This window comes from Symphalangus syndactylus, chromosome 2 (assembly GCF_028878055.3).
Source record: "Symphalangus syndactylus isolate Jambi chromosome 2, NHGRI_mSymSyn1-v2.1_pri, whole genome shotgun sequence".
Classification (NCBI taxonomy): Eukaryota; Metazoa; Chordata; class Mammalia; order Primates; family Hylobatidae; genus Symphalangus; species Symphalangus syndactylus.
The window spans coordinates 77,777,806-77,921,984 of record NC_072424.2 but is presented as its reverse complement, the minus strand read 5'-3'; the positions used below and the strand labels follow the sequence as shown (position 1 = coordinate 77,921,984).

Sequence of the window (144,179 nt, the reverse complement as noted above, 5' to 3'; positions counted from 1 at the left end):
AACTCCTCAGTAATAAATCTTTGACTTCTCTTTTATCAGTCACTTCTATACTATGGTTTCCATTGTATTTGTATGTACATTAGGGTCCTGCTACATTTTATAAAAACCATACGGTTCTCTATCTCCCATAATTATGAATTTCTTGAGGACATAAAATTGTGTCTATCAATGTTTGCCCACAGCTTATTACACAGCAGGTAATGAGCAAGTGTGTGTTAAATTTCTACAATCCCCTTTGTGTCATCTGATTTGGTCAGAAAGTATAATTATCCTGATTAAAGCAAAAATATATGTGCTCTACATAAAGAGTCAATGTTAATTTTAAAAAAATACACAATAAAATGCACTTAACACCTGATTTGCACTAACAGGTTTTCATTTTTCTTTGATAATTCACACAGCACTTACCATGTCTCAGGGTCATCATTATAAATGTCAATTGCTGCTCTGTGGAATATGTCCACACATGCCAGTTAATGCAAATCTCTGGCGAACAGAATGTCAGATAAACCACCTGTCTCTTCATTTGTTCTGCCTTCTACCAGACGTCACTTAAGCACCCACTTTGACAATGGTTAGGGCTACTCATGACTGGTCCATATGTTCTATCAATTCTTGCTTCTAAGAATCAGGATTGGATGTCTGCAGGATTTTTTTTATCTTTCTTTCTCACTTAATATACAGCATTCCTCAGTGCACACGCACACACACACACACATTCACTCACACGTTCCCTATCACATTTTAGTATCCATATTCAGCTCCGTAGGCACTCATCAGGTAAAAATGAATGTGAAATGAGCCAAATAAAACCAACAGCACTCAGCTTATACAATTTTTTAAAAATCTGATGTTTATTCAAGCACTGTCTCTGGTAATTCTCAGAAGATGTTAAAGTATATTCAATTACTAAGGTCATCTATGCAAACAGTAGAGCAATCATCTGATTTGGGGTCAATAAAGAATAGCAATCATAAAGGATTCAAAATTTCAGGTGTCCATCATTCTGGATTTGACTTCCAAAATGGAAGAAAAGCTAGTTTTATAATACAAAAGTATAATACAAAAAATTTGGAGAGGTCTTCTGACTTACAAAAAAAAAAAGAAAAGCCAGCTGAACCTTACCTTGCCAGGCATTTGGTAACTGTTGAGAATAACATTTCAATAATTAAATAAACAACTCTTATTCTTCAGAAAAAAGGATGGTCTGCTTTTAACATGCTATAGTTACAAAATATTTGGGCCCAACGCACCAAGAATCCGTCTTATAAATTAATAAACTGACAAGATTATTAAATTTTAATATTATGAGTTATTGACAGTAACAGTCAACTAATCCAGAAATGCTATTTCTCTTTAAAAACTTATGTGTAGCAAATAAGAACAGCCATGCAAAGTATGTATAAATTAAGATGGCCCTATTTACCAAAAAAAAAGATACCTAGTTTAACTTTAATTACACATAATCAACAAATAATTTTTAGTATAAGTATGTCCTATGCAATATTTGTATGTCCTGTATTTTATCTGGCAACCCAAATATAAATCTACTAAGGAGGCCATTTATCCAGCAAATTTTGTGGCAGAGAAGGGAAAAAGACCCCTCAAATCTGGCTTTACTCAAATATTTCACTTATTTCTAAAAATAGGAATGGAAATAAAACTGAAGTAAATCTGTTTTGAACTTTATGCTTTTTAAGGTCTAGAAAGGTTCAACCATTTAGCAACATGTTTACTTTCCTCAATCACAGCATTATAAGTCTCAATATCATTGCCTAAGTGTTAGTGTGTGATCATTTTATTACCAAAAGATCTCTAAAGACTGAATCTCCTCTTGAAATAGTTGCATTGACTCTTGCTCATTCTTCTCATAAAGAGACCCAGAAATAAATTTCTAATCCTTTTGAAATTCAGTGTCCAGGATGACTCATTAAACATAGTGTGCTTTGGAATCAGGAAGTTTATTTTTGCAACTTATGTAGACTGCTATAATGTACTGAGACCTGACAACTTGGAATTAAAAAGATGCCACAGGGACTGCACACGGTGACTCACGCCTGTAATCCCACCGCTTTGGAAGGCTGAGGCAGGTGGATCACTTGAGGTCAGGAGTTCGACCTCAGCCTGGCCAACATAGCAAAACCCCGTCTCTACTAAAAACACAAAAATTAGCCAGGCGTGGTGGCGTGTGCCTGTAATCCCAACTACTCAGAAGGCTGAGGCACAAGAATTGCTTGAACCTGAGAGGCGGAAGTTGCAGTGAGCTGAGAGGCACCACTGCTCTCCAGCCTGGGCAACAGAGTGAGACTCTGTCTCAAAAAAAAAGAAGGAAATAAGGAAGGGAGGAAGGGTAGGAGGGAGGGAGGGAGGGAGGGAAATTGCTTTCCAGGTAAGGAGCCACTTTCTCATGCCCAAGATGAACCTGTGCTCAGAAGTACTACTGCACTCCTTGTCTGGCATGAGAGACAAATGGTCTGTCACCTCACTCATCCTCTCTCAGAGTGGAGAGGACAAAGGCCACCAAACCCAGCCCCCAGGTCTCTTTATGCAAACCTGTTGGACTGCTTATTGCCCTTTCCAAGTATCAGGACTTATTGGATATAGATTATAAACGAATTGAGAAGTATTTGAATTATTTTGTTAATAACATATTTATATTTGGTAATGTATGCTCTCCTTTATTATTTGGTAACTTTATAATTAATTGGCAGTCTCTTTCAGGGCGGACACTGTTCAGCGTGGGACTTTTTACTGATATATTAAGGCTTCCACAAGGCTCAGACTCTCCCAGGAATGCTTGAATGGCTCACCCACTAACCACGCCCTGCTGGTATGTTGGCAAGTCATTTTCTCACTTTATTCTTGACTCACAACACTGAGGAAGGGCTATTTTGCTATTCTCCTCTAAAAGATGCCTCAGCAGTGTCCACATCCTAATGTCAGTTATGGAAACTTTGCAGCCACAAGGTCCTAATGGCTTCCACCCATGGCATTGCACTAGCTCAGAAAACATGAAACTGGTGATCCATCACATATCATTAAACTCAAAATGCCATTAATTGTAAGGCACATAAATACTTTATATTCCACTAAAACATAAAATGCTCCCATTAAACTATGGCACATTCTACCAAAAAAATTAAAACTTATTAAAAATTTAGTAAAGTTACAGGATTCAAAATCAACATACAAAAATAAGTAGCATTATATATTCTGATAATGAACTACCTGGAAAGGAAATTGAGAAAACAACTCCCTTTACAATAGCAACAAAAAAATCAAATACTTAGGTGAAAATTTAACTAAGGAGATAAAAGACCTGTATTCTGAAAACTATAAAACACGAATGAAAGAAATTGAAGAAAACACAAATAAATCGAAAGATATCCCATATTTATGGATTGAAAGGATTAACATTGTAAAAATGTCCATACTACCCAAAGCAATCTATCAATTCAGTGCAATCCCTATGAAAATTCAGTATCATTTTTCACAGAAATAGAAAAAAACAGTCCCTAAGTTTATATTCAACCACAAAAGACCCTTAATAACCAAAACAATCTTGAGCAAAAAGAGCAAAGATGGAAGCATCACAATTTCTGATTTCAAAATTTACTACAAAGCTATAGTTATTAAAACAGCATGGTACTAGCATAAAAACAGACACATAGGCCAATGGATTAGAACAGAGAGCCCAGAAATAGATCCAAACATTTATAATCAATTTATTTTTGACATAGATTTCAAGAACACACAATGAGGAAAGAACAGTTTCTTGAAAAAATAGTGTTGGGAAAACTAAATATCCACATGTAAAAGAATAAAAGTCAACCCTTATCCAATTTACAAAATAAGCTGTATACAAAAATCAACCCAAAATGGATTAATGACTTAAATATTAAAGACCTGAAACTGTAAAACTACTAGAAGAAAACAGAGAGAATGCTCCAAGGACATTGGTCTGAGCAACAATTTTTTTGGACATGACCCTGAAAGCATAGGCAACAAAAGCAAAAATAGACAAATCGGACTACATCAAACTAAGAAAGTGCTTGCACAACAAAGGAAACAACAAAATAAATCCATAGAATGGGAGAAAATATTTACAAGCCATAATACAATAAGGGGTTAATATCTAAAATATTTAAGAAACTCAAACAACTCAATAGCAGGAAAACAAATAACTCAATTTAAAAATGGGAAAAGGGCTGGGCGCAGTGGCTTATGTCTATAATCTCAGCAATTTGGGAGGACAAGGCAGGTACAGCACTTGAGTCTAGGAGTTCAAGACCAGTGTAGGCAAAATGGCAAAACCCCATTTCTTCAAAAAATACAACAATTAGCTGGGTATGGTGGTGTGGTGGTGTGCACCTGTAGTCCCAGCTACTCAGTAGGCTGAGGTGGGAGGATCAGTTGAATCTGGGTGGTTGTATTAGTACATTTTCACACTGCCATAAAGATACTAACTGACACTGGGTAATTTATAAAGAAGGGGGGTTTAGTTGACTCACAGTTCCACATGGCTGGGGAGGCCTCAGGAAACTTATAATCATGGCAAAAGGTGAAGGGGAAGCAAGGCATGCCTTACATGGCAGCAGGAGAGAGAGAGAGAAGTGCTGCAAAGAAGGAACTTCCAAACACTTTTAAAACAACCATCAGCTCTTGTGATAACTCCCTCACTATCTCAAGAACAGCATGGGAGAAACTGCCCCCATGATCCAATCACCTTCCCATCAGGTCCCTCTCTTGACATGTGGAGATTACAATTTGAGATGAGATTTGGGTGAGGACACAGAGCCAAACATATCAGAAGTCAGGGCTGCTGTGAGCTATGTTTGTCACTGCACTCCAGAGTGAGACCCTGTCTCAAAAAAAGGTGGGGGGTAAAGGATCTGAATAGATACTTCTCAAAAGTAGACACATAAATGGCCAACAGGTATATCAAAAAATGCTCAGCATCACTAATCATCAGGGAAAGGAAAATTAATACTACTATGAGATATCACTTAACATCTGCTAGAAACGCTTTTATCAAAAAGATGAAAGATAACAAAGATGCAGAGATAAGGGAACTCTTTACATTGTTGGTGGAAATTGTGTACAGTTACATAATGGTGTAATTGTTATAGAAAATCATATGGAGGTTTCTCAAAAAAACTAAAAATAGAACTCCCATATAATCCACTAATCCCACTTCTGGGTATATATATCCGAAGGAACTGAAATCAGTATGTCAAAGAGATATCTGCACTTTCATGTTCACTGTAGCATCATTCACAATAGTCAAGCTATGACTAATCAACCTAAGAGTTCCTTTAATGGATGAATGGATAAAGAAAATGTGGTAGGGTATATGCACAATGGAATACTATTCGGCCTTAGAAAGGGGGAAAATCCTGTCATCGGTGACAACATGTGGAATTGATGAACATTATGCTAAGTGAATAAGCTAAGCACAAAAAGACCAATGCCACATTCTACTCCCTACTTCTGTAAGTTCATTTTTTTATTTTTTAGTTTCCACATATAACAGCTCAGCCTCCCCAGTAGCTGGGATTACAGGTGCATGCCACCATGCCTGGCTAATTTTTGTATTTTTTGTTGAGACAGGGTTTCACTATGTTGCCCAGGATGGTCTCCAACTCCTGAGCTCGAGCGATCCACCTGCCTCAGATCGCTTGTTATGTGTGGAACAGCCAATCTGTTGTATGTGGAAACGAAAAAAATTGAACTTACAAAAGTGGAGAGTAGAAAGAAGCTTACCATAGGCTACTAGAGGGTTCAGGAGGGAGGGAAAGAAGAATTGCTGGTCAAAGGGTATGAAGATTTAGATAGACAATAGTAGACAATAGTAATAGATTTTGAGACCTATTGCATAGCAGAATGACTATGGTTAATAATAATGTATATTTCAAAATAACTAAGAGAGTAAACTTAAAATGTCTCACATAAAAAATGATAGGTAAAGCTGGGCATGGTGGCTCACACCTGTAATCTCAGTACTTTGGGAGGCCAAGGCAGGTGGATCGCTTGAGATCAGGAGTTGGAGACCATCATGGGCAACACGGTAAAACCCTGTCTCTACGAAAAATACAAAAATTAGCCAGGCATGGTGTCATGCGTCTGTAATCCCAGCTACTGGGGAGGCTGAGGTGGGAGAATCACTTGAGCCCAGGAGGTGAAGGTTGTAGTGAGCCAAGATAGCGCCACTGCACTCCAGCCTGAGTGACAGAGGCAGACCTTGTCTCAAAAAAAATAAATAAATAAAAGATAGCTAAGAGAGGTGATAGATATGTTAGCTTGATTTAGTCATTCCACATTGTATACATATATGGAAACATTACATTGTTTACCATAAATGTATATAATTATGATTTGTCAATCAAAAATAATATTAATAAGTAAAATAATTTTAAAAATAAACTGACACACACTTTTTTTGAAACGTAGATTAAGACTGACAATAAGACCCATTGGTTACTTCTTCAAACATAGACTTTTACAACAAGTTATTACTCTAGGGCATACATACAAAAACAAGCAAAAACATTCCATTAAGGTGCTCCTAAAATTTTTTCACATTCAGAGTTCAATTCTTCTGTACAGACCCACCACTAACATTGTGAGAGCCTGGGAAAAAAAGGCCAACATGCTATATTTCTAAATAGTTGGAAGTTATAATTTAAAACTATACCACAGCCCAGACCTTGTTCCCACCTATGTTCTCCAGGAATTACCCTACCCAGAGGCTAAAAGAGCCCCCTTGTCCCACACCAGGTTTGCCTCCTATAAATCAGAGACTAGCTAGGCCAGGGCAGAGTGGAAGCTGGGGCCAGACTCCTGGGTAGTGAGTAGACCTGTCCCAACCATGTCAAGCTCCCCAGGAGACAGGAAAAACACGTTCCCCTTCCCCAGCCTCACTTTTCTTCAGGATTTCCAAGATGTTCTCAGCACCTCCCAAAACCACAGCACCCAGCTGGAGGAGAGAAAGACACCCTGTTTTCCTGGGACCCTGCCCTGCCTAGACACCCACACTGTGTGGTGTGGAGGCACCAACTTAAACCAAAGCGCTACTCTTTCTCTGGGTTCCCAGAGTAGAATCTAGAATGCTTTCCCTCCACCCTCAGCCCCACTTCCTCTAGAAAGTGTGTGGGCACAGCCATAATTCCGGAAAGTTCAGTTGCCAAACTTTCCAAAGACTTACCTACAAAGTATAAAAAAATAAAATAAGACACATTTGCGTCTCAATGTGTGCAAAATACGCAATCCTCTCAAGAACAGGACCCACGGTAGGGCCCCTCTAGCCTGGGTCGAAGGGCAGTCCTGCTTCTGAATCACCTTTCTCCCCAGAGTCAGAGACATGCTTATTATCCCCCAAGTACCATCCTCTGTGCACCAAAAGCAATGATGATGAACATTTCTTTAAAAGTGCTCTACTGTTTTCACCAGGAGATTTCCTAAGCCACTAATCACTAAGCAATGTTTTCAGATAATTAAGCAAAAGACAAAATGTTGCCATATTATTTTAGTACATTTGTCCAATTTCAAGTTGGCAGATAAATACACGTGATTAAATCTTAATATTTCTGTTTTTATTTATCGATAAATGCCTCAAAAATTTCTATAAGAAAAACATATTTATTAATGCTTAAAAATTCAGCCTATATATTTTTTCTTCTCACATACTCTTTAACTTCTAAAACTTTTGAGAAAGAAATCAAGAAAAAATATTTTTACCATATGCTTTTCTCATCCTCACTTGTACATTTTCATTTCAGAACAGCAGCTTAGAAGGAAAAAAAAGATGGTTGTTTTAGGAAGAACAAATTGTCTTTATCCAGCAATAGAAGAAGTTAAGTTTAAGAATAGCTCATTGCCTGTCATTAGTTTAGGTTGCTGGAAGGTAAAGACTGCTCAGATTCACTTGTCAAAGTCTTCTCATATTTTTTCTTCTACCTTCTCTAGTTGTAGGGTACAGGGCAAATTGCCCCTTCAAAATACAAATATAGCCATGCTTAAAATATCATTTTTGTTTTTAGCACCAAGTTATTGCTAGAGGCATAATTATCCATTAAGATAACTCAATTCAAATGAGTTTCCCTGGTTACTACGCAATTCACAGAGTCACAATTATTTTGTAATAGAAAAATACGACAATGAAAACCACAAAGGATATTGCTAAGCTTAATCCAGGTGATGGTATAGTACTCACCTCTATTTAAAAAGAAAATATTGGGGAATTTGGGAAGTAATATAGGCAACTATAGTAAATCCTTTCTTTGCATACAGAAAATCACAGAAGGGTTATTTCAACATGAATTCTATATATATTATACATATATAAGATTGATGTCCTCTTATGAAAAATGAAGAGACTGGCAACTAACTCATTTACTAATAGGGTTGCCAGATTTAGGGAGGATAAAGACAGGATGGACAGTTAAATTTTGATTACAGTGAAATATTTTAGTATTAGTATATCCCAAATATTACAAAGGACATACTTATACTGAAAAATTATTCATTCTTTATCTGAACAATCACATTTGAACACATATTCTGTATTTTACCCGGCCATCCTATTTACTCATAATAACCCCATAAGGTTGGTTTTATCATCCTCATTTACAAGTAAGGAAATTGAGTCTCAGACAATTTGAATAGATCAAGATCATACAACTAGGAGGTAGCAGGACCCATATTAGAATCTAAATCCCTTGGTGTGATTCCGTCCTGCATGGCCATTCTCTGAAGCAGTAGTCATTTATCTCTGTCTGCCTTCTCTCCCACCTAAGTGCATGCCACCATCCCATGGAAGATTTGAGGGACATAGACATGAGGCCGCAGAACTATCTTTTCAATTGTGAACTAAAGGCCAACAAAGATGATCACTTTAAGGTGGATAATGATGAAAATGAGCACCAGTTATCTTTAAGAATAGTCAGTTTAGGGGCTGGTGCAAAGGATAAGTTGCACATTGTTGAAGCAGAGACAATGAATTATGAAGGCAGTCCCACTAAGGTAACACTGGCAACTTTGAAAATGTCTGTACAGCCAACAGTTTCCCTTGGGGGCTTTGAAATCACACTACCAGTGGTCTTATAATTGAAGTGTTGTTCAGGATCAGTGCATATTAGTGGATAGCACTGAGAAGTTGTGGAGGAAGATGCAGAGTCAGAAGATGAAGAGGAGGAGGATATGAAACTCTTAAGTATACCTGGAAGGAGATCTGCCCCTGGAGGTGGTAGCAAGGTTCCACAGAGAAAAGTAAAACTTGCTGCCGATGAATAAGATGATGATGAGAATGATGAAGATGATGGCGGTGGTGATTTTGATGATGAGGAAACTGAAGAAAAAGCTCCAGTGAAGAAATCTATAGGAGATACTCCAGCCAAAAATGCACAAAAGTCAAACTAGAATGGAAAAGACTCAAAGCCTTTTGAGTCAACACCAAGATCAAAAGGACAAAAATCAACACCAAGATCAAAAGGACAAGAATCCTTCAAAAAACAGGAAAAGACTCCTAAAACACATAAAGGACGTAGTTCTGTAGAAAACAAAGCAAAAATGCAAGTATAGAAAAAGGTGGTTCTCTTCTCAAAGTGGAAGCAAAGTTCATCAATTATGTGAAGAATTGCTTGTGGATGACTGACCAGGAGGCTATTCAAGATCTCTGGCACTGGAGGAAGTCTCTTTAAGAAAATAGTTTAAACAATTTGTTTAAAATTTTCCATCTTATTTCATTTCTGTAACCGTTGATATCTGGCTGTCCTTTTTATAATGCAGATGAGAAATTCTCCTACCGTGTTTGACAAATGTTGTTCAGGTGCCATTGCCAAGAATGTGTTGTCCAAAATGCCTGTTTTAGGAAGGGGAACATCACACACCGGGGTCTGTCGGAAGGTGAGGGGGAAAGGAAGGGAGAGCATTAGGACAAATACCTAATGCATGCGAAGCTTAAAACCTAGATGACGGGTTGATAGGTGTAGCAAACCACCATGGCACATGTATACCTGTGTAACAAATCTGCATGTTCAGCACATGTATCCCAGAACTTAAAGTAAAATTTAAAAAATGCCTGTCTAGTTTTTAAAGATGGAACTCCACCATTTAGTTGGTTTTAAGTATGTACGGAATGTTATGATAGGACACAGTAGTAGTGGTGGTCGGACATGGAAATGGTGGGGAGACAAAAATATACATATGAAATAAAACTCAGTATTTTAATAAAGTAGCATGGTTTCTATTTTAAAAAAAAATCTAAAACCCATGTTTCAATCCTACATTCTGTTCATATACTAACTGAATTTATCTAATGTATTTAGCAAACATGTAGGCCAAGTTCTACATGGCTTATAAAAATTGACTTAGTTAATTCTCACTACAAACCTATGAGTTAGGCATTATTATTATTTCCTTTCTACATATGAGAAAAATGAGGCATGGTGAGGTTAAACAACTTTCTTAGGCTCACATAGCTAGGAAGTGATAGAGTCAAGTTTCAAATCCAGGCAGTTTAGCTTCAGAGTGTACCCTCTTCTCTCCATCCCTCCATAGGTAGTGTCACCCTAATAAAGTCTCATTTTTAACTTTTGAATGAAAAAATGGACACAACCAAGCCTTAGAACACGGTTTTGGAATACACTGGAGAAACCTAGTTACAAGAACATAATGATGTTTCAGGTCATATAAGACATCAATGACATGAGTAGAATAAAAGTAATTTGAACTTAGATTTTTTTTTTTTTTTTTTTTTTGAGATGGAATCTCACTCTGTAGCCCAGGCTGGAGTGCAGTGGAGCGATCTTGGCTCACTGCAACCTCTGCCTCCCGGGTTCACGTCATTCTTCTGCCTCAGTCTCCCCAGTAGCTGGGACTACAGGCACCCACCACTATGCCCGGCTAATTTTTTGTATTTTCAGTAGAGACAGGGTTTCACCGTGTTAGCCAGGATGGTCTCAATCTCCTGACCTCATGATCCACCCCCCTTCGGCCTCCCAAAGTGCTGGGATTACAGGCATGAGCCACTGCGCCCGGCCTGAACTTAGATTTTTCAAAGACCAAGAAATATTAAGAGTTTAAATGTATTTATTGAATTGGTTAAATATTAAGACATTGAGCTATTTTTAAAGTTCTTTAATGTAGTAGATTTTGAAGATGATTTAGCATCACATCATTTCTAAGGCAAAACTTAACTTTAAGGAAAATATTTTCCATGAGGTCATGTTTCCTTATTGGCAATAGTGTGAAGTAAGTGAACATATCTGCAATGCCCAGTCCTTTTCCTTTTTTGCCCTAGATACAGCTCCAGTTGCCCATGGCACCATTATTATGCCTGCACCATCTCTACCACTCTCAAAGCTCTACTCTTAGACTCTTATTAAGCAAACTTACTTAGTTCACCCTTATGGAGCATATATATCTTAATAGAAGCATTTAGAAATAATGCCTTAATGCCAAAATAACTTAATTTTAATGTTGAGAATTTCAGGCATATGGGCAAGTTGTTAGGGGAGAAAGTTTTGGATTAGTCCACTTTTTGGATTAGCATTCATAGCTTTTATGTGACATATCAGTTAAAATTATATTCAGCTGCATGTAACAGAAAGAAAAAATAACAGTAGCTTAAATAAGAGAGAAGTTCATTTTATTCTAATCTAAATGAAATCCAGAGATAGAAAGTCCAGGCCTGGTTTGGCAGCACAGGAGATGCACAGGAGATGGTGAAGCGTAAATATTAGGAGCCCAGGCTCCACCGTCTCCTGTGCATGGTTTCCATATTCAAGGTCCCTTCAAAAACAAGATAGTTGCTAGAGCTTCAGCTTTTATGTCTACATTCCAGGCCGGTACCTATGCTTTCAAAGATCTTTCCTAGAAGTCTCACATGCTTCTACTTACATCTCATTGCCTGGAATTTAATCATATGGTCACATAATGCTGAAAGAGAGTTTGGGAAATACAGTTGTCCTAGGTATATGGTATACGTGGGATTGGCTCCAAGACTCCCCCACCCCCAATACCAATATCCACACATACTCTAGACCCACATTTGCCCTGCAGAATCCATGAACACAGAAAGTCAGCCCTCCCTGTACTCAGGTTTTGCATTCTGCCAATTCTTTATTTTCCATCTCTGTGTAAGTGCAATTGAAACCTGTGTTGTTCAAGAGTCAACCATACAGTCTTTTAGCTGGCCACATTTTTCAAGGTTATGCTATAAAGAAAAATTGGGGAAATGTACATTAGAAGGAATGAATGCATGCAGAGTGGGACCAGTGAAGATGAACTTCCTGTGACAATCTAAAGTCTAAGATCAACTGGGTATTTTATGGGCCCTCTCAAACCCAGATAGCCCCTGAGCTTTACTAAGATCTCCAGCTATTAAAGAATGATGCAAGGTGGTCATTTAACAAAAACACATCCCTTTAGATTTTGTTTTGGGAATTTGTGCATGTGTTTGTATACACAATGGAAAGTTATCTTACTGAAGCATTACTTGACAATGGCAATAGCTAAACATTCAAATGGAATTTCTCAGAGACTCTCTAAGAAGTGATTCTTGAGAGATGGTTAAACATAGCACAGACATTCATTATGCTGAAGAGAATTGAGAGGAGAGTGTGGGGCTAATTGGGTCAGGGACATGATTCAACAAAGTTCTTAGCTTTGTCATGTTATATGTAGATTCCAAGCGAATGATTGACATGTTTTTAAAAACAGGTTCTTTACAATATAATATTGGATAATCAATTTTCAAAATCATACATAAAGGCGTTTACTAAAGCTAATAAATATTATTTTAAAACCTAGGCTCTTCGGAGATCTATCAAAATGTGCAAGAGCTCTGTTGTCACTGTCATATTCTAAAATCTCAATATAAATCTATATGCTTAACACATTTCACGTGAAATGAGCATAGAGTTGCCCTGGTTTAAAGACTTTAAATAATTTTATTTCAAGCCTGGTTTTAGTTCTCCATGAACCACTTCTTTCTCCAATCTTAGTCTGATAATGATTGACATCTCAAAGTTCTAGGCCACCTGTGAACAGAGTTTTAATATCACCTTTTTGAATTAATTATGCATAAAGCTCAAAATAGGTTTGGAAGGTACCTACTGAAATAGAATTAAATCAGGAAAGAAGTGTGGCAGCTACAAAACTGTGTTTATCTTTTATATAGTAGGCAATTATCAGCATTTTTATTAGCAACAATAAATTAAAATATGCACAATTAAATTCACATATTTTGTGCTACGTATATCAGTTTGTGAAATATTAATGTATGAATATCATGTTATAACAAATAAATAAATACAAATTAAACAAAAATAATGATCCTTGTCCTCCAGAAATCTGCAATATGCTAATAGAGAATCATAAACATGAAGGAAATGCAAACATACAAACCATAAGCACTTAATTAACTTAGATCTAATTCATTCATGTTTTAAGGAAATCAAATACAATATAACAAAATTTTTGGCTGAATGTCTTAATTTGAATTTATATTTTTATATATCTTTTTCATAATGTTCTCATAAGTTACTTGTTTTCATTGAATTTTATCTTAGCTTTAACATGTACCTTTATTACTTGAAATCACACTGCTTTAGTTTATAGTCATACTTCTCATGTCTTTAGATAGAATCTTATCTCCTCCACGCATTCATATTTAATCAACATATATTTATTGAGCTTACTGTGTACAAGACATTGTTCTAAGGACAAAGAATAATTAAGTTTTATTTTATGTCCTGTCCTGTATGTAGAAACAAATCCTATTGTTGAATCATGGATGAGCCATCATCACACCCCAGGAAATTTTTAAGTCGTTAATTTACTTACTTCATTTCATTCCTCAGTCTATCCTATGGCTTCAAATCTTCCCTCTAAGAAAATAATCTCTGATTCTTTTCATCTTTGATTCAGTTCCACCTAACTTTTATTCTTTTGTTACTAAATGCATAAAAAACACTTCCCCTCCTGTTTTGTATGGTTAAAATAAAGAGATAATTAAAGCATGATTTCACAGATCACATGATTTATTGCCATATAAAGAGATTTCTTTTCTTTTGGTTCACAATGCTTAAAGAGGGGGTGAATTATGTAAACAAATTTCACAGAGAACATACTTGATAGACCAAATACATTAACAACATTGTGAGTGAGTTCCAAAATATTATAGTTGCTTTATTAGGATGGATGCAGGCTTCTGTGGAAAGAAAAGTCTGTGGAAATTAAAGTTTGAGGTGTACATTTATATGGGCAATTCTCCACGGACACATAAGATTCCTGTATGCTAGAGGGCAGGGCCAGTACTAGAGGGCGATGCTTTAGAGGTTAGCTCAGAGGCTAACTGGGGGTGGTCCTGTCAAAGTCTGAGCTCTGGGTCTTCTTAGAGGTGTTAAGTGTAACCTGCCACAGCATAAGCTCACAAAGTGTCTGTCAAACTCGAGTTTATTTGTATTTTTTTCAAGCTTTATTTTTATTTATTTATTCATTCATTATACTCTTAGTTCTGGGATATGTGTGCAGAATGTTCAGGTTTGTTACATAGGTATACATGTGCCATGGTGGTTTGCTGCACCCATCAACCCGTCATCTACATTAGATATTTCTCCTAATGCTATCCCTTCTCTTGCCCCCAACCCCCCTACAGGCACTGGTGTGTGATGTTCCCCTTCCTGTGCCGATATGTTCTCATTGTTCAACTCCCACTTCTGAGTGAGAACATGCGTTGTGTGGTTTTCTGTTACAGTGTTAGTTTGCTGAGAATGATGGTTTCCAGCTTCATCCTTGTCCCTGCAAAAGACATGAACTCATTCTTTATTATGGCTGCATAATATTCCATGGTATATATGTGCCACATTTTCTTTATCCAGTCTACCATTGACAGGCATTTGGGTTGGTTCCAAGTCTTTGCTATTGTGAATGGGGCTGCAACAAACATTCGTGTGCATGTGTCTTTATAGTAGAATGATTTATAATCCTTTCAGTATAGCCCAGTAATGGGATTGCTAGGTTAAATAGTATTTCTGGTTCTAGATCCTTGAGGAATCACCACACTATCTTCCACAATGGTCGAACTAATTTACACTCCCACCAACAGTGTAAAAGCATTCCTATTTCTCCACATTCTCTCCAGCATCTGTTGTTTCCTGACTTTTTATTAATCACCATTCTAACTGATGTGAGATGGTGTCTCATTGAGGTTTTGATTTACATTTCTCTACAGATCAGTGATGATGAGCATTTTTTCATGTTTGTAGGCCTCATAAATGTCTTCTCTTGAGAAGTGTCTGTTCATATTCTTTGCCCAATTTTTGATGGGGTTGTTTGTTTTCTTCTTGTAAATTTGTTTAAGTGCCTTGTAGATTCTGGATATTAGCCCTTTGTCAGATAAATAGATGGCAAAATTTTTCTTCCATTCTGTGGGTTGCCTGTTCACTCTGATGATAGTTTCTTTTGCTATACAGAAGTCCTTTAGTTTAATTAGATTCCACTTGTCAATTTTGGCTTTTGCTACCATTGCTTTTAGTGTTTTGGTCATGAAGTCTTTGCCCATGCCTATGTCCCGAATGGTACTGCCTAGGTTTTCTTCTAGGATTTTTATGGTTTTAGGTCTTACTTTTAAGTCTTTAATCCATCTTGAGTTAATTTTTGTATAAGGTATAAGAAAGGGATGCAGTTTCAGTTTTCTGCATATGGCTAGCCAGTTTTCCCAATGCCATTTATTAAATAGAGAATCCTTTCCCCATTGCTTGTTTTTATACGGTTTGTCAAAGATCAGATGGTTATAAGTGTGTGATGTTATTTCTGAGGCCTCTGTTCTGTTCTACTGGTCTATATCTCTGCTTTGGTACCAGTACGATGCTGTTTTGGTTACTGTAGCCTTGTAGTATAGTTTGAAGTCAGGTAGCATGATGCCTCCAGCTTTGTTCTTTTTGCTTAGGATTGTCTTGGCAATGCGGGCTCTTTTTTGGTTCCATATGAACTTTAAAGTAGTTTTTTCTAATTCTGTGAAGAAAGTCAATGGTAGCTTGATGGGGATAGCCTTGAATCTATAAATTATTTTGGACAGTATGGCCATTTTCACAATATTGATTCTTCCTATCCACGAGCATGGAATGTCCATTTGTTTGTGTCCTCTCATTTCCTTGAGCAGTGGTTTATAGTTCTCCTTGAAGAGGTCCTTCACATCCTTTGTAAATTGTATTCCTAGGTATTTTATTCTCTTTATAGCAATTATTAATGGGAGTTCACTCATGATTTGGCTCTCTGTTTGTCTATTATTCGTGTATAGGAATGCTTGTGATATTTGCACATTGATTAGTATCCTGAGACTTTGCTGAAGTTGCTTATCAGCTGAAGGAGGTTTTGGGCTGAGACAATGGGGTTTTCTAAATATACAATCATGTCATCTGCAAACAGAGACAATTTGACTTCCTCGCTTCCTGTTTGAACATCCTTTATTTATTTCTCTTGCCTGATTGTCCTGGCCAGAACTTCCAACACTATGTTGAATAGGAGTGGTGAGAGAGGGCATCCTTGTCTTGTGCCAGTTTTCAAAGGGAATGCTTCCAGTTTTTGCCCATTCATTGTGATATTGGCTGTGGGTCTGTCATAAATAGCTCTTATTATTTTGAGATATATTTCATCAATACCTAGTTTATTGAGTGTTTTTTAGCATGAAGGGGTGTTGAATTTTATCAAAGGCCTTTTCTGGATCTATTAAGATAATCGTGTGGTTTTTGACATTGGTTCTGTTTATGTGATGGATTACATTTGTTGATTTGCATATGTTGAACCAGGCTTGCATCCCAGGGATAAAGCCAACTTGATAGTGGTGGATAAGCTTTTTAATGTGCTGCTGTATCAGTTTGCCAGTATTTTACCGAGGATTTTCACATCAATGTTCATCAGGGATATTGGCCTGAAATTTTCTTTTTTGTTGTGTCTCTGCCAGGTTTTGGTATCAGGATGATGCTGACCTCATAAAATGAGTTATGGAGGAGTCCCTCTTTTTCTGTTGTTTGGAATAGTTTCAGAAGGAATGGTACCAGTTACTCTTTGTACCTCTGATAGAATTTGTCTGTGAATCCGTCTGGTCCTGGGCTTTTTTTGGTTGGTAGGCTATTAATTACTGCCTCAATTTTAGAACTTTTTGTTGGTCTATTCAGGGATTCGACTCTTCCTTGTTTAGTCTTGGGAGGGTGTATGTGTCCAGGAATTTATCTATTTCTTCTAGATTTTCTAGTTTAGTTCCATAGAGGTGTTTATAGTATTCTCTGATGGTAGTTTGTATTTCTGTGGGATCAGTGGTGATATTCCCTTTATCATTTTTTATTGAATCTAGTTGATTCTTCTCTCTTTTCTTCTTTAGTAGTCTGGCTAGTAGTCAATCTATTTTGTTATTGTTTTCAAAAAACCAGTTTCTGGATTCATTGATTTTTTAAGGGTTTTTTGTGTTTCTATCTCCTTCAGGTCTGCTGTGATCTTAGTTATTTCTTGTCTTCTGCTAGCTTTTGAATTTGTTTGCTCTTGCTTCTCTAGTCCTTTTTTTTGAGACAGAGTCTCACTCTGTCGCCAGGCTGGAGTGTAGTGGTGCAGTCCCAGCTCACTGCAACCTCTGCCTCCCAGGTTCAAGTGATTCTCCTACCTCAGCCTCCTGAGTAGCTGGGACCACAGGTGACTGCCACCGCACCCAGCTAATTTTTTGTATTTTTAGTAGAGATAGAGTTTCACCATGTTGGCCAGGATGGTCTCAATCTCTTGACCTTGTGATCCACCTGCCTCGGCCTCCCAAAGTGCTGGGATTACAGGCGTGAGCCACCACACCTGGCCATTTCTCTAGTTCTTTTAATTGTGATGTTAGGGTGTCGATTTTGGATCTTTCCCACTTTCTCATGTGGGCCTTTAGTGCTACAAATTTCCCTCTAAACACTGCTTTAGCTGTGTCCCAGAGATTCTGACACGTTGTGTCTTTGTTCTCATTGGATTCAGTGAACTTATTTATTTCTGCCTTAATTTCATTATTTACCCAGTAGTCATTCAGGAGCAGGTTGTTCAGTTTCCATATAATTGTGTGGTTTTGAGTGAGTTTCTTAATCCTGAGTTCTAATTTGATTGCACTGTGGTCTGAGAGACTGTTATGATTTCTGTTCTTTTGCATTTGCTGAGGAGTATTTTACTTCCAATTATGTGGTCAATTTAGAATAAGCGTGATGTGATGCTGAGAAGAATGTACATTCTGTTGATTTGGAGTAGTGAGAGTTCTGTAGATGTCTATTAGGTCTGCTTGGTCCAGAGCTGAGTTCAAGTCCTGAATATCCTTGTTAATTTTCTGTCTCATTGATCTGTCTAATATTGACAGTGGGGTGTTAAAGTCTCCCACTATTACTGCATGGGAGTGTAAGTCTCTTTGTAGGTCTCTAAGAACTTGCTCTATGAATCTGGATGTTCCTGTATTGGTGCATATATATTTAGGATAGTTTACTCTTCTTGTTGCATTGATCCATTGATCCCCCTACCATTATAATAATGCCCTTCTTTGTCTTTTTTCATTTTTGTTGGTTTAAAGTCTATCAGAGACTAGGATTGCAACCCCTGCTTTTTGTTTTTTTTTGCTTTCCATTTGCTTGGTAAATCTTCCTCCATCCTTTTATTTTGAGCCTATGTGTGCACATGAGATGGGTCTCCTGAATACAGCACACCGATGGGTGTTGACTCTTTATCCAATTTGCCAGTCTGTGTCTTTTAATCGAGGAATTTAATTTAATTTAGTTTGAGGAATTTAATTTAGTTGAGGAATTTAATTGAGGAATTTAGCCCATTTACATTTAAGGTTAATATTGTTATGTGTGAATTTGATCCTGTCATTATGATACTAGCTTGTTATTTTTCCCATTAGTTGATGCAGTTTCCTCATAGTGTTGATGGCCTTTACATTTTGGTATGCTTTTGCAGTGGCTGCTGTCGGTTTCTCCTTTCCCTGTTAAGTGCTTCCTTCAGAAGCTCATGTAAGGCAGGCCTGGTGGTGACAAAATCCCTCAGCATTTGCTTGTCTGTAAAGGATTTTATTTCTACTTCACTTATAAAGCATAGTTTGACCAGATACGAAATTCTGGCTTGAAAATTCTTTTTTTTTAAGAATGGTACATACTGGCTGCCCACTCTCTTCTAGCTTGTCGGGTTTCTGCAGAGAGATCTGCTGTTAGTCTGATGGGCTTCCCTTTGTGGAAACCCGACCTTTCTCTCTGGCTGCCCTTAACATTTTTTCCTTAATTTCAACTTTGGTGAATCTGACAATTATGTGTCTTTGGGTTGCTCTTCTCAAGGAGTATCTTTGTGGTGTTCTCTGTATCTCCTGAATTTGAATGTTGGCCTGCCTTGTTAGGTTGGGGAAGTTCTCCTGGATAATATCCTGAAGTGTGTTTTCCAACTTGGTTCCATTCTCCCTGTCACTTTCAGGTACACCAATCAAATGTAGGTTTGGTCTTTTCACATAGTCCCTTATTTCTTTTAGGCTCTGTTAATTCCTTTTCATTCTTTTTTCTCTGATCTTGTCTTCATGGTTTATTTCATTAAGTTGATCTTCAATCTCTGATATCCTTTCTTCCACTTAATCAATTAGGCTATTGATACTTGTGTATGCTTCATATTTCCCTTTTCTACTGCCCTAGCAGAACTCCTCCATGAAGGCCCCACCTCTGCAGCAAATTTCTGCCTGGACATCCGTACTTTTTCATACACTCTTTTAAATCTAGGTAGAGGTTCCCAAACCTCAATTCTTGACTTCTGTGCACCTGCAGGCTCAACACCACATGGAAACTGCCTATGCTTGGAGGTTGCATCCTCTGAAGCAATGGCCTAAGCTGTACTTTGGCCCCTATTAACCACAGCTGGAGCAGCTGGGATGCAGGGCACCAAGTCACGAGGCTGCACATAGCAGGGGGGCCCATGAAACCATTTTCCTCCTAGGCCTTTGGGCCCATGTTGAGAGAGGCTGCTGTGAAGGTCTCTGACATGCCCTGGAGACATTTTTCCTGCTCTTTTGGTGATTAACATTCAGCTTGTTGTTATTTATGCAAATTTCTGTGGCAGGCTTGAACTTCTCCTCAGAAAATGGGTTTTTCTTTTCTATTGTGTTCTCAGGCTGCAAATTTTCCAAACTTTTATGTTCTGCTTTCTCTTGAATGCTTTGCTGCTTAGACACTTCTTCAGCCTGATACAATAAATAATCTTTCTCAAGTTCAAAGTTCCACAGATCTCTAGAGCAGGGGCAAAATGCCACCAGTCTATTTGCATAGCAAGAGTGACATTTACTCCAGTTCCCAAAAATTTCCTCATCTCCATCTGAGACCACCTCAGCCTGGACTTTATTGTCCATATCACTATCAGAATTTTGGTCAAGGCTTTCCAACAAGTATGTAAGGAGTTCCAAACTTTCTCACATCTTTCTGTCTTCTGAGCCCTCCAAGTCTCTAGGAAGTTCCAAAGTTTCCCATATGCTTTCCATCCTCTTCTGAGCCCTCCAAACTGTTCCATCCTCTGCCTGTTACGCAGTTCCAAAGTTCCTTCCACATTTTTGGGTATCCTTATAGCAGTACCCCACTCCTGGTACCAATGTACTGTGTTGGTTCCATCTCATGCTGCTAATGAAGACATACCTGAGACTGGGTAATTTATAAAGAAAAGAGGTTTAATTGATTAACAGTTCCGCATGGCTTGTGGGGGGGCTCAGGAAACTTATAATCATGGCCGAAAGGAAAGCAAACACGTTCTTCTTCACATGGCGGCAGCAAGTAGAAGTGCTGAGTGAAGGGTGGGGAAGCCCCTTATAAAATCATCAGATCTCATGAGAACTCACTTACTGTCATGATGCCAGGATGGGGGAAACTGCCCCCATGATTCAGTTATCTCCATCAGGTCCCTCCCAAGACACATGGAGATTATGGGAGCTGTAATTCAAGATGAGATTTTGGTGGGGACACAGCCAAACCATATCAGTCAGTGAGGAATCTATTGGAAAACTCCAGGAAAAGATGATGGTGTAGCACAAAGTTGCAGTAGGGAGGTTTTACAGGATGAAGAAAGCAGAAATGACTTGTCTTCCAGGCTTAATTTAGAAGCTTAGCTCTTAACCACTGTCTGCTGCCTCCCACTGAGACCACTTTCAGCTCAAAAAATATCTAAGGAAGTAGGTATAAACTGCCTTTATAATGGCTGATCATTTCATGAAGTGAAGCTTCAGACCATTTAAGGGAAAACTATTTTCATAGCCAAATTTCAAGTCCTTTCCACCCATCAAAGCCTTTATCAAGTTTTAAGAGTTATTCTGGCTCTAACTTGAAATCCTGTTGCATTATATTTAATACTGCATGGTCTCTTTCACATCTTTATGTAGGTTTTTATGATTCCTCAACTGTATTATGAACCCTTTAGGGAGGAAGACAAGATTGCATTTATTCCCAACATTGCCTGAAATAACATAGATGTCCTAAAATAAAATAGATGCATTGAAATTTTTAAAGATTGTCTGATTGATTGATTTTCACTGGAATCTCACCTTGAAAGTGGCCTATAAATAATGCAGATGTAAAGTTATTTTTAAATTCTGATATAGAAAGAAAAGAAGAAAATAAAATGTTTGTGCTGTATGTGTAAATACATGCAGAACAATAGGAAGAGGAAATAACAATATGTGATACTTAAAAAAGAATTTATTGTAAAAGTAAAATTCTTCATATTTATATAGCACATTATTGTTTACTTAGTCCTTCTATTCAAATTATTTAATTTTATCACTGTAGCTCCCCATGATTTTATTCTCATATTGATATTTTTTTTGACAAGATCAAAATTATCTGATGAAAGATGCCTAATGTATTGAGGGAAAAATCGATCTATGTATTTAAATTTCATGCAGTGTAGCTTTAGGATTTATATTTTATATTAACTAATGAAAAGCAGAAAAGATAATTAAGCAAGAGTGCATTCCGCTGACCTGAAAGTAGTGTTAGTTCTACTGTAAATATTTTTACTTTTTTCATATATGTTCCATGCACAGATCTGCACACATTGGTTCTCATAGGTGAATTAAGCACATCCTTAAAGATGATCTATCTGTCCTTCTTCAGGACCTCACCACTTGGTGTGGGTTTTAAATGTAATTTACTAGTATATCCTTTTATTCCTCAACCACACAAAGACCATTAATTATGCTCATCTGTGTGCAACATTGCACAGTGTCATATTAACTCCTATGCATGCCTGTAGCTCCGATGGCTCTCAGATAGAATTACCACATCTAGGGTCTCAACACTTCAGCTTTTCACCATGCATCGCTTCCATTGAACTCTTAATCCCTTAATACAGCTCTCTCTCTATTATCTGTGCTAATGACATAGCAGGGTAAGTGACAGCCACAGAAAACTTGTAACCTCAATTTAGCCTTTGATCCTCCCCCTTACTGCCCTTTACATGAGTTGCTAATGAGCAGTGAAGTTGACAGATTGAAATATCACCTCTTTCTGCCCTCTGACACAAGTGTTAATAAAAATGAATATGACAAGGGTTTAACAGGACATTAGGAAGAGAAAAGCAAAGTCCTGGCTGACCTATATGACTGTCAGCTCTCTTTCATAATTAAGTTTATTTTAGATATTTCCTTTACAAATTATTCCGTAAGTTGGGGTTGAATATTGTACTCTTCCTGTTTCTGACTCTGTGACCGAATAAGTCATTGAGTACTTTCAAATCACAGATTTTTCATCTATTCAGATCAGTCAACTGAAATATTCATGGCAATTTCATGACTCAAAAGTATAGGACATAGCTTTCCATTTCAGATTTGGTCTCTTCCAATTTCTCACTAATAGATTCATAAAAACACAAAAATGGATTGCAAGTCATAACAGAAAATCATGACTCAAAGCCATCTTATTGCCAGGAAATGAGAGGATTTTCTACTAACTGCACGATCAATGGAGCTGATTCAGAATCCCACATGGCTGCTTATGCATATTTTGCTGCCGTAAGTGGAACATATCTACCAGGTTAAAGACAAACAAAGGGAAATGTTGTACCCTCATAACTCCCAAAATCCTTCACAGAGACTCAGAGGATATCACAACGGGAAATTCAACAGCTATTCTTCAGAACAGGATACTTTTCGAAGCAACCCACTTCCCTAATGCCTCTTTTTCTACTTCTCTTCAGAGACTAACCTGGAAACCAACACAACAGGAAATACGAAGTAAAGAGAGCTAACAATGATTTACGCCACATTAGAGATCTAGCATTTTACTTCTTTGAGTCATAACAACACACAGTAGAAACAGACTCTGGAAACAATATATATTGATAAGTATAAGGCCCCTCTCAGGAGAAAATACCACTAAATTCAGAGCTATTCTAAAGTGATGCCTGTTGGAAGATGGAATTTGAAGAGAAACTATAAAATACCAACCTGTCTTCCAGTTGAAGATCTGAGAAGGTGATTTTGTCAAGGTCCAAGTAGCCAGGAAGCCAGATGGGGAAGAAACCACTTATCCTGCTTATTGGTAAATGTCAGGATAAGTCATGCCATTTCAGCATGAGTAAATGAAAATAACATGGAATTCTGAAAATATGGAGCAGCAGAAGAAAGGGAAGATCATCCTGAAAATTTAGAGTAAAAGATATTTTTCAAAATAATTTGCTACCATAACCAGAGAACATTTTTTAAAAGAATAGTATTATCAAAAGAGGTTGTAAGATTTTATGATTTCATTTATGAAAGAAAATCATGAAGAAAGAACATGTCGATTGAAGACAACACAATAAGTTATAAATACAGTATTCTGAGAAATATTTTCTGATCTGAGTGAAATAAAGAAGGATTAAAAGGAATTAAAAATGCAAAATGAGAAAGAAGATGATGCTAAAAAGAAGAGACAATAGATATTTAGTCCTCAAGTGATAGGTATTCTCAAGGAAGAAATCAAGATATTGATGAAGAGGGAATCCCTAAAACTGTAAAACATTGTCTAAACGTGTCAATTTAAATCATTTATCTTATTTCTTGAAAAATTATTGAGAATAGACCCATATTGAGATACATGTATTACTTAAATGTTTTAAATATAATATTTTAAATATACAAAACATAAAATTATTATAGTGATACCTTAGTACCCACTATGCAGATTTGGCAAAAGCAAACATTTTGCTGCACTTGCACAAATACTTTTCTTTAGGAAGTAAAGCTTTATATGTACTATTAAAGCTTCCCAAACTTATTTCCTTCCTCCTCAGAAATAACAACTATCCTAAAGTTGATATGTATTCATGTTTTATAATGTCCTATACATATATGAATTCATAAATTATACACAGGACTGATTTTTATATTTTAACATTACATAAATATCATCTGTGTGGTCATTGTAGATTATTGTAAGAATTTCATTTTTCATGTTGAATGAGTTAAGAAACCATTGGAGGGCTTTGGGCAAAGGAATAGCATGCTCTCACTTAGTTTTAAAAAGACTCTCTGACAAACTAGGAAGCTAAGGGTAGAGGCAGATGAGGTTAGCTTGGATCAAGAGTGATACAAGAGGAAGAGTAAGAAGTGAATATATTCTGAATCTATTTTCAAGATAGTGTCAAAAGCATCATTTCTAGCCTATTCATACTTGTATCCCCAGTGCCCATCACAAGGTATCGCACACGGTAGGCTCGAAGTGTGCTATGAATCAATACTCCTTCTATGCTACCCCAAATTTTCAACCTACATGTGGTAGGAAGGATTAGCAGGAGGCAAGAACTGCTAAATGTAATGTAGTCTGCATCACACATTGATGTAGGTAAACTTTCTCTTAATTATAGTCTACATAACAATGATACTATCAGATTATATTGATTAATTATTTTGTGGAAAAGCTGACTATTTAAATTAGATAAGTTAGAATATTCAAAATATACTTTATGTAGAATCAATTCTCAATGATGACTGTATGGGTTAGCTGGCTGCAGTTTATCCTGGCCCTTAGGCTCTTGGAAATGTTTTCTGTAGTCTTGATACTTGAAGCTTGATACTTGAGCTTGGCTGAATATATAATCTCGTTCATACTCTTTTTCTCTTGAGTGTTTTGAAAAGGCTTCTTCGTTGTTTGTTTTCTTACTTTGATTTTGAGAGGTCAAATGCAGTCTGCTATTTTGCCCTTATAAATTACTTACTATTTTTTTTTTGGCCTGGAGAAGCTCATGTCATTTTTAAAGTCTAATAATTATATTAGGATACGTCTCAGTGCTGATCACGGCAGGTCAATTTTCCCTGATACTGGGCCTTGTTTTGTTTTTTTTTTGTTTCGTTTTGTTTTTTTTTTTTGAGAAAGGGTCTCACTCTGTCACCCAGGCTGGAGTGCAGTGGTGCGATCTTGGCTTACTGCAGCCTTGACCTCTCGGGCTCAAGCGGTCCTCCCACCTCAGCCTACCGAGTAGCTAGGAACACAGGCACGTGCCACCAAGCCCAGCTAAGTTTTGTATTTTTTGTAGAGATGGGGTTTTGCCATATTGCCCAGGTTGGCCTTGAACTTCTGGACTCAAGTGACTCACCCGCCTTAGCCTCCCAAAGTGCTGGTATTACTGGTGTGAGCCACTGTGCCTGGCCACTTTTCTCTTTCATAAAACAGAAACAAAGAAACAATTTGTAACTTCAGATCTTTAAGGAGAATGTCACAAAATGCACTCACAGAAAAGAGCAGTGACAAGAAAGTGTCGGGAATGAGCATTGGCTGTTTTCTGGACAGGACCAACCCATGAGTGAAACATGGCTCTGAAATGAGGCAGCATCTTGGAAGAGCAATTATTGAGAAAATGGAAGTTCCTGTCATTAGAAGAGAGGAAAAAAATGCTAATTTTTTATTCAGACTTAACATTTTCTTTCCAAAACCACAAAGTTCTGCCTACTTAGCATAATTGAGTTTATCACATCTTATTTTTTAATACAAAATTTAGAAAAATCATATGTATTTGAAAAAGTAAAAACCATAATAAAGACCAAGATAGAAAATCCTCTAATGTCTTATTTAATAAAGTTTATCGCACATAATTTTTAAACATTTTTTCAAATTCAAAGAAATTCTTGGGTATAATATCTAATTTGTGGTGGCTTTTAAAAAAAATCTAGTGAGATAGTTGATAAGCCTTTAAGAGAAATACTGGATTTTTCTGCATTTTTTAAGTGCTTTGGGTTTGTTGCTGCATTTATTAGGTTCTTTTCCTAGCATTGCCAACGCCAAATATTTACTTAAAATATGTAACTCTCCCCAGTAAACTATGCTTAGTCTTTTTTATTGTGGTAAAATATACATTACATAAAATATACCATTTTAACCATTTTTAAGTGTACAGTTCACTGGCACCAAGTAAATTCGCATTGTTCTATAGTCATCACTGCCATTCATCTCCAGAACTTCTCATCTTCCCCAACTGAAGCTCTGTACCAATTAAACACTAGCTTCTCATTCTCCTCTCCTCCAGTGCCTGGCAACCACCATTCCATCCTGTCTGTGAATCTGACTACTCTAAGTATCTCATAAAAGTGATATCATACAGTATGTGTCTTTTTGTGACTGGTTTATTAACTCAGCATTATGACTTCAAGATTCATCCATGTTGTAGCATATGTCAGAATTTCCTTCTTTTTTAAGGCTGAATAACATTTCATTGTATATGTATATCACATTATATTTATCCATTCATCCACTGATGGACACATGGGTTGGTTCTGCCATTTAGCTGTTGTGAGTAATAATACTATGTACATAGGTATGCAGATATCTGTTTGAGCCCTTGCCTTCAGTTCCTTTGAGCATATACCCAGAAATGGAATTGCTTAATTGTATAATAATTCTGTTTAACTTTTCTGAGGAATCATCATACTGTTTTCCATGCAGCTGCACCAGTTTATATTCCCACTAGCAATTCACAAGGGTTTCACTTTTTCTATATTCCTGCCAATATTTGCCATTTTCTAGTTATTTTCCTTAACAGCCATCCTAATGGGTATGAAGTGGTTAGTCTTATATCTTAAATGCCATTAATAGTCATTAATATATCTATTCAAGTTTACATGTAATTAAAAATTCTTACAAGATAGCTGATGACTTTTTTTAATTTATGGAATTGTATTATTAACTTTAATTGAAATTTACTCAACATTGAACCACATTTACTCCAGTACACTGCTATTCCAGATCTACCAACGATATTTCTGAAGACTAAGCAGACAAAAAAATTACTTATGGCTGTCAGAGAGAAGGTTGCTGAGGCATCAGTGCCAGAATTCTTGCTTTGTTAATTTAATTCAATAGGCAAAATATACTCGGGGTAAAATGAAGCCAATGAAATCCTAATGTTTCCTTTCTGTGACATGAGAGAGAATTCCCAATTTAATCCTAATGACTATATTTATTAAGACATTCCCCCTCTTGCTATCATTATTTATTTTCTATTCTTTTCCCAAACTCTTTCCAAAGTCCAAGTCTCAAAATTGGCCAGACTTTGCCTTATTTCCACCTTAAGCCCAAATGGTTTTTTAACTAGAGAAAGAATGCCTGTCAAAGCTGAGTTAAGGAATGGGCCTTTAAGGTGAACTAAAACACCACCTAAATAAATTAAAATGATGCTTTCACATCACTTAGTTTCTTCATTGACTTTCTTACATAAAGCTGACAAATTGTAAATTGGTTACTTTCCTACCAAAGTATGTGGCACTCTTGAGTTGGGGAGGGAAGGTAGTGGCTCTAAACTCTCTCTGCTGAATACTCAATTTGATATTGGCTAAAGTCAATAGCTGCAGTCGATTGAAATTCTGAAACCAAATAATGCATGACATAAACCTGTTTACTGGTGATTCAGTGGGATATTTGTTATATAAATCAAAATTTAAAAGGCTTTATTACCCTTCCATAGAAGTTTCCTGGTTTCACAAAAGAAACTGAAGAGATTAAGAGACACAAAAATATAGAAAATGTTTTGCACACATGGAAGCCAGAGAAAATATGATTTAGACATGAACTTGATTTGAAAATGACTTTGTAACTAAGGTCATGAAGGACACTATATCAGTTAAAGTCCATCAGGAAAGAGACTGCACACTCAAATTGAGTAACTGAAAAGGATTTAATAGAGGGAGTATCTACAAGTTGTGAGTAAGATTTAGGGAAGCCAATAAGAGACTTTGCCATCCAGTGAGGCATCATCACTCCTAGGACTGCATGGGCAATGAAAGAGTGTTTTCCAGAAACCAGGGCAAGGATGAAGTCCTTCTGCAGCAATCAGCAGGGAGTAATCCAGGGGAATAGGTACCCCAATTTTTCCTTTTGGTCTCCCATTAGCTGTTGATGCTTCCTGTTGTCTGAATCTAATTGGAAGCTAGAGGACAAAGTAGCCCATGGATGTAGTCCATCAGCCTCCTGTAGCAAAGAGCAAGGGGTAGAAGTGTGGTGAGTGTATCCAACAGGGCTGCCTCTGTTTTTAGAGATTCTGTGTAATTAACACTATTCAGTTATACGTAATAATTGAGAAATAACTACTGAGAAAAAAAGATTATCGAAATAAGTTAAAATATGCTTTATATTGCATTGCTACTATAAATTTAAAATGTTCAATACAAAGAGATATGTAACTTCTATCACATAAAAAAATTTTTTTTTCTCCCACTGGTAAACAAATGTGAAACCAATATCTAAGAATGGAAATTAAAGAAAGTCTCAGTTACCATTCTGCCTGAGACTCTCATCTACTGAAATCCACTTCTGGTTGGGCTGATCTAAAAACAACTGGATGGCCCTTCCACTTACTTCTGATAAATGCAGGTACATTGTTTTAGCACCTTTGATGTAGTGAGGTGAATATTTTTCATAAATGTTTGTTAACAGTAACTCCATTTTGATAGACCAACAACATTTCTTCATTCTTAGTCTATAACAAAGTTTCACCTTAGACCTTGTGGTTTGCATCTCTAGATGTTTAATTGGGCTCTTCTCTATATCTTCTGTCTCCACTTAAATTTTTAAACACATAGAATACAATTATAATAGCTTTCAATGTAGTTGTTGGCTAATTCTAACTCTGTGTCAGGTCTGGTTTGGTTTCAAATTGATTGGTTATTCTCAATACGGGTTTTATATTCAAATATTTATACCACTACTTTTTGCATGCTAATAATTTTTTATTGGATGCCAGAATTTGTAGATTGTAACTTTGGGGTGCTGAATATTCTTACACTCCTATAAATATTCTTGAGCTTTGATGTAGGATATAATTAATTTACTTGGAAACAGTCTGATCCATTCAGATCTTGCTTCTCAGCTTTATTAGGTGGGAACAAAGCAGCTTTTAATTTTGATCTAATTTTGCCCCACTCAGAAAGACTCTTCTGAGTATCCTACACAATGTTTGATTTATGAGGTTTTATACTCTGGCTGGTGGGAAAACAGGAATTATTCCTTGTCCTGTGAAATCTCTAAAGATAATTACTTGTAGTTCTTTCCAGCAGTTCATGTCCCAGCCTTGGTGTTTTCCTCACAAGTGTGTGATGATCAGTCTTCAGATGAAGACTCAGAGACCCTCTACAGCTCTCCAGGGTGCTCTGCTGTGCAGCTCTCTCCTTTCCACTGCTCTGCAAACTCTGAATACCTTGGCCTGCCTGGAGTCCCAGCTCCATCTCCTCGCCCCAGGGATACTGCTGGGCTCCACCTGGGTCCCCCCTCCCTGAGCCATGGCCTCGAAACTCTCATGCAGAGGGGTAGTAAGCTGGAGCAATCATGCCTCATTAATTTCCTATCTCTTTGTGATTGCTGTTCTTCATTGTCAGATGTCTAAATTCTTGAAAGATAATTGTTTCACATTTTTCCCAATTTTCTAGTTATTTTAGGTGTGAGGATAAATTTAGTCCCTGCTACTTCGTGTTAGCCAACGGTGGAATTTCTTGCCACTGTTAAGCACTGCCTTTATTTCTAATTAGAAGAGGATTTTTAATATAATTATCAATATTTATTTAGGCTTCATATTTTTAAAATATGATACAAATTACTTTTCCTATGGATGACTTTTAAACTACAGAAAATAAGTACTAGTAGCCATTATTATTGGATTTCAAGTCATTTTTATATAAATGTCAATCTGAGGACATTAACTTTTTTCTGATAAGTACAATAAAATTATGCTGCTTCTATTTCCAATATTTTAGAACATTTCATTCAAGCAATATTTCTGAACCCAAAGGAGAAATTTCGAAATAGGTGCCTTTCATCTTTGTGCCTTGACCACAGCCTTCACCTTCACCAACATCACTTTTATTTATCTTAAAGATAAATTGTCTTCTGGTTTGTGATGCCTGCTTCCACTACAAGTAAAAATTAGAGCTCTCACAGTCTTTTCCAACATAGCACTAGCTACAACTGTAACCAAAGGACAGTTTAACACTTCAAAGTAATGCCAACTAATTACATCATGGGTTAGCCAACAATTCAAACATTCCATGCATCCCTTCTTCTCTAACATTCCAGTGTGTACTGGGACTTAGAAAGTATAGATGTGGTCTGTCCCTGGAAAATGCCAGGTGTGTATAATGATATACATTATTCAAGAATAAGCAATCTTTATGTGAACACTGGTTCTAAATGATGCTTAACTACCTGCTGTAGTCAATAAACACAGGATGTGCTGTATATATATCAGAACCACATCCATAATCAAAATTCTTTAGTTATATCTACTATAGTATTAAAGATTTTGCCTTTTACTCTAGAGCTCAGAGATTATCAGGGATTCTTCAGGAAAATCTACCTATTTTAACCAACACATGGCATTAATTAGGATTAAACTATTGAAGATGATTGGAAAATAAAACAATACATTTTTCTACTAAAAATGTACACAATTTTCTGTTAAATTTCTCCTTTCTATATTGATGGAATCATAAGAAATGAAAAAATATTCAGTTTTGCAATAAACACTGTCTAAGGGGTGACTGGATCTCTTCTTTTGTAATTAACAGGAAAATCCGAATTGTCCAGTTCTTTAAAATGGGGCCTGCTTAATTTCCTTATTTGCTTAAACTCTAAACAGAATTTTTTACATGTAATAAAATCTATATTTTACGTTTGCATGGAGTAGGTAACTATCTTGCAAAATAAGAAAACAATTGAGGACGCAAGATAATCAATGTATGTTTTGAAATTTCAATAAATAATGTTTGCTAAATGCTTTAAAATAAGACAGATGGAGAAATGATTATTTTTCTGAAAAAGAAAAAAATGATATTGGAATCTATCAATCAGAGCTTTTCATCTGGCAAATTTCTAACAGTTTCCTTCCTTCCTGATGGGGTAGACCAGGCCTTCCTTCCACATGATGTGTGTTCTGACCCCCACATCACATTCCCTTCCCTCCCTCTTCACTCAGCCTCCCAGGGAGCTTCCTAGTCTCAAGAAGTCGGAACTGACACAGCCTCCACCCCTCTTCCTGGCTGAATGGGCTAGTATCCCCAGTTTGATTGCTTCCCATTCTCCCTTTTTCATCCCTTCAGTGCAGTAGTCAAATGTAGAATTTTCATAATCCTGGCCCACCACCTCACCCCCTCTACTTCTCCACCAGTACATCACTGACTACTCAGTCACCTATTGTCCGTTGGCAATTAATGCCTTCAGAAATTTTATCATTGTTCAGTTTCCCGGGGTATATGTAGATTATTCCCTTCATAAAAATCTCATCCAAATTCCACCATTGCAGTTGTAATAAAATTCAGAAGTATACAAGTGAGACCAGAATGCAAGTGTCCGGGATGTCCCAATTTATACAACTCAAAGGTCATCAAACTATAGGCCTCTTGAGGACATAAGTCAGTGGCCAATGATAGCTGTTGAATTATGCAATTAAAATCAATAATTTAATACTTTAATTTTCATCTAGTTATTGGCATGTAAACACTGAATTACATTGATGCAATAAAATTTTATAAAATTCTAGTTAAACTCTAACACCTAAAATAGCTTAAGCTAATTAAAACTTGATACATTTCAAAATCTCCAAAGACATTCATGCATCGTAAGAAACGACTCGAACAATGCTATGTATGTGTAAGTCCGTAATTAGGACAAAGATTAATTTGTAGTTATTAAATATAGCATTTTTCCCAAGTAACATAGAGAACATTTTTTTTAGATTAATCTCTCTGCCTCAGCTCTTTGGCCTCTTCATTACCTAGCATTTCCAGGCTCTAGTGTCTATATTCAATAAATTATTACACTCTGTAGAGTGTCATCTATTCATTTTGTTTTACACAGTAGTATTTTATGCATCATTAGAATTAGTATTCCGTTTTTTCAATCTGGCTAAGATAATTCCTATTTTAAATTGATCCTATACAGCTTCTATATACTATATTAGCTGTTAATTTCCTATTAAACTTTTCATAAAAGTAGCAATAACCTTCCATGTGTCTTGGTTTTCAAAAGCACCTATGACAGTACACACCTCGCTCCAGCCTTACTTGCATCCTAGCTTATAAATGATTCATAAGCGGTGCTAGGATGGTTGCAGGTCAGCCTGGACTCAGGGTTTCCATGTCAAAGTACTCATCTGTAACCAATACAGTGCCATGCATTCTCTATACTTTTCAATCAATGTCTGCAAACTGAATTAAAGGGAAATACAAGAATTTCTCTCATAAAGCAATATGCAGAATTAGGCAATATGCAGAAATTTATCAAAGCCATATGCAAAAATGTGTAGTGTAGAATGTGCTTGTTTCTTAGGGCATTAAAGAATACTGCCTTACTAGTTAATTAAGGAGAGTGGAAAACTTTGAAGATATAATTTTTATTATGTTGATGTTTAAATTCAAGATACTTTCTGGAAAAATTATGGAAAAATAAGTGTATCAATGTCAAGCTTTTGACTATGTGCTTTCCTGGAGCTGTGACATATCTATAAAGCATTGTTCTGTGAATATATAACTTTATGCTTTTAGATATATGAAGAGTTTTCAAATGTACCCAACACTGCTCAAATGGTTTATATGCAATAATTTTTTTTATATACATGTTGCTCTGCCTAAATGATTTCTATTGTAAATATTCAGATCTCAAAAAAGTCATTAGAAAAAATAACCTGTTGACATTGTAATTAATATTAATAGTCTCTGCTATAAATAATTAACTTATATTACTAAAGTTAAAACCACAGATTTTATTATTACGGGTTATTCTAGTAAAACTGTGCAAACTACCTAGAGCAGAATAGGTGGCCTCTAACTTCAGCACAGCCCCTCCAGACCACAGGCAGACAGGAGATATGCCTTTAATCTCCACAGCTGACATTTGATATTTTTTTCACCTCAAGAGTTTCTAATTTATTTATTTTTATTTGTTTTAATTTTTAGTTTTTGTGGGTACATTATATATATAATACATATATATAAATATCCTATGTACTCTCTCTATATATTTTTTGATACAGGCATACAATGTGTAATAATTACATCAGGGTAGGTGGAGTATCCATCACCTCAAGCTTCTTTTCTTAACAAAAATCCAAATATACTATTTTAGTTATTTTAAAATGTATAATAAATTATTGTTGACTGTAGTCATCTTGTTGTGCTATCAAATACTAAGTCTTACTCATTCTATCTAACTATATTTTTCTACCCACTAATGAGCACTATTTCCCACCATCCACTACCCTTCCCACCCACCACATTTCTGTGATGATCAATGATGTTGATCATCATTTTACTCTCTGTCTCCATGAGGTCTGTGTTTTTAATTTTCAGTTTCCACACTTGTGAAGTTAGTTTGCCTTTCTGTGCCTGGTTTATTTAACTTAACAAAATATGTCCCAGTCCATCTATATTGTTGCAAATGACACTATCTTATTGTTTTTTATGGCAGAATAGTACTCCATTGTGTTCATGTAACACATCTTCTTTATTCATTTATCTATTGATGGACATTTAGATTGTTTCCAGATATTGGCTGTTGTCAATAGTGCTGCAATAAACATGTAAGTGTAGACATATCTTCTACATTCTCATTTCCTTTCTTTTGGGATATACCTAGCAGGGGATTGCTGGATCATATGGTAGATTTTGAGGAACCTCCAAACTGTTCTCCATAATGGCTTTACTAATTTACATTCCTACCTCCAATTCTCTTTTCTCCACATCCTAACCAGCATTCATTATTCCTATCTTTTGAATAAAAGCCATTTTAACTGGGGTGAGATGATATCTCATTGTAGTTTTGATTTGCGTTTCTCTGATGATCAATGATATTGAGCACCTTTTCATATACCTGTTTGCCATTTCTATGTCTTCTTTTGAGAAATGTCTATTCAGATCTTTTGCCCATTTTAAAATCAGATTATTAGATTTTTTTCCTATAGAGTTTTTTGAGCTCCTTATATATTCTAGTTATTGTTCCTTTGTCAGATGGGTAGTCTGCAAATATTTTCTCCCATTATGTAGGTTGTCTCTTCACTTTGTTGACTGTTTCTTTTGCTGCACAGAAGATTTTTAACGTGATGTGATCCCATTTGTCCATTTTTGCTTTGGTTGCCTGCGCTCGTAGGATATTTACTCAAGAATTCTTTGCCTAGACCAATGTCCTGGAGAGTTTCCCCAAAGTTTCTTGTAGTAGTTTCATAGTTTGAGGTCTTAGATTTAAGTATTTAATCCATTTTGATTTTTTTTGATATGGTGAGAGATAGGGGTCTAGCTCCATTCTTCCGCACATGGATATCCAGTTTTTCCAGAACCACTTACTGAAGGGATTGTCTTTTCCCCAATGTATGTTCTTGGCACCTTTGTCGAAAATGAGTTCCCCGTAGATGTATGAATTTATATCTGGGTTCTCTACCCTGTTCCGTTGGTCTATGTGTCTGTGTTTATGCCAGTCCCATGCTGTTTTTGTTACTATAGCTCTGTAGTATAATTTGAAGTCAGGTAATGTGATTCCTCCAGTTTTGTTCCTTTTGCTTAGGCTATCTTTAACTATTCTGAGTCTTTTGTGATTCCATATAAATTTTAGGATTATTTTTTCTATTTCTGTGAAGAATGTCATTGATGTATCTTTGTATGGTTTTGGTATCAGAGTAAAATTGGCCTTGTAAAATGAGTTTGGAAGTACACCCTCCTCCACTATTTTTCAGAATAGTTTGAGTAGGATTGATATTAGTTCTTCTTTAAATGTTGGGTAGAATTCAGTAGGCCCCAGGCTTTTCTTTGCTGGGAGACTTTTTATTATGGCTTCTATCTCATTACATGTTCTTTGTTCAGGCTTTGGATTTCTTCAGGGTTCAATTTTGGTAATTTTATGTGTCTAAGAATTTATCTATTTCTTCTAGATTTTCCAATTTCTTGGCATATAGTTGCTCATATCAGCCTCTAATGATCCTTTAAATTTTTGTGGTATCAACAGTAATCTGTACTTTTTTATCTCTGGTTTTATTTGTTTGGGCCTTCTCTCTTTTTTTCTTGGTCTAGCTAAAGTTTTGTCAATTGTGTTTATCTTTACAAAAAAACAACTTTTCATTTTATCAATTTTTTATTGTTTTCTTTGTTTCAATATCATTTATTTATGCTCTGATCTTTATTATTTGTTTTCTTCTACTAATTTTAGGTTTAGTTTGCTCTTGCTTTTCCAGTTCTTTAGATGCATCATCAGGTTGTTTATTTGAAGTTCTTCTACTTTTTTAATATAGGTGCTTATTGCTATAAACTCTCCTTAGTATTGCGTTTGCTGTATACGATAGGTTTTGGTGCATTGTTTTTCCATTATCATTTTTTTCAAGAAATTTTTAAGTTTCTTTCTTAATTTCTTCTTTGACTCACTGGTCATTCAGGAGCATATTGTTTAATTTCCGTGTGTTTGCATAGATTCCAAGGTGTTTCTCCTTCATGATTGAAGGATATTTTTTCCAGATGTATTATTCTAGTGTAAAAAATTTTTCCTTCAGCACTTCAAATATGTCATGCCACTCTCTCCTGGCCTGTAAAGTTTCCACTGAAAAGCCTGCTGCCAGACATATTGGAGCTCGATTGTATGTTATTTTTTTGTTTTCTTTTGCTGCTTTTAGGATCTTTCTTTATCCTTGACATTTAGGAGTTTGATTATTAAATGCCTTGAGGTAGTCTTATTTGGGTTAAATATGCTTGGTGTCCTATAACATTCTTCAACTTGAATATCATATCTTTCTCTAGCTTTGGGAAGTTATTCATTATTATCCCTTTAAATAAACTTCCTACCTCTCTCTCTTTCTTTACCTCCTTTTTAAGGCCAACAACTCTTAGATTTGCCCTTTTGAGGCTTTTTTCTAGTTCTTGTAGGCATACTTCATAGTTTTTAGTCTTTTTTCTTTTATCTCCTCCAAATGTGTGTTTTGAAATATCCTGTCTTCAAGTTCACTAATTCTTTCTTCTGCTTGATCAATTCCGCTGTTAAGGTACTCTGATGCATTCTTCAGTATGTCTAGTGTAATTTTCAGTTCCAGAATTTCTGCTTGATTCTTTTTAATGATTTCAATCTCTTTTTTAAATTGAACTGATAGGATTCTGAATTCTTTCTCTATGTTATCTTGAATTTCATTGAGCATCCTCAAACAGCTATTTTGAGTCATCTGTCTGAAAGGTCACATATCTGTCTCTCCAGGATCGGTCACTGGTGCTTTATTGAGTTCATGTGGTGAGGTCATATTTTCCTGGATGGTCTCCATGCTTGTGAATGTTTATCAGTGTTTGAGCATTGAAGTGTTATTGAAAAGTTATATTATTAAAGGACTTCAGGGAAAAGAAGTTTTTGTTTAATAATTCCATGGGAGAAAATTGGATTGGAAGAAACTAGAAAAATGTAGGATCCAGTTCAGTCTATAGGTAGATAATAAAACTTGAAAACATGTTTCAGACTGTAAGCCAATAACAAGTATATTGTATTCATCTCAATTTTTGCCAAATATAATCAGATTAAGACTAATTTGCTCTAAATAAATATAATTTTATGAGATTTGGTCTTATTATTTACATAAATGTAATAATAATAGTGATTAGATTTCATACTGGACTTAGAAAAACTTTCAAGTCTAGGAAAACAAGTCAAGGAAGGCTTTAGGTTTTATCTGTAGTACCTATAAACTGTTTTCTGTTTTTTAAAAATCTTTTTTGTGATTATAATTTATATACCATAAAATCAACTGGTTTAAAGTATACAATTCCATAACATAGTACCTACAAACAACTTTAAATATGACAACCTAGTTAAATCTTGCTACTATTTTAAATTATATCTTGTTATAAAGAAAATATTTGTATTGAGCTTATGTAAATAAATATAGGGTCATAAAATAAATATAGCCACAAATAGTTTTTGAATTTTGAAGGACCAGATAGAGAGAAAAGGCAAATATTTTAATCCTGTTCACAGTATATTTTACCAAATTGTTGTACACTGGAGGGACCTTATGAGTTTCCTCAAATCTGAAAATTAAGAACCATAATTCATTAAAGAACCATAAATATTTTAAATAAATATTATAAAAATCATATTCCTTTATCAGTTTAGTCCATATAATTAATTCTTGCTTTGTCTGATCTTGGTTAGCAGTTTCATGAATTCCTCAATTATTTTTTATAAGCATTTTGGACATTTTTACTTCATGCATTGATTTTAAAGTTTTCAGAAACTGTATTCAAAAGTACTTGTTAGAGTATTTGCTATGAATCTGATTGGAGATGCCTTTAAGGAAAAATCAAAATTGTAAATGACAAAAACTTAAAATAGCCATGGTTAAAAATCTGATGGGAATTCTTTGTAACTAACACAAGGAAATTTAGTCACTTCTACTGTATTTTAAGATGACCAGAATTACAACTGACAGTGTCACAAAAGGACTATCAGAGCTTTATAAATTTTACATAATTTTTAAAACATCAACACATCTGCATAAATAAATTTTAAGAAAGATTTACCATCACTAATTAGAGATGATTCAGTTTTTCTAAGTTATCAAAAACCTAATAAGGACAGCAGAAAGCACAAGAAACTATATGAATAAAACAAAAAAAAATCCTGTTTCTTAGGCTTATTACTTAAAACATTAAAAAACAACCACACGTGCACACACACACACACACAACCACACACACATACCTCCTGCAGTATTAGTGCTTCTCTTTATTGGAAGCCTATTTAGATAAACTTGAAGTAGAAACCTGTTGAAAAGGTACTTCAATTAAATTGGACACTGAAAGAGTATATGTCCATGATTATGAGTGTACACCATATTATAAAATAACAGTGCAAACAAGAGAACCATTACCTTGAGCCGGGGAATCTACAGCTTTGAGAAAAAGTAAAAGCATGTGAAATTGTCTGGTTACATAGAACAATTTAGAGGCATCAAGAAAAGCCAAGAGTGTAGAATCAAGTTATAATGGAAGAAATATTGTTTTCTTAGTCCCTTAAGACAAACTTTCTCAGTGTTAGACCACAATAGCAGAGTCAAACCTGGAAAAAAGCTACAGAAATGGATGAAAAGGTTAAGGAAGAAAGTAACCACTCTAGTTAAGCAAAAATATGTATCTTATTTTCAAGGAGATAAGGAAGAAAAGCAGAAAGCAATGATGCATGACCTGCAAATCACACGTAGTGAGATGCAGTAAAAAGCCAAACCCTAGGCATATGAATCTGAAAGGCTTTAGGAGGAAAAGTCTACCCAAAAAATGTAATTATTATTTTAAGTGAAAACAGCACTTCCAACTTGAAATTAGGTAGAAGCTGTAAAACAAGGAAAAGCTGTAGGTCAGAAGATGGTTGAAAATTTAAAGAAATGGATTTGAGAATTAAAATCCAAACCTCTTGCAATTTGTTTTTACTAAGAGTAGATCAACATTCTAGGAAAACCTTGTTGCTTCAAACACAGAGAATCAGATTCTGGTCCTGTATCAGTGTACCCCTGACATTAATGCTCAGTTCTTAGAAAAACTTATAAGCAATTCCCTTCTAATCTCAGCCAACCCAATTACACACAAAATTCTCTTTACAAGATTTATAACCCCCCCATGACTTGTTTATACTTTTCATTATTCTCTCAAACCCCAATCTTTGTCCTATACTGTGACAATTCATAAATTAGAACTGTATAGGTCTAGAAGATTTCTTAGTAAAAAGAAAATATTTTCTCTTATCTATCAGAATGGCCAAGCCACAAACTCATGAGAGAAATTCAATCAGTGGTATTCTAAGGACTAACCTGATTCTAAAACTCTGGTCGTGACTTACTGGGTACTCCCATAAAGACAGAGTTTCAGATGAAATGTCTATTTGCATTTGGACTTTTTGGTAGAGTGTAAGCAGTGTGAAACGAAAAAAACTTGGGATCCCAATTCACTATGCCAAAAGGAAAGAATTAAGCCAAAAGCTGTCATGCAAAAAAACCGCCTTTCCTATTGTTCCTAAGCAGATAGCTACAGATAAAAGGTTAAATATCTGCACAGGTAGCTACTCAATGTTCACCTTATATTATGTAAACTGCCGATTTACTGAGCGTGACTATTACATAATTCACGATTCCCCTGTCTGCTTCTTTTCTCTAACAACATGGGGATTACTATACCCCTCCTCTTTCTCTCCAGCCTGCTTTTCCCCTTTAATTACTGAAGCCCTCAAAATCATCTTTGGAGAAAGGCACAAACCACAGACTGTTTCTGCGATGTTATGTTCTTTTCTTCCAGGTATGCCCTTAACCTTGGCAAAATAAACTTCTAAATTGATTGAGACCTGTCTCAGATACTTTTTGGTTTAGAACAGAAAGGCATTTATTAACACTTCCACCTTGTTTCTGAGTTATTCCCAAACAAAGCCACAAATAGAGTTAGAATCATAGAACAGTTAAAAACGTTTTTAGTGATTTTTGTTTCACATGTGTATGAAGGGAGGCTCAGAGCCACAAGAATTTTGGTGCCACGGTCATCCTGGAAGTAAGTGGAGCAGGACCCCTCAGCCAAGGCCTCTTACAGGTGGTAATATCCCTTTGAAATCCTGTAAGAGTAATGGGAAGAGCAAGGAGATTTAAGGTGATGGCACTTTTTGCCGACTTGGTCAAACCTTTGATTAATCTAAAACATGGTAGTCACTAAAGTCTTACATCTAAAGGATTTCGCCTTTGTTATTAAAAGTCAGAATAAATGATGGAGATATCTAAAAGGAAAGGTGCAGACAAAATAACATTTATCAGTTCCATTATGAAAAAGATAAAAAAAGATCTGAGTGTTTGAAATTCTAGATTACAAGTCAGCCCACTTTCTTTTGCACAGCATTACTTCTTTTCCTAAATGACAACATTTCATCTGTAAGACACCCTTAGGTCTCTCAATTGCACATTACAATATAAATCCTCTGTGGTGTAAGAGACAGTACATTCTGAACTGAAGATACTCCACTTGGTCACTTTGCCTGCTCCCAGTAACCTCTGGTCTGCCTCAACTCCACATGTGAATGACAGGAAAGACAAAGGCAAGCCAGGGGGTTGAATGGGAAGTACGGCTAAATAGTTGTGTTATTTGTCTTCACTTTATGTCTATGGTTAACAGAAAATGTAGCTGTCCTATCTCTTGGATTTAACTCTTTCACAACTGAAGTGTTCCTTCACTCCATAATCCACTTTCCTACACTGACTGGTTATTTATCCTTCTGTTCCCTTTGGTGACAATGGGGCTCAGAGGAGAATGGTTAAGATTGCCCTGAAGGAAAACAGTCAAGAATACCCTGGAGGAAAATGGTGAAGATCTTTCTAAGGTGGAAGTAGGATCAGCTACAAGTCATGCTGGCTCCTCCACAACTGGCTGAAGGAGAAAAAGAGAAACTACCTAATAAGATTCATAGGTTACTTTGGGAGGTCGAGGCAGGCAGATCACCTGAGGTCAGGAGTTCAAGACCAGCCTGGCCAACATGGTGAAACCCCGTCTCTACTAAAAATACAAAAATTAGCTGGGTGTGGTGGCGGGCGCCTGTAATCCCAGCTACATGGGAGGCTTAGGCAGGAGAATTGCTTGAACCCAGGAGGCAGAGGTTGCAGGGAGCCGAGATCGCGCCACTGCACTCCAGCCTGGGTGACAGAGTGAGACTCCATCTCAAAAAAAATACATAAATAAAATAAAATAAAAAAGATTCATGGGTGGAAGATGTCAGGGGAGTGGAGGAAGCTCTTGTGTGTATTGGCTGTGATGGGCTGAATAGGTGACACATTCTAACTTTCTGTAGGTAGGCAACACGGTCCAAGAGGTGCCCATCTACTGAGTTAGACAAAGCAGCAGGTTCCTCTAGCCCTTAGCTGTATGAAAAACAAGCAATCTCATGATTCATGATAGTCCAGTGATTTGGTAGTTTGGACCCACATTCAGGCCACATAGTGGCTAACATGAAGAAAACATATCCAGCCCAGGGGAGGGAACCAACCAATTAGAAGGCAAGATCAGATCTGAACCTAGGCCCTGAAAAACTCCAGGATCACTATCAAATTATACTCTATGCAAATGAGCTCACATCAGCCAAAGGGAGATTGAATCTAATGAAGAAGAGCAGATCAAAGGACGGGAAAGCGTAGGAGAGGTGGGTTCCTGGTATTCTCTTATTCAGACATAGAGTATACCAGACTTAAGACTATTTTTGGAGACCACTGGATCCTTCGTTGATCTAGAAAATTGAATTCAACGTAAGGACTTATCAAAGGTTAATAAAAAATAAATAGGACATTCATATAATAGAGTATTAAAAATATATCATCTTATATTTAGTGACTTTCATTAATTCAACAAATATTTATTGACTATTTACTATGGTTCCAAGAACTGTCCTAGACAATAAGATACAGGATGAAGAAGAAAGATAAGGTCTTCTCTCACCAGAAACTTCTATTTTAGTGGGGAGACACTAAAAAAAGGAAATAAGATTATTTTAGTTACCAAATCCTATGAACAAAACTAAACAGGTTAGTAGGATACAGAGTGGCATTGATCAGAAGAAAAATGAAATTGAGTAGTTAGGGAAAAGTTCTTTGAGGAAGCAACATTTGAGTTGAGACCTGCATGAGAAGAGGACATCGGCAATTTAAGATCTGAAGGAACAGCATTCTAGGCAGAAGACACAGCAAGTGTAGATCTCAGATTAGAGTAAACCTGATGAATTTGAGGCATAGAAAGAATTCATGGGTATCTGCAGTGTAGTGAGAGAAAGGGTAGGTGGCAGCCACAGAGGTCAGAGAAGTTAACATCTCATTATATAGCATCATGTCCAATTTAATTAAGTTATACTTTATCCTAAATTCTTAGCAGAAAATTTTAAGCAAGGGTGTAACACAGTCTGATTTATGTTTTGGAAAGATCACTTTGTCTATAGTATAGAGAATAAAGCCATTAGGAACCATTATAAGAATGCAAAAATGACTTAGAAGGGATTTATTGGTCCATGTTACTGAAAGTTCAAAGGAAGAAAGGGATTTAGGGGTGGTTTAGTTGGGGATTTTACTCCACTTCTCTGAGATTCCAGTGGCTTTGCCTCCTACTTGGTGGCTTCTTTCTCAGGCTGTCTGGGCAAAATGGCTACCAGTCTGTATACTAAATCACGCTTTCTCCTTCACATCCAGGAGGAGAGAACAGGACGGCTCCCTCTATCCATTTGACAAATGCCCTAAGATTTGCACAATTGAACTACCTTGAACCAATCCTTTGGCCAGATAAATATCAGGAGCTGCTTGGGTTAGTCCTGGGTTGTCTGAACCGAGCGCTGCAACAATAGCACGTGGATTTTCCTGATAGGATTTAAGCCATCAGGGTTTTCCCTAGAGATGGTGGTGGGGTCAATCCCACACAAACCACACAGCTGCCACAGTACAGAGAGTTGACTGGAGGCTGTCAACACAATCACCATGTCTACTACAGGGAGGAATGGAAAAAAAAAAAAAAAAAAAAAGCAGAATCAGATAGAATACTTTTGACACAGTTGTCCATTTACAAGATAAGAGTGGGCCAGGCATGGTGGCTCACACCTATATTCTCAGCACTTTGGGAGGCTGAGGCAGGTGGATCATCTGAGGTCAGGAGTTCGAGAGCAGCCTGGCCAACATGGCAAAAACCCGTCTCTACTAAAAATACAAAAAATTAGCCAGGCGTGGTGGCAGGCACCTGTAATCCCAGCTACTTGGGAAGCTGAGGCAGGAGAATTGCTTGAACCTGGGAGCTAGAGGTTGCAGTGAGCAGAGATCATGCCATTGCACTCTAGCCTGGGCGACAGACCAAGGCTCTGTATAAAATAATAATAATAATAATAATAATTAAAAAAATGACTTGACCTGGACTGGTGGCAATGGAGGTGGAAAGAAGTGAATAGACAATATATTTTGAAGGTAGGGACAAGAAGACTTACTGCTGAAACTTACTTGAGAGTTTATGCTAAATTTTTAAGTATGAAAAAGCAGGTTAGAAAACACTGTATCTCTCCCACATCTACTCTAGTTCCTCTTTCAGGCCAAATAAAGATCAGGAGAGCAATGAATGGCAAGCCTAGGTTCCAGCCTACTGACACCAGAGAACAAGCTTCTGCACTTGCCAGTCCAAGTCCCTTCTAGGCAGCAGTGTCAACAGACAAGTCAGGCATGAAAAACTTAACAATTGGCACTTGCTATATCTTTAAAACAAAGGAAAAATAGAATGTGGGTTTTACTAAGAAATTCTTGATCAAGCAGCCTCAATTCAGCCCTATTACACACAGCACAGGTTATTTTCCTCATGACCTAGGTCTCTCTCTGAGCCACAGACTCCTTTGATTTTCCTCCTCCAGCCCCATCTCACTATGTTACTACTACAAGGCTGAAGCCTTAATGAATTAATTACATCCCACGTGCCAAGCTCCTTGCTGGAGTTTGCATACATTGTCTCATTAATTTGAATACTGCCTCTATAAGTGTTATCTCCTTTCCAAAAATGAGAAAATTCAAGGTGTGTGGGCTGCCAATTTTGAGCAAAGTAAACTGTTTTCTAAAAGCCCCCTATGTATTGCTTCACACATTCTATGTTACACGACTAACAATACTAAGATTGTTACACAAATAGGAAAAATAAGACTTGGAAAGATTCAGTAGTGTGTACCAGGTCACACACCAAATTAAATATTGATATGATTTTGCTCTGTGTCCTCACCCAAATCTCATATTGAATTGTAATCTCCAATGTTAGGGGAGGGACCTGGTGGGAGGTGATTGGATCACGAGGGTAGATTTCCTCGTTGCTGTTCTCATGATAGCCAGTGAGTTCTCAAGAGATCTGGTTGTTTGAAAGTGTGTAGCACCTCCCCCCTCACTCTCTTTCTTTCTCCTGCTCAAGCCATGTAGAACGTGCCTCCTTCCTCTTCGCCTTCTGCCATGATTGTAAGTTTCCCAGGGCCTCCCCAGCCGTGCCTCCTATACAGCCAGTGAAACTGTGAGCCAATTAAATCTCTTTTCTTTATAAATTACCCCGTCTCAGGTATGTCTTTATAGCAGCATGAGAACAGGCTAACACAAAGATGGAGTCAAAATTCCAGCCCTGCTGTTTTATTTGTTTTTGGAGTCTTTCCACCACCTCACAATGTTTCCTGGGTGGGGATGCACAGCACCACTAAGTTGGATGGGAAAATACTGAACTGGGCTTCGGTGGATGTAGAGAGAGTGAGAAAACTCCTTTAAGAAGCCAATAGAGCCGCCCTCTTTCCTGACTTCAAAGTGTCCCAGGCCATTCTTGGGAGATGTTCTGACCCTAGTGAATAAACTTTCATCCTTTCTCCATCCATGGATGTGAGTCATATACAAATATATGAGCTGAAGAGACAGGTAATAGTAGTAATAACACATTTTTTTTTTACTTTCATACACATTCATTTTCTCATTTGATTTTTCAGCAACTCTGAGGGATAAACATAGTGAATATTTTTACTCATTCTCCACTTATGAGGAAACTAAATCTTAGAGAGGTGAAGGGATTGATTCAACACTGTTTGGTGCCAGAAGGGATACATTTTATCTAAATGTATGCAAATATATGCTACACAGTAAGACTTCCATGTAAACAAAGAAATTGAGTAATTTTAATTGTTTTCCTCCTCTAACAACAGCATAATAGGTTAGGTAGTTACTTCACGAGCAGTGTTTTAGAGAAAGATGCGCGTGTAAGTGGCATTATAATTATCATAAAAACCATCTAAAAATCCCCAGATTTCCCATCTGCAGATGACATTGGAGGAGTCAGCGATTTGGTATGGATGGCTCTGAATGCTAATGTAGTTATTCTTTTCTACTCCCGTGCACATCCTGGGACCCATCACCCCAGCACGGATGTGCTGGGGGTGCTGTGTGAGCCACACAATCCCGCTGTCTTTCAAGGGCAGCCTTAAGGTCACAGTATTCTCCATCAGGCTGGCACAGCTTTTCTTCTCACCCTGCAGGGCCTCACACTGTCATCTGTCAAGAGCTTCCTCCACATTTCAATGCAGATGAAATTTACTCAGACCATGTGTGACATCAATTTGAAAATAGCAATATGCATGGAACAAATTTGAGTTCATTTGTGCAAAAGGCATTTATTGAGTGCCTACCATTTTCTGTACAAATTCTGAAAGAAGACTTAACGTCATGGATAATTAAGCATTTATAATAGTATCATATATATATAATATGTATATATATGTATATGTATATATATAAAATATATATACATATATAAATAAAATATTTGATATATACCAAAAAGCGGAAAGTGAAAGAACATGTATCAGCATGTTTCTCTTATTTATACTATTAGAAAATATCTTCCAAAGCAGGAGCCATATTTGCTATCTTTTCTTTACCTATTCTCAGCACCTAGTTACTGCTATTCATTGATTCAATGCAACAAATCAGTCTGTTTTAATGAAAGGAGAATCGATTTGGATTGGTGCCTACACCTGCTTTATTCCCTGCCCCCCCCAAAAAAATGCACAGTTAATTTCCTAGCAAGAGTGTATAGAAAAAATGGAGTAAAATTTAAAATACCTCTTTATCACCCTATTTTGTTGTTTATTAGCACAAATAATAATTAACATGTGGTAGCAGATCATTTAACTTTAAATGTACTCACATATAACGTATGTGGAAAACCTAAATTAAAATCATGCCTTCAATGTGTAAAATATTTCTTTTCAAATGTAGTTATTGTGCTTCAGAAATTGCTTGATGGAAATTTTACCTAATATTTTTGAGGAGTAATTATCAATGAATTCTAAATGATTACTTCTTCAGTGAAATAGCCGGATTTTTTTCCTTGACTATATGGAAAGGAGCCCCTAAGTCTTGTATGTCAAATGAAATCTCTCCTCATTCTCTGACTGGCATTTTTGCCTAAAAGCCCATCTCCCTAAATCATCCTTGTCTAGTAAAAGGGAACTTGACCACATGTTCTTAATTCACTTTATAACATTTTAAAAACTAAAGAGTAGACAAAAGGCCAGTCTGCAAGACTTGTTGAAAAAGCCAGTGATGTGAAAAATGAACAAAAGAAGGCAGGGACTGTTCTAGATTAAAAGAGATAAAAGAGACACAGACAAATGCAATGCCTGAAACTTCATTGGATACAGGTTTAAAGCAGCTAAAAATAATATCTGGGGGACAATCAGGAAAATTTAAGTGCATGTTTGACAGTATAAAATTATTAATTTTCTGAAGTGAAAGAAACACGGGTGTTACCTATATTCTTCTTTCAATTTTTTGGTAGATTTTAAAAGCTTCAAAAGAAAAAAATTGAGGCTATAGGAACCCCAAAAGGAGGGAGCAGCTGTGAGAGATGAATGAGGCACTCCACTCTGCACCTGGGTTTCCACCATGCAGCACCTGTTTAGGGTTCACCCAGGTGTTAAAGGTCCACATGCCGCTAACAGGAAAAGCATTCATGTCAAGCTTTGCTACTGCTTACCTTTCATTAGTAGCAGCACCATTGAACACTCTGCAGGACAAAATGTACATTCATTTATTCATCCCTTCAACAAACATGTATTAAATATCCCCATGCTAGATGCTGAAGATACAACAATGAATACAAAACTGTTGCCTGTCTGCAGGCTGCTCAAGGATATCTTTATGTTAAGTGACCATAGAATTTATCCACATGAAAGTGTGTTTGAGAATGAAAGAGAATATGCTAACACAATCATGAAAATTACATAATTAAAATATTTATTGAGCAACAAATTGTGTTTTTACTATATTGGTCCTATTGTATTACATTGGCAATTCTATTAAAAATTTTTAAAAAATAAAATTACTTCTAAAAGTTGAAAATAACATACATTCATGCACCTTAAATAATTTTTAAAATTATTTTGTTATATTGACTACCTGAATGCTTTAAAAATGAAATAAAACAATGACTGTGGTGCATATGCAGTTGCTTAGCTGCATCTGTCTCTAATATGTTAGCAGTATTTTCTTGACGAGTGCATTTTTTTAAATAAGTATCTTATTATTTTTAATTTGTTCATCAAATTGTAATCTGCAAAGTGTTATTTTGGTGGTTAAGACATTTGAAATTGTTAACACCTGAAATTGATACTTCTCTATTTTGTCATTTGGATAATATGTTCTCTCCATAGGCACTGAGGTTCCTGGCAAACTCAGAGCCAATTATGAAGAATAGTCTCAATTCTAATTTCTTCTAATTGAAATGTATAAATGTTTTACCCCAATATTGTCACAAGCACTGCTTTTTGCTTTCCTTCAGAGTACAGTTTCTTTGACAAATTATTTTGTAGGAAAAAAAGAACTTCTAAAAAAAGTAGGCTGAATTTATATACTTTTGAATTTTTTGCCAAATATAAATCCTGCAAAACCTAAGAGTTCTCAATATCTTTCAATTCCAGATGTCAACATAAATTATCCAATTAAAAATTGGAGCTCCATCAAAATATTCTTTCTACAAGTCAAGATATTCAAATGTATTCTTGCACACACTGTTTGAGTTCCCCATAATTTCTTCAGTTTCTCCTTGGTTTTGCAGAAATAAAGTTTTTTGGTTTTTGTTTTTGAGACAGGGTATCGCTCTGTCACCCAGCCTGGAATGCAGTGATGTGATCTCGGCTTGCTGCAGCCTTGACCCCCCAGGCTCAAGTGATCCTCCCACCTCAGCTGCCTGAATAGCTGGGACCACAAGTGTGCACCACCATGCCTGGGTAATTTTTAAAATTTTTTTGTAGAGATGGCATCTCCCTATGTTGCTCAGGCTGGTCTCCAACTCCTGGGCTCAGGTAATCCTTCCACCTTGGCCTCCCAAAATTCTGGGATTAATACATTTAACATTTTCCATATTACAGGCTTTCTTTTTTAAATCAACTTTTTCTTTTAGAATAATTTTAGAGTTACATAAAAACTGTAAAAGTAGTACAGAGAATTCCTGTATATCCTTCACTCGGTTTCTCCTTTTGTTAACATCATGCTTTAACCATGGTACACTTGTCATAACTAAGAAATCGACACTGGTACATTGCTATTAACTAAATTCCACCCTTTATTCTGATTTCATTAGCTTTTCCCTAATGTCCTTTTTCTGTTCCAGGATCTCATCCCGGATACCTCATTACATTTAGTCATCATATCTCCTTAGTCTCATCTTAGTCTGTCTTTATTTTTGATGACCTTGACAGTTTTGAAGAGTACTGGTCAGATATGTTATAAAATGTTCTTCAATTTTTGTTTGATGTTTTTCTTATGGTGCACTGGAGTTATGGGTTTGGGAGAATACCACAAAGGTGAAATGCCTTTCTCATCACATGATGTCAACATGCCATGGCACTAGTGATGTTAACCATGATCACTTGCTTAAGGTAGTGTTTGCCAGGTTTCTCTACAATAAAGTTATTATTTTTCTTCCCTTTCATGTTCTGTTTTTGGAAGAAAATCATGAAGCCCAGCCCATACTCAAGGAGGAGGGAATTATACTTCCATTCCAGGGGAATTGTATATATGTATTCAGTGCAGATTCATGTATAATCATACTATGCTTTCAGTAATAATCCAACATTATTATTATTTTGTTTTTCAAATTATTCCAGTGTGGCCACTGGGAGCTCTTTCAGGTTGGCTCTTTTGTCCCTTCGGCATTCCTTTATCCTTTGTTTTAGGGGTTCTTCCTTGCTTCCTGGGGCTACAAATGCTCCAAGCTCATCTTATATTTTCCCTGTTCCAATCCTAGCCGAAACTGAGAGTTGCTGACATCAACCATTTCTCTAAGGATCCCTGGTTGCTTTTATTGGAGAATGATATTTAGAAAGCAACATCTGGGATCTGGGTGCAGGCTTTCTTTTTAATAATTTCAACTCAGTAAATGCTGCCAAAGCTGACTTTTTGGCATTACGTTCACAAAACAGTTTAATGATTGATAGATTTACAGTTGACTTTTTAATATACTAAAAGGTTAAAAAGCTCATTTACAAAAAGTTGAACGCTGTCGTAGAACATTAACATCGACTTGCAAAGTAGTTCTTCAAAGGCTAAAACACTTGTAAATTCAATTGATGATGGGAAGAAAAGAGATAAAGTGCAATTTGCCATGTCAAAGCTTGTTTTATTATTCAACGTCAACTTCATCGCAAATATTTTATGACATTAACCATGTAAGATATGTTAAACTCTTTAAACTGCGACAACTACAGACTCTATTTTAACAGATATGATATCATAGTTTGTTTGAATACAGTTATGGTTTATCTGTACATGACAAACAGCTTCAAATTTATTTCTTCTCCATAGATTTTTATATTAATACAAATGTTATATTTACCACAAAACCTTGCTCCACCAAAATTTAAATTCATGTCATTACCACAAAACAAATAGTTTCTCTGTAATGTTAAACATTTTATCTAAGTTTCCAATAGCTTCAGAAAGCTGTCATTTGTTTCACTTTTTCAGAATGCATTTCCAAAACTTCATGCTTAGGAGTTTATGCTAAATAATATGAAAAACCAAAAATGAATTTAAGCAAATCAGATCTTCCTGTTTGAAATTCCCTCTTGCAGGAGTTTGGAGAATTGGTTTATTGAGAGAAGGAATGAGCAATTTATTCAGTAATTTATGGGGGAAAATGAAGACAGCCTGAGCTAAGACAGTGGCTACGGAGATGGAGAAGTGAACTATCTCAGTAGATGTAAAGGTACTACATTTAACTGAATTTGGTGCCTACCTAGATGTGTGAAGTGAGAGAGAGGAAGGAGTAAATCATGACTTCTAGGTTTCCAATTTGAAAACTAGGTGGTTAACAGAACCATTAACGAGATGAAGAATAAAGGATGAGAAGACTTGGTAAAAGACTGTAATCTCAGCACTTTGGGAGGCCGAGGTGGGCAGATCATTTGAGGCAAGGAGTTCGAGACCAGCCTGGCCAACGTGACAAAACCCCATCTCTACAAAAAAATACAAAAGTTAGCAGAGTGTGGTGGTGCACGCCTGTAATCCCAGCTACTCGGGAGGCTGAGGCACAAGGATCACTTGAACCCAGGCGGAAGAGGTTGCAGTGAGCTGAGATCATGCCACTGCACTCCAGCTTGGGCAACAGAACGAGACTTTATCTAAAAAAATAAAATAAAATAAAATACTTGGTAGAAGACATGAAGGAATGGGGAGTTCAGGTTTAGACAAGCTGCCTAGAGATATTGTTTTGGGAGTATATTCTTCAGTATATAATTGATAATTGAAGCCATAAAAGAGGTCACATGGGGTTGTATAGAGAGAAAAGAAGTCTAAGGAAGAATTCCAGCAACACTTAAAGGGTTGTCAAAGGAGCCTGGGAAAGAATGAGCCAACACACAGAGAGGAAACATCTCTGAATGAGTAAAAAAAAAAAAAAAAAAAAAAAAAAAGAAGGTATTTGTGTCCCATCTGAATGCCTGCCAAAGGGTAACCTCTGCAGAGGAGAATTTTAATAATCAAGTAGATAGAATGACCTGTCCTGTGGATGCCAGCCAGTCTCTTTCTTTCCTGCCACTTCTGTCATTGGCCAATGGGCTCATTAACAATGTGGCCACGATGGCAGAGATGGTGGTTATGCATGAGCTCGGCAACATGGACTTTTACTCACCAGAGTCAACTTGGATATGGCCACAGTTGAGTGCCCAATCTGCCAGCAGCAGAAACCAACACTGAACACTAATATGACACCATTCCCCATGGTTATCATCCAGCTGCCTGGTGGCAAGTTGACTACACTGAACCACTTCCATCATGGAAGGGGCAGTGTTTTGTCCACACTAAAATAGAAATTTACTTTGGATACAAACTTGCTTTTCTTGCATGCAATGCTTCTCTGCCAAAACTGTCATCTATGGATTTACAGAATGCCTTATCCACCATCATAGCTTTCGACACAGCATTGTTTCCGATCAAGAAACTCCACAGCAAAAGAGGTGCAGCAAAGAGCCCATGCCGTCACCGATGCAGGTGGACACTAACCCATTCACTGAGGGCTTGCACAGAACAAATAGGTGGACTAATGGTGAATTCACTCTCCCCGTTTGAGCTGGGGCATCTGTCTTATCCTGACCCTGGACATTGGAGCTCCTGGTTCTCTGGCCTTATGAATTAGACCAGGAGTTACACCACCAGTCCTCCTGGTTCCCAGCTTGCAGATGCCAGACTGTGGGACTTTTCAGTCTCCACAATCATCATATGAGCCAATTTCTATTATAAGCCTTTATCTATCTCTATATCAATCTATCTCTAATCTATCTAATCTATATATCTATCATCTATATTCTATTTATTCTGTTTCTCAGGAGAACCCTAACACAGAAGGGTTGCAGGATGGACTATGGAACCTGGAAAACAGGAAAAAAGAGAAGGGCTCAAGAGACTGTAATCTCTGAGAAAACACACCTTTGCTGTAACAGCAAAGAGGGAGAGATAGGCCGGGCGCGGTGGCTCACGCTTGTAATCCCAGCACTTTGGGAGGCAAAGGAGGGCGGATCACAAGGTCAGGAGATCGATACCACGGTGAAACCCCGTCTCTACTAAAAATACAAAAAAATTAGCCGGGCGTGGTGGCGGGCGCCTGTAGTTCCAGCTACTCGGAGAGGCTGAGGCAGGAGAATGGCGTGAACCCGGGAGGCGGAGCTTGCAGTGAGCCGAGATTGCGCCACTGCACTCCAGCCTGGGCGACAGAGCGAGACTCCATCTCAAAAAAAAAAAAAAAAAAAAAAAAAGAGGGACAGATAGATGTTTGTGGTCAGAGAACAGAGTTTAAGATTTATGAAGTGGAGAAGTTCAGGGTAATAACCAGTTCTGGGATAGGACCTGGATTATGTTTGACCTATGTGTGATGTCAAGATAGAGATTATTAAAAGACACTGAGGAAATTGCCATTATTCACCTTTTCAGGTGTATCCTAACTGGGGGCCTAACCTAATGTCATAAATTAGGGTAAGAAATGTATTTTAAAATTGTTATATAGCCTCTTTGTCAGTAAGCAAAGTTTACCTTAGCCCATGTGATTGACCAAAAACCCCTTGTAGGTCCTAAAATTTGAATGAATAGAAGTTAGGAATCACATGCTTGTGTGCACGCCAATGGCTTGAGCTGGCACTTACTTGGCACTGCCACCAAGTGGCCAGTAGGGAGAACTGCATTTGGTGCTAGAGCTAGTTCTCAATGAGGTATTTGCCGTTCTGAGATCCAACTCTCAAGCTCTGGAGCTACCAACTCTCCAGGGGAATATTTGTATGACAGCTTTCTAGTGAAATGTGCAATCTGTCAATCCTTTAGATGAGAAAGTACTTAAAGGATGTAGCTTGATGGATGATCTACTCTAGCATAGTCACAATTTTTTCTTTGACAATTTGGGAAAAGGTTGTTTTCAGAATAACTGTACACTTATAAAAACAGAGACTCCAAACATTGAAAAACAGAAAAAGTACGTATATTTGATGATACCCTTTCTATATACAGACCTGAGTCTTCAGATCCTTGCAAATTTCTCAACGGGGAAGGACATTGCAGCATGGCAGACCACATGGATATACACAGGGAAGCATCATGAGCATGGCCTGTCCATTGCCTTTTGCCTGTGTCTTGTGTAATGGAGCCATTTTTACTAAATACACGAGGACACTGTGTACCTTTGAAATACATATTTGAAAGACAAAAAGGTGAAATTGGTCAGGATTGAGAAGCAAAGAGTAAACCAGTGGACCCGGTCCAATATCTCCTTGACTCTACTGTGGATCTTCATTAAAATTAAGAAAAAAAATGGTGATTGGGAGATGAATAGCTACCTTCATTTACTAAACAAATTCCACAACTATTAATATTTATTGAGTATTTACCACGGGCCAGGTAAGTGCTTCCTATATAAGGTAACATCCGTAGTGCTTACCATGTTCTAAGTGATGGAGACACAGTAATAAACAAAAGAGGCCAAAGTCCCTGCCCTTGTCGAGCTGACATTCCAGTAGACTGAGGTAGATATTATTACCCCTGCACCACAGATAAAGAAGCTGAAGCTCAGAAATGTAGCAAGTAATTGACCGAATAAGGTATTAGGCACTTGTCTGTTCTACAACAAAATCTGTGCTTGTTATTTTTATACTAGGAGCAAGGAGGTGTAATCTCTGACCCTTTGTTACACCTGAGAACTGTGCCATAATGATCATTACAGAAGGCTTTCTGACATACACAATATCGTTGGCACCTGAAATCTTTCTTTAAACTTACCTTATGAGAGTCAGGTTTGCTAAGTGTCTCCACATTCTTCTGTGACTTTTTAAAAAAATTCTACTGTTTATTACATTATATTGAAATTAACTTGTGTATGTCTGTCTCCCTCATTGGATTGTGGGCTCTCTAGAGCAGAACCGTGTCTTATTTATCTGTATAACCAAATCAAGTTCAGTCACTGGCAAGAGTAGGAACTAGTGGTGCAGAATTTGCAAAGACTAGCATCTTTGAAATGCCTCATTGACCAGCAGTTTCTGCCCAACTCAAACCCATTGCTGTATCCTGATCAATTCTTGGCAAATTCTTGTTGGCTTGAACTTGTTTGAGCTTTAGTCTGTATAGGGGGAATGGAATTGCCAATGGAAAGAGAGATAGGCTAAGAAATCTCACCTTTCAAGTGGATATCTTTTCTTCTGTGAGTATAATACCTCTAAATAGCCTGAAGGACAGAGCTCTCTGCTACCACTTATGTTCACATATTGCTTTGCATTTGATAAGTTATTTTTACATTAATCACATTTGTTTGCCTTATGAAGTGGGTAGAGCAAGTTTTACTTTCCTCATTTTATCCATAATGAAGTTGAGGCTCACAAACTTTAAATGACTTCCCTCAAAGCACACAACTTACACAAGGGGCCTTTAGACTTGATTCCAATCCATACCTAGACCCATTACATAGATCTGTCTTCCCTACTGTACTGCTGCTATGAATTTTATCAATTCCGCTATAAACATGTTTTATAATCTGAAATTTGTCAAATAAAGTATGCCTTTGTTATTAGATAGTGGAGCTATTTTTACTCAATACACAAGGACAAAATGTATCTTTGAAATAAAGAGATGAAATTCACCAAGATTGAGAAACAGTAAACCAGTGAGTTCTCTTCAATTTCCCCTTGGATTTATGGTGGTGCTACACTAAAACTGAGTAAATTAAATCATTCTCTGAATATCTATTCCAGTAAAATAAAGGTCATTTATAAATTACTTATAAATCACTATAATTCAAAAATAATTCAAAAAAATGTAAATATTAAATGCAGGCATTTAAATATTTCACTCTCAAAGAATGAATGCATGGGAGGTGAAGGAAATGAGGCTAATTTGATGGGGACATGAAATGGTAAAACCTTAGAATTCTGAACTACTGCCCCCCAAGAAAGATATTAATGTGCACACAAGAAGTTTCATGGCACCCACATTTCTGCTCTGTTTTTAGCTGTTACCTCAAAGACAAAGGGAGCAGACTATAACACTCCCATCCCTTTCCCACAGGGTGAGAAGGACTAATAGGTGGCTGCCCCATTAATCCATTACAAGGCATAAAATACAACTAATAGTTACACCAGAACAGCAGGCATTAATTGGGATTGTCCCAGATAAACTGAGATATATGGTAACCCTTGTAATAAGAGCATGCATTTCCCAGATCATTTGGGGAGGCAATTATCCCTACAAACTCTGAAGCCAAAGTGAAACTTGTGCAAATTAATTGAGACTGAAAACCAGCCCTGGCATTTCTACCTTAGCCCGAGAAGCACTGGAGACATAGCAGAGAGTTACGGAACCTGATGCAGCAGGAGAAATACAGATGCATTAAGCCAAAGACAGTTCATTTAAATTTGTTTCCTCAAAGTTTCTCATAATTCCTAAGGATGGAGTTGGATATTAACATCCACTTTCTCTTTTTATATTGTATGTAGTTTATTATCTATAACTAGGCTTAGGAAAACTATTTAGTAGAGTATGCAGTTCTCATTCCAAATATTAAAGGCAGTAGTTCACAGTGAATCTTGGTGATTGTCTCTCTTAGAACCCAAGGCAAAGCACCCTTCATGTTTTTTCAAAGAATAAAAACTAGGCTGTATACCTCAACTCACTAACCCATCACAATTCTGCTACTCAACATGAGCAAACTCATAAAAATGACTTCCTGTAAGAATACTCAATTAAAATGTCTTACTTCTATCTTAAGAGTGCATATCATACTTTCATTTCATTTGTACTGTAACTATTCATGTGTTTATTTTCACCATAAGATTCGAAGGTCTTCATTGGCAGGGATAATATCTTATTCATCTTTGTATCCCTAGTATCTGGAATAATTCTCCAAGCATTTTATTACTGGGAATAATAAATGTCTTTTAAAAGTACCACTTTTAAAATGAAAGATTTTTAAAATGAAAGAGTTTTACTAACACTTTAGTTAATAGATAGCACCTTACCATAGACCAGCCAGCCAGGGGCAAATACAGTGAGAAGAAAGAAGTCCACTTAGAAGAAGGAAAAAGTATAAAAGGTCAACTGATTTTTCGCTTTGTTTCAAGACATTCCAGGTCATAATGTTTTATGCTTACTGAGACAGCTTATATGATAAGCTATGACCATTCTTCAAGAAGTTGGAAAGAAATAAATTCTTGTACAAACATCACTCCCAATGGTGTTGAACATGAGCACCTGTGTTTGAAATGAAAGCACAGGCCAAGGCCCCTTAAGGAATATAAACAGATATCTACAATGATTCATAGTTACCAAATTAAATGAAAAAGGAGGTGTTTTCTATATGTTTCCTGAAACCCGTGTGTTTTCTTTTGTGCTTGAAAGCAGTCCCAAGCCTTGGCATTTTGACTAAGCTTGAAAAGTTCTCCTGAAAGGGCTCCCCATTTCTCAAAAATTAAGAGAAAGGAAGATCAGCCAGTATTTTAGGTTATTCATTCTCATTTTTAACACGAACATAGCTGCCAACTAACTTTAATAGCAAATATTAGATATGTTATTTGGAAAAATGAATTTAATTAAAATTGATCAATATAATTCATTGGTCATTTACTTAAAAAGTAAATGTTCTTTATACTGATTATAAAATCATTCTGAAATTTGGCTAGCACCAGAAGTGGAAAATAATTCTTACTCATTTAGAAATTTAGAGCCATACCAGACAAGTCACTGATGTGAAATTCAGCAGCCATGAGAAGGTAAATGGGGATTTACTAATAAGTAAACTTTTTGAATCTGATTGATTGGCAAGGCTTGAAAATCATTGTCAGTTGTTCTAAGAGTTCATCCACATTTCTTAATAGCAAGTTTAGGACTTAGGCAAACTGCTCTTTGTTTTTTTTTTAATCCAAATTGTATATTTTATATGATATTATTATAATATAAAGGTAAAAAACGAAATGAGTTTGGGAAATAATGAATTAATGCAGTCCTTCTCAAAGCCTTTAATATATTAATGTGGGTTATGACTCTGAGAAGAGGGAGTTATATGTGTCCTAAACTCTTTTGACTATTATATTAGTTATCTACTGCCACAATAATTCCAGATGGCAAACCACACCAAAACTCAGTGTCTCAGAACAATCATCATTTGTTCTCACAGAGCTGAAGTTTGACTGGAACACTTCTGCTTCAAGCAGCAGGCCTGGGAATTTGTGTTTTCTATGCTTCTCTCATCCTCCTTGGCCTAGCAGGCTCCGCCAGGACATGTTCTTCTTGGACAATGCCAGAGGTACAAAAGAGGCAGTGAAAATGCACTAAGTTTCTTAAGTCCTACTCCTAAAATTGTCATACTGTGTCTGTAATCCATATTCAACTGGACAAAGCAAGTCACATAGCCAAGCCCAAAGTCAGGGAGTGATGAAATATGCTCCATCCATGATGAGGCCATTGCAAGGAGTGGATCCAAGGAGGGGTTAAAGAGCTAGGACCAACAATTCTCTCACAACAAAACTCTTTGTTTATGGATCATCTCATGGAACTAGTGGTCCACAGAACACGCTTTTGGAAACACTGCAATATCTCAATGCTTATGTTAGTGGGCACAAAATGACATCTGACTAACTTTCTGAGAATTTCCTAATTCAGGCTAATTTCCTGAGATGCTGCAGCCTGAGAGACATTTTAAAATATTATAATCTCAATGGAACCCACTACTAGATTCCTAGCAGAAATTCTTCTTGTTAATAGGTCTTTAAAATCCCTTCTGTTGTCAAAACTCAATGAAAATTCAGCTTATAGAGTCAATATGGACACAGCGGGTTCACTTTAGAGAGAGATCATTTTCCTAGAGAGCCTCAGTCAGGATTCTGCAAAGGATTTTGGAGGGAATCAGATCCTTTGATAGGAGTGGATGATTAAGACTAAGTTCTCAGAGACTGTGCTTTGAGGAAGTGCAGAGCCAAAGACCAAGCTGGGTAGCAGATGATTGCAGAGACAAGTAACATCCCAGCCCAGGCCAGTAAGGAGCTCAAGAACAGCCTGAGTCCTCGGAAGAAAGCCATGCCAAGTCAGCACAGAGATGTTCCTGAACAATCCCTTAATGAGAAGGAATAGAGATCAGGACCCGCTGCGGACACTCTGCAGTCCATGGTACATACACGTGTGGAACACAATAAGCCTCATTCTCATCAGCATGAAGGGTCAGTCATTGCACCAATCTCTTTTATTTTTATAAAACCAGAATTAATGAGACTCACCAAAAATCCTTGAGCCAAATGAAAGTTTTTCTGATAAGCATAGTCAGAAGTCTGTAGCCATAGTAGGACAACACCAGGTCAGCAGGCACTCCACCCACAAAGCCACCTCCCAGCACATAAATTGCCAGTAACCTGAAGAGCTTTGTCTGACAAACTTCCCAGTTTCCAGCTGAGGAAAAAAGGCAGGGACTTCACAGGGGTGGGGTTTTAACTGGGCATTCTGGCTCTCCTACGCTTATCTAAAGAAGGTGACCTCATCAGAAAGCTCAAGGTCCAGGGTGAGAATTAGGTGGGATTCTATTTCTGGTTCAGCCTCTGTTTCACTGTCTACGGTTTATTTTAACTTTTAACCTCAGTTTCCTTATTAGTAAAATTGGATAACACCCATATTGTGTACCTTCCAATTATTATAAAAATAATGTAATGATACTTTTTAAAGTATACATAAAAAGTGGCACCAAAATGTAAGGTGAGGCCACATATCCTCCATTGACATAAGCAAGGATGCAATTAAGCCTCATATGCTAATATTTTCCTAAATAGTGATCTCTAGCACAGGCTTTTTAGCCACCAATGCTCCATAAAACACAATACAATATATTGGGATAGAAAAAAAAAGTATTCTTCACTTTTCAATTTGGCAACAACAACAAAATGAGATTTATTCATCCTTCATTTAGAGTACACAACTAGATAGAATTTGTCAACATCATCATCCTCATCATTATCAATCACTGGAACAAATAATTGAAGTAGCAAAAATTGGCATTGCCAATATCCCTGTCTTTTTAAAAAATGGATTGCCTACAAGTGAGAACTTCAATGAGTTTTCTTTGAAACCACTTAACATTTGGTCAGGGATAGGAAAGTTGAACAGGAAAATATACTTCAAGATTTTAACTTGGAAAAAAACATAAGGTGTATAAACTCATAGTGGATTGAATTTTTATATTATCAGAGAACTAGAAAAGGCTTTTCCACAAGGGTACTGTAGAGGAGGTTTAGATAATCAGCCTAATAAATGGGTCAAGTGTTTCTTCTTGTTTTTCTTTCCTAAGAGATGCTTTGAAATCTCCCACTTTGAAATCCAAATTCTTTTTAAATTTAATCTCCCATACTCATATCTCCTTGATTTTTCTGAGAGATTTTAGAAATGATGTCTTTTTGCACAAACACTAACTCTAAGGCGACTTCCAGTTCTGAAATGTATAATCATTGACCCTACACTTGCTTTTAAAAATTCTGATCTGTTGAATTTTGAAATTTTAACCAATTTCACTAACCTTCGAAGTTTTTCTTATTTTCCTAGCTTAATGTGAAATACAGGACATTTTGCCATGCCACTCTGACTACTCATATTATAGATGAAGGAAGGATTCTGAAAGGTGCTCTAATGACTATAATTATCATAGGGACCACATATTGAGCACTAACTACATGGAGGCCTGATTTGAGGGCTTTTGCATATGTCAAGCCAGTGAAGCCTCTTAGCATCCCTGGGAGGGAAGTTTTACAATTCTGCTAGTACCAAATGAGCAACTGAGGATTAGAAACTTTAAAGAACCTGCCCGAGGTCATAGGCCTAACAGTAAATGATAAAGCTGAGGTGGAATGTGGGGCGGGCTGCCTGTCTCCAAAATCGTATGAGGCTCCCTTGGGTGGAAAGTGATCCAACTCCAGCTTCGTCCTTGTCACCTTATTTGCTAAGTAGCCACTAAGGCCAGCAGATTTGATCAGGGTGCAAGCATGAAGCTCAAGATCATTATAAAGCAGTTGTACTGGGTGGATTAAAAGTTCGTGAAAACAAAACAAGTTCCTTGATGGTATTATAGGTTTCTTCTTTCTTCTCTCCTTTCCCCCCTTCCCTTCCTTTAAACCTTTGGTACATCAATAAACATTTGTTCATATAAAATGAAGGTCGAGTTTCTATTACTGCTTGGCCGAAAACACCTACAAATGTTCACAGGAACTTTAGTGACTACCAGAGTCAAGATAAGCACTTGAAAATAAGAAAAAACAAGTTCCGCGAGAGCAGAGATGCCTTCAGATTTTATTCGCGAAGGCACCCCACGCTCCTAGAAAAGAGCACGATGCACCCGATGTTCGGATTGGATGAAGTGGCAAAGGTAACTCCGCTGGTTCGGGCGTTCGGCTGTTCCTGTGCCTTGACCCTCTCTTTGGAAACGGAGGTAGGGCTGGCTCCCGACCTGTCTCAGGGACCCTCGCACACCTCCCCCACCTTCCGTCTGCTGGGACCCGCTGCGAGCCGTTTTTGGCCACGCGCGCTTATCGGATAGACCTGCAGTCCCGCAGAGAGGAAGGGCGCCCGGGCTGTCCGCCGCGCGAGGAGGACGCGAACACCCAGGTGACGCCCCGCGGGCAGCCGCGCGAGGGCCGGGCTCTGGCGTGGGCGCGCCCCAGGGCCCGTGAGCTGCGCGCCAGGAAAGGTCTGGCGCCTGCTCCACCAGTCGCCCCTCCCCGGGGCTGGCTCGCCGGTAGTGTCTGATTGTTTGCGGATCCCCCTCCATCCCCAGAAGGTACAAAGTTTGGCTCTGTGGAGGCACCTACGAGACGGAGCGGGGCGGGTGGGTGGCCGGCTGGGTGGCCGGCTGGTTTCACACTCAGCAAAGAAAATGGAAACACAGGTGGGAAAAGAAAAAGGGAGTGGCTTTCCGGGAAGCAGCGGCCCCGACCGAGACCGCTGGAGCGCGCGGGACTAGTTCATACCGGCTCTCCATGGGGACTAAAGAGGCTGAACTGAAGTGGCGAAGGCGAGGAGGCGATCACTGGCTTGTTTGCTAAGAGTTCGGGAAGCCTTTTTTGAACTAGAAAAGACAAATTCAGTTCTTCCTCCAGGTAGATCCCCGTGTCCCCTGTACGCGCCTCCGGACGGCCTTCTGTGAAGCCCCCCTTCCCGCTTAGTTAACTTAGTTAATATTATTCCTCTGTCACTGGACTCCTGCACGGTCAGGTCATCTGAACTCCTCAGTGGCCCTAGGGAAGTCAGCAGCTGTCAGAGAACTGGGGAGAGGAGGCAGGAGGTAGCCTAGGCCCTTTGCAACTCAGCTGGGGCTTCTGACAGCCTTTGAAAACTTCTTTCTAAAAATGTGCTTCTTGTATTTTTTAATGAGGCTTTACCCCAAAGCCTAATATCTTTGTTTGAGGTGGAATCTTCTTATTAAAATGGCCCTGAAGCTACCACTAAAGAATCAGGCATGAACATGAAATCGTCTGGATTTGAGGAATGCGCAGTTCTAATTTCATAGAACTTAGCGCAAATGCGGAGGCAGTCTGTTTTCAATGAATGTTTTCTAACTTCTTAATAATGCATTTTTCTACTTAAATAATAAACTGTTTGTTAGTATAACTTAGTGGGTAGAGATGGGGGGGTGGGGATGCTGACTGGCTGGAAATGACCGGATTGGGTTGGTAACCCATTATTTGTGTTTCATTTGGATCACAGCATATGTTTAATGTCACAATTGAATTGGCCTTTTGCAGAGCAGACATGCCCGCACTTACTGTCTTATGGCTATGACAAGATAATTACAAGGGCAATGTTATTCGACTCTTGGCCTAACACAGACTATCAGACTGCACAAAGCATTCCAATTACAAGAAAAAAGTTTTTCAAGCCTGGGGAATAAAGTACCACCAATGCACAGGCCACAGAATGTTTCTAAAATATTAATGTAGATAGTTAAACAGAGATTGAATAGGGAAGGAGAAGCCACCAGGCACTGTAAAGAGAAGCCAGGAACAATCCTACAGGTCCAAGATGCTGTGAGAGAACCAATTTCATTTTTAGTGTCGGCCTGGCTCTCCTCAAAAACTAGAAATAGATTTTGAGGGGAGGTCTGTTGTGTATACTGCTAAGTCCAGTGTCTATTTTGAGAGGCGAGCCTGTAGATTTAACCCAAGTCGTGGGCTAAATGCATAAGAGGCAGCAATTATCCTACCAGACCCCCAAACTCCCCAGCCTAGCACTTTAGTCCTAGAGTCAGGTGTGCGGGAGGGAGCCTTCCCCTTCACAGGACCTTTGGACGCCCATTAGAACTATGGCTCAGGACAGTGTCTAATCAGAGGTCCTAGATGCCCTGCAAGGGACAGTCACAGCTCCCACTCCACAAGGGATGGAAAATGTCCCTGTGCCCTGAAGATGCCGGGATGCCGCTGCCTTCTGCAGTGACACCCCCTCACCCAACATGACTCCTCTTCCTTCAACCCAGCTGGAAGAAACCCAAGCTATCACTTATTCAGCCTCCAATTTACTCACCTCCAATCCCTTATGCATTTATTTTTAACACTCTGATTCTCAGAAATGAAATGAAATATATACACCTGGGGAAATTAGAGCAAAGCTGGAAATGAGAAGAAGAATCTTCTTCATGCCTCAGGGCTGAAGAAAAGAAAAACACTTTTGTCAAAAGCCTGCTCTGTTTCAGGCAATGTTCGCAGGCCTCATTTCTTTTTTCTTTTTCTCTTTTTTTTTTTTTTTTTTTGAGACAGAGTCTCGCTCTGTCGCCCAGGTTGGAGTGCAGTGTCGCGCGGTCTCTGCTCACTGCAAGCTCCGCCTCCCGGGTTCACGCCATTCTCCTGCCTCAGCCTCCAGAGTAGCTGGGACTACAGGCGCCCGCCACCACGCCCAGCTAATTTTTTGTATTTTTAGTAGAGACAGGGTTTCACCATGTTGGTCAGGATGGTCTTGATCTCCTGACCTCATGATCCACCCGCCTCGGCCTCCCAAAGTGCTGGGATTAACAGGCGTGAGCCACCACGCCCCAGCCTCAGATGCTTCGTTTCATTAAATCCTCACGATAATTATGTAGAGAGTATTATTCTTACCTCACCTATGGGGAAACTGAGGCTCAGACGGGTTGGTGACTACCTAAAGTCACACTGCTAAAAATGACAGAGCCAAGATTAGGTCCAAATTTATCAAATTCTTCTAGGAAGGCCAGTATGCTTTGCTGGTGAGGGCTGTCAGGAAAAGCCCAAGCAGCTCTGTCCTCCAGCTCCATCTGTCTCCCAGCTTCCCTGAGGAGGATGCACTGAGGCTAAATCTTCCAGAAGCTGTGCCTGGAGAGCAGGTATTCACCGCTAGGGTCTCCTGTGGAGGTCCTGGGCCCCACAGGCTGCTCTGCTCCCCTCTTTTCCCCACTCTTTATCTCCATGCCCGCACCTTCTCACTCCTCTGACCCCAAACTGTTCGATGCTACAATTTCAGAACCATTGGCATATGCCCTTTCTCTCCCCGGGGTTACCACCCTTTCACTACATGCCTGGGTTTCTTCTTTCTGTCCCATCCCAACATTATTGGGAATGTCATAAAGACCCCTCCAAATAAAGCAGGAGATGCATATCTAAGGACATACTAGATGTGGCTCTGAGGTCTGAAGAACCGAGGGCCTGGAGCTTCCAAGCAGCTGATACCCTGATCAGGGTGGGAAGGAGGAGAGGTGGACACTGAGGCCTTGGGCAGGGTCCAGGATTGGGGCTCCTCTGTCTTGGTGAAGGGCAGGAAGATAAGAAAAAAAATGTAGAGAGAGGCAGAGAGAAGAGGAGACAGAATTATGCAAACGGCTTTTATCCAGGGAAAAGTTTATGATTACAGAAAAGTTTTTAAAAATTAGATTGTGTAAAATTAATGCTGATGAAATGACAGTCTTTGGTAAATTTCTTATGACTTACAGCTAATTGCCATGCAGCTCAGTAACAATTGTGTATTCCATTAAATACAGTTCCAAATAACTTTACCGTACATTTTACTTAATTAACATACATTTTTAAATCTTTCTATACTCTCAGGACTAATAAAGTTTCTCTTGAATACTAGCTTCTGGCATGATTATCAGATCATCGTTGAAGTAAATGAATACACACGCACACATACAGGGTAAATAGTGTGTTTATCCTATAACTCTTAACATTCAGAGAGACATAGATGGAAACCACGTTTTATGAGAAAAAGTTTTATCTTTGGGATTTGTATTAAGCATGTAAAATACTGGCAAAGCTTTTGCTGTGCTGAACTCAAGTCTGACACATTTAGTAGCTCATTACTCCAATTTTAATGTAAGGTTGCAAAACACTGAAATCTCATCACCTGGGTCCCACCTTGTTCTAAATATACCTGACATCCCAAACCTTCTAAATAATTGAGCTAATTTGTTTACAATGCTCTGCTCACTTTCATTAAGATGGAATTTAGTTTTTGTTTTGTTTTTTAAAGCCAATGAACTTGCAAGTTTACTTGGTTGAAAATGCCTTTTAATCTTAGAAATGTAAAAAGATTATATATTGCTACTTAAAAAAATCTAGGTGAATTTTTTCTCCAACTAAAATTCTTCGGAAATTTAAAAGAAGCTGCTCTCTTTGAGGGAGATTATTTCACGGAGCACATATAAAAACATTTTTTCAAATAAAAATGTTATAAAATTGTGTACTATTAAGGCATTTCATTGCATAAATTCTGCCTAAAATATTTTATATTTTCAAAAAGTGGAAGGTGAGTACAGTTTGTTCTTTATAGAGAGCCTCTGTATCAGAGACTTATGTAATGTTCTCAAAATATTTCTTGATTCTTTCAAGCAGCATTGATGACTTATTAAACAAGGTCTATGTAGCTCTTCAGGAGCAGTTTGGGACCCTAAAGAGAGAGGAAACATTTCAGGGGGACCATTGTTCCCATCGTCTTCTCAGGGTAGAGGTCAAAGGTCAACACATAGTTTTAGAGCCTGACAAAACTGGGTTTGATTTTTGGCCCTACCACTCACTTACAGAGGAACCTGAGCAATATCCTTACCCTCTTAGCCTCGGTATTCTCTTTGGCAAAATGAAGATAATAGTAGTTTTGCCTTTGATCTGACTGTGAACTTTAAATGAGGTAATGTACATAAGGTACTTAATACAGTATCTGGCACATTACAAACATTCTATAAATCTTGCTTAAAATTGGTACTTTACCTCTTTATCTTGGTTTTCATGTCTTCCTTCATGAAAATCTAGGCAATAATTTTTTTTTTAATTTGATACAGGGTCATGCTCTGTCGCCCAGGCTAGAGTGCACTTGCACAGTCTTAGCACACTGTAACCTCAAACTCCTGGGCTCAAGTGATCCTCCTGGTAGGTAGTAATTTTAAACCTGTGGTGTATTTCATATGATCTTAAACCCTCTTTCAGCCATTGGAAGTGCTTGTTCTTAACCTGTGTTTAATATTTATTTTTCTCATAGGAGTCATAGGTGTTTTCATAAGTATGACTATGTACATGCGTGTGGGTAACTATCCATTTAGCTCATGGAGACATTCAGGCTGGTCTCTTAATTGACTCATAACAGCCTTGAGAAGCTAACATTAGTCATAAATAAATACTACCTGATGGCCATTCTGGAAGAGAAACCCAGTGTGCCATTCATTATATGGAAAAAGTTATATGCCTGCTGGTAGCAACTTGTGCCCGGTAACAATCAACTATTAGAAGATGCACGTAAAAAAGATGGAGTGATGTGTCTGCTAATCCTCCATAGTATTTAAGAATGTTCAAAAGTGAGAGGTAGAGGGTAAAAGGAAGGTCTTTCTGTTCTATTTTTACCTATGACAAATGTTGTTGATTGATTATCTCGTTTTTCCTTGCCTTGAGTTTGGTTGGCTCTGAGTTTCAGGCAAGTCTGTGTCCATTTCTAGCCCTGTGAGTGGGGGGATGAACTGAGATTATTTTAGACCAATTACTGTAATTGCACTCCTCCTACCAATGCAATGATTGGTTTGGCAAAGAGCATGTGACACAATTCCAGCCGTTGATACTTGTGGGCCAGTGTGCAAAAGAGGCTGCTGGGAAAGGACTGCACTTTCTTTAAAATGTCCACAAAGAAGGGATGGTCCTTTCTGGCTTTTATTGTGCTTACATGAGGATGAGGACTAGCTGCTGTAATCATCTGGCATCCCTGTGGGGACCATCGTCGGAAAAGATTTGTATACTGAGGATAGCTGCAGTGGAAAAGAAGGAAAAGACCTGGACTCTGATGTCACCATTAGGCCACTGAAATGAGCAATCTTGAAAGTACCACCCTGTCTTCCCCTGTGAAAGTCCACCCTATGGACTTCACTGTTATGTTTAAGCTATTTAGGGCTGGGTCTTCTGAAACTGACAGTTGAAGACAACCCAAATGATTTACACATGAGCCATAGAGAACCAAATCAGGAAACTCTTGCAATGAATCCATCCCTTGAGGCATCAAATGAGTTAAATATTCTGAAGTCTATGGCTGCCTTAGTTCCAGAGACGCAAATAATCCCTAATGATTTTTAACTTAGCCTCCTGTTTTAAAGCCTTTTTGAAAAAATGATTAACCCTCTATAGACTTGTTGGTCTCTTGTTTCCTTTTCTTTTCTTTCAATATTGGCCTGCCAATCTTATCAATAAAAAAAATAACCTTTTGTGCCCACTTGATAAATTTTAAAAGTGTTTATTTTGGGGTGCTAATGAAGTGACTTCAGTCACTTTTATATGTTTATCCATTTATTTCAATTTTTTTTGTTTTTTAACTCTTAATTTCTTATATTTTGCTTACTTTTTCTGTGTACTGTTTTGATCTCTTTTGCTTTCAGTGTAGTTTAAGCATATGTCTGTATGTGTGTGTATGTAGACCGTCGGAAGAAGCATAATGTAGTGGAAAAAGCATGGAATGTTATGTCAAACTTTGGTTTAAATCCTGACTCTGTTATCTAATTTTTGTATAGTTTTTGACAAATTCCTTAACCCAAAGCAAAAACAACGGCAGCGAGCATGGAATGTGTTTAATTGTAGAACTAATCCTAAAGCAAGGGTGGGGATTTAGATGGCATACTATATGCTGTGAAAAATTTTAATTACATACCTATCCAAAACTGGAAGAGGAAGAGGGAAAGAAGGTAGTGTAAATTCACTTATGGCCTCGTGTAATATATCTGAGTCAAAGGATATATTATTCAACCTTACAAAACAAGTATTTAAAGTATAAGGATTAGCCAGGTGCAGTGGCATGCACCTGTAATCCGAGCTACTTGGGAGGCTGAGGCAGAAGAATTGCTTGAACCCAGGAGGTGGCGGTTGCAGTGAGCCGAGATCATGCCGCTGCACTCCAGCCTGGGCAGCAGAGCAAGACTCCGTCTCAAAAAATAAACAAATAAATACAACACAACACAACACAACAAACACAATAAAATAGAGTATAAGAACATTAAAATGTACAAAGCTAAAACTAAAAATATAATTTGTTGACCAAAATTGAGCAGTGGAGGGCCAGAAGAAAAAAGCAAGGAAGGGGAAATATGCCGATGTTATCATTTCCTTTTTTATATTTTTATATACTACAGGGTCCATGTGCAGTTGTGTTACATGGATATATTTCATAGTGGTGAAGTCTGGGGCTATTAGTGTACCTATCACCCAAATAGGATATATTGTACCCAGTAGGAATTATTTCATCCCTCACCCGCCTCCCACCTTCCCACCTTTTGGAATCTCTGTGTCTATTATTCCTCTCTGTACCCATTGTTTAGCTCCCACTTATAAGTGAGAATATGTGGTTTTTGACTTTCTGTTTCAAGTCATTTCAATTAGAATAATGGCCTCCAGTTCCATCTATGTTGCCATAGACATTATTTCATTATTTTTTATGACTGAGTAGGATTCCATAGTATACATATATACCACATTTTCTTTATCTGCCCATCAGTTGATGGACACTTAGGTTGACTGCATGACTTTGCTAATGTAAACAGCATTAGATAAACATACAAGTGTAGGAGTCTTTTTGATACATGATTTCTTTTTTGGGGGAAGATACCCAGTGATAGGATTACTATATCAAAGGTAGTTCTTTTTTCACTTCCTTGAGAAATCTTCATACCGTTTTCTGTAAAGTTGTACTAATTTACATTTCCACTAACAATGTGTAAGTATTCCTTTTCTCTGCATCCTTCCCAATATCTGTTGATTTTTGACTTTTTAATAATATTCATTCTGGCTGGTGTAAGATGGTATCTCATTATGGTTTTAATTTGCATTTCTCTGATGATTAGTGATATTGAGCATTTTTCATATGTTTTTTGGCCATTTGTATGTCTTCTTTTGAAAAATGTCTGTTCATATCCATTGCTTGCTTTTTAATAGGGTTATTTGGTTTTTTTCCTGTTGATTTGTTTCAGTTCCTTGTAGATTCTAAATATTAGCCCTTTGTCAGATGCAATGTTTGCAAATATCTTCTCCTATTCTGTAGGTTGTCTGTCTACTCTGTTGATTATTTCTTTTGATGTACAAAGGCTTTTTAGTTTGATTAAATCCCATTTGCCTATTGTTTTTGTTGCATTTCTTTTTGAGGACTTAGTCATAAATTCTTTGCCTAGGCCAATGTCCAGAATAGTTTTGCCTAGGTTTTCTTCTAGGATTTTTGTAGTTTCAGGTCTTACACTTCAGTCTAATCAATTTTACATTAACTTTTGTATATGCTGAGAGATATGGGTCCAATTCCATTCTTCTGCATATGACTATTCAATTTTCCCAGTACCACTTATTTAATAGCGTGTACTTCCCCAGTGTATGTTTTTGTCAACTTTGTCAAAGATTATTGGTTGTAGAGGTATGTGGTTTTATTTCTGGGTTCTCTGTACTGTTCCATTGATCTATGTGTCTGTTTTTATGCCAGCATCATGCTGTTTTGGTTACTATAGCCATAGTATAATTTGAAGTCAGGTAATGTGATACCTCTAGATTTATTCTTTTTTGTTTAGGAATGCTTTGGCTATTCGGACTCTTTTTTGGTTTCATATGAATGTTAGCATTGCTTTTTCCAATTCTGTGAAGAATTATACTGGTAATTTGATAGGAATTTCATTGAATCTGTAGATTGTTTTGGGCAGTATGGTCATTTTAATGATACTGGTTCTTCCAATTCATGAGCATAGGATGCTTTTCCATTTGTTTGTGTCTTCTCTAATTTCTTTCATCAGTGTTTTGCAGTTCTTTTTGTAGAGATCTTTTAACTCCTTGGTGAAATCTATTCCTAGGTATTTTATTTTATTTTGGTAGCTATTGTAAATGGGATTGAGTTCTTGATTTGGTTCCCAGCTTGATCATTATTTGTATAGAAATGCTACTAATTTTTGTACATTGATTATGTATTCTGAAACTTTACTAAAGTCATTTATCAAATCTAGGAGTCTCTTCAAGGAGTCCTTAGGGTTTTCTAGGCATAAGATCATATCATCAACAAACAGAAATAATTCAACTTACTTTTTTCTGATTGAATGACTTGTATTTCTTTCTCTTGCCTGCTTGCCCCAGCTAGGACTTTCAGTACTATGTTTGAATAGTAGTGGTGAAAGTGGGCATCCTTGTATTGTCCCAGTTCTAAGGGGGAATGCTTTTAACTTTTCCACATTCACTATGATTTTGGCTATGTGTTTGCCATATGTAACCCTTATTATTTTGAAGTAAGTTCCTTCTAGGCCTAGTTTTTTGAGGGTTTTTATCATGAAGGGATGCTAGATTTTACGGAATGCTTTTTCTGCATCTATTGATGTGACCATAGGGTTTTTAAAAATTCTGTGTATGTGGTGAGTCACATATGAAAGAACTAAAAGATATTATCTAAAGAATTAAAGTCTGAAAGTAGCATGTAAAATTAAACAAATGTAACCTATAAAACAAAAATATACATTTTCCTAAACATTGTTAAAAAACAAAAAGATACAGTGAAAAATGTAGAGAAATAAATGTTTCTCTTTCATGTATAAGTGTATATATATGTATGTATATATGTGTATGTGCATGTATGTGTGTATAACAGAAGACAAAATATGAAATACTTCTGAACTTCTTTATTATGAAATGATTCACCTACCAGCTAAAGGATACCTAATCAGAAGCCCCTTGTAAAGAGTCCAATCCTTCCTTCCAGAGTTAAAAACAAACATATCTGTCATTATGATAGATGTAAAGGAGTTAAATTCTATCTCTATTATAGAAAAATAACTTCAGATTGGCTTATAATGGAATATCCAACCCTTATGCTGTAGATAAGAAACATCCCTTAAATAAGACAGTTCAGAAAGGTTGAAAAATAAAAATATAGGCAAAGGTGTATCCGATAAATGCAAACATAGGCACACTTTGTTAATAACAGGTGAGCATCATGTCAAGGAAGTCAAGAGAAGAGAGTGTTTCGAGGAAGAAATATTCAATGATGTTGGATGTTGCCAGGAAACCAACTAAAATAAGGACAAAGAAGAATTACTTGGATTTAGCCAACAATAAGATTAAGTAACCTTGAAAACAATGGTTTTATTAGAGTGGTGAGGCAAAAGCTTGAGTGTGACAATTTCAAATTCTTTTTTGGGGAACAACTGGAATCAGGCTTGCTTCAGAAAGTTCAGAGTAGTGGGCAGGTCCATGTAAAAAATAGTATGTATAGGGCCTAGTAAAAGGAAAGATGAGTGACATGCATATTTGGCTTTTTGAGACCTAATTCTGCTTGTGACATCCTCTATAGACAAACATCTAAGTATAAGGACTCAAGAGTGAAAACAATTCTTTTCCAAAAGTTGTTACTAACCCCATGGCAGGGGCTGGGCATGGTGGCTCACACCTGTAATCCCAGCACTTTGGGAGGCCAAGGATGGAGGATCACTTGAGCCCAAGAGTTTGAGGCCAACCTGGACAACATGGTAAAACCCTGTCTCTACAAAAATACCACCAAAAAACAAACAAACAAAAAAAAAGAAATTAGCTGGGCATGGTGGTGCACTCCTGAAGTCCCAGCTACTCAGGAATCTGAGGTGAAAGGATTACTTGAGCCTGGGAAGTTGAGGCTGCAGTGAGCCATGATTGCACCACTGCACTCCAGCCAGGGCAGCAGAGCAAGACCCTGACTCTAATAATAACAAGACAAACAAAACAAAACAAAAAAACAAAAACATCATGGCTGGCACCAGCCACATATACCTTAAGAAAGACCACTCTCACCAAGACAGTGCTCTGTCTTGAGTCCAAAAGGGAGAAAGGGAGCATCTAGTGTCACTTTCCATTTGTCTCAGCATCTAAATAGTAACTTCTTTCCCTAACGTCTAATGTTTGAGTGCTCAATTTGATCAGCCTGCATCAGAGGTTTAGGGAGAAATGGAAAAAGCCACTTCCCCATCAAGAGTTCATCCACCCAACTCATATGGCACCTATATTAGCACCCCAATTAAAATTGGGTGTGGTTTTTTTTTCTGGAAAGTAGGTCTTACTCTGTTGCCCAAGCTAGAGTACAGTGGTGCAATCTCAGCTCACTGCAACCTCCACCTCCCAGGCTCAGGCGATCCTTCTGTCTCGGCCTCCTGAGTAGCTGAGACTACAGATGTGCACCACCACACCTGGCTAATTTTTTTTTTTTTTTTTTTTTTTGTACAGGCAGGGTTTCTCCATATTGCCCAGGCTGGTCTTGAACTCCTGACCTCAAGTGATCTGCCCGCCTCAGCCTCCCAAAGGGCTGGGATTACAGGCGTGAGCCACCATGCCCAGCCCCAATTAAAATTCTTTCATATATCAATGTTAGATTTCTGAACAGCCATTCTGAGTAGGGTTGGGGAAGGTGGGCTGATGTGAGTCATTAACTGAGGCTTAATTTAGGAGGCAGATTTGAAACGGACCACAAAAGACTGAGAAGTAATTTTGTCGAAGTGGGAGACAAGGCTGCCATAAACTGCAGTGAGAAGTAATAAAGGAAGCAATGAAGCTGCGAGGAGGAAAACCTGAAGTTCCATCTGAATAGAACAGAGACAGGTAGGGAGCGGGGGGTTTAGGGAGATGTGAAATCAGTATCTAGAATATGGAATTAGATGCAAGATATGTGGGAAGTTGTCGGGAGGGATAAAGGGTTGGAGAGTAAAACCATCACCTCAGTCGACAAGCATTGTGTTGAGCTTACACTAAATGTTTACAGTCACTAGCAGTTTTGGGGAAGTGCATGTAAACACACAACTAATAATTATGAGGTATGTATAAAGCCTGAGAGTATACAGAAAGGGGAGACTTACAGAGCTGGAATTAATCACTGACTGTTTCTTAGAGGTGAGCCATTTCTGAAAAGAAGAGCTTTCCACATCAACAAGGAGGGAAAGAGACTTTCATGCAGAGAGAACATGAGAGAAAGCACAGATATGAAATTAATAGTAACAGCAATGGTAACCAACACTCATTTCCCAGTTGCTGTGTGCCAGCTGCCTTACATCCTCACAACAGCCTTATGCAATGGGTTATATTATTCCCATTAAACAAATAGGAAACTGAGGTTACAAAAGAGGTTAATGAATTTGACCCCATTCTCAATCCCTGTAGGGTAGAACCTGGATTCAGTCCCAACATCTCTATGTTTAACCACCATACCACTGGCCAGATCCCCACAGAGAAAAAGGATTTTCCCAGAGGCCGGACTCCAGTGACTGGAAAACAGCTCCAGTCACAAGCCATTGTCCAGTAGTGAAACATGTTTTTTCTTATGGCCACCCTCTTCTTTGTGCTTGAAACACTTACCCCACAGGGAAGTGTTTAGCAGAAAAGTACCAGTCAATTTTATCTCAACTCTAATAAGACATCTTTGTTTTTTGCCTTCAATCTAGAATGTTACATGATAGACATAGGATTGCTACGTTAATATTTGGACCACAGCATAGGACAATCTGTACTTTTAAAGTAAAAATAGTAACAACAATAATAATAATTAATTAATAAGCAAAAGGATTGACAGAAAAACCTCTAGATGCTTATTTTTACTGTGGTAGATTACTGATTGTCAAAGTAAAATGTCTCTTTATAAGCATTTGACCTATTTGAAAGACATGAAGATTATCTAAGGATTTTTCCTTTGTTAAATTTGCAACCCTGCTTTGACATCCACTCAAATATGTAATAACTTTTTATCATAAAACCTGCAGCAGAAATGAATGCTAATATTTTCATGCATCCTTCTGGGATTGCAGTGTCTGAATGGATACATCTTTTCTTTGATGTTTCTGGAGCTGGTTTCATGTAATCAGTACCTGTCAGTGGAGCACTGAATATTGGCAGAATACAAAATTATTCCACATTCTCATTGCTATGAAATACCTCGCTCCCAGTTTTAAGTCATCCATGATTTGATTCAGAAGTGAAAATCCCAATATAGAGGGTATTTTTTTGCCAATGGTAGTATCTAGTCCTTGGAAAGGTTATATCTTGAAAATTTTTTTTCTGTCTCTCTCTGTCACTCTCACGCACTTGAGCGCATGTATGTGAGCACACACACACACACACACACACACACATATGCTTTCACATGAAGTTTCTCAAGTCCATCCCATTGACTATTTGGACAGCTCTTCCCTGCCTCTCAGGAGGCCAATGGATGAACCACAGTTCTACAGAATTATCTTGACCTCTGATAGCTTCCGCCAGGCTCTCAGAACTGGATCCAACCAGGACATTAGCACAAACAACTTCCATCTCAGCCTGCCCTGACCTGGCAACCAGATGGTCCCAAGTAAGATTATTTTTCCTTAAAGTGAGCTTAGTCCAGATTCAGTGGAGCACATTGCCTTCTTTTAAAACATCTCACTCATCCCCATAGGTGAGATTGTGGTGCTGGGAAAATTTGTATGTGTACCTGAGAACTAGTGTTTAACAAGAGGCCATAGCAGGTGGAGTCAAGTGTGCTACTGTGCTTTTAGAATGTTTACTTTCTCATTAATTTATAAACCATAAAACAGAATAATCATCATGTAACTTGAAATGACCAAATTAAACAAAGATCTTTAACAAGCATGTGTCACCAAGTTCACATGAGAGTACTTTAATGCTAGCAAATTTCAACAACAAACAACTCTCTTCACCGAATAAAATCTTGTAGATCAGTTGAGCAAAGTGCCAAGCCATTTAAAAATTTTTTTCTTCTTAATTTAACTGTCTCTGCAAAGGAGCACACACTTTTCATAAATTTTCTTCTTTAACCCTATTAAATATCCCTCCTCGTGGAATTCTTAAAAGGGATATAAGGTAAATCAGAATTATATTAATTAAAGGATATTAAGTTAGTAACAATGTAAATAATCACTGTATGAATTGCTGTCAAGGCTATTGTCTATAGTCAGCTTTCCCAGGCAGCTTTGCCCAAGACAAATAGGGGGAAAAAATACAAATCACATATGTAATCTTAAATATTTTAGTAGCCACATTAAAAAGTAAAAAGAAACAGGTGAAATCAATTTTAATAATACATTTAATTTAACCTATTCTATTAAAAATTTTATTTCCATGTGTAATCAATACAAAGTAATTATTAAGGATTTCTTTTACATTTTTTATACTTAGTCTTCAAAATCAGGTGCATATTTTACACTGACTGCACATCTCAATTCAGACAAGCCACATTGCAAGTGCTTAGTGGCCTCATGTGGCTAGTGGCTACTGTGGTTGTAGGGAAGTTCAGTGGACCATGCATACTGTGCTGCTGTCTTAGGTGATAGGAAAAAATAAAAAAGATGAATAAAACATGACTCCTGCCCTCAGTGAGCAAAGTACAGGGATTCTTTCAGGCTGGGACAGATTCTTTCCTTGCGTGTACAGTGCTGCCTCTCTGGACCTTTCTGCCAATTAGAGACTCTCTGTGTTCCCAAGTCACTGGACTTCCATGTCAGAAAATGGGCATAATGTGCTGATTTTATTAAAACAAGACGCTCTACCACTGTCAACTGAAAAACTGTTTTAATAAATACACCAACCTATTATGTCTATGAAGTAAATGATATTCCCCATCCAACCCACCTCCCTCTGCCCCACCTCCTTCCACCTGGATGTGGCACCTTTGAGCAGTGCACAACCTGCACAGCCATACCAGAAGACCTGCTTATTCCCTTTGCCTAATACTGGCCATGGCACCTTTTCCTTTCCCCAGTTCTTTCCCTGCCTGTACTCCAACCAACGTCAGAATAGGACCGTCTAATTGAAAGCCCACTAACCATCTCACATTGACTGCAGCACAAACTGTGAAGCAGGGTACATTTTTTTGGTGTCCTAGCCTTTTTTAGCCACCCCCAACATGCTATCATCCTCTTTCAGGGAGGGCTAATGGATGAGCTTTTCTTCTAAAGAACTGTCTTGGGCCAGGCACGGTGGCTCACGCCTATAATCCCAGCACTTTGGGAGGCTGAGGCGGGCAGATCACAAGGTCATGAGATCGAGATCATCCTGGCTAACACGGTGAAACCCCATCTCTACTAAAAATACAAAAAATTAGCCGGGTGTGGTGGCAGGCACCTGTAGTCCCAGCTACCTGGGAGGCCGAGGCAGGAGAATCACTTGAACCCGGGAGGCGGAGCTGGCAGTGAGCTGAGATTGTGCCACTGCACTCTAGCCTGACAGAGCAAGACTCTGGCTCAAAAAAAAAAAAAAAAAAAAAAAAAACTGTCTTGACCTCCCATAGCCTCTTCCAGACTCTGTAAGATGGGCAAGTGTAGGAAATGTCCTCTTAACACAACCTGCTTTCAGAGAAGAGTCAGATGGCAGTCCTTAATTCTGTGTCATGCATTGAATACAGTACTTCATCTTAAGGGTTTTCACATTATAAGCACCATTTGTACTATTGAGATGAAAGTCTACATTCTCAGTTAAATTAAATGTCAGATAAGTAAGAGGTGGGGCATCTCCTTGGAGCTGCTGAAATGCTGCTAATCAAGTGGAAACCTACCTTGCCTCTGATTGTGGCCCTGCCAGAGAGGCCCATCGGCTGCACTTTCTTCCTTTGCATTCCTCTATACCTTTGCCAATTCATGTCGGGATCCCGGTTTATATTGATTCTTGAAGTGTTTTTTCCCTATGCCTGCCCACTTCGTGGGTATAATTTTTGAGTTTACCTCATAGTCGAAGTATTTACATTGTTTGTACTAGTTTCCAGAAAAGCAGTGATATGGTCCAAGATTGAATATTAATATCATAAATTATACTTATCATCTAGCAAACTTTATTATGATCGAATTAGCTAGCAGTAGCCTTGTTTTTAAGTAGATGAGTCTTCTTAATTCTGAAGCTGAGGAAATAGCATGACATTTCAAGTTTTTAATTTAAAACTTTGCTACCTTTTTTTAAAGGATAAGAATAAGTGGAACCAACTTACCCACTAGGCATAGTAGCCATTATGCCCAGGACCCACAGGACCTCTAGGGGCCAATGGAAATGTTTACATTTCTTTTAAATTCTGAAGGGAAAAAAATAAATGTACCCCAACCTGGAGTACATTTGCCTTTATACCAATGCAATGGTAAATATGACTTTTTTTTCTTTGCAGAGGAATGGGCTCACAAAGACAAAAGTGTCTGGAGCCCATGAAAGTAATGATACAGCCCTACTCTGTATGGTATCACAACTCCTGTGAACAGTCTCAGGAGCAGGGTACATTTTCTTCTGTTCTTCCTAAGCAGAGTAAATTTTCTTCAAAATTTCTCTCCAACTATGTGTGAAAAGTTCTCTAGCGAAATAATGAGCTGGAGTTTTCCTAAGAATCTAATAGGTCTTAGAAGGCATAGAACTTGAGTCTGAGCTCCCTAACTTCTTTTTAAATCCTCAAAGAACATTCCCTTCCAGCTAATACAGTTCAAGGTCAAAGGAGATTTTGAACATGCTAATTAAAATGTTAGATATTGCTTGAACAGAAGAAAATTAACTTTTATGCACACATTTTGAGAGTGATTCACGAATAAGTAGGATAACATGTCAGACTGCATCTCAGACCCCAGTTGCTTATCAAAAGCTAAGTATTTACTTTTACCAAACCAAATCCACTAAAATATAACTTTGTTATAAAAATGAAGTCAAAAGAAAATCAGCAGGTCAGGTAAATATTGGCATTCTGGCCTCTGTATGCCTAAGGTTGCTTTTGATGCTGTGGAATGTATGAGTTGCTGACAAAAATATCTGTGGCAAGGGGCCAGCAAGTGTGTGAGGCAAGAATGTCAGCAAAGGATGTCAATTTCTTACAGGCAAAACTGGAATTTGAGCAGTAGGCCCTGGTTCCTAGTCAGCAGGCCTTACCTTAGCAAGGCTTAGGCAGTTCCTATGCAGGGCTGAATGGGGAAGGTGCAAAAGCAGGTGTCAGAAGGTAAACTGAAGTAGGAGACAGGGTTTTGAAGATGCCTAGAGGTCCAGGTGGGTGCATTGGCAAACATGAGGTAGCTGGGGAGCACTGTAAAAAAGCCACAAGTGGTGCTCCATGAAAGTAGACAGATGTGTCTAGCTGGCAGCAGCCACACCTGGAATAGCTTGACCAAAAGGCATAGATAGATGGTGGTTTGAGAGATAAGCTGTGGCACAACTATGGCTACACAACTGGGGCCTACAGCAGTCCTGCTCCTTCACACCATCAGTCACCATCCATGGCTTCATCTCCTAGGACACTAATGCCACCTGGAGATGCCCCAAAGCTGCACATAATTGGTGCCCACCAGATTATGGCTGATTTTCATATAGGCTGAAAATGCTCAGACATAAAAAGGTTGAGACTTGCGCAAAAATCACATAGTTTCCTAAGGCTATAGATTCTGAACTGGATGTTCAGAAATGGATGTTATATCATCATTGTCATTTGAAGAGATAACTAAAGATTATGCAACCCAAACATGTTGAAGAAAGATACAGGTTTGTTAGGCAGTTAATCAAAATACTATATTATTTTCCTGGATTTTATCTTTGGGATATTTTTAACTTTTTAAAATTTGTAATGTGCTGTCATATCTGTCATATCTTTTTTGCCCTTATATTTGTGTTTGTGAATTTGTGTTTTTCCTAAAGACCTTCCCCTAGTTGTATAAGCTGAAAGATCCACAAATCCTGCACCTGCTCCTGACTGTCTGCATACCCACCCTCAAACTGTGAGATTCAATTCCTGCATCATTCCAGCAGATAGAAATTTCTCTCTGGTCACTTAGCAAAACAATTCAAATGAAGGATGCTATGAATGTTTGCGATTGAAAAGTGAAGTGCCTTTCTGTCAGTCAAGAATTACATTATAAAGTTCAGTTGTTTAAGCTATATTGATTTAAGTGTTTAGCCACTACTTATCCTAAGGAGGTGGGTAAGAGGCAGAAACAAAGTAGTGAGTATGTTTAAGATACATTCCCAGCCAATATGACTGTAATTTTACATCGTGATCACCAACTCATGGTGTATTCCTCATTAGGATAAACTGCATTAGTCTTTTCTGTCTAGCTTCTCCTTATCACTTAGAGATATGTGGGCAACTGAGAAGTGAGAGGTAGAATGACCCCTAGCTTGCTTTCTAGCTATGAGAGGAGACCAAGCCTAATTTCCCCATATCTAAATCCAGTCATTCTAGCTGCTGTCTAAACAATATCAATATATAGAGATGGGATCATGGGAGTGATCCACTTTCCTCTGGTTCTATTCACTGTCTGAAGTGTTTTGAACTAAAAGCTGGTGCTATGTTTCAAAACCCATTCCCTGTAGATTAAGGACTAAAAACTGACAGCCTTAACCTCAGCCCTGTCTTGGTTCACAACTGATTCCTACAGTTCTTACCACCTCCTCTCCATCCCAGGGTTCCATACCCCCAGTAAACTAAATCCAGTGCATAATGATGATCATGATGATTATTGTAATAACTGATATTAATTGAATACTTACTAGAATACATTATTCTCAATACTTTTTTGGATTATCACATTAATCATCACAACCTCACTATGAGATAGCTACTGTTATTATTACTGTTTTACCAATGGGGAACCTGAGACTAAGAGAGATTACTAAACCAAATTCTTTGCTATAGACACTATAATGTGTGTTAAGTGAGTGAATGACATAAAATAGAGTATGCCTGGAGATCACTGAAATAGACATTTCACAAATAAAGGTTGAATAGAATGTAAGGAGATGGGTGGATCAGGTGAAAAATGAGATCCTCCAGTTAGTTGGGACATAACTTGGAGAGCAAATGTATAAAACCTGGATCCATAGGTGTGTATGGAGGGGGGATTGCTGACAGGTAAATGTAATTGTGCTATTTTGCACATTGTGACTACTGAACTGTCTTCAGTGGTTTTCCATTAGCAGTAGGCTTTTTCCCCAGATGATTTTTTTCCCTGATATTTAACTTGTGTGTATGGAGGGGGGATTGCTGACAGGTAAATGTAATTGTGCTATTTTGCACATTGTGACTACTGAACTGTCTTCAGTGGTTTTCCATTAGCAGTAGGCTTTTTCCCCAGATGATTTTTTTTCCCTGATATTTAACTTGAAAATAGTAACAAAACAAGCAGCCAAAAGCTGGCTTACCGGTTCACTTAATCTCATCATCATGACTGTTTACTGAAATAAGTTGAAGATAATTATTTTAGGGTTTATGTTAAAAAATAATCAAAACTATGAAATTGGCCGGGCGCGGTGGCTCACGCTTGTAATCCCAGCACTTTGGGAGGCCGAGGCGGGCGGATCACGAGGTCAGGAGATCGAGACCACGGTGAAACCCCGTCTCTACTAAAAAATACAAAAAATTAGCCGGGCGCGGTGGCGGGCGCCTGTAGTCCCAGCTACTCGGAGGCTGAGGCAGGAGAATGGCGTGAACCCGGGAGGCGGAGCTTGCAGTGAGCCGAGATTGCGCCACTGCACTCCAGCCCGGGCGACAGAGCGAGACTCTGTCTCAAAAAAAAAAAAAAAAAAAACAAAAACAACAAAAAAAAAACTATGAAATTATCACTGCAATGTAAGTAAGCTCATCATCTGTTAGGTCTTTTCATTTAATCTCTGCATCATGTTCCTCCCTCTTTGCCGTATATTTTTTGTTATCACTTTTCAGACTTCTTAACACTGTCTTTTTGCTTTAAAAAGCCTAACGTTCTTTAAATGCATTTCTCCTTTTGCTTGTCCTAGTCATCATGAATAAATTGTCTATGTATGAAGATGTCAGTGTACATAGATGAACGATGTGAATCAGAATACATTAAACTGACACTGTCAGTCTTCTTTCAACACCAACCTCACAAGCATAAAGTTCTCTGTTTTTTTTTAAAGAAAATAATCTTGCTACCAAAAGACTCAACTGTTTAAGACCTGTTTTCTGGGGTCATATTTCAAGTAAGTGTCAAAACTTGCAATTTAAGGAATGAGAAAAAAGTTTATACTTTGAAAAGTATCAAAAAAAGTACTTTTTTCTTTAATATTCAGGATGGATGGGTTCAACCCAAAGGTACCACATGAGCACAGATGGAGAGACAGTGCAAGGGGGCTTTTGCAAAGGAGTTTTTATGCAGTTAATCTTATTTAGCATTGGCTTTCATTATAAAATTAGGGGGAGTTTTCCTGGATGAAAATGGCCCCTAGATATAATGAAATCATACTGAAGAATTGAGAGATTCTTTATACAAAATATTCTTTAAAATAACCATTTGATTAAATATTAACAATAATTAAAATTATGAACATAATTTAAATACTAATGCTTAAACTTTTTCAATAGCTAATATTTAACAACCATCAGTGAATTAATATTTTGTTTCTGTATATTTAACTAATGAAACAGTCTATTAACACAAAGATAAGAATATGGTAATTGCTGAACTGGTGAAGTACCAAATATTGTTGGGCATTCACTGTTCAAGTTTAGCAGCCATATACCCGGAGGGAAGGCAGGCTGCGTCCTGCCACAGTTCACAAAACAAGAAGAAAGACAAGTAGGTTATTTTTCTTGACATGGATTTCTTATTTGATTTGGTGAGTTTTCCAATTTGAAATTATATTAAGTCAATGAAGCAACAAATTTCTTATAAATATGACAAGGATTCACTAAATTATATTTATGATGAATTTCCATTGATACACCAATTTGCCTTTACTTCAAATTCCAACATTTACAGGAGATGGTAAACATGAAGTTTTAATTGACACCGAAGAAAAACAGTGACAGCTAAGGTAAAAGAGCTCTTACTTTTTCAGGTATTTAAGGATAAAAAGGTTACAGTTTACTTTCAAGTCCTTTCCACACACAGTATTATTTAACATATTTCTTTCTTTTCTACTCTTTGAAGCTCCCATCTTCCTCAAAGGACTTGAGAGCTGGAAAATAAATAAAGCAAGTTGTATAGAGAGGTGGAAGGGTGGGGCTACAAAGCTTTGGGCTGAGATTTCATTAGCCTGGGAGTCGTCAATAACAAGTAAGTCTTCTGACTGCAATTCTTTTTGAGTAAGCATTAAAAGAAATTAATATGTAGCCAAACTGATTATACTCCCAAAACTTATGACGTGAAGCCATTAGTCTTGGAAACACATGTGGCAAGCTATCTTCCTGTAGATTATATTTGGAGAAGTGATATTGAAATTCATAAATGATTTGTGAGATCATAAAAATTGCTATACATAATTCATTGGAAAAAGTTTGCCTATGACTTAAACTTAAGTCATCATTTTAAAAAATGCATATGCCTCCCAAACCTGTTCATTTGCATATATGATCCATATTTTCTTTTTTAAACTTATAGAAGTGCTTAAAAAACAAATGTCATAAAAGTTAACTTTTGGGGGTGCAGCCAAGATGGCCGAATAGGAACAGCTCCAGTCTACAGCTCCCAGCACGAGCGACGCAGAAGACGGGTGATTTCTGCATTTCCAATTGAGGTACTGGGTTCATCTCACTGGGGAGTGCCAGACAGTGGGTGCAGGACAGATTGCTAGGACAGCAGTCTGAGATCAAACTGCAAGGTGACAGTGAGGCTAGGGGACGGGTGCCCGCCATTGCCAAGGCTTGAGTAGGTAAACAAAGTGGCCAGGAAACTCGAACTGGGTAGAGCCCACCACAGCTCAAGGAGGCCTGCCTGCCTCTGTAGACTCCACCTCTGGGGGCAGGGCATTGCCAAACAAAAGGCAGCAGAATCCTCTGCAGACTTAAATCTCCCTGTATGACAGCTTTGAAGAGAGTAGTGGTTCTCCCAGCACGCAGCTGGAAATCTGAGAACGGACAGACTGCCTCCTCAAGTGGGTCCCTGACCCCCAAGTAGCCTAACTGGGAGGCACCCCCAAGTAGGGGCAGACTGACACCTCACACGACTGGGTACTCCTTTGAGACAAAACTTCCAGAGGAATGATCAGGCAGCAACATTTGCTGTTCACCAATATCCACTGTTCTGCAGCCTCTGCTGCTGATACCCAGGCAAACAGGGTCTGGAGTGGACCTCCAGCAAACTCCAACAGACCTGCAGCTGAGGGTCCTGACTGTTAGAAGGAAAACTAACAAACAGAAAGGATATCCACACCAAAACCCCATCTGTACGTCACCATCATCAAAGACCAAAGGTAGATAAAACCACAAAGATGGGGGAAACACAGAGCAGAAAAACTGGAAACTCTAAAAATCAGAGTGCCTCTCCTCTTCCAAAGGAATGCAGCTCCTCACCAGCAATGGAACAAAGCTGGATGGAGAATGACTGACAAGTTGAGAGAAGAAGGCTTCAGATGATCAAACTACTCCGAGCTAAAGGAGGAAGTTCGTACCCATGGCAAAGAAGTTAAAAACCTTGAAAAAAAAATTAGACAAAAGGCTAACTAGAATAACCAATGCAGATAACTCCTTAAAGGACCCGATGGAGCTGAAAACCAAGGCACAAGAACTATGTGACAAATGCACAAGCCTCAGTAGCCAATTCAACCAACTAGAAGAAAGGGTATCAGTGATGGAAGATCAAATAAATGAAATGAAGTGAGAAGAGAAGTTTAGAGAAAAAAGAATAAAAAGAAACTAACAAAGCCTCCAAGAAATATGGGACTATGTGAAAAGACCAAATCTATGTCTGATTGGTGTACCTGAAAGTGACAGAGAGAATGGAATGATGTTGGAAAACACTCTGCAAGATATTATCCAGAAGAACTTCCCCAATCTAGCAAGGCAGGCCAACATTCAAATTCAGGAAATACAGAGAACACCATAAAGATGCTCCTCGAGAAGAGCAACTCCACGACACATAATTGTCAGATTCACCAAAGTTGAAATGAAGGAAAAAATGCTAAGGACAGCCAGAGAGAAAGGTCGGCTTACCCACAAAGGGAAGCCCATCAGACTAACAGCTGATCTCTCAGCAGAAACTCTACAAGCCAGAAGAGAGTGGGGGCCAATATTCAACATTCTTAAAGAAAAGAATTTTCAGCCCAGAATTTCATATCCAGCCAAACTAAGCTTCATAAGTGAAGGAGAAATAAAATACTTTACAGATAAGCAAATGCTGAGAGATTGTGTCACCACCAGGCCTGCCCTACAAGAGCTCCTGAAGGAAGCACCAAACATGGAAAGGAACATTCGGTACCAGCCACTGCAAAAACATGCCAAATTGTAAAGCCCATTGAGGCTGGGAAGAAACTGCATCAACTAACGAGCAAAATAACCAGCTAACATCATAATGACAGGATCAAATTCACACATAACAATATTAACCTTAAAGGTAAATGGGCTAAATGCTCCAATTAAAAGACACAGACTGGCAAATTGGATAAAGAGTCAAGACCCATCAGGGTGCTGTATTCAGGAAACCCATCTCATGTGCAGAGACACACATAGGCTGAAAATAAAGGGATGGAGGAAGATCTACCAAGCAAACGGAAAACAAAAAAAGGCAGGGGTTGCAATCCTAGTCTCTGATAAAACAGACTTTAAACCAACAAAGATCAAAAGAGACAAGGCCATTACGTAATGGTAAAGGGATCAATTCAACAAGAAGAGCTAACTATCCTAAATATATATGCACCCAATACAGGAGCACCCAGATTCATAAAGCAAGTCCTTAGAGACCTACAAAGAGACTTAGACTCCCACACAATAATAACAGGAGACTCTAACACCCCACTGTCAACATAGACAGATCCACGAGACAGAAAGTTAAAAACGATATCCAGGAATTGAACTCAGCTCTGCACCAAGTGGACCTAATAGACATCTACAGAACTCTCCACCCCAAATCAATAGAATATACATTCTTCTCAGCACCACACCACATCTATTCCAAAATTGACCACTTAGTTGGCAGTAAAGCACTGCTCAGCAAATGTAAAAGAACAAATTATAACAAACTGTCTCTCAGACCACAGTGCAATCAAACAAGAACTCAGGATTAAGAAACTCACTCAAAACCGCTCAACTACATGGAAACTGAACAACCTGCTCCTGAATGACTACTGGGTACATAACAAAATGAAGGCAGAAATAAAGATGTTCTTTGAAACCACTGAGAACAAAGACACAACATGCCAGAATCTCAAAGCAATGTGTAGAGGGAAATTTACAGCACTAAATGCCCACAAGAGAAAGCAGGAAAGATCTAAAATTGACACCCTAACATCACAATTAAAAGAACTAGAGAAGCAAGAGCAAACACATTCAAAAGCTAGCAGAAGGCAAGAAATAACTAATATCAGAGCAGAACTGAAGGAAATAGAGACACAAAAAACCCTTCAAAAAATCACTGAACCCAGGAGCTGGTTTTTTGAAAAGATCAACAAAATTGATAGACCGCTAGGCAAGACTAATAAAGAAGAAAAGAGAGAAGAATCAAATAGATGCAATAAAAAATGATGAAAGGGATATCACCACTGATCACACAGAAATACAAACTACCATCCGAGAATACTATAAACACCTCTACGCAAATAAACTAGAAAACCTAGAAGAAATGGATAAATTCCTTGACACATACACCCTCCCAAGACTAAACCAGGAAGAAGTTGAATCTCTGAATAGCCCAATAACAGGCTCTGAAATTGAGGCAATAATTAATAGCTTACCAACCAAAAAAGTCCAGGACCAGATGGATTCACAGCCTAATTCTACCAGAGGTACAAGGAGGAGCTGGTACCATTCCTTCTGAAACTATTCCAATCAATAGAAAAAGAGGGAATCCTCCCTAACTCATTTTATGAGGCCAGCATCATCCTGATACCAAAGCCTGGCAGAGACACAACAAAAAAAGAGAATTTTAGACCAGTATCCCTGACGAACATCGATGCAAAAGTCCTCAATAAAATACTTGCAAACCGAATCCAGCAGCACATCAAAAAGCTTATCCACCATGATCAAGTGGGCTTCATCCCTGGGATGCAAGGCTGGTTCAACATACACAAATCAATAAACGTAATCCAGCATATAAACAGAATCAACGACAAATACCATATGATTATCTCAATAGATGCAGAAAAGGCCTTTGACAAAATTCAACAATGCTTCATGCTGAAAGCTCTCAATAAATTAGGTATTGATGGGACATATCTCAAAATAATAAGAGCTATTTATGACAAACCCACAGCCAATATCATACTGAATGGGCAAAAACTGGAAGCATTCCCTTTGAAAACTGGCACAAGACAGGAATGCCCTCTCTCACCACTCCTATTCAACATAGTGTTGGAAGTTCTGGCCAGGGCAATCAGGCAGGACAAGGAAATAAAGGGCATTCAATTAGGAAAAGAGGAAGTCAAATTGTCCCTGTTTGCAGATGACATGATTGTATATCTAGAAAACCCCATTGTCTCAGCCTAAAATCTCCTTAAGCTGATAAGCAACTTCAGCAAAGTCTCAGGATATAAAATCAATATGCAAAAATCACAAGCATTCTTATACACCAATAACAGACAAACAGAGAGCCAAATCATGAGTGAACTCCCATTCACAATTGCTTCAAAGAGAATAAAATACCTAGGAATCCAACCTGCAACGGACGTGAAGGACCTCTTCAAGGAGAACTACAAACCACTGCTCAGTGAAATAAAAGAGGATACAAACAAACGGAAGAACATTCCATGCTCATGGGTAGGAAGAATCAGTGTCGTGAAAATGGCCATGCTGCCCAAGGTAATTTATAGATTCAATGCCATCCCCATCAAGCTACCAATGACTTTCTTCACAGAATTGGAAAAAACTACTTTAAAGTTCATATGGAACCAAAAAAGAGCCCACATCGCCAAGTCAATCCTAAGCCAAAAGAACAAAGCTGGAGGCATCACGCTACCTGACTTCAAACTATACTACAAGGCTACAGTAACCAAAACAGCATGGAACTGGTACCAAAACAGAGATATAGACCAACGGAACACAACAGAGCCCTCAGAAATAATGCCGCATACCTACAACTATCTGATCTTTGACAAACCTGACAAAAACAAGAAATGGGGAAAGGATTCCCTATTTAATAAATGGTGCTGGGAAAACTGGCTAGCCATATGTAGAAAGCTGAAACTGGATCCCTTCCTTACACCTTATACAAAAATTAATTCAAGATGGATTAAAGACTTACATGTTAGACTTCAAACCATAAAAACCCTAGAAGAAAACCTAGGCAATACCATTCAGGACATAGGCATGGGCAAGGACTTCATGTCTAAAACACCAAAGGCAATGGCAACAAAAGCCAAAATTGACAAATGGGATCTAATTAAACTAAAGAGCTTCTGCACAGCAAAAGAAACTACCATCAGAGTGAACAGGCAACCTACAGAATGGGAGAAAACTTTTGCAATCTACTCATCTGACAAAGGGCTAATATCCAGAATCTACAATGAACTCAACAAATTTAGAAGAAAAAAACAACCCCATCAAAAATTGGGTGAAGGATATGAACAGACACTTCTCAAAAGAAGACATTTATGCAGCCAACAGACACATGAAAAAATGCTCAACATCACTGGCCATCAGATAAATGCAAATCAAACCACAATGAGATACCATCTCACACCAGTTAGAATGGCAATCATTAAAAAGTCAGGAAACAACAGGTGCTGGAGAGGATGTGGAGAAATAGGAACACTTTTACACTGTTGGTGGGACTGTAAACTAGATCAACCATTGTGGAAGTCAGTGTGGCAACTCCTCAGGGATCTAAAACTAGAAATACCATTTGACCCAGCCATCCCATTACTGGGTATATACCCAAAGGATTATAAATCATGCTGCTATAAAGACACATGCACATGTATGTTTATTGCAGCACTATTCACAAAAGCAAAGACTTGGAACCAACCCAAATGTCCAACATTGATAGACTGGATTAAGAAAATGTGGCACATATACATCATGGAATACTATGCAGCCATAAAAAATGATGAGTTCATGTCCTTTGTAGGGACATAGATGAAGCTGGAAACCACCATTCTCAGCAAACTATCGCAAGGACAAAAAACCAAACATCACATGTTCTCACTCATAGGTGGGAATTGAACAATGAGAACACATGGACACAGGAAGGGGAACATCACACACCGGGGCCTGTTGTGGGGTGGGAGAAGGGGAGGGATAGCATTTGGAGATATACCTACTGTTAAATGACAAGTTACTGGGTGCAGCACACCAACATGGCACATGTATACATATGTAACAAACCTGCATGTTGTGCACATGTACCCTAAAACTTAAAGTATAATAAAAAAAAAGTTAACTTTCTCTGATCATCTTACATTTTATAATTACAAAACACTAGATTTTTGTGTATCCTAAATCTCTCTTAAACACTGGTATTTCATTATCTAAACAATGAAATGAAAATTAAAATAAGTTAATCATTTTGACTTTTTAAAAGAGCCACATCAGTTATTTTTAAAACAACATGAGGTAACTGACTGAATATGTTTCTCCATACGAATTTCTTCAAGGAGTTCAGCCAGTCAGTCACATTTATCTGTGTTGCCTGAAAATAGCTCTTTTGCTACATTTTTGTAAACACTTTGGCATTAAATTTTTGTATAACAGAACCACAATCAAAGTTAACATCATATTAGCTGATTTTTCAAATTTGAAATAATCAGATTGGAAAGTAAAAGAGAGCAGTGTCAGAAAATTACGACTAAGGTAAGCATTAATAAAGAAGAGAACAGAGAGTTGGATTATTGCCTTGAAACCATATGATCAGATGTTGGACTGGTTTTTTAACAATACTTTTACTGTTGTTATAACCTGCAGAACCATACATAAAACACTGGATACCAAGGACAAGAAAGCCAGAACATTGTTGGCTCATCAGGGTCCTTCTGAATCACTTAACCAGTCAGAACTTATTCTTTCTTCAGAGGTGGCCAACAATCTGACATTTGCAGTTATCACTTCTTTGCTTTTGTTTATATTTTTACCATCATTACATGTAGCCTTAGTAATATAGATTAGTTTTGCCTTGTTTTTTAATTCTATAAAAATGGAATCATACATGTGAATTTCTGCTTTTTGCCCTTCCTTATGATTTTAGATCCATCCATGTTATTGTGTGTACCTAGAGTCTGTTCCCATCCAGTGCTATATAGTATTTCATTGTGTGAATATATCACAATGTATTTCTCCATTCCATCGTAAACGGACATTTGGTTAATTTGTTATATGGTTTGGCTGTATCCCACCCAAAACCTCATCCTGAATTGTAATCTCCACAATCCCCATGTGTCAAGGGCCAGAACAAGGGTGGAAATAATTGGATCACGGGGCCGTTTCCCCCATGCTGTACTCAAGATAGTGAGTGAGTCTCACGAGGTCTGATGGTTTTATAAGCATGTGGCATTTCTCCTGCTTGTGCTCACTCCATCCTGCCACCCTGTGAAGAAGGTGCCTGCTTCTCTTTTGCCTTCTGCCATGATTGTAAGTTTCCTGAGGCTTCCCTAGCAATGCAGAATTGTGAGTCAACTAAACTTCTTTCCTTTATAAATTACCCAGTCCTGGGCATTTCTTCATAGCACTGTGATAACAGACTAATACATTCAGTTTCAGGCATTTTAAATGAGTATTTCTGTGAACATTCTGGAGCACATACCCTGGTACATATAAACATGTGTATCTTTAGGTATATCCCACCTAAGGGGAAGATTCAGGGTCATGCAACAATATGTATCTATTCAACTTTAATAATGCCTCCTTGTTTTCTAGAGTGTTATATCCATTTATGCTGCCACCAGTGATGGGAGTTTCTGTGGCTCCAACACTTAGAACTGTTAGACATGAAAATTTTCACCAATCTGATAGTTAAGCAAAGGTATCCAATTGTGCTTTTAATTAGCCTTTTCCTTATCTTCAGTGAAATTAAATGCCTTTTAAATATGTTTATTCACCAGCCAGATGCCTGTTCTGTAAATGCCTATTGAAGTCACTTGCCATTTTTCTGTAGGCTTCTCTGTCTTTTTTTTATAGGTTCGTATAGATAGTTTATATATTTTGAACAAGAGCCTTTTGTTGTTTATATGTCTTAGAAATATCTTCACTCTGAGACTTGACTTTTGGCTTTCTTAATGGTGTCGTTTTTTTAAATTCCCATGTTATTTTTTATTTTTTGCAAACATAGTTTACCAATAGGACATTGAGTGGAATATTCCACCTAGAACATGAACCAGTAAACTCTGCATCATTTCTCAAACATTCATTTTTGTCCTCTACATGCATTTCTTATTATGATTAAAAAGAAAACATATAACATGATATCCACCCCCAAAAAAAATGATAAATGAACAGTACAGTATTATGAACTATAAACACAACATTTTACAGCAAATACCTAAACTGTTTGCACCTTGCATGATTCAAACTTTATATTCATTCAACAATTCTCCATTTTCTCATCCTCCAGCCCCTGGCAATCACCATTCTACTTTTGGCTTCAATAAGTTTGATTAATTTAGGTACTTCATGCAAGAGAAATCACATAGTATCTTTCCTTCTGTGACTGACTTATTTCACTTAGTATCATGCCCTCAAGGTTCGTTCATATTGTGGCATATGACAGAATTCCCCTAATTTTATGGCGGAATAATATTCCATTGTATGTGTAAACTTTTTTTATAGATTCATCTATCAGTGTTCATTAAGGTGGTTTCTACCTGTTGGCTTGAGGAACCTCCACACTGTTTTCTATAGTAGCTACACTATTTTACATTCCTACCAACAGTACACAATAGTTCCAATTTTTCCACATCCTCAATACTATTTTCTGGGTTTTTTGTTTTGTCACTTGTTTTTTTTAATTGCCATTTGTATGTTTTTATTGTTTGCTAGTAATGGCCATACTAACAGGGATGAGGTGATATCTCACTGTGGTTTTGATTTGCATTTCCCTGATTAGTGACATTTTATCTTTTCATACATCTGTTGGCCATTTCTATGTCTTCTTTAGATAAATGTCTGTTCGGGTTACTTGCCCATTTTTTAAATCGAGTTATTTGCTTATTTGCTATCAATATTAAGTTATAGTTATAGGAGTTCCTTCTATATTTTGGGTATTAACCATTTACCAGAATGGTGGTTTGCAAATTTTTCTCCCAGTTTGTAGGATGTATTTAGACTCTGTTGTTTCCTTTGCTGTTCCGAAGCTTTTTAGTTCAATGTAGACTCATTGTCTATTTTTGCTTTTGTTACCTGTGTTTTTGATATCATATCCAAGAAATCACTGTCAAAACCAATATCATGAAGATTTCCCCTATGTTTTCTTCTAGGAGTTTTACCATTTCTGATCATACATTTAAGTCTTTAACCTATTTTGAGTTAATTTTTGTGTGTAGTGAAAGATAAGCGCCCAATTTCATTCCTTTGCATGTGGATATCCAGATTTTTCAACATCATTTGTTGAAAAGTCTATCCTCTCCCCAGTTGTATACTTTGGCACCCTTGTTGAAGATCAGTTGACAATACGCTAGTCCTTCCTTATCTGTGGTTTCACTTTTCAAGATTTTAGTTACCTGTGGACAACCACAGTTAGAAACTAGTAAATAGAAATTTCCAAAATAAACAATTTATAAGTTTTAAATTGTGCACCATTACTGGAACATGGCGAAATCTCATGCTATCTAACTTCATTTCTCCCAAGACATGATTAATCCTTTTATCTACCATATCCTCGCTGCATGTGCTACCTGCCTGCTAGTCACTTAGTAGCTGTCTCAGTTATCAGACTGACTGTCACAGTATAGCAGTGCTTGTGTTCAAGTAACCCTTATTTTACTTAATAACAGACCCAAAGCACAAGACTAGGAATGCTGGCAATTTGGCATGCCAAAGTAAAGCTATAAAGTGCTTTAAGTGAAAAGGTAAAAAGATTTTTACTTCATAAAGAAACTTTAAAAATCATATGCTGAGTTCGATATGATATACCATGAGAAAAAATCTATCTGTGAAATTGTGAAGAAGGAAAAATAAATTTGTGCTAGTTTTGCTGTCATAGATTTCATTCCATTGTGGTTGGAAAAGGTACTTGACATGATTTTCATATTCTATTTTTTATTATTATACTTTAAGTTCTAGGGTACATGTGCACAATGTGCAGGTTTGTTACATAGGTATACATGTGCCATGTTGGTTTGCTGCACCCATCAACTTGACATTTACATTAGGTATTTATCCTAATGCTATCCCTCCCCCAGCCCCCCATTGCCCAACAGGCCCTGGTGTGTGATGTCCCCCACACTGTGTCTATGTGTTCTCGTTGTTCACCTCCCATCTATCAGTGAGAACATGCAGTGTTTGGTTTTCTATCCTTGTGATAGTTTGCTGAGAATGATGGTTTCCAGCTTCATCCATGTCCCTGCAAAGGACATGAACCTATCCTTTTTTATAACAGCATAGTATTCCATGGTGTATATGTGCCACATTTTTTTTTCTTTTTAAAGGTTAACATTTATTCAAGCTGCTAATCAGAAGACCCTAAATTAAACACAGTGCCTTTTCTTTTATTTGTTTTATTTTATTATCGTTATACTTTAAGTTTTAGGGTACATGTGCACAACGTGCAGGTTTGTTACATATGTATACATGTGCCATGTTGGTGTGCTGCACCCAGTAACTCGTCATTTAGCATTAGGTATATCTCCTAATGCTATCCCTCCCCCCTTCCCCCACCCCACAACAGTCTCCAGTGTGTGATGTTCCCTTTCCTGTGTCCACGTGTTCTCACTGTTCAATTCCCACCTATGAGTGAGAACATGCGGTGTTTGGTTTTTTGACCTTGCGATAGTTTGCTGAGAATGGTGGTTTCCAGTCCCTACAAAGGACATGAATTCATCATTTTTTATAGCTGCATAGTATTCCATGGTGTATATGTGCCACATTTTCTTAATCCAGTCTATCAATGTTGGACATTTGGGTTGGTTCCAAGTCTTTGCTTTTGTGAATAGTGCCGCATTAAACATACGTGTGCATGTGTCTTTATAGCAGCATGATTTATAATCCTTTGGGTATATACCCAGTAATGGGATGGCTGGGTCAAATGGTATTTCTAGTTCCAGATTGCTGAGGAATCGCCACACCAACTTTCACAATGATTGAACTAGTTTACAGTCCCACCAACAGTGTAAAAGTGTTCCTATTTCTCCACATCCTCTCCAGCACCTGTTGTTTCCTGACTTTTTAATGATCGCCATTCTAACTGGCGTGAGATGGTATCTCATTGTGGTTTTGATTTGCATTTCTCTGATGGCCAGTGATGATGAGCATTTTTTCGTGTGTTTTTTGGCTGCATAAATGTCTTCTTTTGAGAAGTGTCTGTTCATGTCCTCCGCCCACTTTTTGATGGGGTTGTTATTTGTTTGAGTTCATTGTAGATTCTGGATATTAGCCCTTTGTCAGATGAGTAGGTTGCAAAAGTTTTCTGCCATTCTGTAGGTTGCCTGTTCACTCTGATGGTAGTCTCTTTTGCTGTGCGGAAGCTCTTTAGCTTAATTAGATCCCATTTGTCAATTTTGGCTTTTGTTGCCATTGCCTTTGGTGTTTTAGACATGAAGTCCTTGCCCATGCCTATGTCCTGAATGGTATTGCCTAGGTTTTCTTCTAGGGTTTTTATGGTTTGAAGTCTAACATTTAAGTCTTTAATGCATCTTGAATTAATTTTTGTATAAGGTGTAAGGAAGGGATCCAGTTTCAGCTTTCTACATATGGCTAGCCAGTTTTCCCAGCACCACTTATTAAATAGGGAATCCTTTCCCCATTGCTCGTTTTCGTCAGGTTTGTCAAAGATCAGATAGTTGTAGGTATGCAGCATTATTTCTGAGGGCTCTGTTCTGTTCCATTGGTCTGTTTTGGCACCAGTACCATGCTGTTTTGGTTACTGTAGCCTTGTAGTATAGTTTGAAGCCAGGTAGCGTGATGCCTCCAGCTTTGTTTTTTTGGCTTAGGATTGACCCGGCAATGTGGGCTCTTTTTTGGTTCCATATGAACTTTAAAGTAGTTTTTCCCAATTCTGTGAAGAAAGTCATTGGTAGCTTGATGGGGATGGCATTAAATCTATAAACTACCTTGGGCAGTATGGCCATTTTCACGATATTGATTCTTCCTACCCATGAGCATGGAATGTTCTTCCATTTGTTTGTATCCTCTTTTATTTCATTGAGCAGTGGTTTGCAGTTCTCCTTGAAGAGGTCCTTCACATCCCTTGTAAGTTGGATTCCTAGGTATTTTATCCTTGATGGACATTTGGGTTAGTTCCAAGTCTTTGCTATCGTGAATTGTGCTGCAGTAAACATACATGTGCACGTGTCTTTATATTAGAATGATTTATAATCCTTTGGGTGTATACCCAGAAATGGGATCGCTGGGTGAAATGGTATTTCTAGTTCTAGATCCTTGAGGAATCGCCACACTGTCTTCCACAATGGTTGAACTAATTTACACTCCCACCAACAGTGTAAGAGCATTCCTAAAACACTCTTAAAAAAAAAAAAGCATTCTTAAAACGCTTTTTTTTTCTTCATTTGAGAAGTGTCTGTTCATATCCTTTGCCACTTTTTGACGGGGTTTTTGTTTTTTTGTTGTAAATTTGTTTAAGTTCTTTGTAGATTCTGGTTATTAGCCCTTTGGCAGATAGGTAGATTGCAAAATTTTTCTCCCATTCTGTAGGTTGCCTGTTCACTCTCATGATAGTTTCTTTTGCTGTGCAGAAGCTCTTTAGTTTAACTAGATCCCATTTGTCAATCTTTGCTTTTGTTGCCATTGCTTTTGGCATTTTAGTCATGAAGTCTTTGCCCATGTCTATGTCCTGAATGGTATCACCTAGTTTTTCTTCTAGGGTTTTTATGGTTTTAGGTCTTATGTTTAAGTCTTTAATCCATCTTGAGTTAATTTTTGTATAAGGTGTAAGGAAGGAGTCCAGTTTCAGTTTTCTGCATATGGCTAGCCAGTTTTCCCAACACCATTTATTAAATGGGGAATCCTTTCCCCCTTGCTTAGTTTTGTCAGGTTTGTCATAGATCAGATGGTTCTAGATGTGTGGCATTATTTCTGAGGCCTCTGTTCTCTTCCATTTGTCTGTATCTCAGTTTTGGTACCAGTACCATGCTGTTTTGGTTACTGTAGCCTTGTAGTATAGTTTGAAGTCAGGTAGCGTGATGCCTCCAGCTCTGTTCCTTTTGCCTAGGATTGTCTTGGCAATGCAGGCTCTTTTTTGGTTCCATATGAACTTTAAAGTAGTTTTTCCCAATTCTGTGAAGAAAGTCATTGGTAGCTTGATGGGGATGGCATTGAATCTATAAATTACCTTGGGCAGTATGGCCATTTTCACCATATTGATTCTTCCTATCAATGAGCATGGAATGTTCTTCCATTTCTTTGTGTCCTCTTTTATTTCATTGAGCAGTGGCTTGTAGTTCTCTTTGAAGAGCTTTTGTTATCTGAGAAAGTCTTTATCTCTCTTTAATTTTCAAAGAATATTTTTGCTGGAGATAGTATTCTTGGTTGACAGTTTTTTTTTTTTTCTTTCAGCACTTTAACTATATCATCTCACTCTCTCCTGGCTTGCAAGGTTTCTGCTAAGAAATCCACTAACAGATGTATTGGAAGTCTCTTGAATCACTTTTCTCTTGCTGCTTTCAAAATTTTCTCTTGTCTTTGTGGACTTCTTTTGATGTAGCCTATTTGAGGTAGGGTGGTCTTCTTGAATCTGGATGTTCATTTTCCTTCCCAGATTTAGGAAGATTTCAGCCATTATTTCTCTAAATAAGCTTTCTGTCCCTTTCTTTCTCTTCTTTTTCTGAGATGCCCATAACATATATATGGATCCTTTCAATGGTGTCCAATAGTCTTTTAGGCTTTTTTTACCCTTTATTATTATTATCATTATTATTATTGTTTATTTTTGCTCCTCTGCCTAGTTTATATTTGAAATCAGAAAATTTCAAATTTTCTGATTCTCTCTCTTGCTTGATCAAGTCTGCTATTGAAACTTTATAGTGAATTTTTCATTTCAATTGTTGCATTTCTCAGCTCCAAAATCTGTTTGGTTCTTTTTTATATTTTATATCCCTTTGCTGAAACTCTCATTTTGTTCCTGTATTGTTTTAATGAGTTTATCAATCACCTTTATGGTGGTTATTTTGAATTATTTGTCAGGTAATTAGTATCTAACTGTTTCTTTAGTATCAATTTCTGAAAATTTACTTGGCTTATTTGATTGGGTGATTTTTCTCTGCTTCTTTGTGTTCCTTGTAACTTTGCATTGGTATCTACACATTTTAACAATATAGCTACCTCTCCCAGTCTTTGTAGACTGGCTCCAGACAGGGAAACATCTTCACCAAGCAGCATAGCTACAGATTCAGGGGACATCTCAAACATTTTCTGTGGACATGTCTCCTCTGGACATGTGTGTCTAGGTTCCTACTTAGAGAGATTTACCAATTTCTTTTTTCCTGGAACTCATAATTTCTTTCTCCATTGGTATCTATCTTTTGTACCACAGGTTCTCCAAAATAGCAGCATGCCACCTGACTCTTTTTGTTCCCAGTGGCCTTCCAGGCATCCAGAGTACATGAGGTCTCATCAGTGCCCCAATTTGGGCTATATAGAAACCAGTCCCTCTGGAAACCCCCCAAAAGCCAGAACACTGCATATATGCTCCAATCTTCACTACTCCTAAGGAAGAGACTGCCAAGCCGCATTGACGTCTGTCAGCTATACCACAGGTCCTCTGGAGCAGCAGCACACTGCCCAGCTCTTTTGTTCTAAGGAGACCCCAGGTATCCAGAATATGCCATTTCCTGGCAACACACTGAGATAGATGAGACAAAAGCCTGTCCCTAAGGAAGCCTCTTGAAAGTCAGAACAATGGACATATGCTCCAGTTTTCTCTCTCTCCCCAGGGAGAAGCCAGAAGCTGGAAGTTTCCCCCGATCACGTGGGACTGTGCCAGAGAGACTGTGGCAAGAGGGTGCCACAGGTTCTTCTATTGGCTTTGATGTAGCTGGCTCCCCATTTGCCTTGGATGCAAAAGTTTCTTAACTGGTTTCTGGGTTTCTCACAAAGGGAATTGTTCCATGTATGGCTGTTGAATCAGTGTTGCCATGGGAGAAAGAGGGTCTGAGATTTCCTATTTTACCGTCTTAATGGTGTCTTTTAATGAACAGATTTTTTTTATTGTAATCAAATTTTTCTGGTTTTTATTAAACGTCTGTGTTTTCTGTGTCTTGTTTATGGAATTTTTTACTCCAAGGACCTAAAGATACCCTATATTCACTTCTAAAAGCCTTCTACATTTGTTTTTAAGCCACAGGGAGTTTATTTTTGTGTATGTATAGATTTTAAATCAATGTGCATATAAATGTATGTAAGCATATATGAATTCATGTATATGTGTATGTATAATATATATTTATATAGGTGAGATTGGGTTTTTTTTCCGTTTAGATAGGCAGTTGTCCCAGCACCATTTATGGAAGAGTCCATTCTTTCCTCACTTCTCTAAAGTGACATCTTTTCATGTATCAAGTGTAATATATATGTATGGGTCTGTTTGGGGGCTCTCTTTAATGTTCCCTTGATCTATTTGTCTATCCCTATTCAAATATCACACTGTGTAAATTACTGTATCTTTATAATTTGTCTTAGTATCAAATAAATTAAGTCCTTCTATCTGATTCTCTTTTTTCAAGAGTTTATTTACTATTCTTAGCCTTTTATGTTTAAATTTCAGAAGTAGTATGTTATCATCTTTCACAGGATAAAACTTGGAATTTTATTGGAATTGCATTGAATCTATAAGTCACTCTGGGGAAAATTGACATCTATAGAATAATGAGTCTTCAGATTCATTAACTTGGTATTTTTCTCCATTTACAAATTTTCTTTAACATCAGTTAAATGTTATAATTTTTCCAGTAGAGTTCTTACAAATTTTTGCTGGGTTTAGCATTAGGTATATATATTTTTAACAATTAAATATTAACTCTTTTAAACTTCCTTTTTCTAATGGTTCGTAGAAAATATATGCAAATATAATTAAATTTTTGCTTGTTTTTATATCCAGCAAACTTAATTCTCTTATAGCTACATAATAACAACTCTGAGACTTTCTTGCTCTCCAAGTCTCATACATCCTATTTTTTTCTTCCCCCACTGTACTAGAAAAGTTCAACATTGAAGAAAAGTTGTGATATTGGACATTCTTTCATGTTTTGAAAGGGAAATGTTTAGCATTTCATGATTAAAGTTTTCTTCAGGGGAGATTCAATTATCAAAGTAACATGACAGACATGAAAAAGAACCAAATGAAAATGAAGAATATTTTTTTTAAAATCACATCACTCTCTCAATTGATGGAAAAAGCATCTTTAATATTAAACTAAAAATCTACTGATGATAAAAAATGCTTGATGAACTGGGAATAGAGGGAACTTTCTTAATCTGACTAGATAAAATGCACTTAATTATGAAGCCCCTGAGGCTCCAGCTCAGAGGAGGGTATCTCCTGTAAGATTCCCCAGCCTCAGTAGGCCCTGGACCCTGATTTTTCTCTGGACTTCATCCAGACATGGAACCAGACTTCAAATGTTATGTCATCCATAAGTGCCTTCTAAATCAAGATAGCATTGGTGCTTCAGTGTTCCACTTACTTTTCAAGATCTCATTCAAAACCTAGCCAGGGAAGGCCCACTGATTTTTCAGACCGTGAATATTTTTAAGTTGCTGGATTTGGATACACACACATAGACACACATAAATATAAATACACACACACACACACACACACACACACACACATTTTGTCCAGCATATTTTATTTTCAGTAGGAAGATTAATCTGAGTAATCCAATTTATCATTTCCAAATACCAGACTTAGATGACATTTTTAAAATGTCTTTTATCAAAACAGTTGATCAAGCAAATAATTTTCTAGTTCTATTTGGCTTTATTTACTTGTTTACTTTTTGGCAGTGAGCATTTGGCCTTGAATACTTCTTTGCACATGGTGCCTCCGCTGGCTACAACACTTTTCCCTTCCCACAACTCTACTTTGCTGAGTTAACTCTCCCTCATGCTTCAAGATAGTCCCATAATCACATCGGGAAGTCTTACCCATTCCATTTCTAAACAATCCGAGTTCAGTAGACCCCATGGATTTTATAGCAGACAGAGAGGATATATTTAACAACGTAAGTGTTACAAGAATACTAGCCAATATGAACAGATCTGCAGGCCAATAAGAATAGACGTGATCTGTAAACAACCAGGACCAGTATATACTAGGTAAATATCACCTATGCTCAAAGCATATAGTACAGTAAGATGTGGTAAGATACAAAGATTATCATGGTGCTTCTCATGTTGTTCTGTAACTTGCTGTTTACCTATCTCTTATGGTAATCTGTGAGATTACTATGAACAGGGACCAATCATACTCACCCTGGAATCCTGTGTTCCATGGAATCTTGGTTTTAAAGAAAGAGGTTCCAAAAATATTTGAATTAGGTAAAGGAAGTTATATTGAGGGAATGCTCACTAAATAAATCACTTCCTATTACTTCACAGCTTTAATCCCTGGAAGTCCACGAACAATGAATCCATTTCACGCATCTTGTTGGAACACCTCTGCCGAACTTTTAAACAAATCCTGGAATAAAGAGTTTGCTTACCAAACTGCCAATGTGGTAGATACAGTCATCCTCCCTTCCATGATTGGGATTATCTGTTCAACAGGGCTGGTTGGCAACATCCTCATTGTATTCACTATAATAAGGTAAGGGCTCCTTTTTTTTTCCTTCCATACTTTAGGAAACTACAGTCAAAGCTCCCTAAATGAATCCTTTCCCCTGTAGCATTTTGCTTAATGAAATGCAACTTTGGAAATATTTGCTTAAGATAATTAATGAAGATTCTACAGATATTTTCGTCATGCATTAGGTAACATCTCAGTTGCAAATCTCAACATGCTAAGACCTAGGCCAATGCTTACTGCTGGGTCAGTGAGTTTTTAGGGAAATGACTCTCAGTCTTAGCTGCATATTAGAATCACCTGGGGAGCTTTAAAAACTCTTGATAATACAGTTTCACCCCAGACCCATTAACTCAGAATCTCTAAGGGTAGGGCCCAGGTAAGATTTGAAACTGCAATGCAACATTTTATTTTCCAGCAATAAGAATTATCCTAAAAAGCTGACCTGTTTAGGCAGGTGAAAGAGATTCTTTTACTCACTTGGGCAAAAGAGAAACTTTATCTGATCACCAGAAGATGCAGGAAATCATAGGTAGTGGGCTGTTCCCATTCGTGTAGACCAGCCTATATAGACCAAACTGAGAGACATCTGCCCCCGAGTACCTCCTGCCTGGGCACCACATCTCCCACCTAATTCAGGTAATTTCCTCCTCTCAAGTAGAGAGACAGAATAAGAACTTTACTTGGAGAATAAGAACTGATTATTTGTTTTCTAGGGACTTGACAAAATGGATTCAGAACTAGTGCACACAAGCCCTATAGCTACTTGGTATATTTGCTATCCTGATTATTTTCACATGTAAGTTTTGCTAGTTTTAATAACTATAGGATGTTAACTTTTTCATCCTAGTTTCTGATTATACTTAAAATCGCCATTTTCAAAATGTTTGTCCATATTCATATGTTATAAAAGATATTCTAGACTGCAGGTTTAGTATCCCTTATCCAAAATGCTTGTGACCAGAAGTGGTTCAAATTTCAGACATTTTTTTATTTTGCACTGTTTGCATATGCATAATGAGATATCCTGCAGAAGGGAACAAGTCTAAATACAAAATTCATTATGTCTCGCTTATACCTTATACACATAGCCTGAAAGTAATTTTATGTAATATTTTGAATAATTTTATGCATGAGACAAAGTTTTTGTAAATCAAACCATCAGAAAGTAAAGGTGTCAATCTCTTAGCCACCCATGTGTACATCTGTGGTTGTCTGGCATCACCATCATTCCTGACTCTATATTTACGTCCAACCAATAAACAATCACTTTCTTAAACTTATTCACACAACAATACTTAGCAATAAAAAATATGACCATTAATACCACTAATACAGTGAAAAATAATGTGTTCAGGGGAACTAAGCAGCCCAGTAACATCACCAGAACACCTGCACCAGCTGCGAAACAACAGCAGCTGAAGGGGGCTGGGAGGGTCATTTTTCCCTTGGAGACGCTCTATGCTGTACAGCAGCATTTTGACTGCAACCCATCACATGAGGTCAGGTGTGGACTGTTCCACTTGTAGGATCATGTTATTCCTCAAAAAGTTTCAGATTTTGGAGCATTTCAGATTTTGGAACATTTCAGATTTTGGATTTTCAAGTTAGGGGTGCCCAACCTGTACTACCTAATAGGTGTTTTCAGCATCATATTAACACATAACTGCAACAAACTTTTGTGGAGCATATTACACTTAAAAAGCACAGCAGTACTATTATTATACCCATTTAAGAAAAGAGGCTTGGATGAGTAAAAAACTGGTCCAGCATCACAGAGCTAGTAAGTACCAATCCTGGCAATCAAACTCAGATTTATTCTGAATTCAAGGCTATTTCCTCCACAACTAATGAAAACAAAGAGGTCATCAAAATTATAGAGACAGTTGTTGGATTTGCCATAAAGATAAAAGAATCCTCACAGGCTTAATTGAGAGCAAGAGGAGCCCTCAGGATGGTCATGCGGATGGTGCTTACCACCCCTGAGAAGGCTCATAACTTGTCACTTCCCCAGGTGGCGTCTCACCAGCCAGCCCTCTCTCAAACTTTCAGTTTCGCTATCCCTGCAGTTAGAAGTAGAGGATCAATGGTATTTTTTATACCAGTCACAGCTGAAGATTTATTTAGTACATAGGGATTCTACTCTTAATAAATTCAAGCATTCCTTATTGTGTCCTGTAAAGCTATTTGTGAATATCAAGCATTTTAAACTTTTCTTTAAGTGCTAGAAGAAATTCAATTCAATATATATTAGTAAATACCTATTGCATGCCCTGCATTGCCCTAGGGTTTATGAAAACACACAAAAAAAAGCAGCATCTGTCTAAAAAGTTCATATTCTAGTGGGGAAGATGAGATTTAAACTCATGGAATAATTTGAAAAATAATACAAGAAAGACTTTAAAAACAATCAACTGGGGGGAAAAAGATGGCTCAGATAAGTTCCAGGAAAGAAAATAGAAGTAATCGAATATTCTAACAGTGCTTCAAAGAGGCAATAGTGCTGAGTAGAGAGTTAATAGCTAGAGACTTGAGAATGTTTCTAGCTCACTCCCGTTTGCCTGTTGGACCTGCCCAGTTCTCCTTCCATCTCTCCCTCATGACCTCCAGTATTTCTGCCCTGCTTTTCTACAGATACATATGGTGTGTCCTACACTCAAAAGCCTTGGTACCACCATTGAAAAACCAAGTCCTTAATAGGTGTTAGCCCTTCCGAAATGTTTGCATTTTCACAGGCAACTTTTATATGCAAAACCTCATCAGTGTGGGATTCCACCTCTTGGGACAAGCTGTTGAAGAGATGTCTGGAGCCAGAGAAATTTCTTGGACCCCTCAATTTACACCAGTAGATAACAGCTTAATCCCATCTATTTATACAGAGACAAAGTTGAAAAAAAGGAAGACATGTGCAATGTGAACTCTTCTAAAAGTCAATTCTGAGCTATAATTTATGGAAACAGATTTTCAGCATAAAGTCAACCATCATTTAACTGAGGAGAAAAACACCTGAGCCATTGTAGGGACCAATTTGTTTGCATTATTGTGAAAAATCTATCATTTATTCATATTTTCATTTTATACATAACGTGAGAATATACATTAGATAAAGAAATGCTAATGGAGCTTTTAAAATAAATATTTTAATCTTTCAAAAAGTATCGGGAACAACCTTTAATTAAAACAAGTTTTAATTTTTTGCTAAGATTTTAACACTTTTCCTTGCAAATTGCTCTCCAAAAATGTATTAATCTTTCAAAAATCATTCGAAAGCAACTTACATGTATTTATTTATTTATTTATTTATTTGGCTAGGAATTTATCAACTTTTTTGCAAATTGCTCTCTAAATATTTTAAGGCAATTTGTATTAATGTTTTCATCATGCTTTGCCATGATCTTTTATTTGTTACGTTATGAACAGACAGGTGAATTAAATAAAATATTAAGACTACAGTAATGATAAGGAGAAATAAATAACATTTAAACAAGATGTAATGACTTTTACAGTAGTAATTGTATCAAAAACATTGTTCATCAATAGAACTAAAAGTCAATAAAATCATTAATGATGCTGGAACGCAAGCAATGAACTAATTTCTGACTTTGCCAAATGAAGACTAGAAACATATATAAAATAAATATGTTTAAGGAAGATGGAGCTTCAAGAATAAGATGTTCTGTGTGCCTTTTTTTAAAAGCAAGAAGCAACTTGTGCATTAGGAGGGTAACTATAAAATAATGAGGCCAGATCATCACTGGTCTGTTGTACATTAAATTTATAGCAGGTCAAAGGAAGCCAGTTTAGAAAATGTAGGCAGAAAATTGAGCCTATTATAATATTTTCCTCTTGCATTCCCAGGAGACAGATTGATGAACTCAACCCCGTTACTCAACTAGTCTCCACAGGCACAGCAGGCCCTGGGAATCACCTGTACTTCAATAAAGGGACGACTTTGTTTTGTCAGACCCCCACATCCACCTTCTGAACACACCTTTCTTCTGTTTACTGACAGACTCCCTTCAAGTGGGCAGAGTCTGTATAAAAGGTGCCCTATCCTCCAAAAATAGAGTTCCCATATTGTCACTTCCTGCCCTCATCTCCCTCTCAGGTCAACTAATTCACACTAAGTCATGAATTTGTGAAAAACAGGTTACGAGATGGACAATGTGTTAACCTAGAGGAATCCTGTCTAATGGTAGAATTCCAGCTGCTGACAGGGATGGGAAACGTTTTAGAACACAGATCTCTTTTTCCCCACCCAGATTAAATAATAACTAACAGCTCCCTCTGACCCAGCCCTCTACCATTCCAAGTGTCAGCCATACACAGACTCTTGTTGGAATTGACCCATACCCTTGACTGCACGGATACGTTTTCGATGCCAGAGTACCATGCAACAACATCTGTTCAGATGAGCTGTGGTCCAGTTGGCCAATATGCGAAGCTGGCTAGAGAATCTAAGGAAGTTGAGTTGCTTGCCTAAGGGCACAATGAGCGAGAGCATAGAAATGAAAATAAAATTCCCAGTTAGGTTATCTTTCCACTCTATCACTCTATGTATCTAGGGAAGGGTTGGCAAATATAGGACTCTACTGTAAACTCTCTCACCCTTAGCAGTCATCTCTAATCACACAGGTCTGTCCTGTATAGCATCTGTCCTGTATAGGTCTGTCCTGTGTGAGGGCTCAGAATTCTTCTCAGCACAGTGCTTCAGGAAATGACTACTAATCCATTGGCATAGGCTCATGATAGCAATTTAATTCAACTAGAGTTAAATGCCAGATGGGATGGTGAGGCAACCCAGAGATTAACAAGAGCAGGAAGCCAGTTCTACACCCTGTCCCATTCCTCACCCCAACACCACTTTCCTCTCCCTGCCCCACGCTGGAGGGAGAAAGGGAGAAAGAGGTTTTTCAGCCCTCAGGAGTCTGGGCTGCCTGGTGGGAGCTGGAGCCCCACTGGTATCTTGGACCATGGAGTGAAGGCTACATTCTGGCTTCTCCCCTCCTCCTTACTCTCCAGTTCCCACTGGTGCTTCTGACTGGCCAAACCTAATCAGAAGCCAATTGGCAAAGGGGACTGAGGACAGGCTGGCGAATGACAAGCACGGCAGCCTACATGCGTAGTGTTATGTTTTGTTTTACTTAATCCATATCATATGTTGTTATTTCTGATTGCAAAAGGTAAGCATGGTTTTAATAGAAATTTTGAAAAATTGTGAGAAAATGCAAACAATAAAGTAAAAAATCAGTCATACTACTACCAAATAGATGATCACTGTGATCACTTGACATATTGTTCCTGCAAATTTTTTAACAAATGTTTAAATAAATTTAGAGTCATGCTATACACATTATGAGTATTCTTTCCTTTTTTTTTTTACTTAATAGTATAAGTATTTTCTCATCTGATTAAATACTCTTTCAAACTATGACTACAGCTACATCCTATTGAGTGTGGTAGTGTGGAATACCATAATTTATTTTATCATTCCTCAAATTAATGAGCATTAGATATGACCACGTTAACCATATGGAGCACATGTTAGCCAAAATTATCACAAGTCTTTGTATTTTATATTAAATGTTTACATCATAAGAAATACAAATTTCATGAAGTCTGACAACAGGAAATCTGAAGATAAATTAGACCTAAAAAGGGATATAATTTATATAGTTAGAAATTTTACAATTTCTATTTGTTTTTAATTTCGATGCTGTTGCTTTCAGTAAAGAAGACAATAATAAATATAATGTGTTATTCATATTGCCCTAGTAACTTATGTCCAGATAAATTTATCAATTGCTTCAGAATTCTCTTTGTACTATACAGAATATCATCTAGACACACTTTTATTTAATTCTTTTTGATTGCCAGTTAATGGCCTGCACTGTTCCCACAATAGAATTACCATAATTCATTATCAGTAAATGATGGGTACCCCTCTAGAGAAAAGCAAGGGCCATGGATCTAATTGCTGCAATTGAGACCTAAGCAACTGCTTATGGTTTATATCCCAATTCACATGCAAATAACATCTATTTATAGACTAAGATTTATAAATTTTTTTGTTTTTTTGTTTTTTTTTTAGTTTGGAGCTCTTTCTATCTGACTGCTAATATCTGTCCCTCTTCCCTGTCCCCTCTCCATTTCCCACTCTAATGGCCTGAAGAGGACAGGGGATGAGAGACCAAGGACAGTTAGCTGGCTGGTCTTTTGTTTGACATGATCTTTTCTTCATGTCTCCTCTCCCTCTTGGTCATTCTGGTGTGAGGCACCAAGCTCCTGAGGGAAAGGAACCTATCTGTATTTTCAGTGGCAGCAACAACGTGTACAGTATGGTTGCTGAATAAGGACTCCATGGCAGTAACTTCCCCACACAGTGGATGCTGCCAAGGCCTGGAGAAGAGATGGCCTCACCCAGTCTGATGTTTCACATGAGAATCTGATAGCTGAGAAATGAAGTTCACAGGCTATAGAAGTTGTAGCCAATGAATAATAAAGACACACACTAGCTTCCAAACAGCAGAGCACTAGCCCTGGAATAGGAAAAAACTAGCAATTGTGGCATAATCTTAGGACTGGTTCTTACATGCTCTTTAAATTCTTATTTGTTCACATCTGCCAATAAACCTGTCTTGACAGTTCCCAAGAAAGAGGAGGGGGCTCCTTCTTTGTGCTTCTTGTCCTTGTACTTGTCTCTAGTTTTCTCTCATCAAATTGTAATGTGATAATTTATTTATGCATGTCTAGACTATAAGCTCCTTGATGACAGGGTTTATACATAGTTTAGCTTTACAGCCTTAGAGCACAATATTATGACTGCCATGTAATTGGTGCTCAATAAAATGTTTGTTGAATTAATGAACAGAATCTCCCAGATAAAGATGGTACCTGCTTATTATTGAATGTGTCAGCTCCTTGAAGTAAGAACCAACTAAATTTTAAATTTCTGCTCTCAGAAATGTATTTCACCTGCTGATGAGAAGGCCACTTCTAGATAGCATTGAATTCACTTCTCCCACCCCCGGCTCCCCACAGGAGACATGAGATCATTCTCAGTGCCATCTACCAGCTCCGTCTTTTCAGATGACTCTCCCTGTCTGGATCTCAGGGTCTTTATTAATAGTCTTTGCTATTTGTTAGATTTTACTGGAATATTTCTAAGTCATTGTTGAAATTTTAACAATGGCCTAAGCTGCAGCAAGAAAAAAAATGCATTAGACAACAGAAATCATTTATTTTCAGTCTTCAGCTGTTTTAAATACTAGGAATGAGTAAAGACTAAATCTTTTGCCTGAGTGTATTTAAAGTTGGTATAACTTGTTGCTGCATAAAAAATTACCCCAAACATAGTGGCTTGAAACAATAAACATTTACTGTCTCATGTGTGTCCAATGGTCATGGATTCAGGAGCAGCTTAGCTGGTTGGCTCTGGTTCATGATCTGTCATAAAGTTGCTGTCAAGCTGTCTTCCAGGGTTACAGTTATCTGAGGGCTTGGCTGCAGCTGGATGATCTACTTCCAAGGTAGCTCATTCCCATACCTGGAAAGCTGGTGCTGACTGGTTGTTAACTGGACCTTCAGTTCCTCTCCACATGGACCTCTCCATAGTGTTGCTTGAGTATCCTCACAAGATGGCAGCAGGCTTCCACCAGGGAGAGCAATCCAACAGAGAGCAAAGAGAAAGCCCCACAAAATCTTTGTGACCTAATTTCAAAGTCACACACTGTCACTTCTGCCATATTCTCATTGTTAGAAGCAAGTTAATAAGGTCAGCACTCAGAGAGAGGGAATTAGGCTCCACCTACTGAAAGGAATATCAGAGATTTTGTGGACATATTTTTAAACCACCACAGTAAGTTGTCAAATAAATAGTTCAAAATGCTTAAATATACACAAGACTAGGCATTTCCTCTATGCATTTGTGTAGGTTTTCCTTTAACATTTAAAATGCATTATGGCAATTAAAATTTGTATCAGGTAGCATATATTGAATAGTCTGTATACATCCAATATCAATCCTCAGTTTCCTCTATCTCTTTCAGATCCAGGAAAAAAACAGTCCCTGACATCTATATCTGCAACCTGGCTGTGGCTGATTTGGTCCACATAGTTGGAATGCCTTTTCTTATTCACCAATGGGCCCGAGGGGGAGAGTGGGTGTTTGGGGGGCCTCTCTGCACCATCATCACATCCCTGGATACTTGTAACCAATTTGCCTGTAGTGCCATCATGACTGTAATGAGTGTGGACAGGTAAGTGAAGGACTTTGAAATATCTTAATATAATTCAGAGGTGCCTGTGCTTCCCCAAGCTCATTCCAATTCCAACACCAGTTTTGGTTTATAACAGCAAAGGTTTTCTTCCTTTGTTTCACTGTAGGACTGATTACTTAAGAATATTTTGTTCAACTTTCACAGAGGAATATTTTTAATGGAAAACATAAAACACAAAAGTCTCCTTTTTTCTAATCATTCTTTTCGACTCAGTTTTATTTGCAATTCAGTGCAAGAAAAAAAATCACAAAACCAGGAAATATTAGAAACCAGAATGAATTCCCGCCATCAATTTCACAGTAAGGAAGCTGAGGCCCAGAGAGGTGAGGAGGTTTGCTAGAAGCACATAGAGAATTAGTGGCAGAGCCAAGAATTAAAGTAGGTTTCCTTAGTCTCTGTCCAAGGCTATTTGTGATATGTCCACTGTCTCATACACTTGTTATTGCCTCATAGCTTTAAGGAATCAGTGGAGTAAATAGATGTTATTATACAACCATGAAGCAATTTCCCAGTGCCAGGGAGATCATCTTTTACAAACATTATTGTGATTGGTTAATACAAATGCTGTTATTTTATATTATTAGAAATGTATTCCACTATGTCCTGGAATGTGCCATAGCCCTTTTCACCATCCATGTAAGCTAATGTTATTTGAGGAGATGATGGTGATGGTGAGTACTTATGGAACCCATAAGTGGTAGAATCCAGTTCAGACCCAAGCCATCTGACTCTAGAGATGGCAGATAGTTGTAACTGCCTCACTATCTGGCCTGTCTAGGAAGCACACAAGCTAGGATGTGCCCTGCATTATCCAGATGCCAGAATGTCCACACCAGGTCCTAGCAGCTCACCCCAAACAAAAACAGGGACTAAAGACAACCATAGTACTTCCAACAGTGATACTCTGTCTTCTAGGACAACCCACTTAAAATCTCCATCTGCCTTCTTCCCAGCCCAACCCTAGCCCAACACATTTAATCCTCCTTGCTCTGATCTACTGTCTTTTTCCTTTGGTTCAAATATATTACATAAATCACGTGTGTGTGTGCGTGTGTGTGTGTGTTATTTATTGTCTCATTCCCTTGCAAATGTAAATTCCACAAAGGCAGGGTCTTGGTCCACCAGTATATCATAAATGTGTGTGTAACAGTGCCTGGCACTCAGGTGCTCAAAAAATATTGATGAATGAATGAATGAATGAATGAGTGAATGTCTTGAAGGGTATGTTAAATTTCCCTGGGTCTATCCAGAAATCGTCCTGAACCCTGCCTCTTTCACCCTTCCAAGTGGGACTTTTGGGTGGAGAAGTGATGAGCCATTCTTCAGATGAACAAAAAAAGAATTGCAAGGTTCATACAAATCATTCACTCTGACAAGAACGAATAATAATGGTAAATTTTTAAATATCCTTTTGTTTTTCTGCAAGAGAACTTTCAAAATATAGAATGTGCTTCTCAACTCGTAACTAACACATTTTTAAATCAACATACTGCATAGGTCTGGTTAGCTCAGCTGATGCCAGCCAATGTGACTGTGTCATGAGAAAAGCCCCATAAGTTCGTCAGGGTTCCAATACTAGGAAGAGGGTCTTGAACAGGCCAGGCTCACTGTAGAAAAGTGACCTAAAGTACAGACCATACCAACAGTAATCCCATTCTTGGGGATAATACGAGCTTCTTTATACACTGTGCCTTGGATGCAGGAGAATATTGGCTTTTTTTGAAAAAAAAAAATATAAGCGAGTATACTCCTATAAATGTCTTACTGTAAATGAAGTGAATGGGCATTTTCTGCCTTGGAACAGACAAACTGTGTATGTTTTAAATATTGACAGGTTTTTCTCTGTGTATATATGTGTGCACACATGCATGTGTGGTATCTTACTACTAGTCTTTTGTTTTGTTTTGTTTTGATCCAATGGACATAGTATGCTAAAATTTCATTTCACATTTAAGACATTCTGCCCTTTCCTTCCCCTTGCTCTGGAAGATCAGGTGGTAAGAAACAAGTGAAGAGGCTATAAAACTGAACCATTTCCTTTCTCACATTTCTTGTAATTCTAACTCCACTAAATTCATAAAAGTTTAACAAAATCTGCAATTTTGTAAAAGAGAAATGAGGCTTGCTTTGTAAGATCATAACTAAATGTTGGTGCCATCAGTATGCCTTAGTGTTTACATATTTAAATCATTTTAATTGCCAGTTTAATGGATTGTACATTTCAAGTGTTTCCACTAACTCATTTTGCTTTCCCTAATTAGTGATAACTGCAAGTGTGTAGAATATTTAGTAGTGGGCTTCTACCTCCATAGCCATACAAAACAATATATAAACATCCAAAATATTAAAAATGTTTGCCTTCAAATGAAAGCTACCTAGACGTTCATTAGTGGCTACTTTTATAAATAAATTCTCTAAAACATCAAGAGTCAGTAAGTAGGAGCCAAAATTTGCAACTGATTCATTCATTTATTCAAAAAATATTTATTGAGCATGAACCATATGCCAGAGATTGTTGGACACAGGGGATACAGTGACCTTAAACTAATAGTCAAGGCTCCTGCCCTCATGGGGCTTTCATGCTAGTGGTGGAGACAGACATTAAGTGAAGAGTCCCACACGTAATTGTATATTTCCACATAGTGATAATACACTAAGAGGGAAAAGTAGAGTCTCCCTATAATCTTCTTTTACAATCATAGTCCCTCGTATAGAATGGGTGGTCAGAGAAGTCTTCCCTAAGAGGAAGACTGTTAAATAGGGACTTGAAGGAAGAGCAAGAAGAAGCAGAGGCAGATCCTGCCAGGCAGGTAGAGCAGCTTGTGCCTAACCTTGAAAGGGGAAGAGCTTGAGGAAGTCAAGGGAGAGACTGGCACAGGCAGCAGGCAGCAGGCAGAACCAGGTGGGAAAAAAGACCTGTGGATCATGGGAGGAATTCTGAAAATTGATGGAAAACCACTGAAAGGTTTTCAGCTGAGGAGGGATGCTATCAGAGAAGATTCTTTAATTGCTTGATCCCATGACTTCATCATCCTATAATTCCAGTAAAAATGATGGCTGGACTGCGGTGCAGCCACTACATCTTCCACTTCCCCAGCAGGGAGAAAAGAGGCCCTTCCCTCGTTAGCCATGGGGAATGCACGTGCAGTGTGCAGAGGATGGGTAGCTGAGGAGCCCTGGCCAGAAACCACTCTCTGTAACCAAAGGCCCCTTAACTGAATGCAAATGTCCTGCTTCTGGTGCAAAATTGAAAGAGCAACAGGACAGGATATTTGTTATTTTTGTGAGTCTTCATTAAGTAGCTTTACAAAAACTTGGAGAAAATTAAGTGACCATAAAAACCATTTTTACATTTGTGTAATTTCTACCAATAATATCCTCCACCACCCCCAGCCCCCAGCAAAGTTGTGCTTTTTCAAATAGCCTTCCTTCTGAATCCGAGCTTGCTTTTCATTCTTCAGCTTTCATTTTGCTCTGAAAAATTCTTGGATTTGCTGGAGGACCAAATATATCTGATATGTCAGAATTTCAAGTTTGATTAATGATTACCCCTTTTTTTCCTGGCTCTAAAATGAAAAGAGAAAAAATAAAGAAAAATGCTTCCCCATGAAATTAGCCCATTTCTTCCCTCTGGCTTCTAGCCTAAGTTCCTTAAGGAATTTGCATTGTCTATACTAGCCACAGTTGTTCATCCTCACTGTGACTTCTGTGAGCTGAAATTCCATGAGCCTGGTGACTTTAGTATAAAGCCATCGGGGCAAAATGTTTGTTCTATGTGCCTGAACCCCTTTCTGCTGAGGGATTCTCTTAGCCCCACATTTTCTTCCTTCCTGCCTCTGTGTCAGTAAGTCTTGCTGGAAAAAGGGTCATTTCCTCCTGCAGGAAATCGCTGTTCAGAGACAAAGTTTTCCAGAGTCTCATTTACGGGAAAAGCCGCTTTGTAAAGAAAGAGTTTGCACCGCAGAGTTTTACCATTATCAATGTATTCGTAGAAGGAACAGCTATTTCAGTGAGTGGTTTATTCAGACTTGCAGGGTCAAGAATTGTTTTCTCTACAGATACCAGGCAGCTCTTAAAAAATATAACTTTCTTTTGCCCTGATAGAGGTGTGCTTCAGAAAGGAAAACAATGCTAATAATTTACTCTCATCATGAACCTTTCATCCTTGGAGCTCAGTGCTTTTATTGATTGTTCCAAAACTCTTCCTGACTGCCTTTGCAGGTACTTTGCCCTCGTCCAACCATTTCGACTGACAAGTTGGAGAACAAGGTACAAGACCATCCGGATCAATTTGGGCCTTTGGGCAGCTTCCTTTATCCTGGCATTGCCTGTCTGGGTCTACTCGAAGGTCATCAAATTTAAAGACGGTGTCGAGAGCTGTGCTTTTGATTTGACATCCCCTGACGATGTACTCTGGTAAGTTGTTAAAACTTAAGAAAAATGAGTTGAATTAAGTTGTGAAGTACTTCATTCTCCTTGTCAACATGTGAGCAGCCTCAAAGAGTATCCTCGTGGATCCTCTTTTCGCCAGTATCTCCACTTAGGTTTCTCCACACATGCAATCAAGGTGATAGTTTGATTTTTAAGGAGAGGGCAACCTTTAGAAAAAGATTTTGAATTCAATCATGTAACCTCAGTGGTCACAAATATATTTAAATATGGATTTTAAAGATTCATAGCAGCCGGATGCAGTGGGAATGCAGCAATCAAGGGAGGTAAGGAATTTCCAGAGTCGCTCAGACTCAACCTCATCAGTATGCAATTGCAGTTTGCTTGAATTGTGTCCCCTATAAAGATATGTTCAAGTCCTACACCAGCTCCCCATACCTGTGAATGTGATCTTATTTGGAAACAGGGTTTTTTCAGATGTAATCAAGCTAAGTTAAGGTCATACTGGATTAGGGTGGGCCCAATGACTATTGTCCTGATAAGGAGAAGCAGATTTTAAGAAACACAGAGACACACAAAAAAGAGAATACATGTGAAGACAGAGGCAGAGATTGGAGTGATGTGTCTGTAAGCCAAGGAACACCAAGGATTGCCAGAAACCAGCAGAGAGGGTAGGAGGGGGCATAGAGCAGATTCTCCTTCATAGCCTCTAAAGAACCAAATTTGCCAGCACCTTGATTTCAGATGTCTAGCTTTCAGAGCTGTGAGAGAATAAATTTCTATTGTTTTAAGCTATCCAGTTTGTGCTAATTTCTTATAGCAGTCCTAGGAAACTAATGCAACTACCATAGCCATTTTATACATTTTAATTTAAAAAGAAATTAAAAGTCTTCAACTTGAAATTTGAACACAGAATTGGAGTTCATGATTAAATTATTTGAGCAACTACCAATGGCCAATAACTGCGTTAGATATTTTTACACATACTATCTCAAGTCAGTCTGGCAGATTACTTTCTCTTACTCAATCACTTGTCAAATAGATAAGTAATTTCTGCATTATGTGGACACAGCCAAAGAAAGATGGCGGCAAAGGACCTGCAAATCCACTAATCCAGTGGAAAAAAAAAAAAATTCATATGCTTGCATGTCTTGTTCAGTTTAGTATAACAAAGTGCTATAGACTAGGTGGCTTGTAAACAATAGAAATTTATTTTTCATAGTTCTAGAAGCTGGAAATCCAAGATAAAAGTGCTAACATGATCAAGTTCTGATGACAGCCCTCTTCCAGGTTGCAGTCTGCCAACTTCTCATTTTATGCTTATGCGGCAAAAGAGAGAGACAGGAAGCAAGCTCTCTTGTGTCTCTTCTTATAAGTACACTATTCCCATTCATGAAGGTGCCACTCTCATGACTTAATTACTTCCCAAAGACCCCATTTCCTCATACCATTATATTGAGGGGTTAGGTTTTCAACATAGGAATTTTGAGGGAACACAAACATTTGGGACGTTAACAGTGCAACGTACATAGGACTGCACTTCCAGTTCCAAAATGGCAGCATAGAAGCAAGCTGACTGAATGCCCCCACTCCCAGAGCCCTCAGAAAATCAAAGACAAATATACAGCACCAACGTTATCATTAGCAATATCCCAGAACTCCAGAACTCAAATATGTGGATGAGATGGTTCCTCAGGATTCAGAGAAGTGGAAAAAAAAAAAAAAGCCTCCAAGCCGACTGTAACAGAATCAGACTTCCACGTCCATGACACCCCTCTCCCCCATTCTGCCTGATACCAAACACATGAAAAACTTCCCCCCAACTCACAGTTTCTACACTGAAAAAAACGAGATCAAGGTAGGCAACCAGCTTTCCCACCACCTTGGGTTCCCTGACAAAATACATGTCTCTGACTTAATCTATGGGAAGTATCATAAGTGCTGGAAGGGAGAAATATCCCTGAGAACAGGCAGAAACAAAGTAGGGAGGTGGGACAGTTGCTCTGTAACTCAGCCAAAGGAGACACTAAATCAGAGTGGCTATTCATAGCACCACACTCCAGGAGGTACATTCAGCAGGCCCCCTGGACAAACCCCTAGACCAGGCTTCCCACACCTTCCGGATATCTCCTTTGGGACTTCCCCCATTCAGGACAGCCAGTGACTGATGGGTCACTAGAGCCAAAGCAAGCCTGGGCTTAAAGCACCACCTAGAGCCAAAATGAGACAGCAACCTAGCGACAATGACTCTCTAAGCAAATACAGGAAATAAAAACCAAAACAAGTCAGACAGAGAAGACTGGAATAAATAGCAAATCCTCATGCAAAGACATAGATGTACATCCACGAGAAGCAACAGCAAACAGTGAACCACCAGGGGACCAGTAACTGACCCTAATGAGACAGCAATATGTGAGCTCTCTGGCCAATAATTCAAAATGGCAGTTTTTAGGAAACTCAGTGATCTCCAAGATAACACACAAAAGCAATTCGGAAATATATCACGGAAATTTAACAAAGAGATTGAAATAATTTTAAAAATTAAAAAAAAATCTTGGAACTGAGAAATACACTTGCTGAACTGAACAAGTTACTAAAAATTCTCAACAGCAGAATGGGTCAAGCAAAGGAAAGAATCAGTGAGCTCAAAGACGGGCTATTTGAAAATACACAGTCAGAAAAAGTAATGAAAAGAAATGAAGACTGTATACAAGATATAGAAAAAATTACTTCAAAAGACCAAATCTAAGACTTATCGGTGTTCAAGAGGGAGTTGAGCAAGAGCAAGGAGTAGAAAGCCTATTCAAAGAAATAATAACAGAGAATTTCTCCCAAATTGAGAAAGATGTAAATATCCAGATATGGGAAGATCAGAGAACACCAAACAAAATTAACCCAAATAAGACTGTACCCCAAGGCATATAATAAACTCTCAAAAGTCAAAGACAAAGATAGAACTCTAAAATCAGTAAGAGAAAAGAAGCAAATAACATATAAAGGAGCTCTAATTCATCTGGAAATGGACTTCTTACTAGAAACCATACAGGCCAAGGGGGAGTGAAATGACATTTTCAAACTGAAAAAAAAAAAACTTGCCATCCAAGATATCGCATCCAGCAAAATTATCCTTCAGCTGTGAAGAAGAGATAAAGTGTTTTCCAGACAAGCAGAAGTTGAAGGAATTTACCACCACCAGATCCATCTTACAGGAAATGCTAAAGGGAGTTCTTCTGTTGGAAAGAAAAAAAAACACTAATGTGCAAAAAGAAAATACTTGAAGTTATGAAACCCCTGGATAAAATTAAATACAGGAACAAGCCCAGAATACTCTAATACTGTAATTACGGTATACAATCCACTCATAATTCTAGCATGAAGCCCAAAAGACAAATCTATCAAAAATGGTAACAGCTATAGCAACCTGTTAAGAGACAGATAATAGGCCGGGCGCGGTGGCTCATGCTTGTAATCCTAGCACTTTGGGAGGCCGAGGCGGGCGGATCATGAGGTCAGGAGATCGAGACCACGGTGAAACCCCGTCTCTACTAAAAAAAAAAAAAATACAAAAAATTAGCCGGGCGCGGTGGCGGGCGCCTGTAGTCCCAGCTACTCAGAGAGGCTGAGGCAGGAGAATGGCGTGAACCCGGGAGGCGGAGCTTGCAGTGAGCCAAGATCGCGCCACTGCACTCCAGCCTGGGCGACAGAGCGAGACTCCGTCTCAAAAAAAAAAAAAAAAAAAAGAGACAGATAATATGGAAATATGTAAATTGAGACAACAAAAAGTTAAAATATAGGGGAATGGAGTTAAAGTGTAGATTTTTTCCACTTTTTTCTTTGATGTAAGATAAATTATCATCTCTTTAGAATAACCTGTTATATATATGCTTTTTTATCAGCATCATTGCAACCACATCACAAAAATCCATAATAGATTTTTAAAATAAAAAGTAATGGACTAAGGCATTCCACCAGAGAAATTCACTTTTCCACAGAGGAAGATAGTAAGAAAAGAAGAAAGGAAGAGAAAAGTTACAAAACCAGAAAACAAGCAACAAGATGGCAGTAGTAAGTCCTTGCTTATCAATAATAATACTGAATGTAAAGGGTCTCAATTAAAAGGCAGCGAGAGGCTTGATAAAGAAACAAGACTCCGGGGCCCATTGTGGGGTGGGGGGAAGGGGGGAGGGACAGCATTAGGAGATATACCTAATGTTAAATGACAAGTTAATGGGTGCAGCACACCAACATGGCACATGTGTACATATGTAACAAACCTGCATGTTGTGCACATGTACCCTAAAACTTAAAGTATAATTAAAAAAAAAAAAGAAAGAAACAAGACTCAACTATATGCAGCCTAGAAGAAACCCACTTCACCTATAAAGACACACATAGACTGAGAGTGAACGGATGGGAAAAGACATTCCATACAACTGCAGGTCAAAAAGAGCAAGAGTAGCTATATTTAGATAAAATAGACTACAAATCAATGACTGTAAAAGAGGACAAAGAAGGTCACTATATAATGATAAAGGAGTCAATTCAGCAAAAGGATATAACAATTTTAAGTATCTCTGCACCCAACATTGGGGCTCCCAAATATATAGAGCAAACACTAATAGATCTGAAGGGAGAGAGAGGCCGCAATGCAATAATAGTAAGAGATTTTAACACACAATTCTCTGTCATTGACAGATCATCCAGACAGAAAATCAACAAAGAAACGGCAGGGTTAAACTACACACTAGACCTAATAGGCCTGACATTTACAGAACATTTCACCCAACTGTTGCAGAATGCAAATTCTTTTCAACAGCATATAGAACACTCCCCCAGAATAATTCTATCAGGCCACAAGACATATCTGATCAAATTCAAAAAAGTAGAAGTTATAGCAAGTATCTTTGACCACAATGGACTTAAAACTAGAAACCAAGGGGAACCTTGGAAACTACACAAATATATGTAAATTAAACAACACGCTCCTGAATGATCAGTGGGTCAATGAAGATATCAAGAAAGAAATTTAAACATTTTTGAAACAAACGAAAGTTGAAATACAACATACCAAAATCTATGGGATATAGCAGAAGAAGTACTAACAAGGAATTTTATAGTGATAAATGCCTATATCAAAAATGTAGAAAGACTTAAAATAACCCATGAATGTTCCTCAAAGAATTAGAAAGGCAAGAACAAACCAAACCCAAACTTAGTAGCAGGAAAGAAATAATGAAGATTAGAGCAGAAATAAATAAAACTGAGACTAAAAAAACTACAGACAATCAACAAAATGAAAAATTGGCTTTTCAAAAGATAAACAAAACCAACAAACCTTTAGCTAGACTAAGAAAAACAGAGAAGTTCCGAATAAACAAAATCAGAAACAAAAATGGGAACATAACAACTGAGACCTCAGAAATACGAAGAGTCATTAGAAACGGAAATGAATCACTAAAGTCAACAAACTAGGAAATATAGAGGAAATAAATAAATTCCTGGACACATACAGCCTGCCAAGATTGAACCATGAAGAAATAAACAGCCTGAACAAACCAATAGCGAATAAGGAGACTGACGCAATAACAAAAAGTCTTTCATCAAATGAAGTCCAGGACCTGATGGCTTCACTGCTGAATTCTACTGAACATTTAAATAATTAATACCAATTCTCTTCAAACTTCAAAAAAAATGAAGAGGAAGGAATACTTCCAAACTCATTCTACAAAGCCAGCGTTACTTTGATACCAAAACCAACCAGAGACACACAAAAAAACAAAACTACGGACCAATATTACTGATTACATAGATGCAAAAATCCTCAACAAAATACTAGCAAACAGAATTCAACAACATATTAAAAAGATCATATATCATGAGCAAGTAGAACTCATTCAAGGAATGTGAGGATGGTTCAACAGATGCAAATCAATAAATTTGATACATCACATTAACAGCACCAAGAATAAAAACCATATGATTATTTCAATAAATGCCAAAAAATTATTCAATAAAATTCAGCATCCCTTTCTGATAAAACCCTCATCAAAGTGGTTATAAAAGGAACATACCTCAAAATAACAAAGGGCATACGTGACACACTTACAGCTAATTTTGCACTGAATGGGGAAAAATTGAAGGCCTTTTCTCTAAGATCTGGAACAATACAAGGATACCCACTTTCACCACTTTTATTCAATGTAATATCAGAAATCCTAGCCAGAGCAATTAGGCAAGAGAAAGAAATGATGGGCATTCAAATTGGAAAGGAAAAAGCCAAATAGCCTTGTTCACAGATGGCGTGATATTATGTTTAGAAAAATCTAAAGACTCCACCAAAAAACTGTTAAAACTGATAAATGAATTCAGTAAAGTTGCAGGATACAAAATGAATGTATAAAAATCAATAGCATTTATATATGCAGTAATAAACAATCTGACAAAGAAATCAGAAATGCAATTGCCTTCAAAATAGCTACCAAGAATATAAAATACCTAGTATTCAATTCAACAAAAGAAGTGATATATCTATACAAGGAAAACTATAAAACTCTGATTAAAAAAATACACACATACATAAATACCTGATGAAAGAAATAGGACACAAAAAAGGATATTCCGTGTTCATTAATTGGAAGAATTACTATTGTTAAAATGACACTACTACCCAAAGCAATGTACAGATTCAATGCAATCTCTCTCAAAATACCAATAACCATTTTCACAGAAACAGAACAAAAAATTCTAAAATTTATATGGAACCACAAAAGACCCTGAATAGCTAAAGAAATCCTGAGGTAAAAGAACAAAGCTAGAGGCATCACGCTACCTGACTTCAAAATTTACTAGAAATCTATAGTAACCAAAGCAACATGGTATTGGCATAAAAAGACACACTGACCAATGGAACAGAATAGAGTACCCAGATATAAATCCACACATTTATAGCCAACTCATCTTCATCAAAGGAGCCAAGAATGGGGAAAGGAAAGTCTCTTCAATAAATTGTGCTGGGAAAACTGGAAAACTACATGCAGAAGAATGAAACTAGACCCATACCTCTCACCATACACAAAAATCAAACCGAAATGAATTAAATACTTAAATCTAAGACTTGAACCTATGAAAACTACAAGAAGAAAAGATAGGGAAATGCTCGAGGACATTGGTCTGGGCAAAGACTTTTTGTATAAGACCTCAAAAGCACAGGCAACCTAAGCAAAAGTGGATAAATAGGATTACCTCAAACTAAAAAGCTTCTGCACAGCAAAGAAAACGATCAACAAAGTGAAGAGACAACCTACAGAATGGAAGAAAATATTTGCAAACCATCCATCTGACAAGTGACTAATAACCAGAATATATAAGGAGCTCAAACAACTCAATAGCAAAAAACCCCAAATAATCCAATGTAAAAAATGGGCAAAAATCTGAACAGCCATTTCTCAAAATAAGACATACAAATGGCCAATGGGTAAATAAAAAGTGCTCAGTATCACTAACCATCAGAGAAATGCCAATCAAAACCACAAGGAGATATCATCTCACCCCAATTAAAGTGGCTTTTACCAAAAAGACAGGCAATAGTGGATGCTAACAAGGATGTGAACAAAGGGGAACCTTTGTACATTGTTGGTGGGAATATATATTATTACAGTCACTATAAAGGTTCCTTGAAAAACTAAAAATAGAACTACCGTATGATCCAACAATTCTACTACTGGGTTTATATCCAAAAGAAACAATATTAATATACCAAAGAGATATCTGTACTACCATGTTTATTGCTGTACTGTTCACAATAACCAAAATATGTAATTAATCTAAATGCCTATCAATAGGTGAATGGATAAAGAAAGTGTAGTATATATACACAATAGAATATCAATCATCCATAAAAAACAATGAAATCCTGTCTTTTGTAGCAACATGAATAGAAATGAAGGCTATTATGTTAAGTGAAATGAGCCAAGTAAAGAAAGACAAATATCACATCTTCTCACTTATATGTGGGAACTAAAAAAGTGAATCTCATAAAGATAGTAGATAGTAGATAGCTGGGAAAGGTAGAGGAAGTGGGTAAAGAAGAAAAGATAATTAAGTGGATACAAAGATACAATTTAATAAAAGAAATAAGACCTAGTGTTTGATGAATCAGTAGGATGACTATACTTTAAAATATCCTATTGTACATTTCAAAATAGCTAGAAGAGAATAATTTGAATGTTTCTAGCATTTTTAAAAAGACAAATATTTAAGGTGATGGATGTCCCAAGTACACTGATTTGATTTTTACAAATTATATGAATGTATTAAACTACCACATATACTCTGAAACGATGTACATCTATTATGCATCAGCGAAAATTGTTTAAAAGAAACATAGATAATATTGTTTATTCATTACTTCTCCCACCAGCATTGGCTATCCTGGGTTCAAATTTTACCTCTGCCAGTTCCTGCTTGGGTAATCTTGGGCAAGCCACTTAACCCCTCTGTGCCTCAGTTTCTTCTTCTGTAATGTAAGGGCACTAATGGCATCATACTCATAGGGTTTCACAGATTCAGTGGGTAAAGATATACAAAATGCTTAGAACAGTGCCTACTATATAATAAATGTTACATACTGTTGCCTGTCATTGTTAAACACTGAAGATTGGTAATAGGTAGCCTCACCTATTCTGCACTCATTACAGTTGGGTTTGGCTAGAGAAAAGACAAGCATTATTGTTAGTGAACAATGAAGATCAGGGCTTCTCTACAATAAAGCAACCAAAGATCTTGAGCTTTTCCACAAGGACGTTTATCTTGGACCCTGAAAAATGAAAGAATTATGTCTTGGAAACTGCAAAAGCCAATTCCTAATCCAATTAATGAAATGGTGTTGTTCTCTCTCTCTCTCCTCTCTCTCTCCTCTCTCTCTCATTTTACAGGTATACACTTTATTTGACGATAACAACTTTTTTTTTCCCTCTACCCTTGATTTTGGTGTGCTATATTTTAATTTTATGCTATACTTGGGAGATGTATCAACAGAATAAGGATGCCAGATGGTAAGTGTTTGCCTTATTTTGTTTTATTTGTTAAAAGAACAATTTAGATAGCCTAAGACACCTACAGTAGAAACTTAGGCAACAGTGACTTGAAACATACCACATTTAGACATGTGGACATTGATATACGTCTATAGAAAGAATTTTTGGAAAATAAGACGTGCTAAATAAACTGCTTAGGAATCTCTCAGTGACAAATGTTGAAATCACAGAGGCAATGGTTTCATTAAAATGCATACGGAACTCAAGATTCTATTTAAAGAATAATTTTGTATTTGTTATTAACAGTTATTTAACTGTTTTCACTGCACATTTTGCAGAGTTGCATGCATATGTAAATATCTTAGATGTTATGTGCAACCTTTTAATTTTTGTGTTTCAATTTTTTTTAATTTAAAGGAGAAAAGTCTCATTAATATTTGAATTTTAAAGGAAGGGTTTTATTACTATTAAAAGATTAATTAGAAGCAAATAAAACCAAAGAGTTAACCTAAAGTCAATAAACTTGAGAAGGACCTTTGAAGATACTTGTTTCTAAAGCTGCATAAATAAATCTAAATTATTTTCACCTTGAGATTGTGTATTCCACAATCTACTTGTTCAAATGAGTAAGTCAGTAATTATATAACCGGTTGGTTAAAAACACACTTACATTTATTAAACATTATATTTTAAATATATTTTTGTGTTTCTTATGGAAAGGCAAGTTTGCTGGGTTTCCCTGCACACTACAAATTTACAAATTTTACATATTTTTTGTTTAAAAAAATGTGAGCAACTTAACCACCATTCCTCAAAATTTGTGGCAAACCCTTGAACCAAAGGTTTGTAAGTAGTCTGTTGGCTCACAACATTTTTTTTCCCACTTAGTTTCTTGGAATTCTTTGAAAGTCTTACACTAGTAAAGTGTGGTCCATTTGGGAAGAAAAAGGAAGTAGCCACAGTTACAGAAAAAAAAAATTAGCTTATAAATGTATCCCAGGGAGCTGAGTTGGTGAGAAGGTTAAAATGAAATCATACAGAATATTAAAGATACCAACAGCTGGAGAGAATGCTTGAGCCTTTTTTAAACAGTTCTCCAAATCAGATCATTTTGCTCCTGACTCTTTTCTCAGAAATGCTAAGAGGATCTTATGAAACAAATCTCATACACGTCAAAATGCAAGAAATTAGAGGAATGGTAGTGCCTACTCTGATAAATTGCAGGGGAATCAAATGATTTTTAGCTCCCATGCTTTTAAAATTATTCCCAAGTTTTATTCATCTGTTACCCCCATGTCCCAGGGAAATTTCCATTAAATGCCTAAATATGACATAACCTGATTAAATATGGGAATTTTTAAATGTTTTATTTTAAAATAATTTGCATTTCTAAAAAGTAGATAGTAGAGATATAGTACAGATAGTACAGAGATAGTATAGAGGGTTCCCAAATACCCCTCACTCAGTTTTCCCATTGTTAACATCTTACATTACCTAGGACATTTGTCAAAACAAAGAAAATTGCAGTACATTACTGTTAACTAAATTCTATTCTTTATTGGACTTCACTAGTTTTTCCATTAAAGTCCTAAATCTGTTCCAGATTCAATCCAGAATAGCACATTGCATTTAGTTGTCATGTCTTCCCAGTGTCCTCTGATCTATGACTTTCTCACTCTTTCCTTATTTTTCATGACCTTCATGGTCTTGAGCACTGGCCAGGTATCCTGTAGAATGTTCCCAATCTGAGTTCGCCTGATATTGTATCATGATTAGACTGCACTTACATGTTTTTATTTAAAAAAATCAACTCTTCTCATCACAGTATATGAGGGGTCACATAATAGCCATGTTACATCACTGTTGATACTAGCCTTGATTACCTGGTTAAGGTGGTGTTTGCTAGGTTTCTCCACCATGAATCTACTATTTATCCCTTTCACTATTCTATTCTTTGGAGATGAGTCACTAACATAGCCTACCTTCAAGGAGGAAGCAGGAAGATGGGAATTAAGCTCCATCTCCTGAAAGGGGAGTATCTATGTAAGAATCCCTATATTATTTGGAATTCTTCTGTAAAAATGGTCTGGCTCTTCTCTCCTCATTTTATTCAATATTATTTATATTACTATAGACTGATATGTTTATTTCATACACTGAATCACAATTTAATGCTTTGTTATTTATTTGGTCTCTCAAAATGTTCCAGCTTTGAACCTTACATGCCAGGAGAGAGTGGCATAACATATTTAAACACTGAAGAAAAAAAACTTATACCCTAGAATAGTATATCCGGCAAAAATACCCTTCAAACATGAAGCAGAAATAAAGACTTTCCCAGATGAACTAAAGCTGAGGAATTTTATCAACACTAGACCTGTCTTACAAGAAATTCTAAAGGGAGTACTTCAATCAGAAATAAAAGGACATTAATGAGCAATAAATAATCACTTGAAGGTACAAAACTCACTGGTAATAGTAAGCATCAAGAAAAACATAGAATATTATAACACTGTAACTGTAGTGTGTAAACTACTCTTGCCATAAGTTGAAAGACTAAACAATGAACCAATCAAAAATAATAACTATAACAACTTTTCAAGACATAGATAATACAATAAGATACACATTGAAACAACAAAAAGTTAAAAATTGGGGGGACAAAGTTAAGGTGTAGAGTTTTTACTAGTTTTCTTTTTGCTTGTTTGTTTATGCAAACAGTGTTAAGTTGTTATCAGGTTAAAATAATGCCTTATAAGATAGTATTTGTAAGACTTATGGCAACCTCAAATCAGAAAACATACAATGGTTAAACAAAAAATAAAAAGCAATAAACTAAATCCTATTACCAGAGAAAATCACCTCCACCAAGGGAAGACAGGAAGGAAAGAAAGAAGGAAGAGAACATCACAAAACAACCAGAAAACAAATTTTAAAATGGCAGGAGTAAGTCCTTGCTTATCAATAATAACATTGAATATAAATGGACTAAACTCTTCAATCAAAAGACAAAGACTGGCTAACTGAATGAAAAAACAAGACCTGTTGATCTATTGCCTTCAAGAAACACACTTCAACTATAAAGACACACATAGACTGAAAAAAAGGAATGGAAAAACATATACCATACCAATGGAAACCAAAAAAAGTAGGAGTAGTCATATCAGACAAAATAGATTTCAATTCAAAAACTATAGCAAGAGACAAAGAAGATCACCATATAATGATAAAAGGGGTCAATTTAGCAAGGGGATATAACAACTTAAAATATATATGCACCCAACACTGGAGCACCCAGATATATAAAGCAAGTATTATTAGAATTAAAGAGAGAGATAGGCCCCAATATAATAGTAGCTGGAAACTTCAATAACCTACTTTCAGCATTGAACAAATCTTCCAGCCAGAAAATCGACAAAGAAACATTGGACTTAATGTGCACTGTAGACCAAATGGATCTAATATATATTTACAGGACATCTTATCCAATGGCAGCAGAATATACATTATTTTCCTTAGCACATGGATCATTCCCAAGGATAGAGCATATGTTAGGTCACAAAACAAGTCTTTAAAAATTCAAATAATTGAAATAATACCAAACATCTTCTCTGGCCACAATAGAATAAAACTGTAAATCGATAACAAGAGGAATTTTGGAAACTATACAAACACATGGAAATTACAAAATATGCTCCTGAATGACCAGTGGGTCAATGAAGAAATTAAGGAAGTTGAAAAATTTCTTGAAACAAATGATAATGGAAACACAACATACCAAAACCTATGGGATACAGCAAAAGCCGTACTAAATGGGAATTTTATAGCTCTAAGTGCCTACATCAAAAAGGATGAAAAATGTCAAATAAACAGTCTAATAATGTACCTTAAAGAACTAGAAAAGTAAGAGCAAACCAAACCCAAAATTAGTAGAAGAAAAGAAACAATAAAGATCACAGCAGAAATGAATGAAATTAAAATGAAGAAAACAATACAAGAGATCAATGAAACAAAAATCTGTTTTTTTTTAAAGTTAAACAAAATTGACAAACTTTTAGCCAGACTGAGAAAAAAGACAGAAGATCTAAATAAATAAATTTGGAAATTGAAAAGTAGACCTTACAACTGATACTGCAGAAATTCAACGGATCATTAGTGGCTACCATGAGCAACTATATGCCATTAAATTAGAAAATCTAGAAGAAATGGGCAAATTCCTATACATATATAACCTACCAAGATTGAACCAGGAAGAAATCTAAAATCTGAACAGACCACTAACAAGTAAGGAGATCAAAGCCATAATTAAAAGTCTCCCAAGAAACAAAAACCCAGGACCCAATGGCTTCACTGAATCCTACTAAACATTTAAAGAGCTAATACAAATTCTACTCAAATTATTCTGAAATATGGAAGAGCAGGGAATAATTCCAAACTCATTCTACAACACCAGTATTACTGTGATACCAAAATCAGACAAAGACACAACAAAAAAGAAAACTACAGGCAAATCTCTCTGATGAATATTCATGCAAAAATTCACAACAAAATATTAGCAAACCAAATTCAACAATATATTAGAAATCTCATTCATCATGACCAAGTGGGATTTATCCCAGGGATGCCAGGATGATTCAACATACGTAAATCAATCAATGTAATACATCATATCAACAGAATGAAGGATAAAAATCATATGATCATTTAAATTCAATATAACAAATAGAAATATCAAATGCTGAAAAAACATCTGATAAAATTCAACATCTCTTTATGATAAAAACCTTAAAAAAACTAGGTATAGGAGGAACATACCTCAACATAATAAAAGCCATATATGACAGACCCCCAGCTAGTATCATACTGAATGGGGAAAAAACTAAAAGACTTCCTCTAAGATGTGGAACATGACAAGGATGCCCACTTTCACCACTGTTATTCAACATAGTACTGAGGTCCTAGCTAGAGCAATCAGACAAGAGAAAGAAAAAAAGGACATCTGAATTGGAAAGGAATAAGCCAAATTATCCTTATTTACAGATGACATGATTTTATATTTGGAAAACTCTAAAGACTCCATACACAAAAAAACTTCTAGAACTGATAAACAAATTCGGTAAAGTTTCAGCATACAAAATCAACATACAAAAATCAGTAGCATTTTCATATGCCAATAGTCAACAATCTGAAAAAGAAATAAAAGAGTAATCCCATTGATAATAGCCATAAATAAAATTAAATACCTAAAAACTTAACAAAGAAGTGAAAGATCCCTATAATGAAAACTATAAAACACTGATGAAAGAAATTGAAGAGGACACCAAAAAATGGAAAGATATTCCACATTCATTGTTCAGAAAAATCAGTATTGTTAAAATGTTCATATCACCCAAAGCAATCTACAGATTCAAAGCAATTTCTACCAAAATACCAATGATATTCTTCACAGAAATAGAAAAAAAAAATCTTAAAATTTATATGACCACAAAAGACCCAGAATAGCCAAATATATCCTAAGCAAAAAGAAGAAAACTAGAGGAATCACATTACCTTACTTCAAATAATACTACAGATCTGTGGTAACCAAAACAGCCTGGTACTGGCATAATAACAGAGACATAGACCAATAAAACAGAATAGAAAACCCAGAAACAAATTCACACACCTACAATGAATTCATTTTTAACAAAGGTGCCAAGAATATACACTGGGGAAAAGACAGCCTCTTCAATAAATTATGCTGGTAAAATTGGATATCCATATGCAGAAGAATGAAACTAGAGCACTATTTCTCATTATATACAAAAATCAAATCAAAATGGATTAAAGACTTAAATCTAAGACCTCAAACTATGAAACTACTACCAGAAAATGTTGGAAAAAATCTCCAGGACATTGGTCTGGGCAAAAATTTCTTACTCCACAGGCACAGGCAACCAAAGCAAAAAATGGACAAATGGGGCTGGGCGCAGTGGCTCACGCCTGTAATCCCAGCACTTTGGGAGGCCAAGGCGGGCGGATCGCGAGGTTAGGAGATCAAGACCATCCTGGCTAAAACGGTGAAACCCCGTCTCTTACTAAAAATACAAAAAATTAGCCAGGCGTGGTGGCGGACGCCTGTAGTCCCAGCTACTCGGGAGGCTGAGGCAGGAGAATAGTGTGAACCCAGGAGGCAGAGCTGGCAGTGAGCCAAGATCATGCCACTGCACTCCAGCCTGGGCAACAGAGTGAGACTCCATCTCAAAAAGAAAAAAAATGGACAAATGGGATCGCATCAAGTTGAAAAGCTTGGCTATATAAATTGCCAAGATTTAGAATCAACCTAAGTGTCCATCAACAGATCAATAGATAATGTGATATGTGTACACAATGGAGTACTATTCAGCCATAAAAAAGAATTAGATACTGTCATTTGCAAGAACATGGATGGAACTGAAAGTCATTATGTTAAGTGAAATAAACCAGGCACAGAAAGACGAACATCACATGTTCTCACACACTTGTGGGATCTAAAAATCAAAACAATTTTACTCATGGACATAGAGAGTAGAAAGATGATTACCAGAGGCTGGAAAGGGTAGTAGGGGCCTGAGGGTGAGGTGAGGATGGTTAATGGGTATTAAAAAAGAGTTCAAAAGAATGAATAAGGCGTAGCATTTGATAGCACAACAAGGTGACTATAGTCAATAATAATTGTACATTTAAAAATAACTAAAAGAGTGTAATTGGATTGTTTGTAATACAAAGTATAAATGCTTCAAGGGATGGATACCCAATTCTCCATGATGTGATTATTACACGTGGGATGGATACTCAATTCTCCATGATGTGATTATTACACGTTGCATGCCTGTATCAAAACATCTCATTTACCCCATAAATATATACACCTACTATGTACCCGCAAAAAATAAAAAAATTAACAACAACAAAAAAATGTTCCGGCTTTGGAAACTTTGGAAATTTTTCAACAAGAATAAAAAAGAATGTATCATAATGCACTAAGTAGGAATATAATAATGAGCTTCATATTTCACTGCAAAGCCATTATGAACTGTCCAAAAGGTTCTAGGAACACAATGCCCCATAATTTCTATGGTTGTTTATACCCTGTCTATCTGAATGTTTCCTTTGCAGTTGCAATCCCAGTGTACCAAAACAGAGAGTGATGAAGTTGACAAAGATGGTGCTGGTGCTGGTGGCAGTCTTTATCCTGAGTGCTGCCCCTTATCATGTGATACAACTGGTGAACTTACAGATGGAACAGCCCACACTGGCCTTCTATGTGGGTTATTACCTCTCTATCTGTCTCAGCTATGCCAGCAGCAGCATTAACCCTTTTCTCTACATCCTGCTGAGTGGAAATTTCCAGAAACGTCTGCCTCAAATCCAAAGAAGAGTGACTGAGAAGGAAATCAACAATATGGGAAACACTCTGAAATCACACTTTTAGGAAAGTACATGGATCACCGTGAGTCTAGACATGATTGTCTATCTTACTGGTATTATTAGAAAGGGCAGGTGTACCTATATGTTTATGCCCATTCTTCTTGTGTACTTGTGACTCTTAGCAGCATGGAACAGAAGTGTAACTGTGCAAATGCAATGAGCTTAATATGCTAACTTTAGCAAGATGTAAAATGTTGATCTATATTGTGGGTAGGGAATGGGATAGTCTAAGATACCCAAGCTTCATGATGGTGTATATTATTTCAGCATATTATAAACTAGTCACTAATGAAAATGGCCATCCATGACCATTGACTCAAAACTCACCAAGGAACCTGACCTTGCCCTCCACACTGTGGCCTCACTGTAACAGTTTCCTCAAGGTTCCTAGGAGGGTATCACCTTACAGTGAAGTCAAAGTTTGGCTATTTTTTATCTACAAAAAATGTCAGTTTTATATGGTCCAATCTAATACCCTCAACAACTAAGCCCCACCTTTTAAAATAAGTTACCATTTATTGCACACATGCAATGTGTAAGATTACATGTAACAAACCTGTGAAATAAGTATTATTACATTTGTTTACTAAGGCTCAGAAAGGAGAAATGACAGGCCTAATGCTGCAACAGCTATCTAAGAGCTGGGCTAACATTCTGCTCTGCCCGTTTCTTTTCTACTGCACGACCTTGACAACCTTTACTTATCATACTGGAGAACGCAGTAACTTGGAGTTTCTTTTGCTTTCTCCTGTAGTCCTACAAGAGGAGAACTAAAGTCTGATAGAAATGAGTTGATGTTTTAAGCATCATTTTGGATTACCTTTGTTCTCACACCTGCTAACTGCAGAAACTGGCATCTGCACTTTAATAATAATACTTTACTTCTGGACTTTAAGCATAATTAAGAAACATTCCTGGCCGGGTGCAGTGGCTCACACCTGTAATCCCAGCACTTTGGGGGGTGGAGGTGGGTGGATCACAAGGTCAGAAGTTCAAGACCAGTCTGGCCAATATAGTGAGACCCTGTCTACTAAAAATACAAAAAAAAAATTAGCTGAGCATGGTGGCGCGTGCCTGTAGTCTCAGCTACTCAGGAGGCTGAGGCAGGAGAATCGCTTGAACCCAGGAGGTAGAGGTTACAGTGAGCCGAGATCACGCCACTGCACTCCAGCTTGGGCAACAGAGTAAGACGTCATCTCAGAAAAAAAAAAAAGAGAACAAAAACAAGAAACATTCCCTTTTGGTTACAGTATACATGTTTGTTCTAAGGTACAAAAAGTAATTAGCCCTTAAATTTTCAAACGTATTCATTATCTCTATCTTTTCCTCTTTAGACTTATACATAGTTAGGAAAGGAAACAATGCATTTAATGCCTGGGTTCTACACTAAGACAAATATTGTTATTTTTGTTTGTGGATAAAGTCTGTAAACCCACCTTCTTCATCTAAATACATTAAATTTGTTTTCTCCATGAACATCTGAAACCAATTTTCAATCAGCCCTTTCTAGAAAAAGAATTAACCATTTTTATATCTGATCTCCATTTTTATATCTCAATTGTGTTTGGATAAACTTGTATTTGAATCAACCCAGACGTGATTTTTAACCCTATTTATTTTACTCTAGAATTTTTTAGGCACCATTTCAGAACTGGATAGTATCTAAATGCATACCTGGATGAATGGCTCCGTAAACAACATGAGAACTACACACTGAAACAGGTAGCATCTGAAACATTTTATTTCCATAGCTGAGGTCTAGAGACCTACATACGCAGCTGGATGCTCCTATAAAACGTCAATAAGAAGCTGTGTCATGGCCACAGTTTCAGGGGTCTTCATTCTCACTTTTCTAAGATGCAACAGTCCGGGCTCAGTGAATAATATTGACTTCTGAAGACCCAGCACAATGGGTCAGAAACATCTTATTATGTGATAATTGAAGAGCAATTGTTTACTTTCATTGTCTTTTTTAATACAGAAAAATATTATGATTTTAAAGACTTAGTTTTAAACCACAGACCTTTTTCTAGTAGCAGTCCCAATAGTCCTCAAATAATTGGCCAGTTAATTATTTTAAATTATATTTACTAAGAGTTGTAAGGAACTTTAGCATTTAATCAAAGTAGAAAATGAAAAGGGTGACTAATAAATTTATTTTTGTCCCTTTATATAGCCTTTCTATGCATAAGCATATTTATATGCAGATTTACAGAGGTGGTTTGATAGAGATTCTTTGTGTGTTTTCTGTGTTGGGCCATGATATGTATACATGTTTACTTTCAAATGAAGTTAATAATGATACTTGGATATTTGTCACTCAGTCAAATAATAATCGCATCCTTATTCTATTCTTATTCAATTCTAGGTGCCTCTTTAAACTTTGATCATCAATTAATAAAAATGAATGAGTAAAAATTGCTTATATGTTAATTTACCTCTGGCTTGTAGCTTCTACTTTTAAGATTTTCTATAAGGGATTTCATACTCTCTTAATAGAAATAGTTTCTCCTGAACAAAGACCAAATGTTTCTGAATTAGTAAAATGTATCTTAAATATGGCCAGTAGTTTGAAGGCACTCATTATCATACCAAAGTGTCAGAAACCTAGACTCTTATATTATGTCTCAGAAATTACTGCTTTTTGTGGGTTATAATGTCACAGGGTCATGGAACCTTGAATCTGAAACATACTTTAGAGACTATCAAGTGTTAAAGATGATAAAAATGATACACAAATAAACCAAATTATGTTTAACACAGTTCATTGTGTGTCCAGAGACCCACACCTAAAAAGCAGCTAGAAACCAGCCCTGAGTCCTTTCTACCAAACCATAGTCCCTCCCTTGTGGAACACTGATACAGTTGATAATAGCTATAACAAATACTTAAACGTTTACTGAGTAAATCAAGATTGTATAATTACGCTCTAAAAGTTGTCAAATTTTAAAGAAATACCTGACTCAGAATTTACTTGGATTTCTTGTCAGAATGGCAGACATTAATTATCTGTTCTCTTCACAGAGCTCTATGGAATCAGCCCAAAGCAAAATAGAGAAATTAACAATATTTTCTTTTACTGCCTCCAATTTTTTGTTGACAGCTCTCTACACCAATAATTTAGTTCATTCTACAAAACGCCTCCTCTCTTACCTAAAATTAGGAACAGCGCTACACTTCCTACAGTTACAATTCCTTTATGAGTTCACCCTAGCAGGGGTAGCATCAAATCTTTCCATTTGGCCATTTTAGCAATTAGTTGAGATGTAGCTATAGTCCACTCAAAAAACTATACTTAATTGGTATCTTGATTTCTTGTGTTTGTAAATTCATCATTTAACACATATTTACAGAACACTCCATCTCTGAGGCACTGTGCTGAGCTCCACTGAGAATAATTTTTTTTAACGCCTAAGACATTATACCTCATCTCAAGAACTGAAAATCCAGTGTCTCCTATGCTTCCTGTAGATCAACTGTACCCACTTAGGTGTCCCAGAGAAGCATCTACAATGGTTTCTTGATTCTAAAATATAATTCATAAAATATACCATTAATTTAATAACTGCTTTGGGAGGTAAAAACACAACATTCACATTAATGGATATACCCTCCAGAAACACACATGGAACGCACATCACAGAATTGAGGGGAAGAAAAAAACTGTATCGACAACTGTCAGTACATTTTCTTCTAAGATTAAATGTACACATCTCATCAGTTTATGAAAGGATTCTTCATTAAGTGATTTCATTGCTACTAATGTCTGAATTTAAAGACAAAAGTAAATCATATCAAAGGGTCAAAATTGATTAAATATCTCACAAACAATGTTTACCTTTTTCATGTAAGAATTGAGAAAAATGGGAATAATTTTGAATTAAATGTATTGCAATAGCAGCAAAACCACAAGAACTTGCTAACTTAACAACAGAAAAACTTAACATTGCATTATGAAAATAGAGTTTTGAGCTTCTTGAGGATAAAAAGCTACCTCTGGCTCCTCACACCATCACTGGGAGTGTAATTCTGGGATACTACTTCAAAGGTATTCTCTTCTATCAGAAACCAACTTGAAAGTATAAAGTAGCCTTTTAATCAGAAGTAGGGGAAAAAAGCATTTCTAAAACACTGTATGATTTTTACTGAGACTACAGGTGGTTCCTATAGCATTAAATGTGTTGTTCTTTCTAATTTATAAAACTGAATACATTTGCTATTTCTCAGAAAAACACTCAAGGCAAATATACTAGACACCTTTTAATAACAGCTATCTAAAATGTCATATATAAGTCTATTCCCAAGCAATTGACAAAATTATTTCCAGGAATAAGAAATAAGGAATGAGGTTCCTCTCCTCAATTTTCAATGTTGTGTTGACTGCTTTGGAATTCCTGGTGTCAGTAGACTTGGTTTAAGTTCCACCCTGGTCAATTACTAGATGTAAGACCCTTGCAAAGGACATGAGCAGGTACTTCTCAGAAGAAGACATTCAGGCAAGACAAACATATGAAAAAAAAGCTCAACTAATCATTAAAGAAATGCAAATCAAAACCACAATGAGATACCATCTCATGCCAGTCAGAATGGCAATTATTAAAAAGTCAAGAAACAACAGATGCTAGTGAGGTTGCAGAGAAAAAGGAATACTTTTACACTGTTGGTGGGAATGTAAATTAGTTCAACCACTGTGGAAGACAGTGTGATGATTCCTCAAAGACCTAGAAGCAGAAATACCATTTGACCCAGCAATCCCATTACTGGGTATATACCCAAAGGAATATAAATCATTCTATTATAAAGATACATACATGTATATGTTCATTGCAGCACTGTTGACAATAGCAGAGACATGGAATCAACCCAAATGCCCATCAATGATAGACTGGATAAAGAAAATGTGGTACATATACATCATGGAATACTATGCAGCCATGAAAAATAATGAGATCACGTCCTTTGCAGGGACATGGATGGAGCTAGAAACTGTTATCCTCAGCAAACAAATGCAGGAACAGAAAACCAAACACCGCACGTTCTCACTTATAAGTGGGAGCTAAACAATGAGAACACATGGACACATTAAGAAAAACAAAACACACTGAGGCCTGTCAGCGGGTTGAGGGGAGTGAGGGCATCAGGAAGAATAGCTAATGGATGCTCGGCTTAATACCTAGGTGATGGGTTGATCTGTGCAGCAAACCACCATGGCACACATTTACCTATGTAACAAACCTGCACATCCTGTACAGAAGAAAATATTTTTAAAAAAACTGTTAACTAAAGTACTTAATTTATAGACTTGGAAACTGGAACCCAAAGAGGGTAAAGTGATAACTCAAAATCACAAAGCTTTTTGTTGCCAGAACAAGGGCAAAATTTTGAAGCTCCTGACTCTTAGGCCTTCCCGGGTTTCCACCATATCCTTCTTTCTCAGGCTGTACTCAGAAAGTAGGGGGCTGTGGATTCCATGCCAAGAAGTTGGTTTATAAATGCAGTGAGATACCTTGAAACTTTTTGAGAAGGGCAGGATCACAATCAGATCTGTGCTCTTAGAAATGGGTGGCACTAGAGTGTGTGATGAAAAGAATGGGAAGAGCCTGAGGCTGAAAATCATAGGAAGTTATCACAATGGGCCAGGAAATAATGTGTCAACCAGCACAATGACAGTAAAGGTGTATACATTTACCTACCATTTCTTGAGTGCATACAGTGTACCAGGCATTGTGCATAATCTCATATAATCCTTGCACAGCCCTCAGAGCTACATACCAGTATTGCCCACATCTTATACCTGAAGAATCCAGGGCTTGGAAAGGTTAAGTAACCTGCCTATGGTTACTCAGCTAGCAACCCCAGGCTGATGCTCTTATCCACTGTGCTTCTTAGCCTTCACAGTGGATGCATGTCACTTGGAGATATCGTTAAAATGCAGATTCTGATTTGGTAGCTCTGGGGTGCAATCTGAGATTATGCATTTGTAACAAGCTCCCAAGTGTTGCTGATGTTGCTGTTCCACAGAACACACTTTAAGCTGAAAAAAGTTGTGTCCAATAGAAATGCAAGGGAGGAAAGAGATAGGAGAAACCTTCAAAAATAAATTTGGTTATGTGGAATGAGGAAGAGAGAAGATGATGAAATGATTTTGAGATTTCTAGCCAATGGGAAAGCTACTGATTAACATAAGAACCCAGGAGAAGGACCAGCTGCAATCCATATTCATTAAATGGAGTTTCTGCTCATCTGTTTCTAGATCAATCTTAAAAAGAAAAAGAATTTAACATACTTTTTTGGCAGGCTACTAGTAGAAATTAACAGTGTGTACATATCTACATGCTCATTCAACCATATTGTTTATTAGCAACCCAGCCACGCAATAATTTTTCTAGTTTTATAATATCATTATTAACCCTTTATAGTTTTGTATCATTTCTTAAAATCAAGACTGTTGTTGACATGGAAAGGTACAATACAGACACCAGGGATTAATTATTGCATAAAGAATATAGAGAAGTGGGAGAAGAGAGGAAATACCACAGGGTATAAAGCCAGTAAACCTGGGTTTGCATCCCTAAATTGCTACTTAGTGCCTGTAAGACCTTGAGCAAGTTCAATAACTACTCAGTTCCTTATCTGTAAATTGAAGATGATAACATCACCCATTTCAAACTGTTGTTGTGAGACATGGATGCTTAAGGTGCTTCAAACACGCCTTAGATAGTGCAAATACTCAGTACATTTAGTGTCCTTATCATTCCCCTCATCATCTTCATTATCATGATTATCAACATCATTACTTAAAAATACTTGATTGAAAAAACAGCCACAGTGTTTTGCAATTTCTCCCATTGAGAAGTAGTCTATTTTGAATCTAGACTGCCTTGAAACTTCCTTTTACCAATAGAATATGGCAGAAGTGATACCATGTAAATTCCAAAGCCTAGGTAGGCCTCAAGGAGCCTTGAACCTTCTACTTTTGCCCTCTTTAATCTGCTTGAGACACTACATAATGAAGCCAGTCTAGCCTACTGGGGTTGAGAGGCTACATGAAGGAGAACCGAGGTACCCGAGATGGTAGCCAGCACCAACTGCCAGACATGTGGGTGATACCCTCTGGACTAGCTGACTCTCCAGCATTCACAGCCATGAGAGTGGCTCAGATGTAACCAACAAATGAGCCGTCCACCAATCCACAAAATTGTGAGAAATAATAAATTGTTCTTGTTTTTAAAGTCGTAAGTTTTGGGGTGATTTGTATTATAGTATAGGTTACCAAAATAGCATCCATGTAAGTAAAAATTAGTAAAATAGTCCTTGTGATTAAAAAAATTGTGAGCCTCTAAAGCATGCAGTTATTATGAATCTTGATTCATTCATTCATTCATTTATTCCATTTGAATATGCTAGCTGCTCCATAAATATCTATAGCATGAATATAAAATATGTTTCAGATACAGCTTGGTGTAAAAACATTTTCCTGCCCTTACAGAGTTTATAGTCCAGTTAGCATTAAAAGCGCGAACACACAAGTCTATAAATTGTAATAGATGCCTATAGGAGAGGATAACAAAGAGAAACCCAACCCGCACTGGGCAGTTTTTCATCAGTACTTAGAGAGCAGCTGTGAAACAAATTCACTTCCAGCAATTTTATTCCAAAAGAAATAGCTATAGCATCGAACAAAAAATGCTTAAAGTATGAGGAAGCTGTTCTATTTCTTTTCTATTTAAAAGGTTAGATATAAATAAACTGCCTACAGAGATGGGGAAAACAGATGGATTTGAAAATTCAAACTCACACTGAATGTAATTAACTTGAAAAAGGAGAGAACCCGATGACGTCTGACATCATAAGTGCCCGGGAGACAGGCAAAGGGCTAACTTATTTTTAACACCACAGTAGTCTCAGCAGTAAGGAAGATTCAAACTCGATTACAGTCTCTGAAGAGGTGAAAGAGCAAATGAAGAGAGAGAAAAAAAAGTGTAGCTGTTGGAGAGTAATTAACATTTTGACCCAGTTGCCAGCCTGAGTAGGTATTTGCTGCTCTTTAACAGAGTTTGGGATTCCCAGATCATTGCAAATGAGAAGGTCTCCTGAAAGCACTGTAAGTACTGTTTACTATTTGATTCTGAAAAAGGTACACCTGAAGAGAAAAATGGACTTACTTAAAACACTTCTTCAGCAAGAATGGAGGGTTGCCTTCTGCACAGAGGGGTACTGATTATACACCTACAAGGAGCACTCTGTGATAACTGGAACAGAAGAACAACAAGAGGATCCTTGGCCTTGAGACAAAGGACACTCTGGGGCTTGATCACAGTCATGCTCCAGGCCACTGGAATTGAGGCTTCAATGTAACCTGATGTACAAAGCCGTTCACAGTTGAGCCGCGGTGACCATTCTCCTCTATTCACCCTGTAGTTTGGTCATTCCTACACGTGGGGTATACTTTCACAAATCTAGGGGGCTTTTTCCCCTCCACCTAACAAACCTCTACTCGTTACACCAAATTTAAATATTATTTCCTTCCATTCCTAACCCCAAAGCAAGCCAAGTTAGCCATCCTCTTGTTAGTACTTACATAATACTTTGTAACTCCCTCTATTATAGTATAATCAGTGATATTACTTGCATAATTATCTTGTATACTACATTGTAAGCGTCTTAAATCCAGAATGCATCTGACTCATCTTAGTATCTGTGGTACCTAAGTATCTGTTACATAATAAGTATTCAGGAAACACTTAGTTAATGAAATAAATAAAGGAATGAATTAATGAGAAAGGAAGGGAAACAAAGAATACTCTCAGGGATATTGAGGAGTGTCTGTGTGCTTGTGTTGTGCATATATTTATACTCATATTTATATGCATGTTCATAGTTACACATGGATGTGGAAAGATATCTATCTAGATGTTAACAAATAGAAAGATTTGTCATATAAACTGAGAAAACATGTTTATCATTCAGGTAAATATGTTTTAATCTCTTCAAACCTCCTCTTTTTATTTCTTTATTCTAAATGTAGTGATAAAGCACAGACATATCACTTATGTATTAAAATCCTTGCAGACATTTTGCCTTTATTTGAGCTTAGGATTTTCTAAAAGGCAACTAATTTGCATTCCTTAAGATTTCATGTGAAAAAATATAAATAAATGAGATAAAAAAGATTTAATGTGGCTTCAAATGCCTTACTGTGAATCTACGAAAATGGTATTTAATAAATAATACAAGTGCTTAACTTAAAGCCTGCACTTCTGTAAACCAATTTCTGAACTTCAAAAATGTCTACCACATTTTAAGAATGTTTGAAAGTTCAAAGAATAACCTTTTCAAAGTTATAAAATTAGATTAGGTATCAAGTGGAAAATGCTCAGTTCTGCCGTCTTTTTCAATGAATCGAATTCCTGTAAATGTTATCAAGCTAAATAACTACAGATTCTAAAGACAGCTGGTTCTATAATACCAGGTGTCTTCTCTACATGAATACTTTCTATCTTGCTTCCATATAATTATTATAATATGATGGCATTATTTGAAAAACATTTTTAAATATATTCTTGTAGTCCAGATGTGGGTTTTAAAGGTAACTTTTTTTTATCTCTGAACTTATAAAAGGTATAAGAATATGCTCACTATAAAGAATTTGGAAAACAAGTAATACAGGCACTGTGAATAACAGTCTGGAGGTTCCTCAAAAACCAAAAATAGAACTACATATGATCCAGCAATCCCACTACTGGGCCACAGGCAAAGAAATCAGTATATCAAAGGGACATCTGCACTCTTATGTTTATTGCAGCACTATGCTTAATAGCCAACACGTGGAATCAACCTACACGTCCAACAGCAGAAGAATGGACAAAGAAAATGTGGCATATATACACAATGGAATACTATTCAGCCATAAAAGAGTGAAATACTGTCATTTTCAGCAACAAGGATGAAACTGGAGGACATTATGTTGGGAGAAATAATCCAACAACAGAAAATTAAACACTGCATGTTCTCACTCATATGTGGAAACTAAAAGAAATTGATCTCATAGAAGCAAAAAGTAGAACAGAGGATACTAGAGGTTGGACAGGGCATGGGGAAGGGAGAGATAGGGAGATATTTGTTAAAAGATACAAAATTATGTCTAGATAGGAGAAATAAGTTCTAGTGTTCTACATCACTATAAGATGACTATAGTTAACAATAATATATTACATAGTTTCAAACAGCTAGAAGGAGTATATTGAATATTTCCAACACAAAGAAATGATAGGTATTTAAGATGATGGATATGCCAGTTACCCTGATGATCACTATTATATGTACCAAAACATCACTATGTACCCCATTTATATGTACAATTGCTATATGTCAGTTTTGTAAAAAGACAACTCAAAAAAAGAAAAGAAAAATCATCCCTAATTCAGAAACCAGAGATAATCATTGCTAATATTTTATAATAATATTTCATTACAAAAGTAATAAAAAATAGGAAATTTAGAAATACAAAAAGAGAATGTAAAATGAAAATCACAATGGTTTCTGTTTTTTATTTCTAAGCCTATAGGTTATCTTAACACAATTTGAATGATGGTATATATTTTTAAATAGAACTTAGGTTACTCCCAGTTTTTTAAGGTTATAACTAATATTGCAATAGACATTTTTGGTATGTAAGTATTGTCTGAGTTTTTGACACTTTTTTGGAACAGATTCATAGAGGAGAAATAAATAAATAAAAGAGTACCCAGTTCTTAAAATTCTTAATACCTTTTGCCACGCACCATGGAACCACCTACCTGCAACAGATAACAGCATCTGTTCCCCATCTTCTCAACACCATTCAGTATTATTATTTTTCTTCTTTACTAATATTACAGGTCAAAATTGTTTCTCAACAATTCTGTGCATTTCTTTGATCTCTAAGTACATGTAGGCATTTTTCATATGTTAATTGACCATTTTCATTTACTGTGAATTAAGCTCCTTGAAGACAGGATATTTGTCTATCCCAAGACCCTCTGTGTCAGCCATATGGTAATCAATCAATAACTGCTGTAGGAAAAATGGTATTTTCATATACTTCAGCCATTTTTTACATTTTTAATGTTTTCTTATTGATTTTAAAAGGCCTTTCATATACTAAATGTTGGCTGTAATTATTTTCTCCAATTTCTCATCTTCCTTTTAATCTTGTTTATGGTGTCCTTTGATGAACCATCTTTTTATCTTTTTTTTTTTTTTTTTTTTTTTTTTTGACGGAGTCTTGTTCTGTCACCCAGGCTGGTGTGCAGTGGAACATGGCACAATCTCAGCTCACTGCAACCTCTGCCTTCCAGGACCAAGAAATTTTCCTGCCTCAGCCTCCTGAGTAGCTGAGATTAGAGGCGAGTGCCACCACACCCGGCTAACTTTTGTATTTTTAATAAAGACAGGGTTTTACCATCTTGACCAAATGGGTCTCAAACTCCTGACCTCAAGTGATCTACCCACCTCGGCCTCCCAAAGTGCTGGGATTATAGGTGTGAGCCACTGCACCTGGCCCCATCTTTTATTTTTATATTTTTACATCATATCCATCAACTTTTTTCCTTTGTGGTTTTCTCAGTTTTTATGCTTTATGAACTCCTTTTCCATTCTCAGATTATTTTAATGTAAATATAATTTGGTTATTGTTGGGTGGGGGATATGGTATGTATTACTTCCATTAATGTGTTTCATTTACAAAGAAATTCAATGTCTCTTGAGAATAACTTGAGGACTAGTTGGTGTGTCCTGGCAGTCCCTAAAAAGTAAGAATATGAGACACTGGAGAGAATACATTTTTCTTTGCAAAGGTTCTTTTTTTTTAATAGACGCACATAGTCTTGGGATGTATGTGATAATTTAATACGTTAATATAATTTGTAAAGATCAAATTAGTGTAGTTGGAATATTCATCTCCTTAAAGGTTAGTGTCTTTTTTATTCAAGAACCATTCAAATTCTTTTCTAGCTATTTTGAAATATATAATAGATTATCATAAACTATAGTCACCCTATTTATCTATCTAACATGGTCTTATTTCATCTATCAAACTGTATACCTGTACCAGTTAATGAACTTTTCTTCTTTATCCCCACCTCTACCTTCCCCACTCCCTGGTAACCACCAATCTACTCTCTATCTTCATGAAATTCACTTTTTTAGCACCCATACATAAAGGAGAACATATAATATTTGTGTTTCTGTGGTTGGCTTATTTCACTTAACATGACCTCTAGTTTTATCCATGTTGCAGCAAATGACAGGATTTCATTTATTATAGCTGAAAAATATTCCGTTGTGTATATATGCCATATTTTCTTTACTCATTCATCCATTGATGGGCACTTGGGTTGATTCCACATTTCGGTTATTTTGAATAGCGCTGCGATAAACTTGGGAGTGCAGGTGTCTCTTTGATATATTAATTTCCTTTTGTTTGGATATATATGCAATAGTGAATTGCTGGATCATGTGGTAGTTCTATTTTTAGTTTTTTGAGGAACCTACATATTGTTCTCCATAGTGGCTGTACCAATTTACATTTTCATCACAAAGTATGAGGTTTCACCTTTCTCTACATCTTTTCCAGCATTCATTATTGCCTGTTTCTTTTATTAAAGCCATTTTAACTGGGATGAGATAATATCTCACTGTACTTTTGATTTGCATTTCTCTGATGACTAGTGATGTTGGGGTTTTTTCCATACGCCTTTTGGCCATTTGTATGTCTTCTTTCGAGAAATATCCAGATCTTTTGTCCATTTTTTAATCAGATCTTTTTTTTGCTACAGAGTTATTTGAGCTCCTTATATATTCTGATCATTAATCCCTTGTCGAGTGAAGAGTTTGTAAATATTTTTTTCTCTAGACTTTTATTTTATTTTACTTATTTTTGTGGGTACATAGTAGGTATATATATATTGGGTACATGAGATATTTTCATACAGCATGCAATGTGAAATAAGCACATCATGAAGAGTGGGGTATCCATCATCCCCTCAAGTAGTTTGCACATATTTTCTCCCTCATTCTGCGGGTTGTCTCGTCACTTTGTTGATTGTTTGATATAATCCCATTTTTCTATTTTTGCTTAGGTTGCCTGTGCTTTTGAGGTCTTATTTTAAAAAGTATTTGCCCAGACCAATGTCCTAAATCATTTCCTCAATATTTTATTCTAGTAGTTTTATGGTTTTGGGTCTTTGATACTTTCAGGGATCATTTCTATTGCTAGTTACAAGGATTCTTAATCTGGGGTGAATCCTCTAAGCCTGTAAAATTCAATGTGCACTGTTCTGGGCAGGATCAAAAAGCATCCATGATTCCAAAATGATTAAGAACCATTAGAGATTCTTCAAGGAATTTTTATGCCTGATGTTATCTGGATTCCCTAATATTTAAACATTAACAATTTTTCTGCAAACGTAGAGCTTGACACACCAGGAAAAGGAAGAAGAAAAAGGCTAAAGAATAGTGACTGAAGTTTTTAAGCTGAAGAACAAATTCAGCAAAGGATTTTCTGTAGTTGCTACCATACTGAGCCGAGACTTTGCAAATGATAACTTGGAATATTGCGTGCCAGCCCATGTGCCTGTCACTGAAAATTCAATAGATCTGAAAGCTAAATATGACAATCTTTTCACATAATTTAAACTCATAGAATTTCTCAATGGGCTGAGACCTTACAAACTATCTAATTCTACATTACTGTCCTTCCCAAATGTCTCAAATAAGTAGTCAGCAAGCCTATGATTAAGTATATCTAGAGATGGGGAACTTTTTCCGTCTTAAGACAATTCATTGCAGAATTTATCCCTTAAGTCCCTATTTCATGAAGATCTAAGTTTTCCATTTATCTTACTGAATCAGTGGAGCCCAGGTAATCAGACACACCTGCAGGAAATCTGCTGAAACAAACTTTCAGGCCTTTTAAATAAATGAGCTGAGACACAATCAAAACAGCATGTCACTGCCCTGTACAGATTTGTGCTGAAAGGTTTATGAAACAGTGTGAGATTTCGAATACCAAGTGCTCTTTAAAAATGAAACCAGAATTTAAGTTATAAAAATCATGTAGTGCAGTATGAGCTATACTGATTTTATTTTATTTTTTGAAACAGGGTCTCAGTTTATCACCTGGGCCAAAGTGCAGTGGCATGATCTCAGCTCACTACAACCTCCACCTCCCAGATTCAAGTGATTCTCATGCCTCAACCTCTCGAGTAGCTGGGACTACAGGCATGCACCACCACACCCAGCTAACTTTTGTATGTTTAGTAGAGACGGGGGGGTTGCCATGTTGACCATGCTAGTCTTGAACTCCTGGCCTCAAGTGATCCACCCACCTCAGCCTCCCAACGTGCTGGGACTATAGGTGTCAGCCACCCTGCCCGGCCTATACTGATTTTTAGAACTCCTAAGTTGAGGAAACAGGGACAGTAGTTAATTTCTGTGTAGGTGATTGTTAAGGCATAAGGTCAGGCTATTTCCACAAAACTGGCCAGTCATTTTGAAACAGTGAAAGCAAATGGGCAGAAATATTCTCCATTTTGACTTGAAGAAATGTCTCAATGCCAACACAGACAAATGCCTGAATGGCCTCTGGGGATTCCCAATGCTGGATGGTGACAGAAAACAGACTGTCTTCTAGATTTCTGTGGAAGAATGGAAGAAGGACTAGAACTAAGTGTGTAGTTATCGTCTAGCACAAATATGCATGTAACTGCAAAAACTCATATGAAATAACTTTAATCTCTTTAAACGCTCATTTAAATAATAATGTTATTATTTGTCAAAAGATACCATATGAACCAGGTATGGGAATTAGCCTATTAATTTCTGTATTGCTCACAGCAACAAAAAGAAAAAAGTTCAATCAGAAACCTCAAGGGGGAGTCAGTGCTCAATTAGGGCGAACTCCGAAGCAGCTTGTTATAGGCTTTTACCGCCCCTGCCAGGTCCCTGAAGAAAACAACTCTGGCCTAGTTAAACAATTACCTGATTCTTGTGCTTTGAGTTCCTGCTTTGAATAATTTCTACATAGGGTTTTGGCATAGATATTTCTAAATGCTTATCTGTTTATTTAGGATATGTACTAGTAGTGTTTTTTAAGCTACAAGTTGCAACCAGAAAGCCATGAAACCAATTTAGTAGCTCAACCAGATGTTTTACCTCCTTTCCCCCTTAACTGATAGAACAGAGCAGAGTTGTGCATACAATATACGTTTCCAGGTGTGGTGTGCATACATGCACACACTAGTATGTGATATAAAACATATTTCTTACTCTAGGTTAAAAATCAAATACATGTGAAAGACATTCCTCTGGGGAAGAGAGATTCGAGAGATACAGAGATGAATAGATAGATTCTAATTTATTTAGGAAAAGATTACGTCCCTATCACAAAAATCTAGATTTAATAGTATTTTTCTAAAAAGCCTTTTCTACAATATGCTGTCAAAGAATTTTTTTAAATGGCTTCATTAATCTTCACAACTCTCCTGTGTGGGAGAATTGGGCTTATATGAAATGATTCTGTCAACTTTACCTCAAGAGAATGGATTTCTACAGATAGTAGCTGTCAATTTTTATTTGCCAAAACAAGGATTTTTCAAGAACGTAGAATAAGATTTTAGAGTTGTGACTAAAAATGAAATGTCAGTAATGATTTATTTCTGATGAAAACAACTTAGATCAGGTCAAAGCGCAGACTCAGAAAGCATAAAACACCCTCCACGTAGCATGCCTTTT

At 37.3% G+C, this 144,179-nt stretch overlaps 1 protein-coding gene and 1 pseudogene across 4 annotated transcripts; both read left to right on the top strand.

Moving 5' to 3' along the window:
- Nucleotides 1-8,811: 8,811 nt before the first annotated feature.
- LOC129462998 (nucleophosmin-like) lies at nt 8,812-9,780 on the top strand (annotated as a pseudogene).
- A 50,953-nt stretch (nt 9,781-60,733) lies between these two features.
- MCHR2 (melanin concentrating hormone receptor 2) lies at nt 60,734-130,823 on the top strand. Of its 4 annotated transcripts, XM_063633478.1 has the most exons (7): nt 60,772-60,820; nt 80,361-80,423; nt 99,070-99,277; nt 107,302-107,511; nt 111,754-111,948; nt 120,855-120,974; nt 128,094-130,792. In XM_063633478.1, the coding sequence occupies exons 3-7, from the start codon at nt 99,096-99,098 to the stop codon at nt 128,407-128,409; spliced, it is 1,023 nt and encodes a 340-aa protein (XP_063489548.1). In that variant the 5' UTR covers nt 60,772-60,820; nt 80,361-80,423; nt 99,070-99,095; the 3' UTR covers nt 128,410-130,792. The 4 variants fall into 4 exon arrangements, with proteins under 4 accessions (XP_055115709.1, XP_063489548.1, XP_063489546.1 ...); XM_055259734.2 differs by lacking the exon at nt 80,361-80,423 and having other exon boundaries at nt 60,734-60,820; nt 128,094-130,823; XM_063633476.1 differs by lacking the exons at nt 60,772-60,820; nt 80,361-80,423 and adding an exon at nt 63,278-63,373.
- Nucleotides 130,824-144,179: the final 13,356 nt, after the last annotated feature.

Coding starts and splice junctions, on each gene's coding strand:
- MCHR2 (XM_055259734.2), top strand. CDS start 99,096: ATGAATCCATTTCACGCATCTTGTTGGAACACCTCTGCCGAACTTTTA. Junction 99,278..107,301: donor ATTGTATTCACTATAATAAG/GTAAGGGCTCCT, acceptor TATCTCTTTCAG/ATCCAGGAAAAAAACAGTCC. Junction 107,512..111,753: donor ACTGTAATGAGTGTGGACAG/GTAAGTGAAGGA, acceptor CTGCCTTTGCAG/GTACTTTGCCCTCGTCCAAC.